The sequence below is a fragment of the Perca flavescens genome, chromosome 18 (assembly GCF_004354835.1).
Source record: "Perca flavescens isolate YP-PL-M2 chromosome 18, PFLA_1.0, whole genome shotgun sequence".
Taxonomy (NCBI): Eukaryota; Metazoa; Chordata; class Actinopteri; order Perciformes; family Percidae; genus Perca; species Perca flavescens.
The window spans coordinates 30,470,581-30,614,759 of record NC_041348.1 but is presented as its reverse complement, the minus strand read 5'-3'; the positions used below and the strand labels follow the sequence as shown (position 1 = coordinate 30,614,759).

The window sequence follows — 144,179 nt, the reverse complement described above, 5'->3', positions numbered from 1 at the left end:
CCCAGCATGCTTATAGAGACCCAGGGGTACTTCAACCATGACATGAGTAATAACCCCTGCACTTAAAATAGGCCTCAAAAATAATTATAGGAGATGGATGGGGGCGGGGTGGTTTCTGAATTAGAATCACTTTAATTACGGAGTACAAAGAAGGATTTGTGTTGGTGGGATAAGTGCGGAGACAAGGCAACAACACGGGCAAAGTGCTGCTGGGAGTCGGATTCTGACACTGACAGGACTCACCGGGGACAAAGCCGCGCTAAAGGCACACAAAGTGATTTTAAAAAAGTCAACTTCCAGCGTATCGACTCACCACTGATCCCTCGCTGCAGAGACATGTTTTTGTGTCCAGTGTCAGCGTCATTTCCGCGCTTCCCATTCATTTCTATGGACGCAGCCGTGCTATACATTCTGGTAGCGTGGGCGGGGACTTTGGAGGAGCGCGGCGTTGAGTCGCCCCGCTCCTCATTTGCATAACGTTGAATCCAGCCAACTTTATGCAAATGAGGAGCGCCCGCCTCTTAAAAACTGACGAAAACCTTTTAAAGTGACCGTTGTCGATCCGAAATGAACACGGATTCAGCAACTGCTTAGCCTATTTCTCGCTTAAAATGTTTTCAGAAACACATTTAGGTGAACTATTTGCGTAAAATATGAGATTGTATTCCAAACGAGCCGCCATTATGGTTCGTTTTCAAATCCGGGAGCAGACAGAACCACGTGACTCGTTCGTCCAATCAGCTGCAGCCGTCGCGGTTGTAGGAGGGTGGAGCCTGTTTTCTTTGCTTGTCAGTGGTCAGTAAAGAGAAGCCCACTAGCATGCAATACTGGGAAGCGGGGCAACCCCTTTCACGAAAACAATGTGTATATGGACCTGTACCTTGAGTGACTGATGGGAACAACAACCTTTGAAATTGCTCCAGTATTGAGCGTGTATTTGCAGCTTGTTTTGTGTATTTGCAGCGTGTATTTGCAGCTTGTTTTGTGTATTTGCAGCGTGTATTTGCAGCTTGTTTCGTGTATTTGCAGCGTGTATTTGCAGCTTGTTTCGTGTATTTGCAGCGTGTATTTGCAGCTTGTTTCGCCGCTGCCTGCCTACCTATTGCACACCAGACAATCAGTCAGTTAGCGTCCACTAAAAGAGCTGTTTTTGCCACTGACAGGCTCAGATTATTATGCTAAGGGTCTGACGACATTATGGAAAGGATCTCTACAGAGATAGATCCTTTTTTTTAAAGAGATATATCCTTTTTGTTTAACATAAAACAGTCCTAAATAAGCAATCACAAAACCCACCAGACTCCATGTAAATAATCAGTAATTTTATCATCGTAAAAGACACTTCATTCAAAGTTGAAAGAAACAAAATAAAACTATGAACAGCCGTCTTGGTTAATCTTTTCACCGTTCCAACAATCACCACTCTGGTTTGGTTGAAATTAACCTTTAATTCACTCATTTACATGTGGAGATATGCTGGCTCTATACACGCTAAAAGTCCTGATTATTTACATGGAGTCTGGTGGAGATATGCTGGCTCTATACACGCTAAAAGTCTTGATTATTAACATGGAGTCTGGTGAAGATATGCTGGCTCTATACACACTAAAAGTCCTGATTATTTACATGGAGTCTGGTGGAGATATGCTGGCTCTATACACGCTAAAAGTCCTGATTATTTACATGGAGTCTGGTGGAGATATGCTGGCTCTATACACGCTAAAAGTCCTGATTATTTACATGGAGTCTGGTGGAGATATGCTGGCTCTATACACGCTAAAAGTCCTGATTATTTACATGGAGTCTGGTGGAGATATGCTGGCTCTATACACGCTAAAAGTCTTGATTATTAACATGGAGTCTGGTGAAGATATGCTGGCTCTATACACACTAAAAGTCCTGATTATTTACATGGAGTCTGGTGGAGATATGCTGGCTCTATACACGCTAAAAGTCCTGATTATTTACATGGAGTCTGGTGGAGATATGCTGGCTCTATACACGCTAAAAGTCCTGATTATTTACATGGAGTCTGGTGGAGATATGCTGGCTCTATACACGCTAAAAGTCCTGATTATTTACATGGAGTCTGGTGGAGATATGCTGGCTCTATACACGCTAAAAGTCCTGATTATTTACATGGAGTCTGGTGGAGTTTTGTGATGGTGATTGCGGGGCTGTTTCATGTTAAACAAAAAGGATCTTACTCTTTAACTAAAAGCTCTATCTCTGTAGGGATCCTTTCATAATGTTGTCAGACACTTAGAATAATAATCTGAGTCTGTCAGTGGTAAAAACAGAACTTTTAGTGGACCAAACTGATGCTGAACATTTGTCCTGTAGGGTTACATTACAGCCCAGTCTGTGGCTGACGGCTACAGCGTTCTGGCTCAATACTGGAGCAGATTTAAAGAATTTTGCATGAGAAAATAGGGTCCAGGTTAAAAACACAAACAAAATTACTCTTTAAAAGCAGAGTCCTCGCAGCACTTTACAGGCAGCAGAAGCACAGTAATTTTAGGGCTGGTTGATCATCAATTAGATTTTGTTTTTTTTATTAAACCTCAAATTAAACCTCAAGTCACGGAGAGCTGAGCCAGGCTGAAAGCAAGTGAAAGCAGTGGCGTCGGGTCAAGAACAAACTTACAACCAACGAACGGCTGAACAAACTGTCCAAATTACACTTCTTACTGGAAACAATGAATGGGAAGTGATCTAATACGTCTTTTTTTTTATTAGACTAGAGAAAGACAGTGCACACTGTCAGCGCTACATTAATTGAAAACGAAGCAATGCTTCAGGCAGAGAACCTTAGTAAGAAATAAACTCACAGTTAGAGACAATGATATTAGAATATTCAAGCTGCAGGCTGCAGCAGTGGATCGAGTTAAAGTTAAGAGAAATCACAACACCTGGGAGGATAATATAGTCAATAAATTCATAATATTTACATTGAATTCAAACAAAAAAAGTTCAAACAGGGAAAGTGGTGGATCAAAAAACAACCAGTTCAGTTGAGGCTTTTTCTGACATTTTAGTCACTTTTTTCAACGTTCTTTTATTTAATTTTTTCTTCAAATGCTATAAAATTGAATTAAACACCCAAATTCAATGAAAGTAGTAAACTGAACATTTAGAGTAAAACGGTTTCTGTTTCTAAATCACATAACATAGGTAGGGTTGCTGCTCCAGTCAGAGAGATTGAGGGGAAATGACACAAGGTTGAAGTAATTTTAAAGGTCCCATGGTACTTTATGAGGTTTTTTAACACCTCCCCCCCCCACCCCCTCTCCTCCTCAGACACAGAAATGGCACATCCTAAGGAAAGCTCATCGTGGGACTGGCTCTAGTGGCTGTAATTCTGCATTAAGACTGAATTTCGGGAAAGAGACTTCAGATACAGTATTAGGGGACCACTAAGGTCTATATAAAAGAGACTTCAGATACAGTATTAGGGACCACTAAGGTCTATATAAAAGAGACTTCAGATACAGTATTAGGGGACCACTAAGGTCTATATAAAAGAGACTTCAGATACAGTATTAGGGGACCACTAAGGTCTATATAAAAGAGACTTCAGATACAGTATTAGGGACCACTAAGGTCTATATAAAAAGACTGTATAAAAGAGACTTCAGATACAGTATTAGGGGACCACTAAGGTCTATATAAAAGAGACTTCAGATACAGTATTAGGGACCACTAAGGTCTATATAAAAGCATCCAAAGAGCACCATGTCATGGGACCTTTAAAAACCTTCGACATTCGGGACGGAGCCCCTCACTCCTTTTTTGGGGGGCATTTTAAGGCCTTTATTGACAGGACAGCTGAAATGAAAGGGGAGAGAGATGGAGGAATGACATGCAGCAAAGGGAGATAGACATACATGCGCACACACACACACACACACACACACACACACACACACAGACACACAGACACACAGACACACACACACACACACACACACACACACACACACACACACACACACACACACACACACAGACACAAGCTACGAGGTTGCTACCAATAAACCACATGTTTTCTCCCATCCCGGAATGCTGTGTGCCAGACCTTCCTCCGCAGCGCTGTGGAGGAAGGTCTGGCATTGCCAGACTAGTCTCAGAGTTACGAGCTGGTGGAGAAAATATGTTTTTAGGTTTCAAGGTCCCCCCTCTAGGAGAGACATCAACCTTCCCAATGCCCACCAAAAAGAACAGAAGTGAGACAGGAAAGGCACCGTCTACTCTCTGAGAGAAAATTAAAGAAAGAGAAATTCAACTTGAGCTCTATTCACACTGGACGAGTGTTTCCTGGAGTCTTCCTGTGATTTATTATTTAGTTTTATTATTTTTTACTTTTCTGGGGCGAGAATTATGGGAGCTGCAGTTGAGAGTATTGAAAAAATCTTAGATTGCCTTTCGAGTACAAATGAACTGGCATGTTGAGTGCAACAACTTATTTAGCTATCGATCGGTCGTTGCTGTATCAGGCGATAATTGTAAAATGTTTCTCCAGTAAATTCTACCGAAACACTTTTTGCACACACCTGGAAGGTCGAATCTAAATGACACAAACTCAGCCGGTGATTTTACATCCTGCCATACGTTGTTATGTGTATATATACACTACTGGTCAAAAGTTTGGGGTCACTTAAAAAAATCATATTCTACGTTATGGACAGAATACCAGCTGAGATCAGCTGCATTGTTTATTTTAATCAGGGCAGCAGATTTCAGATTACATTATGTATGTGGCTGATCTTTAATGCAATATCTACATTGTCCATTATCGGCAACCATTCATCCAATGTTCCAAAGGCCCATTCTGTTTACTAATCTGATATCATTTTAAAAAGGCTAACTGAGACGACATTGGAGAACCCTTTTGCAATCATGTAAGCACATAATGTAATCTGAAAACTGCTGCCCTGGTTATATATACACACATACACAGTCATGTGAAAAAATTTGGACACCCATGCTATAACCCATGCCATGACTAAAAAGAGGAATAAAAAAATCATCTTATGGAAATTGATTTTATGAAGCAAACCAGTACAGAAGGTATCGATAAATTGTTGGGGGAGAGTCATGCCTTTTTTCCAAATCGTTTTGGAGGGTCATAGAAAAATTATTACTGGCGAGGGGAGGGTCATGTCTATTTTTACTAAAGGTCCCAAAACTCCTCCGGTGGCCCCTTAAATAAATAACGAACAGTCCCTTAACTTCTTCCAGGACATGAACACCTGTTTCCTGGGTGAAAGTCTTGTGTTTTCTCCTTAACTTCTTCCAGGACATTTCCTGGGTGAAAGTCTTGTGTTTTCTCCTTAACTTCTTCCAGGACATGAACACCTGTTTCCTGGGTGAAAGTCTTGTGTTTTGTCCTTAACTTCTTCCAGGACATGAACTTTGCCCCCCCCCCTCTTTAAAGCCCTGTGTTTTAGGAGCCAAACATCCCCCCCGACCTCCTCCCTACAAGGATCTTCACGCTCTCATACAGCAGCAGTCAATGTGCTGCTGACAATAATAAACACGTGGAATACATACCAATTAAAGTGCTTTTCTTACGTAGCTGTATCTGTATGTACGAGTGGTTTTTTAATTAACACAGCCTGAATAGTCAGAGGTAGTCTGGGGTTTTGCAGAATTGTCCAATATTGACTTTGTTGTCTGACAATGGGGTGGTGCACTGATGCAAAAATCTTGCAGAATCACGCCTGCAGACAATACTTCAGCGAGTATAAATAATAAATGTTTCTGCAATATATGTTAGAGTAAAAACAGGAGAACTTTGGTTTGCAAATCCATGAATTCTTAAAAAGAACTTTATACGTTGTGAGAATATGCGCACAAACACAGTACAATGGGTCTGAAGTTATAACTTACCTGACGGAGTGCCCTGATAGCTCACCTGGTAGAGCCTGCGCCCCCATGTACCCAGACTCAGTCCTTATCGCAGCGGCCCAGGTCCGTTTCCAGCCCCGTGGCCCATTTGCTGCATGTCGTCTCCCCTCTTCTCTTCCCACCTTTCCTCTCTTACAGCTTATATCCTATCAATGGAAGGCAAGAAATATCTGAAACTAACAGACTGTGTGGTCCCCAGAGGAGGACTCAGATCTCCAATAAACTCAAGTTAAAAGATAAGATAAACTCGTCCCAGACTGACTCGTCACAAAGTGCTTTTGTCCAGATTTTGTTTGACAAATTGACGAGTAGCTGCAGCTTCTGGGACTATTTCCGCTTCTATTCTATTACCGACTGGTGTTGTAGTGTTGTTTTCTTTTGTATCTTTTCAATTTACAGTGCCTATGGTTATCCTTTTTGATATATACATAGGTGCTCTTTCAGAATTGACTCGCGCTTTTGACCCGCTTTCAGTTTCTTACTATAAGCAGTGTCTTATGTGTCATGTTTATTTGGTCTAAGTTTCCATCTAAAAGGGAATTGGTTGGTATGTATCACTCTAAGGGCCCCTATTTTAACAATCTAAGCGCACGGCGAAGCGCCTGGCGCAGGTGTGTTTAGGGCGTGTCCAAATCCCCTTTTGCTAGTTTGACGGCCAAAAAAAGGGTCTGTGCACCGGGCGCCTGGTCCTAAAGGGTTGTTCTTAGTGTCTTCATTAATCAGAGGTGTGTTTGGGGCGTAACATGCAATCAACCAATCAGAGATCATCTCCCATTCATCAACCAATCAGAGATCCTCTCCCATTCCCTTTAAAAGCCAGGCGCGTTTGGACCTTGGAGCATTGCTGTTATGATGGAGGATTTGCACCCTAATATTTTTATTTCATTATTTTTTTCTTCTGCATGTGTGTGTGTGTGTGTGTGTGTGTGTGTGTCCCTGTGTGTGTAACAAGCATAGTGTGTGCGCGCTGTGCACGAGCCTAGGAGCATTTTACTAATGCTCTGTTAAAATAACAATGAAATGCTGCGTTATTGACTTTAGACCAGGTTATACACCTCCCTGTAAGACCAGCACGCCCAGAATGCACCTGAACACACCTCCCTGTAAGACCAGCACGCCCAGAATGCACCTGAACACACCTCCCTGTAAGACCAGCACGCCCAGAATGCACCTGAACACACCTCCCTGTAAGACCAGTACGCCCAGAATGCACCTGAACACACCTCCCTGTAAGACCAGCATGCCCAGAATGCACTTGAACACACCTCCCTGTAAGACCAGTACGCCCAGAATGCACCTGAACACACCTCCCTGTAAGACCAGCACGCCCAGAATGCACCTGAACACACCTCCCTGTAAGACCAGCACGCCCAGAATGCACCTGAACACACCTCCCTGTAAGACCAGCACGCCCAGAAGGTACCTGAACACACCTCCCTGTAAGACCAGCACGCCCAGAATGCACCTGAACACACCTCCCTGTAAGACCAGCACGCCCAGAAGGCACCTGAACACACCTCCCTGTAAGACCAGCACGCCCAGAAGGCACCTGAACACACCTCCCTGTAAGACCAGCACGCCCAGAAGGCACCTGAACACACCTCCCTGTAAGACCAGCACGCCCAGAATGCACCTGAACACACCTCCCTGTAAGACCAGCACGCCCAGAATGCACCTGAACACACCTCCCTGTAAGACCAGCACGCCCATGGGCCACAGATGGGCGCAGGTGCATTTGCTATTTAAACGACGTGGGCGCTGGACGGGAAATTGACAACTGCGCTGCACTGGGTGCAAGATAGGACCCTAAATATAATTTGTAATGCCAACCGTATGTACCTGTAAAACTTCATAAAAAAATAAGATAAAGTCAAGATAAAGATAAGATGAAGTTTAAAGTTTAAGGTATCACACAAAGCCACAGCTGCTTCCACCCAGCCAGTGGAAAACCACATCCTAACCCTTTCCTCCAATCTTCAAAAGCCCGAGGTGAACTTTTTCTTTTTGCTCTCAAAGCTCGGCTCCATTGTGCTGCGGGCCAGAGGGATGACCTGCGGAGGAGATTTAGCTCAGATTTGATCTCAAGAGCGGCCGCTGCCCTGCCGACCGGCTGCAGGAGCTGCTGCCTCGGCCGGGACGCCGCCGGAATACCAAGAGGCTCCTTCACCGAGTCGAGAGGCTGAAAAAGTGGCTGGGGATATTTTTCACACACGTAGGGTGGAAATCTTCAAAGTGAATTAAACAGAAAAGCATCCAAAGTATCCTACTGTGTTTTTACGCCTCATATAACATGAGTATGTTTACTTTTGCCAGATATATATGCAGACATATGATGACATAAATTATGTTTTTTACTGTTTTTAATCTCCATCCATCTTCGTCTGCTTATCCAGGGTCTGGTCGTGGGGGCAACAGCTCCAGCAGGGGACCCCAAACTTCCCTTTCCCGAGCCACATTAACCAGCTCCGACTGGGGGATCCCGAGGCGTTCCCAGGCCAGGTTGGAGATATAATCCCTCCACCTAGTCCTGGGTCTTCCCCAAGGCCTCCTCCCAGCAGGAGGATTCTGGGTTCAGGTGCATTCCGGGCGTGCTGGTCTTACAGGGAGGTGTGTTCAGGTGCATTCTGGGCGTGCTGGTCTTACAGGGAGGTGTGTTCAGGTGCATTCTGGGCGTGCTGGTCTTACAGGGAGGTGTATAACCTGGTCTAAAGTCTATAACGCAGCATGTCATTGTTATTTTAACAGAGCATTAGTAGTAGTCTCTCAAAATGTGACTAAAATCTTTGAAACTGACCTTTGTTGAGCTGAAATGAAGACAGATTCAGCAACTGCACGGCCTATTTCTCTCTTCAAATGTTTTCAGAAACACGTTTCGGTGACCTACCTATTAGTACAATATGACATCGTATTCTGGCTTTGAATTTCCGGAGAAACCAGACCCACGTGATGCGTTAGTCAAATCAGCTTCCGGTTTTCTTTTTTGGGCGACAATCCAGATTAGCGCCGCCTGCTGTTATGGAGACATATTACGTCTCGTCTCTTCGGTGAGTTCTGAGGAACTTTTTGGACCAACTCGGGGAGACTGATCAGTCCAACTGGCTTTTCTGCCGACGTTTGGCCGTCTGCTCTGCGTGTCTGGTCCTTAAGGGAGACGCCAGCCACCCTCCTGAGGAAACCCATTTCGGCCGCTTGTACCCTGGATCTCGTTCTTTCGGTCATGACCCAGCCTTCATGACCATAGGTGAGGGTAGGAACGAAAACTGACCGGTAGATCGAGAGCTTTGCCTTCTGGCTAAGCTCTCTTTTCGTCACAACGGTGCGATAGATTGAATGTAATACCGCACCCGCTGCGCCGATTCTCCGACCAATCTCCCGCTCCATTGTCCCCTCACTCGCGAACAAGACCCCGAGGTATTTGAACTCCTTCACTTAGGACTCATTACCTACCTGGAGTTGACACTCCATCGGTTTCCTGCTGAGAACCACTTTTTAATGTCGGGATCAAAATCAAAACAACCGTTGGATTATACTCCAACTTTTCAAAGCCGGAAAAGCACAGGTGTAACTAATTATAGTATATTGTTATTAGTAACACCTGAAAGACTTCTTAGGATTTATTTAAGACCTTAAAGGTTCTTCTAAATGGAATCAAAGCCACTTTACAGCCTTGAGTCTGATTAATTTAATTTGGTTCTTCGTATGGATCTGGAAACAAATCCAGCGTTTAAACCACTCAGACATCAGTTAAGAGCAATAAAAGCTCATGTCCAATCCTCCTCACTCACTTCCTCGGAGACCAACTTCCTCTGCTTCGCTGGGCCGCCGGGAGAGCCGCCACGTGAAAGTTAGCGCTCATTAGGATTCACATGCAAAACTGCTTTTAACCTGGAGGCATCCCCCCATCTCTCTCCCCCTTTCATGTCTATCCACTGTCACTACCTAATAAAAGGAAAAGCCACAAAAAATCTAAAAAACATGTGACTCCTTTCTCTGTTTCTTTGTTCAGGTCCAAAATGTTCTGTAATATTGTAATTAACTGGGTTAGTATCTGTAGGAGCCACCTATTGTATGTTGTTTATGGTCTCATTTATGTTGTTTGTTGATTATGAGGGTGGGCGTTTCCATCGTGGTTTGAGCGGAAGTGATAACATTTGTTTGCTTCACCTGTTCACCTGTTGGTTTTTTGGGCTTTGACAGAGAGGGGGTGAGCCTGGGAGAGAACACTTTCTGTTGACCGCTGCACTAACGCACTTATTTCGACTCACAGTAACTTTACATTTGGTAACTGCAGTACTGGTTGTATTTTACGTGTGGAGGAATAAATCGTTGCAGTACAATCTTGTGTGTTTATGCATCTCTCCGTGTTCAGTCCCTGGCGGCAGCACTTTGTGTCCCCCGACGTTTCATAAATTAGCCTCCCCAGCGATGGCAGGAAATATACGACCCATAGGAAGGTTTTCCATCCTCATATCTAAACCAGACAACGTGGCGTTTTTGTTTTTCTTGTGATTTGGCTCGATGTCATTGAAAATCGCCCACTCGATGATCTCTCTCGAGGGTGAATTAAGAATTGATTGACGGCGAAGCTACGCTCTGATTGACTTTCTGCTGACTGGCTTCGGGTCGTCTCCCTGCAGCAGCTCAATGGGTATTTGTGTCAATCAGCCCGCGCTCAGATCAGCCCCGGCCCGCCGCCGACAGCCCGTCACAGCCCACCGCCGCCGACAGTCCGGTGGGCTGTGACGGGCTCAGCGAGGGTCCAAGCACACAGATGGTGCACTTCAGGTAAACAAGACGCTGCCGATAAGGTCCAGAAAGCAAGATGATTACAGACATCACTGTGTCGACTCTGATCTTGTGAACAAAGACTACTCTCACATTGCCAGATCGATAGGGTTGGGTACCGAAACTAGAGATGTTCCCATAGCGATACCAGTATTGGAAAAGCCTCTGATACCGCCTAAAATGCTGGTATTGGAAACTAATGGAGTTTATGCACCAATCCAATAACATGTAATTTAGCCCCGAAGAAAATCTACTTTAAAGTAACGTGAGCTATTTAAATTAGCTGATACATGGTTAAACCTCATTTGCTTAAACGGTACCCAAAACTTCCTGTGTACCATCTTTAGAAAGTACACCTCAATACTTTTACCAATTAAACTTCCCAGAATGCACGCGGTGCTGAAGAAGTAACCGACCGTGTTGCTGAGAAGTGCTCACACATCTTAATGAGGCTCAAAGATGAATAAGACCAAGTTTCATCACTCAGTTTCATCACTCTGGCATGTTGGGAGTCCTCTTCAATCCAAACTGCAGAGAAAGAGACGAAATCTCAAAAAAAAACTAGCAGTTTGAGTCTGTTTTTGACTGTTTTTGTACCTCTGTGTGCATTTGTGTGTGTGTGTGTGTATGTGTGTGTATGTGTGTGTGTGTAACATCCATACAATGACAAGGCTTCTGTAGTTAATTCCCTTCGACTAGGTATTTGGATGAGAAGCTCCCTGAAGCTTTATCGTGTTTTTTAATTTTTTATTTGCTCATCGCTTCGCTGCTAATTGGAACAAATTATCCAAATTGAGATTTACTCTATTTAGAAGAGAGGAGGAAAAAAGCCCAAACGCAAAGAAATTAGAACAAAATTAGACAAGTAACGTCATCTTGTGTCAGTGTTTTTTTGGTGTTGTTTCTGCAGTAGAAGTAGCAGGTGTGAAGTCTGTGTCTTGCTCGAGGACTCTTCAGCAGGCGTAAGTATTTTACGAGTTGGGAGTGAGAACCGGTTGACTACTGCAACTGGCTTTATCTCTTGTTGGAGGTTATTTCTTCCTTTTAGGAGGCACATATACAGATTACTCTTCTATCCCTCATTAGTCATGTTATACACATGAAACAGCCCTGCCATAATGAGGCACAGCATGCATAAGAGCCAACTAGCCTGTAGCCAAGAGAGCGCACATTACGATTCAAACGCTGCAGAGGAAGAGGATGCAGCGATCCGTCACGGTCTCGCGGTGATTCTGGAGCTCAGGAGATTCTTTCTGTCCCAAAAAAAAAAGAAAAATCTGCAGCTAATAATTTATAGTTTAAATTCTCTTGGTGGGGGACCAACTTGGTTCTGCTCTCTGTGACAGCGATTCATCTGAAAATGTAATTTTGGATGCTTTCATGTAACTTCTAAAGGCCCCCGTTTTGCCGGCTCCTAATAAGTTAGATTATTACTGAGAGTACTGTACTGTTTTTGCTCGGGGGTTTCCCTTTATTCCTTTATTCAGAGTCACCTCATTTGATTTAAATCTACTGTGGGATAATTCAGAGTTATCACGACGGACGGTTCTAGTTTTGCTTTTCACTTCAACACACATCAAATATATGAAGTATATGAATAAAGTCCGGCCTGTGTGTGGCTTCAGCCCGACGATCTGCTCCTATAAACAACTCTGACGGGAAGTAACTTGCACGTTATTGCGGTTTGGTACGGAAGATGATTAGGGCCAATGTGAATCATGCATTTGAGTTTCAAGGTTGAGCTTGGACCCGCCTTGTTTAGTCAGTTTAAAACAAACTCTGGAGCGTTTTGGTTGGATAGTCCAGAACTTTCGGGCTGGTGTAAAGGCTCATCCCAACTCTGGTGCGGATCAAAGAAACAAACTCTGGTTTGCTTGAAATTGGGGGTGTGAACGCAAACCCAATCAAATGAGAAATGCAACAATGCTGCAACTTCACCCCCGAATTGCACTGAGTCCACCGAACTATAGGTGTGAAAGTGCCCTTAAAGTCTGAGTTTAAGTTAAGTTTAAAGTCAGAATTCTGAAGAGCCAGCGCTGAGCTATCATTTTCTTAGTCGCGGTTGAGCCGGCTAACCAAACTTTCTTCTGTCTCCCAAGTAGGTGTAATTTAGAGTCATCATTAAGTAACAAAACAATCGGGTCAGTAGGAATTCGACATCCTATCACATCAGAGATTATTGATGTTGTTTTATGTCGGAACTCATGCACCTGTTCACACTCCCAGACCATGTGCAGGAAAGTTCCAGTTTGTTCAGGTTGGCAGAACGTGCAATAGGGAGTAGGAATGGCCTTAGAGACGTATCTCTTCTGAGGAGTCCAATACGTCCTGTGGCATATGTTGAAGTGGATCTGCTGGGGATTTGGGTTCTTGGAACAGTGGGAAATGTCCCAAACTGTCTCCCAATTAATTACATTCCCCTCCGGGCTCAGCTCTCGCTCCCATTTCTTTACTATTGGGGGTTCTCCTACAGATACTTGCATCAATTTAGCATAAATCCTGGACACCAATCCTTTCACAGGAGAATCAACAAGCCATTCAATGGGTAAGTGGGCTTTTGAAGATGCACATTTGGTTTGTTATAGTAACTTCTAGCCGCTGCCGCTAGTTAACGAGTCTCCTCCAGGATGAAAACAGCCAGCAGGCAAGCTAAATTTGTGGCAGCAGCAGCTAACTTTGAAGTAGTGACAACTGCACCAGCTGCCGTGGCCACAATGACTCGTTTTATTAGGGCACACACTAGAGTCATTGTGTGACAGCCTTATAGCGTCACCGTTTCATTCTCTGATACACAAGAGATGGCAGCAGTTCTCTGTAGGTTAACAGAAATGTGTGTGTGTGTGTGTGTGTGTGTGTGTGTGTGTGTGTGTGTGTGTGTGTGTGCGCGTGCACACACACACACTTTTGCTTCTGCTTTCTGCCTCTCAACCAGCAGCCCACATAAAAGAACATGTCACTTCTTTGAGAAATTAGCTTAGGTTATTTGTAGTCTGCGATGTAGGTTGGTGGTCTATACATTTTGACTTCTTAATAAAGGACATCCTTATATTTTGAGAAAAAAAACTGATTCAAAGCCTACTAGCCCCCTGCTGCAGAAATCTGATAGTCAGCTCAGGTTGCAGTTATAGGCTACAATTAAACTGTTAATCTGGTTTGATATCTTGTTATCTTGTCTTTTTTTGTAAATCATGATATAGAATTCTGCTACAGTGCAAAGATAAAGACAGAATAAGGAAACAGAAAAAGAAGGACCTGCAGGAGGCAGCAAAAGGCAGTGGATCCCTAAGCAGCTGGGTTATTAGGAGCACCACAGTCAGGTAAAATGAAGTTATTCAAGAAGAGATGGTTCGCAGATGCTAACCAAAAAAACAAAAACCAAGCATGGATTTGGACCTGTGTAATTAGATGAGGCATGGATGTAATCTCTGTGACATATGATGCAACTATATGGAAATTTGTATGTCTGTATGTAAACATGTATATAGGGATGTAGGTATGTATGCATATGCGTGGGTATATATGAATATATGGGTGTATATATAATGTACGTCGGGGAGTGTTTGTATGTATATATATGTAAGTAGGTATGTATGAGTGTGTATCGACGTATATATTTCCTTCTGTTAATTATTTATTTTTAGGTTCTTTTTTTTATTTTTTATTTTTTCCCACTAGGTGTGAAGGAGGGGAAGGGATGGGGGGAAGGGGAAAAGGGGAAAGGAAAGAAGGAGAAAAGGGGAAAAAAATATACTGTGTCAATTCAAATGTTAATTGTATGATTGTAATATGAACAACGTCACAATAAAAAAGTATTAAAAAAAATAGGAGCACCACAGGTTAGTGTAGTGCTTGACACAATAATCTGACATGTTCTTACATACTTATTATTATAACTTTCTATATATGTTGTAGTTTGGATACTGTATGTAAGATTACATTTTGCTTGGACAACGGTTGCATTTTTTGGATATATTTGTGTGAATGTACACACTACGACCACACTACGACCACACTACGACCACACTACGACTACACTACGACCACACTACGACTACACTACGACCACACTACGCACCGTGCTCAGTGAGGAGCTGGTTGATGAAAGATGAGAAGAGTCTCTCTGCATGTTGTGCAGTGTTAGTTTAGTTTGCTGTCCCATTACTCAACCCCGTATTTGTGAATATAAATATGTTAAGTGAAAGTTCTGTCACAAAACTATGTTGTTGCGTAGCATTGCACACTTTTAAGTGGGTATATGGAAATCCTGGAGATTTCTTAGTGGGTATACTGCGTATACCTGCGTATCACGTAGACTACACCACTGCGAGTGAGGCATCTCACTTCTGTTCCATCTTTGTTGGGAGTCACACATGCTCAGTAGCTAGGTAAGGACTACTAGCCAGTCAGAAGCAGAGTATGAGGGCGTGCCCTGACAGTACCTAGGTAAGGACTACTAGCCAGTCAGAAGCAGAGTATGAGGGCGTGCCCTGACAGTACCTAGGTAAGGACTACTAGCCAGACAGAAGCAGAGTATGAGGGCGTGCCCTGACAGTAGCTAGGTAAGGACTACTAGCCAGTCAGAAGCAGAGTATGAGGGCGTGCCCTGACAGTAGCTAGGTAAGGACTACTAGCCAGTCAGAAGCAGAGTATGAGGGCGTGCCCTGACAGTAGCTAGGTAAGGACTACTAGCCAGTCAGAAGCAGAGTATGAGGGCATGCCCTGACAGTACCTAGGTAAGGACTACTAGCCAGTCAGAAGCAGAGTATGAGGGCCCTGACAGTACCTAGGTAAGGACTACTAGCCAGTCAGAAGCAGAGTATGAGGGCCCTGACAGTACTAGGTAAGGACTACTAGCCAGTCAGAAGCAGAGTATGAGGGCCCTGACAGTACCTAGGTAAGGACTACTAGCCAGTCAGAAGCAGAGTATGAGGGCCCTGACAGTACTAGGTAAGGACTACTACAGACAGACATAGAAACCTCTGGCAGACTTCAAAATATCAGGACTGTAATTACTGTGTGTGGTTTCTTCGGCCCTGATGAGATACCAGAAGTTTCTGCTGAAAAAGCTTCTTCTACACCGCTGACTTGCTCCAATATCTTTATTTTGCATTTCCTCCACAAAAGGGCTTCCTAAGGTAAAGATGAATAGTCAAACAAACCCCTGTGTTTATAGCGTATTCTATATATGCTAATTGTTTCTGAATTGTTGCAAAATCCAGTGATTGGTTTCTTTTGGCCGCCATGCTGGGGTGAGTGGGGCTTACCTGCGTTGCGGAGCTTAGAAAGTGAAGTAAAGCTGAGTGTAAGAGAGTGACTGAGAGAACAGAGGCAGGGTGGCTTGTTGCTCGGAGGTAGAATGGTCACCTCATTACCACAAGGTTGGCGGATCAACGCCAGGCTCCTCTGGCCACATGTCAAAGCGTCCCTGAGCAATATACTTAAAGGGATACGCCAGCGTTTGTTGAAATAGGGCTTATCACGGTCTCCCCAGCTGTAGATAGGTGGGCCAAGGCATGTTTTGTGCATGCATCGTTTTAGTCCGGTGCAACACCGGCACCGCCGCTAGTTAGCTTAGCGTAGTGAATGGAATCCTATGTTGCCGGGTTATTCCTTTAACCCCAAGTTGCTCCCTAGATGCTGTAGAGATGGGAATCACCAGAGGCCTCACGGTACGACATCATCACGATACGATATTATTGCGATTTTAACAATATTCTGCAATACATTGCAATTTATTACCTTTTGTTCATCTTGGCAAAATGGGATTGTCACGCAGACAAAATGACCAACACATACATAATAACAAATCGATACTCTGTGTATCGATACAGTATTGCCATGGAAAATATTGCAATACTATGCTGTATTGAATCCCCCCCACCCCCCCAATATGTATAGCTGTCCACTGCTCCAAATACTTTTGTATGTTTTGTGTGGAGAGTGTCTGTTTCTGATTCGCCGTGGTATTTCCCAACCAAGGTGTGCTAATGTTACATCCCCGTCTTTGTAATGTCTCCAAATGATCCGCCAACTGAGTGGTTGACACCACCATCAGGAGAGAGAAGGCCGCAGAGCGGAGGATGAATCTGCGCCCAGAGTCGACGTCAAAGCCTTATCCATTACCTCTGGCTGGCGGGTTAGTGTGTAGCTCCTGCAACCTCAAATGCACGATTAAAAACCAAACCTTGTTAAGTTTCCAGGACACGTCGCTATAATAGCAAGCTTTCCCCAGGGTTGTGGTTATGCCATGACAATCATTAGTGAAGTATTTACAAGGTATCCAGTCAAATAAAGACGAGAAGAGCATCTTTGATGGGCATCTTTTACACTTTTCTGAGTAAGCAATTTAGCGAATAATACGGGGAGAAAAATTGATAGCCATTGACAGCTATACTTACTACATACTTAACTGTTGATGTTAACAAAATGCAAAGCAGGGCCGCATAGAAAGGTTCCCTCGATTAAAAATAAAGTATTTTAAAACAGCATTATGAGAGTCTCTCGTGTTGTCCTAAGTATGGAAATGAAAAACAGTGGAATAAATATTGTTGTTCCCACTTCTGTATTTCCAAACTAAACCAATGGGCTTTGGTCCATCCCCTGTTTAGTGATTTCATGACCTCTGACCCCCCCACAGGAGGAACAGTCCCACTCTGTGTCACACTGCTCACACACTGCTCACCCTTCCCGAGCAGCTGTTTTTGTTCTGAAAGTCTAATTTATTTATCTGCAAAGGTTGTTGCTCCTTCAGCCTCCAGGGACACTGCCAACAACGTCAGGGAATACCAATAGCATGCAAATCCTTTTAATTATACATTGTTTATTCCTCTTTCCCTCAAGCTATAGTTTGATTGAAAAGCCCATGTCCTCCTTTAGTTGAATGAGGAGCACAGCAGACCACACGTACTGAAACCAAACAGAATTTCGCCGATTGTGTGTTCAGGTCTGCAGGGGCTTTATGCCGTGCGGCTGTTATGTTATAAAACGGGTTAACAAAAGTTATCAGAAATCAATCAATGTTTTTGTGACTAAGTGACTGATGGGAATACTTTTTGAAATTAGTCCAGTATTGGTGTATTGCCAAATGCACATATTCTATTTCTGCAAACAGTTCAGTTTTTGCCGCTGACAAACTCAGATTATTATTCTAAGAGACTGACAACATTTTGGAAAGAATCTCTACAGAAATAGACCTTTTTGTTAAAGAGTAAGATCCTGGGTGCCTGGGTAGCTCGCCTCTATGAGCGCGTGCCCATTTATAGAGGGTTACTCCTCAAAGCAGCGGGTTCAACTCCGACCTGTGGCCCTTTGCTGTCTTCAGCTGTCCTATACAAATAAAGGCCTAAAAGGCACAAAAGAATAAGATCCTTTTTGTTTAACATGAAACAGGCCCAAAATCACCATCACCAAACTCCACCAGACTCCATGTAAATAATCAAGACTTTTAGCGTGTATAACATGAAACAGGCCCAAAATCACCATCACCAAACTCCACCAGACTCCATGTAAATAATCAAGACTTTTAGCGTGTATAGAGCCAGCATATCTCCACCAGACTCCATGTAAATAATCAGGACTTTTAGCGTGTATAGAGCCAGCATATCTCCACCAGACTCCATGTAAATAATCAGGACTTTTAGCGTGTATAGAGCCAGCATATCTCCACCAGACTACATGTAAATAATCAGGACTTTTAGCGTGTATAGAGCCAGCATATCTCCACCAGACTCCATGTAAATAATCAGGACTTTTAGCGTGTATAGAGCCAGCATATCTCCACCAGACTCCATGTAAATAATCAGGACTTTTAGCGTGTATAGAGCCAGCATATCTCCACATGTAAATGGGTGAATTAAGGGTTTATTTCAACCAAACCAGAGTGGTGATTGTTGGAACAGTGGAAAGATGAACCAAGATGGCTTTTGATCGTTTTAAGGGGCTGTTTCAAGTTAAACAAAAATGATCTTACTCTTTAACTTAAAGGTCTATCTCTGTAGGGATCCTTTCCATGATGTTGTCAGACACTTAGAATAATAATCTGAGTCAGTCAGCGGCAAAAACAGAACTTTTAGTGGACGTGACTGACCGATTTCAAAGATTGTTGTTCCCATCAGTCATTCAAACACAACAACATGGGGAAAAATGAAGGTACCCTTAAAATTCATACAAACAATACAGGACCACCATGAAATATTACTCTGCAGGTAAAAACCTCCATGAGGTCTCTTTTAGGGATTTAACCTAATCAACCTTGTGGGCACGGTATCACAGCACGCTTAGGCCAGGCACTTAATCATGAACTGAATTACTGCTCAGCGTCCAACAGAGTATTGGGACTGTGTTTGCAGGCATGAGGCACGGAGGAATAACAAGCCCGCTCAGCAAATCTTCTCTGAGAAAATAAAAGTTAAACAAGCAGCCATTCATCCCCTGCTGACTCAGACTATCTGTGTTACGGCTGCCCTTGGTCACTGCAGAAGGAGAGGCCCTCTCACCCCTCTCACCTGAGGGGGGAGATTAAGTTGCCGATACTCCCAGTCGATATCTACCAGCAGCCTTTATCTACGCTGTCAGCCCCTTTCGACAGGTATTAACCTTGTAAATTGCCATTATTTCTGCAAACTGGAGCAACTTTTGACCTGCAGCCGTTTCCTCAAATTACTTTTCCTGCTATAACGGCAGTTTACAGCTCAGCTGTGTGCCACTGCACGCTACATTAACTTCAGGTCAGCACTTTACAGGTCTAACGATTCCATATAACCACTCAAATGTAAAACTGTTGCAAAAACATGCTGAAAACGAGACAGTGAACCGTTTACGAAGAATTGTTCTACTACAAATACCACCTATAACTACCATTAGAAAATAACAATAAAATTAGTGATTTGTGTGTGATTTGTGAACTTCTTTTATGGGAAGGTAAACATTTAAAAATGATGGGTAAATAATAGACTGTAGAAATAATGGACGTAGCATCAGTGATGTCACGCGCTGGTTTATAGACGGCCGTTTTGAAGCCAGGACTTCGCATTTTGGCCGTTGCCATATTGGTATTTTGGAGCCAGAAGTGACATATTTGGACAAAAGGATGGAGCTGGGGAGAAAAGCGCAACTAAGCCAGTGTTGGTGTATGGTTTCAATGGCGCTGCGCTGCGCTAAACGCTAAAAAGGGAACGTCAACGATGGGGAACTGGCACCATTCATCTGCACGTATGGCAGTACAGAAAATCAGCAAACCTTCCCTCAAGTTACCAGCTAACGCTAGCTAGCTTCGGTTGACAAGGTGTTACCGAATGCTGAACGAGACATTTTTAGGCGACCAAAAGTTCCAATTAACTTGAATCACCTGCTTTATCGTCTGTTTTAAACTAAATGGGACTATCGTTTACTAAATGAACATCATGCTGTATTGAAAAAGACTTGAAACTAGCGATTGAGACCATAAACTGATGAAAATGTTTACTGAGGTCATAAATCAAATGAGAAGTAGGCTCATTTTCTCATAGACTTCTACGGTATAGAAACAGACTTCTTTTTGGAGCCAGTGGAGTCACCCCCCTGCTGGAAATTAGAGAGAATGCGGCATTAGCCTCACTTTTCAGACCCGGAAGTGGTCCCTTGGGGTAGACCTTCAATCTTACAGCTGTTGATCTTGCAAAAAGTTTAGGTTAGTTGATAATCAAATTAGTTGATTTGCTGTTTTTCTCTCATTTAATACTTTTGAGGGTTTGGACATCTGGTCGGACAAAACAAGCATTTTGAAGACGTCACCTTCTCTCCCGGTCAACCCCATTGAGCATTATGTACAAGTTCATGACATCAAAATTTTAATAAAAAAACAAAAACAATCAAATTATAATGAAATAGAAATTTGTTGCAGCCATAGCTCATTTAATCCACTTTTATTGCCAACAGTATCTGTTAAGCAGCGACTGAAAGCCATAAAAACCTGTAATCCGAACGCGAACAATGTTGCTATTGACAGCTACATCCTTCACAAGGCAGGTATGAGCTGGAAGTCACTGCTTGTATTAATCTTCTCCTGTTGAGCAGAAAAACTTTGACAAGCTCACATACTGACTAACATTGTTAACATGGGAAAGCAAACTAGCTCCGTGCGTTGCATCTGAGTCATTCTGCGGGGAAGCTACAAGTAATTTAAACCTGCGAGACAGATTCAGTGTGGCGGGGATTTCCTAATTCATTAGTAATCCACATGAAGTGTTTAACTGAGCTTGACAGAATGTCCCTGCTTCACATTCATATTGTCTTAGAGAAGTGTGGGAGCTGGAGGATCTTCATGTGCACAAGAATAGAAAATTAGGTTCTACAGGATCAGGTTTGGCAATTATCTCCAATCTAACAGAAACTTATATATAAAAGTATGAAAAATAACTCAACATTCAGAATCCCATTTATTTTACCAGCAGACTGCAGTATGACTGGCATAATAACATCACATTTGGTATAAATATCAAGAAGCAGCAGTCAGATGAAACCACTGAATCTCCAAAAAAAATTTGACTTTGTAATAAACAGACTTTTTACGATTGATGACTATGCGTTTTGATTTTCATGGACCATGAATTAGTTAAGAGCAAAGTTTTCTGGTGTTTAATGAGCTTTACAGCTTCAACAGGCCGCTAGTTTCTAACGTTTGTTATCTTTGTAATGAACCAGAACAGACAATATACAATTTAAACAATGGAACTTTTGGAATTTTGGTGGGAGCAAACTGGAGGTGTGTGAATGATCTATCCATTTTCAGACACTTGGTGTCATGATTCCCCAAATCCATGATTTTATTTGACCATTCGATTTTAAGGTCACAATTCCAGTCTTAACCTTTGTTCAGTTTTGAGTTTCTCAGAGTGCAATTGTATGATCCATTAGTTTACCAAGGTGCACATGAATGCACTACGAAGTCCCGTTGGAGCCCCACATGCTTTACCTTCGTTGTTTGTTTCCATAACTCACTCAAAAGGAAGGCAACGTTTTACGGTGACTTGAGGGAAGCAGGAGGATTTTCCAGTTCTGTTTCTCCATCATCTCCGTAACGCTAAGATAACCCTACCCTGTGTCTTTAGCTGCATGCTACCAGCCGGTAATCTAACCCTAACCTGTGTCTTTAGCTGCATGCTACCAGCCGGTAATCTAACCCTACCCTGTGTCTTTAGCTGCATGCTAACAGCCGGTAATCTAACCTTACCCTGTGTCTTTAGCTGCATGCTACCAGCCGGTAATCTAACCTTACCCTGTGTCTTTAGCTGCATGCTACCAGCGGGTAATCTAACCCTACCCTGTGTCTTTAGCTGCATGCTAAACTAACGCCGTCTGTTTTTTACTTCTTTGAATGTACACAAGTTGGCGGGGGGTGGAGAGAGAAAAAAATCACAGATCTTGCTTTTTATTTTGAGAATCAAAACTGAAAGCTTATTCTGTTTAATTTCCTCCAAAATCAAAATCCTGACACCCCCAGTCCTTATACAACCAGAGTGAAAGCTTCAGCATGCGAGTGACTCCATGTGAGAAATAGAAAGCAGAAATATGTTTCAAAAAAGGCTCAGAAAGTGACCTGACTAACAGCCTGTTGAAAGTTGTCAAGACAAAAGTTGTAGATACTCTTTAACACGTCTGCAGCCGCTCAATACCACAACAAGAGAAAGGCCTAATGACTTGGTCAATACCTTAAATGAGACTGCTTAAATTACATTTGACAGAAAGTTCCTCTCGCATCTTTTAAACGCTCTCTGACAGTTTGACAAATGATCTTTCAAAATGTCACAAAGACTACTCTGAGCTACATTTAAATTCTGCTCTGCTACGTTCTCTAAGAGCCATGTGTGGTCAGATGTCTGTATTTAAAAATGGATTTAGACATTCAAACACAGGAAGAGCTCATTAACATGCATCAGGCCTCTGCAAAACGTACGCTGGTGATGATAGTTCTAAGCAGATAATTAGTAATTTGTTATGCTGCATTGGAAAGAGGGAGAAGGGAACTTAATTAAAAAACTTAACTTAAACTTAATTACTGTGCCAATGCACTAGTAGGCCAGTACAACCTGCTTACTGCAGGTATTAGTGCACTGCTAACCAACTGGATATTTAGGATGTTATCTTGAAGATAACGTGTTGCCACTGCAGCCAATGTCTTTGGAGACATTATTCTAACTCTGCAACCACAAATACTTACCAGAGCAGCAAATGTGGATTAATCCGCCGCTGATAATTGTTCCTAACAAATGCTCTATTTCCTCTGTTTGTTTGAAAGAAAAACTTCAGTTTCACTAGTCCGTCCGCTGTATGAGGTTAAACCGGTTTGATTTCATGCTCTCCGGTTGAACCAGCATTTGTTACACCTTTTGGTAAATTGAAAAGCAGCCTACATTAGCAACCTGTGCTGATGGCGTCAAGGCGCTAAATCCAACTTGTATTTCAAGCAGTGTTGGGCAGTAGCATTCCTAGTTTAACTACTTCTCATTGGCGTCGCTGCTTCCTGAATCAAATAGCTTTTCAGTAGCTTATGTTTTCTCTTTCATTGATCAAGTAGTGCGTCTGCCAGTGTTGTAGTAAAGACCACCTAAACCAAGTCATCACCAAGACCAGAGTGTAGGGTGTCCTCCCCACAGGGAGCGTCAAAGACCTGCATTTTTATACACTTTTATGCACCAATTCACAACTGAAATACCTTTATTTAGCATATGCAAAGAAAAAAAAAACACATGACAATTCAAAATATGTCAAAAAATAAGATGGAAAGTATGTTGTTGTATGTCAATGCGTATTTTTAAGCGGGTATGTGGAAATCCTGGAGCTTTCTAAGTGAGTATACTGCGTATACCTGCGTATCACGTAGACTACACAATTGACCAAGACCAGAGTGTATCGAGACCAAGTCAAGACCAAGACTTTGAGGGGTTGAGAACGAATAAATATGCGGTTGATTCCGAGACAAGACCGAGACTTTCAAAAACTGGTCTTGAGGCCAAGACCAATCTCGAGTACTACAACATTGGCGTCCACACAAGCCAACGTACGTTTCCTGTTGAAAAAGACGAAAGAAAGTGTTAACGCCTAACCAAAGAGTTTATTATAACCTTGCTGCAGGTAGTAAGTCATGGCTAAGAGTCGCATTACCGTCACCATGTGGTCTGGAGTCGCTACACTCACTATGGACTCTTTTATCAGTCTCACTCATGAGTGGCTAGTGCGACACGTAGTGTTTAAATTTGGTATACCACTTTGGCAGGATAGCAAACTGGTTTGAAAATGTTTGCACCAGCTCAAGTCTACTATATAGTTGTGTTTTCAAGTTAGATTTACTTCAGTATGAACCAATGGGCTTGAAGCTGAGAGCCACGGACAGTAAGTCAGAAAGTATTGAGAGACACACAGCACATTGTGTCTATTATTGTCGGCCTCATCATTGAAAACTGCAAGTGATGCCATTCCTTTGCACTTCTCATTTGTTTTCGGTCAGTTAGATGTGCAGTGAGACTAATTTATCCTGTATTTTGAGCACAGGAATGGACAAAAAGCGTGAAACTGTTTTCTCAACAAAATGCAAACAAAGTGGAGACTGAAACCTGCATTAATGAAACAAACTGTCTGACCTGACCGAGGATGGAAAAATGTATTAGTTTGTTATGTATTCATTCGGTAGACTGTAGATTCTGATTCTCTCGTTTAATAAACCAACTCCAGCTTTCTCCACAAACAACTAAATCCACAGCTTTACAAAGTGCTACTCTGTTTGGCTGCCCTTGCCTTCAGGTGAAAAGCGATCGATAAAGAATCGCTCACGGTGATTGTACGGAGGCATGCATCAGAGGCAATCTGAAGAGAACACAGCTTCTATAACATCTAGAGTTTAGCTTACTAGTTGTTTAAGAGGTTTAAGTAATAAATATTTTAACTCTTGTGTGAATTAAGACGAGTCTGACAGAAGTTCAATCAAACCACCCGGTAACACAAGAAAATCAAACTCTTCACTGTTCATTCAGCCCCGTCGGCTTATTAAGGTATTCCCACAGTGGGCGAGACACAAAGCAAAGGCCGAAATTGCCTTGGATAAATTGAAACTGAACTCCAGTATTACCTGACACGCTTGGAAAGAATCTAATCATGGGTTGAGGGCAGTGTTTCCCCCGCCAGGCCAGACACTGTTTTATGCATATCCATTGTGTTTCCCCTATGTTCATTCTGCAGCGTCGCACTGCTACAAATCCACAAACGAGGCAACCATCTGTGGACAGTGGACAGTTTAAGTCTCTCGAGTGTGTATGCTCAAGTCACTTGAAACATTTTCGTAGCCTGTTATGATATTAATATTGGTCCTTCAGGAAGTGGGCAGCTTCAGACTGACGTGCATAAAACTATGCAGAATCTGAGGGGAGTCAGTGACACTACGCAAACCCCTCCAGAAGTAGCAAAAGCATTGCACTCACCCAGGTTGGTTAGTCTCACACTCACATTGAACGCAACATGTAGGGAAAAGGAGGCATAGGGTTTTGTTTTGTTACCGGCTAGGCTAACCTTTATTGGTGGTGGTTTTAACGAGCCCGGTTAGTTTAGCGCGTTCGTAACATCGGCTAACAGTTAAAAACACTAAAGTTCTGACGGATTCTTGGCCCTATTTTAACGATCTAAGCGCACGGCGTGAAGCGCCTGGTGCAGGTGTGTTTTGGGCGTAACATGCAATCAACCAATCAGAGATCATCTCCCATTCCCTTTAAAAGCCAGGTGCGTTTGGACCTTGGAGCATTGCTGTTATGATGGAGGATTTGCACCCTAATATTTTTATTTATAATCTTCTGCATGTGTGTGTGCTGCTGTGTGTCCCTGTGTGTGTAACAAGCATAGTTTGTGCGCTGTGCACGAGCCTAGGAGCATTTTACTAATGCTCTGTTAAAATAACAATGAAATGCTACGTTGTTGACTTTAGACCAGGTTTTTGTTGGTCAATGGTGCGATCACTTCTCGCTGCCTCAAGATAGCAATACGCCCAGAATGCACCTGAACACACCTCCCTGTAAGACCAGCACGCCCAGAATGCACCTGAACACACCTCCCTGTAAGACCAGCACACCCAGAATGCACCTGAACACACCTCCCTGTAAGACCAGCACGCCCAGAATGCACCTGAACACACCTCCCTGTAAGACCAGCACGCCCAGAATGCACCTGAACACACCTCCCTGTAAGACCAGCACACCCAGAATGCACCTGAACACACCTCCCTGTAAGACCAGCACACCCAGAATGCACCTGAACACACCTCCCTGTAAGACCAGCACGCCCAGAATGCACCTGAACACACCTCCCTGTAAGACCAGCACGCCCAGAATGCACCTGAACACACCTCCCTGTAAGACCAGCACGCCCATGGGCCACAGATGGGCGCAGGTGTATTTGTTATTTAAACGACGTGGGCGCTGGACGGGAAATTGACAACTGCGTCAGTCTTAAACTAGCAAAGACACTTGGGTCGGGCTTTGTGCTGCGCTGTGCCGGGTGCAGGATAGGATCCTCTGTGTTTGTAGCTGAGCTGGACCAGAGATAATATTCGGTTAAAACAGATCAGGAATGCTGTTTTGCTCTCATTGTTCTCTCAAAGGCCAAAAAAGCCAAAACATTCTTTGGTTCCGGCTTCTTGAATATAATAATCTGCTGCTTTCTTTGTTTTATTCAGTTCAAAAAAGACTCAAACTGACTTTCGATTCCGAAAAATTGTTGGCGATTAATTTAATAGTTGACAACTAATCGATTCATCTTTGCAGCTCTAGACACTTCACAGAAACTGGCCATACAAAGATGACACAGAGCTGGATTGAAATTGGCTTTAAACGCTATCTAACCGACCAATAAAATAGACAACCAGTTAATTAATTACATATATAGTATAAATAAAGAAGTATCCCGAGATATATCACCCAATTCCTCCACCTGTTCCAAAATAATCTGAATGAAGCACAGAAGTGAAGCTTGTGTCTGTTCATCAGGCTATAAATCTGGTTCAGGTGCACACTGGAATCAAGACAATGATGTAAAAATAGTCAATTGTTTTATTTCCAGGGGGAGCTTATTAACAAACATGAACCTCAGCCGCCGCGGCACTCAAAGCGCCATTTCCCTGCTGGCTGCGTCATTGACTATGTGCATCCATTACTGCTTCTGCTCTTGACAAATGAATGTCATTAATGAGAAGTCCCTCTTTTATTTATTTCTTTTCTAATTGGTTGCGATGTTTAAGGGCTGCAACTAATTTAATTAACGATTCATTTCCTTGTCGATTAATCTGTGGATTCTTTTCTGGATGAATGGATTAGTCGTTTGGTCTCTTAAATGTCCGAAAAAAGCTGATCAGTGTATCCCAAAACCCAAGAGGATGTCCTCAAATGTCTCAAAGATTTTCAGTTTACTGTCACAGAGGAGAGAAGAAACTAGAACATATTCACATTTAACAAGCTGACATCACACAAGTTTGACTTTGACATACATCAAAACAACGTGTTAATGTGTAAATGTTTAGTCCGTGGGCTGTGTGATCTGTTTATGCTCGTGACATGATTACAAAAACTATGAGGGTGACTGTTCCTTTAGGCTATATCTCCACCGCTACGTTTTGGTTTTTAAGCCTTTAAGTTTTGAGCCCAAAGTGATCTCTGTGCACCGAGGGTTTTTATCTCCAGTAGAAGAACTAATCGCCGTTTAAACGAACACGCCCAAACCTCATATCTCATCAACATCCTGGTATACTGGACATTAACAGGAGGCAGTGTGTAGACGCCGCTGCTGGTAGTTGCCATGGTAATGTTAGTAGCGTTAGGTCTCAGAGAACGAGACGTGACCGCTAAGTCCCAATCAGGAGGAGAAACGATGACGTCAGTGTCGAAGTTGCCAAAGGTCTCCGTTTGGAAAGAGAGACAGATCAGGGACCCCATACTACATTTATTGTATAAAATGAAGTTGCATATTAAACTGGACCTACAATAAAGCGTAGGGCAGCTTAAAGCCTTTATACATACCTTTTATTTTGCCTAGAATACCAAGCTATTAAAATAGCCTAATAATTGTTGGCATGATTTTATAGATCATGTTTTCATGTTAAACATGTTGGCACACTGAATCCTTAGGATGAACTGTATCTGTGGACGGCCTCAGTGACTACCTTACCTATAGGCCAGTAAGCCGTGGCGATTTATATTTGCTAATATGTCGGATTTATGTTAAAGGGATACGCCACCGTTTGTTGAAATAGGGCTTATCACGGTCTCCCCTAGCTGTAGATAGGTGGGCCAACGCATTTTTTGTGCATGCATCGTTTTAGTCCGGTGCAACACCGGCAGCGCCGCCGCTAGTTAGCTTAGCGTAGTGAAAGGAATCCTATGCCGTTTGGAGCAGTTGAGACTGTAACACAACCCCGCAGAATACCAACCAAAACGGGTCGGAAGAGTTTCCAAATGTCTCCAGTTTAGGGGCTTGGAAACACCAGAGCAGGGGGAATGAGAGGGGGAAACACCAGAGCAGGGGGAATGAGAGGGGGAAACGCCAGAGCAGGGGGAATGAGAGGGGGAAACACCAGAGCAGGGGGAATGAGAGGGGAAACGCCAGAGCAGGGGGAATGAGAGGGGGGAAACGCCAGAGCAGGGGGAATGAGAGGGGAAACACCAGAGCAGGGGGAATGAGAGGGGGAAACGCCAGAGCAGGGGGAATGAGAGGGGGAAACGCCAGAGCAGGGGGAATGAGAGGGGGAAACGCCAGAGCAGGAGGAATGAGAGAAGGAAACATAGCAGAAGATATTCGCTTCTAAACCAAAGAGTAGCATTGTAAATGTAGCCTTAAACTTCTATCTTCATGAGCTCACATCATGATAAACAAGAGGAACTAGAAATGTGTGCAGCAGTCATTGATTTTCACTCTCAATCCTGTCACTATCCTGATTTTTCTCAGTGTGTCTTGAAGAAAAAGCTCCAATTTTGTATATTGAGATTGATAGAGACGCTCTCTTCCTCCTCTGTGTATTTTGTGTGACACGCCGAGAAGTAATGTGTCAACTGAACGTGGCTGAAGTGTTAATAACGCTGTCGTCTCCCAGTGATGCAAAAACCTGTGAAATTAAGATGAACGAGCACAAGTCGGCCACAATTTACAGTTTGCTAGACCAGATTAGATTCATCAGCCCGACTGCGTGCTCCGAGATCAGCGGGGCAGTCGCTGGCTGTTTGTACTCAAACTATATGACGGCAGCTCGTTTGGGATGCTGAAGAACTAACAGAAGGGGACGCTGTAACTGGAAGTACATCAACACTTCTGTAATGATTTGTGTATAGGTCCTCCTTGAAAAGGAAAAAGATTTATTGAAAGCTTTCTAGCCAAAATTATATTTTATTAACAATACAAGAATACAGGAACACACATTAAAATAACATTTAAACTACACCTTGGGGTTTACGGCAAGCTCTATTTCAACAATGCTGTGTGGACTATCCTCCACAGCGATGCGGAGGAGGGTCTGGCTATGTGAGACTAGACTCCAAGTGACAAGAGTAATGTGTGGAGTGAATTCATGAAACTTGTTATTGAACCACCATCCATAATACATGACTGTCAGAGAAAACAACCCTCCTGTATATAATATCTGGCTTTTTGCTCCACCAGAGAGGCATTTCTGAGGTCTGCCGTCCTCGCATTCCAAAAAGCATTTGCCAGACCAGTTATGAATATCTTTTTGGAGGGTCTAATTTTGTGTGCTAATCGCTATGTGGCAATAAAATAATTAGCTGCCATTGCAGTTGATTTCTGAAACGCTGTCAAATAAAGCCAATGATCTAGAACAGGGGTCTTCAATGTTTTTTAAGCCAAGGACCCCTTAACTGAAAGAGAGACAGATCAGGGACCCCATACTACATTTATTGTATAAAATGAAGTTGCATATTAAACTGGACCTACAATAAAGCGTAGGGCAGCTTAAAGCCTTTATACATACCTTTTATTTTGCCTAGAATACCAAGCTATTAAAATAGCCTAATAATTGTTGGCATGATTTTATAGATCATGTTTTCATGTTAAACATGTTGGCACACTGAATCCTTAGGATGAACTGTATCTGTGGACGGCCTCAGTGACTACCTTACCTATAGGCCAGTAAGCCGTGGCGATTTATATTTGCTAATATGTCGGATTTATGTTAAAGGGATACGCCACCGTTTGTTGAAATAGTTCTTATCACGGTCTCCTCTAGCTGTAGATAGGTGGGCCAACACATTTTTTGTGCATGCATCGTTTTAGTCCGGTGCAACACCGGCAGCGCCGCCGCTAGTTAGCTTAGTGTAGTGAATGGAATCCTATGTTGCCGGTTAGCATGTTGTAAGTAACAGTGAGCCAACAAAAGACAAAAAAACAACCTAATGACTTGGACAAAAAATGCGTTGACCCTCCTATCTACAGCCAGGGTAGACCATGATAAGCACTATTTCAACAAACGGTGGCGCATTCCTTTAAGACTTTTTCATTTTTGAAAAAACTTTCAAAAATTAACAATAATTTGGAGGCCCTCCTGCATTGACTCAGAGGACCCCCTAGGGGTCCCGGACCCCCTGTTGAAGATCCCTGATCTAGAACATCTAGACCAGGGGTCACCAACATGGTGCCCGCGGGGTAGCCCCCAAGGACCACATGAGTAGCCCTCAGGCCTGTTCTAAAAATGAAATAGAATATTTATATTATCAGTTTCTCACCTTGTTAAGTCATCGTTGATAATTATTGTGAGAAATCATTAAAATGATCAGTGTCTTCACATAGATGAGTATCATTAATTATTAATAATCATATATAACTATCACTAATCATTAATAATCATATATAACTAAAGGCAAACTGAGCACATTTGTTATTTCAGAAGAGTGTATCAAACTGGTAGCCCTTCGTATGACTCAATACCCATAAAGTAGCTCTCAGTTTAGAAAAGGTTGGTGACCCCTGCTCTAGACACTGAGCGACTGGAAGAGCATAAAAGTTCAATAAATCCTCATATCAATCACGGTCAAAAAGCCTCCAAAAGTCATCTTTTTAAGTTCAAATGGCTTAAAAAGGAAACTCTTTATATCCCCTTTTCAACTTTCTTTAAACCTCCTCTGAAGTCAGAATACACAAACATGGAGAGTTTAATCCTCTTCTCTTGCTCAAAGGATTGTGGCCAATGTTTCTTTAAGTTAATTCCCCTACAAGTTCAAGAGAACACAATTCTCTTTTCATCTTATTTTTCCCCCGGTGAATATATCCCGTTGATGTTAAAGCAGTCCACTTTGTCGTCTCACTTTTAGACTCTTTTGTTAAATCTGGCACATAAATGATGCACGAAGCAGCAAAAACTAAAGTAAAAGAACAACATTTGTAGCTTGTTTTGACTGTGAAACTATAGAGCTTTAAAGATGAATCGATTAGTTGTCAACTATTAAATTAATCGCCAACTATTTTGATAATCAAGTAATCGATTTGAGTCTTCTTCGTCTCTCTGGGACAGTAAACTGAATATCTTTCAGTTGTGGACAAAACAAGACGTTTGAGGACATCATCTTGGGTTTTTTGGGAAACAATGATCCACGTTTGTTTTTACCATTTTAGAGACCAAACAACAAAATCAAGAAATCAGCAACTTTCCCTCTTTGGCGTTTAGCTTAGCGCGGCGCCATAGCACACTTCCTATTTGGTGCTGGAGGGAGAGCACCCATTGGTTGTTGACAATGTTCACGTGATTTAACTTCACTACCAAGACTTAAAACACGTTTGGTTTTGTCTGAACGTCCAGGCGGGAGAAAGACTGACTGGGACTGAGTTTTTGGACCAAAACGATGGAGACGACAGGAGACCCCCCCCCCCGATTCTAGCAAGACTCTCGGGGGTTCATTATGATATCGGTCATTAGTATGAGACAGTGGAAACGCTTGAAAAGTCGTTTGGTGCAAGGTCGGCATAATCCACAGGTTAATTGACAATGAAAATAATCGTTAGTTGCAGTTAGGGCTGGGCGATAAATCGATTTTATCGATTAACTCGAATGTGCAGCTAACGTGGATTTGTTTAAATGAAAAATCGATTTTCTCCTTAACATGCTCCTCTGGGCTCCCGTAGCTCCTCTGGGCTCATCCCTCCCCCCGCGCGTTTGCCATAGAGATACACAAACAACATGGCAGCGACAGGGACTAACATTAATTATTTTCTTAACCAGTCCTTTCATTACTTACTTATCCGTAATCTCCGCCGAAATGACCGGCCGCTCGCGGTGCACTGTCTCCGGCTGAGAGTCACCTATTCTCGGTAACTGAACCACCAGCTACCGCTGACCTGAAGGAGCACACTGCGGGGCACCGGACCCGGTGTTGAACTATTTTGCAGCTCAACACGTCTACTAAATGCCGCTGATACGACCGAGCTGTGACGGAGGTCTGTAGCGGCTTAAACAACTTGCAATCGCCGCTCTGTAGCACGGAGCTCCGCTTCGACGTTTGTTTGTATCGCTACGAAGGAGCTTGCTACCAGCTTGCTACAGGTATGCTACATTCAAGAGACCATCATGGGATGTTAACGTACGTTACTTAGCAACAGGTGAAAATAGGGGCAAGGTTGCGCAACGTTAAAATGATTTGAAGTTTTAGCGAGGTACGAGAAGTGAATTACCTGTATGTGTGAAAACAGCTTTATCTCACGCATCCGTTTTGTTGTTGTTGAATATATAACCCCACCCCCAAAAAAATAAAAATAAAAACTGGTAGGGAAAACACTCAAACCAATTTATATTTCCACAAAATTGGCATGAATAATCATAATGGTATACATGCCCGTGTGTGTTTGTATGAGTCAAAACAAAATAAAACTTGTTTTGAACAATGTATTTGTCATCTGCAGATTGATTTTAAGTAGAGGGAGAAAAAAATCGATTTAAATCTTAAATCGGATTTTTTATTTTAAATCTGGGATTTTATTTTTAGGCCATATCGCCCAGCCTTAGTTGCAGTCTTATGTTAAATCATCTTTTCTGTCATCCATACAAACACACAGAGGATAAAGTGCATGCTGAATTTATCCAACAATCTCTTTTTCAATTCGAAAAACGTGTCAAAACAATCAAAGTCCTCACTTTAAAACAGACGTTGACCTCAACAACGCCAGGCTGCTTTCAGGACCAGTGATCACAAGTTCTTTTAACAGCAGCAATTGAACATATGGGGAATTCATTTTCATATCAATCAAGGTCGTCCAGATTTAAGGAATCCAAGAGGCTCATTAATCATCCGCTCCTGATGGGAGGGGTGTAGATATGCCTTATTGAAGCATTATTTACACAATCTGCTCACAGTTTCTGCAGGATTTGCACACTAAAGCCCCTTTACACTCACTGAGTTATGTTCTCCTACCTTTGTGTTTTTTTTTAAGCTTTTCAGCGTAGTAAGCAATCTAATGTGCTGCTGGACACTCATTCCTTCTCTTCTAAAAAACACTACAAAATAAAAGCACACAAAGTGAGTAGTTTTGCTTTTGACTGTTAAATGCCAAATACCTTTAAAGGTCCCATATTGTAAAAAGTGAGATTTCCATGTCTTTTTTTGATTATAAAGCAGGTGCTATATAAAAAAGCTGTAAAAGTATCAAGTATGTCCATATGGCTGTAATGTCACAACTATACTAAAATATATATGTGTGTATATATATATATATATATATATATATATATATATATATATATATATATATATATATATATATACATATAGATAAAAAGTGCAGCTACAGGGCCGTTGCAATCATTCTCCGGCGGCAAAGCAGGAACTTAGAGAGAGCAGACCTGGAAATGCTGACCAATCAGAGCAAACTGGTCTTTTATTGGGAGGAGGCTTAAAGAGACAGGCGCTAAAATGGAGCGTTTCAGACAGAGGGTGAATATAGGTATATTTAGACTGACAGGATGAAATGAAATGAAACATTAAAGCATGTAAACATGTTCTAGTAGAAACCCAAAACACAAATATGAACCTGAAAATGAGCATGATATGGGACCTTTAAAGTCTGGTTTTATTCCCCCCCCCCCGCCAGAAGTGTAAATCAGCCTTCAGCTTTAATGCAGTGGATCGTCCTACGGATGCTAACATGGAGGAATTGATGTCACATAAAAACGAGATTACACACAGGCATGAAACGAGATCCTGATCTTAATACTACGACACAGAAGAGAAAAGATACATCAGGCTTTCAATACACAGACCGCGTATGTTAATGAAATCTCTGCTGATGATTATCCACATATGCTGTGGACTCTCAGTTGGGTTCTCTGCTGATGCCGCGTTCCACCATTTTCCACGGCCGTCGAACCCACTGAGGCACATTAACCGTCAGCGCACGTATGAGCAGTACATTTTTTACATTATTTCTTTTTTTTAAAGGCAGCCTATCCCCGCTGTGCTCTCAACAGGATATGAAAGATGAGGAGATCACAGACAGAGTCGGGCAGAAACCCAAAGCAGACACAATAGCTGCGATGGCTATCGGCGCAGCCGGGGCCCCAGAGCCTCTGGTAATTCGTGACGTAGCAGGAAACTTGTTTAGCTGCGCGCTCATGCCTGGGCCATTATTGCAAATACCAAAAAAGCAGCAGGGAAGAGAACATCACTGCAGATGGAGGCACTCTTGTTTCATGAGGAGGGTGAGAACCAGATGAAAAAAACAGCTCAGAGCATTGGGAAAGAGATGCAGGCATGGGATCCATTAGTCGAGGGCTGCTGTACTTTCCATTTCAAGAACCCATACTTGTACAACCAGGGAGACATTTTCACTGGAGATGGGAGGAAATGTTCGCCTCACTTTTCAAATCCTTACATTTTGAATGGGTGGTGGCGGTGGGTGGTGTCCCTGTGTCTGAGACAAAAACTACAAACCAACCTAAAACAAGGTTTGTTTAATGTATGAAATTTCATCCATCTTCATACGCATATAGATAGATTAATGAAATTAAGGATTTCCTTAATCTGTTTTCATTATTCATTTTAAAATGTTCACTTTCGCATTTATTACATACAGTGTTAAATGTTGGGGAAATACATGTAGAACGATGCAAATTAAATATTTTATATATATATATATTTACATGTACATGAGACTACTCATCAAGTACAACAAACCATTTTACCTACCGCTCAGAGACTTGGTAGATTTAACTGGAAAAACTAATTATACCTGAAAGCATCCAAACTTGTCAAAACAAATATATCCATCTGAGTTGATGGGTAAATGTATGGAACAGCTGTAGTGAGGAATTGCTAGCGTGTAGCAGAATAAGTTGAAAACTAATCTAATGAACAGAAAATGGTTCCTTTTGACTAGGCTTTAGAGGAAGCGACGTGCATGCATTATTAATATCATTGACTTTAGCCTGGATTGATAGTATTATATGAATACCAGTGTATTTAACTACCTCATTTTCCTCTTCAAAATCACATCAGAAGAGGAGTGGTTACAGCTGGTGGTGGTCCTGCTCAAAGCCCCGCTACACCCCACAACGCCCTGCTATGCTACACCCCGCTACGCCTTGTTATGCTACGCCCCACAACGCCCTGCTATGCTACACCCCGCTACGCCTTGTTATGCTACGCCCCACAACGCCCTGCTATGCTACACCCCACAACGCCCTGCTATGCTACACCCCGCTACGCCTTGCTATGCTACACCCCGCAACGCCCTGCTATGCTACACCCCGCTACGCCTTGTTATGCTACACCCCACAACGCCCTGCTATGCTACACCCCGCTACGCCTTGTTATGCTACACCCCACAACGCCCTGCTATGCTACACCCCGCTACGCCTTGCTATGCTACACCCCACAACGCCCTGCTATGCTACCCGCCCCGCTACACCCCACAACCCCTGTTATGCTACACCCCACAACGCCCTGCTATGCTACACCCCGCTACGCCTTGCTATGCTACACCGCACAACGCCCTGCTTCGCCCAGAAACATCCTGCTATGCCCTATACGCCCTGCAATGCCCTGCTACATCCCACAACACCCTGCTATGCCCCGCAATCAGTCCTTCCAGAAAAATGCGGCGTGTTTTTGTGATTGTTGCGGGCAAAAATCCTTAATAATGCGGCACGTTTTCTTAAAAAATGCGATGGAATATGCGGGATATTTATGCAATTTTATGCGATAAAATTGCGGGAACTTGCAAAAACTGCGGTTTGATGAAAAAAGAGAAAAAAAAGTGATTCCCCCCCAACACCCTGCTTTTCGATGATGTTCACGTCGCGTAATTGCATTACTTCATAACGTTCCCATGGCAACAGGGGCTAAATGGCTGCTCTTGTGTGAAGTAAACTCAACATTTTTCAACTTTCTGCTAAGATATATTATGTGACTTTTTTTGCAACAAAAATGCGGGGATTATGAAATCATGCGAGCCCCGCATATTTTGTGCGGAAATCTGCAATTTATGCGCCGAAAGTGAGGCGTATTTGAAAAAATGTGCCCCCCCCCGCAAACAAATGTGAACTTTGGCTGATTATGCGTTGAATTATGCGATCGCATGATCACATTTTTCTGGAGGGACTGCGCAATGCCCTACCCTACTACTTTCTTGTCATAGTTCCACTATCTTTTGTTACTGCCAATGCTCATCATTCCAACTGCTATAATTATGAATCATATTTCTCTATATCTGTATCAGTGTCTCTGTGTCCAAACTGGCAGCGACAGATGGAGCCTGGGTTTGTCCAAGGTTTCTGCATAAAAGGAAGTTTTTCCTCACCACTGTTGCACCAAATGCTTGCTTGCTCGTGTTGTGTCTTTGTAAAATATAGTGCGGTCTAGACCTACTGTGTCTGTAGAGTGTCTTGTTATGATTTGATACTATGAATAAAACTGAATCCAATTAGTCACAGTTCTTGCCTGCTTTAGTGTTTGTAAAGCATCAAAGTTCAACAAAGAATAGCTCACATAGGAAAAGTTCCTTTTTCATTTTTATTTTCTATGTAGATGCACTCGCCTACAAAATCACACCAGTAGTCGAGATTGATTTAGTATTTCAAAATCTTATAAAAATAAGTATTTTTTTTCCAATTTTGTGCAGGCCTATTTTGGACAATAAATAAATAGGTTGGGTATTGTTTAAAAAAAAAAAAAAAAAAAAAATCAGATGGGAGGTGTCACAGGTTTTGGCTTTCGCCAGGCCCACTGGAGGACTTTGCAAGGCGAGTAGAGTCGATGCGAGTCCAGTAGGTACCGTGTGATGGAAAAACGGCACGAAATGAGTTTGACAGCCCTGTGTTATTGTGTTGTTTAGTTTTTATTTATTATCTACTTTTGTACTTTGTAACATATCAAAACGAATTTCAAAATGAAGGATATGCTTTACTGCATCACATAAAATTACATGTACAAATACTATCTTCTAAATGACTGAGAAATCTGAACTCTTTAATTCACATCATTCTGTAAAGTTGGGACGTTCTGTAACACTTGGGCTGGAAATGACCCAGATTATTTCAGTGACACTTGTGCAGTATTTTAAAGAGCCTGAACCCCTGCAGGAAATATGAAACATACCGTTTACTCAGCACCCGAGTTTCGACCATCAATATGGAATAATAATGCCAAGAGAAGCACATAAGTCCTTTACGTGAGGCCTTTGTAAGCACGGATCCATTACAGAGAGCCATTCAAAGAGGATTAGTATTAGTACACTTAACGAGAATCATTAGTCATCTTGTGGCTTGCAGTGATTGTTTTCGGTGTTATTACTAAATAAAAAAACTGCACTTCAATGTCAAACAAATCCTTACCACATTGAAGGGATACAACTTTGTTTAAACCTTTTTGTTGGCAATTAAAAAAACATTTCGTATTATTACTCAATTACAGATACATTAGAACACAACTATTAGAAAATATAATTATTCCTACTCAGTTGTGCAGTCATGCATTTTACACCACTGGACCAAATTAAAACCAAATGGGCCCAAAGTACAAACAGTTCCCCACATTTGTTTGGTGGCACAAAGCCTGTAAAAAAAGTTGAAATCCTCGTGAAGTACATATTATTCTGTTATGTTATTTAACGACTACCTCTAGGTCGACAATAATCCTTAGAAAGCACAGGGAGAAAAAACCTTGATATCCACCTTTAGGGTGTCAGTTTTCCCGGCCTGACATTTCTTTTCTTCACATGAAATTTAGGTGGATAATAAGTATGATGTAAACTAAGTTTAAGTGCTCAGTATCTGAGCTGTTACAGAATAACGTGCCCGTTTCTTCAACAGCGTTGAGTCTGTTGTTTCAAACTGTTCATATGGAGGAAGAGGAAAGCAACCGTCTGGATGCAGCCCACCTGAGCCCTGATCTCGGGTGGATCTTATCTGTCCGAGGGGGTGAAGAGACCTCCTAACCTCCACATGCAGATGAAAAACAACGGGAACTCGTCCGACAACTGAAAGACGCGCTGTTCCAAGTGCTTCATGAAGCCCGTCTGATCCGACCCCACCTCCACCGTGCACGGTACCTTCGATTTCTGCAGGAGCTCCTCCAGGATCCAGAACAGGTAGCACGAGTTGTGATACTGGTCCACGGGAAACTGGTTCAGCACCGAGCTCTCCTGGCCCTAAAAAACAAGAAGAAACATCAACTCTAGGTCTGCTAGTATCATTAATAAGACACAACACTGGGGTTGGGTATCGTTTGGAATTTGTTTTTTCAGTGCTAAAATGATACTTTTAAAACGGTGCCGGTGCCTGAACGGATACTTTTTTTTAAATGTATATTTATAGACAGCTGGACAGGCTGATTAGGAAGGCCAGCTCTGTTCTTGGTTGCAACACACACCAGGTCTACTGCTCCCAGTGGACCACATGGACAAAACACACACACCAGGTCTACTGCTCCCAGTAGATCTCATCGACAAAACACACACGCCAGGGCTGATAAAATGTGCAATAAAACATGTGACTGTGCAATTACTGTAAATACATTTTACTATTTAATATTTACTCTCTTTCATTATGGCCGAAATGGGTTTCCTCAGAAGGGTGGCTGGCGTCTCCCTCATAGATAGGGTGAGAATCTCAGTCCAGCTGGGAGGAGGCCTCGGGGAAGACCCAGGACTAGGTGGAGGGATTATATCTCCAACCTGGCCTGGGAACGCCTCGGGATCCCCCAGTCGAAGCTGGTTAATGTGGCTCGGGAAAGGGAAGTTTGGGGTAACCTGCTGGAGCTGCTGCCCCCGCGACCCAACTCCGAATAAGTGGACAAAGAGGGATGGATGGATGGATGGATGGATCTCTTTAATTATATTTATTATTATGTGTTAACGTGTGTCTTCTACTTTTCCTCTTATCCATTGCTGCTGCAACAGTGTGAATGTCCCCATTGTGGGATTAACAAAGGATTTTGAATTTAGTTATTAGCCCGTTTTGGACCGGACGTCACGTAATGTGATGACATCATCTCGGGCGTAAAACGTAATGACGCAGGAAACAGAAGCCTTAGCTTTCTGCTGCAGAAAGAATGAATGATCTAGTGGTTTCGTTTTTTTAAATTTGAGATCGATTCAAACAGGATCATGGAAACAACAAGCTCCTGCGGACCGCCGGCGTCGGTTGGTTTCGTTCTACAAGGGTTATAGAAGTCTGCGTATCGGTTTCTGATCGATGTAATCCAAGCGAGAGAAAACTGCAGAAAATGTGAATCACTACACAAATAAACCAAGACCGGAGGAATCCTTGAAGGACGATGGACTGATAGAGGATGTTGCAAAATGCTGCAAACACTTAGAAACTGAGATATTTAGTGTGATTGTTAGTCTGTAGTACAACACACAAAAACACTCCAAACCAAATGGGAATTATTCAAAAGAGAAGCTACTGCATTTCCTCCAGCCTATATCTCACTGTGTCTTTGGAAATGTGCGTGCGGCAGATGTTGTTGCGTGTGAAAGTTTCCGTGTGTGCAACTTTGTCTGTGTGTGTGTGTGTGTGTGTGTGTGAGAGATGCCAAGGAGAAAAACAACCACCAGATGGCTTAAGGTTTCAAAGAGCTGACAGAATGTGACAACAACACCTCTTAAAACACACGTGCACACGCACGCACGCACGCACGCACGCACGCACGCACGCACACACACACACACAGATTTGTGGCACTATCTTTGTGGGGACCCATCATTGACATAATGCATTCCCTAGCCCCTTACAATAACCTTAACCATCACAACTAAATGCCTAACCTTAAGCCTTACCCTAACCTTAACCATCACAACTAAATGCCTAACCTTAACCCTTACCCTAACCTTAACCATCACAACTAAATGCCTAACCTTAACCCTTACCTTAACCTTAACCATCACAACTAAATGCCTAACCTTAAGCCTTACCCTAACCTTAACCATCACAACTAAATGCCTAACCTTAAGCCTTACCCTAACCTTAACCATCCCAACTAAATGCCTAACCTTAACCGTTAACCTCACCTTAACCATCACAACTAAATGCCTAACCTTAACCCTTACCCTAACCTTAACCATCAAACCCTAACCTTAACCCTCACCCTAACCTAACCATCACAACTAAATGCCTAACCTTAACCCTTACCCTCACCCTAACCATAACCTAATTCTATCCCTAATCCTAAAACCAAGTCTTAACCCTCAAACAGCCCTTTAACCTTGTGGGGTCCAGCATTTTGGCCCCACAAAGCTGTCGGGACCACACAAGTATACTGGACTCCTGGTTTTTGGACCCCACAAATATAGTTAAACAATCACACACACACACACACACACACACACACACACACACACACACACACACACACACACACCACCATCAGAATTGGGTCACTTAGCACTTAGCACACATAACTCAATTTTCTTTATGTCTTACCATCCAACCATCATAATAAATTAAACTAAATGTATTCACTGATTTACAGATAGTCTCTTTCGTCATGTAAGTCTCTGGGAAAAAGTATTTTTGGCATCACGATGACGCGGACACCGAAGATGCAATTCCACTGTTCGGCCGCTTTGTCAAATTGGCTTCAAAGCCGGCTCACTTCCTGGGGCCCCGGGGGCAACACTTTATGATTTAGTAACACTGGAAAGATATGCCTAATATTTATAAGCTTGCCACAAGATTAAATATCTTGTGCGTCATTCATCTTTGATTCAAAGGCACGTCTGTAAGGAACAGGACCTCATAAATTAAAAACCATAGTGACATACTGAATATACTATTATTATTATTATTATAGTTATAGATGATAAATCATCTTTTACTGCCGTGTTTTCATACATCACTGATATACACAAATCTTCAGCATGTGTAATAGGCTCACATTATGTGTTACATGTGTGTTTGAATTGTGAATACAGGTCTGTACTTTATGTATATACAGTATGTGTGCATATGTGGTGAAGCATTTGGGAAGCTACAGTGTTAAGAGATGGTGTCAGGCAGCTTGACACAGCCGCCGCAGATATTCACACCGCCCGCTGCAGCAACTGTCAACAAGATGGAAAGGACATATTTCATCGGAGCGACTGAGAGGTGAGAAGACGGCAGCCTGACGTGGCTCTGCAAATCATCGTTTAAAAGATGATTATCTGAGCTCTGTCCATGCACAGAGTCTCCGCACATTTAAATGATTTATTGTGCTCTACCGCTAGCGCTGGGTGATCCATTCAATATGAACAAACTGACAAAAATATGATATGAAATGAAGCTGCAAGTGTGGGAATTAAAGGATTTCCTACATTGAGAATGTCATGATTTATTTCAAACATGGTTTCGGTTTAACTGGCTAAGCAGTGCATATCCTGTTTGCAGGCTTAAACATTAATTAATATGCAGATTTTCATGTTTTGAACCAGACAGAACAACTGAAGCTGAGCACATACTGGAAGAGGGGAAAGAATTTCTCCGGTTGCTGCCGTTACCGTCTAAACAGTGAGGATTTTTCATGCTTTCCTCCATTTTATATTATACTAATTAATTATCTTTTGGTTTTTGGACCGTTAGTCACAGACAAAACAAGTCATTTGATGATGTGACCTTGGGTTGTACATTTTTAACTAGTTTCTGACATTTTATGACATTTTTTATCGCGATGTTCCGATACCAGTATCGGAAAAGCCTCTGATACGGCCTATAACGCTGGTGTCAGTATCGGTGAGTACTGGGGTTTATGAACCGATCCGATGAGACGTAATTTAGCCCAGTAGAAAATCTACTTTAAAGTAGTTTATTGATGTTCTTTTTCCATCATGACTCGCTGTCAAACTGGAGAATAAAATAAAGTTCTGCAGCGTTCATTGTTTGCGTTTGCTCATGTTTCACAAAAAGTTTAACTCGAGCCAGGCCAGAAAACAACGATAGAAATCTTATCACATGCATACAGGGATAGTAATATACTGTCCCTGTTAAAACATAATAAAATATATGACACACTGGTTATCGAATCAGCACTCGGTATCGGCCGATACGCAAGGTATCGAAATCGGTATCGGGAAGGAAAAACTGGTATCAAACCATCTCTAATTTTTGCTACAGATTCCTTAAATGGACCAAATTAAATTTTCTGCCGCCAGGGGTCATTCAATCAAAACAAAAAACAGAAGACGCAGTTGGATCACAGGAGTTATAGTCTTCACTGCAGTCAGCGTCCGAGGGTTAGGATTCCTTCAGTGTTCATCGTTCAGGAGGTTTTTATCCGCGGAGGTCTTCTCCTCTCCAAAACAAACAGACCCGCTGACTCAAACCACCAAATAAAGCAGCTTCACTTTAAAAATCTGTTTTCCAACGCTGTTGGGCTGTTTGGTCGGAGGGACTGCAAGCCGAGCTGCCGCTAACGATTGCTCAGCTCGTTTCTCTGAGAACTTAAGACGAACGATGACTTAAAAACCTTTATCAGGTTGTAAAATATAGTTAAAAACCACAAAGATCTTAAAGCGTGTCGTAAAAACGTAGTCTAAAACTGAGACTTATGGCAGACAGGGGATATGACACCACTGACAGGCATTTTTACTGTTACTTGTGTTACGTTACTTACGGGTTACTCGGCCGACAAAGTGTTAACAATATATCTGTGATAATATCGGCTGATAAATCGGGCCGGGATCATTAATTGGTAAGCCTGGAGTGTAGAGTGACAGGAAACATGGGAACAGAGAGAGATGGGAATGACTAATTAAAGTTGGATTCAAGCAGCAAATTATTTATTGTGCTCTACCGGTATCGCTGGGTGATCCATTTAATATGAACAAACAAAAATATTAAGATGAAATATAGCTGCAAGTGTGGAAATTAAAGGATTTCCTACATAGAGAATGTCGTGATTTATTTCAAACATGGTTTCGGTTTAACTGGCTAAGCAGTGCATATCCTGTTTGCAGGCTTTAACATCAATTAATATGCAGATTTTCATGTTTTGAACGGAAGTGACATTAAAGTTGGATTCAAGCAGCAATGTTCAGTTACATGGAGGGAGTCTTAAAGGCCTATTCGCATGGGATTAGTATTACCTTGTGACCTTTGGTCATTTGTAATAATTAGGGTGGTTGTCTGTGATCTTAATCCTGTGTGATTCGGCAATGTCTGTAATTGGTCAAGAAACAATTCCCCCAAAAATGACCTACCATACTTCGCTGAACATCAAGGTCCTGTGATCGACATATATAATCACCACATATAATTATACATATAATAATAAGATGGATATGGGTTGATGGGGGGCTGCGGACGCCACCTTTCATGGCCAACCAAGTCTGGACCTCTGTCAGACCTGAGACCCTCCGTCCCCGAGTTGACGTGCTACCTGAGGCTTCGTCCGAGGGCTGATGGTGATGCTGAGTGGGTGCTGCCGTGTCGTGAGTGATAGGGTATGCCTCTATATATATATATATATATATATATATATATATATACACACACACACCTCTATAACCTCTACCAGGCCTGGCCCAAGAAGACACAGAACCCCGACCGAGTGCGGTGCAGCGGCCTCACCCTATCCATCCTCTGTGGCCTCCGGGTAGCCAACTAGTCAGTAAATTCAAGTATAAGCAGGCTTTGCTTATCCCATGTGTATACGCCACATGAAACTCAGATGTGGGGGGGTAATTTCTTAATCACACGAGATCCCTAGATGATACTAATCCCGTGCGAATAGGGCTTTAGACTGATGGCCAACCAGGACATCCAAAAGTTGAGAAGTTTATCAAAACTACTGTATCAAAACGGCAGCAAGGTGCCCCTGCCATTTATAAATGCACGAAAAGTTTGTTTATTCAAGGTCGAACATCATTTAAAAAAACACTGAGCTGGAAAAACATAAAGGGCATGATAAAAAAATATGAGGGGGCAAAGAACAGGGTACATAACTGCCAATAAACACTGTGCTTCTGGCCCCAGGAAATACGCTGTCATAAAAAAAGGTTTTCAACACCTTTATACAGTCTAAGAAATTGCCAAAAATGGTTTTATCCTGCACATCAAACTGATTTGGTCCGACTCCCTCTGAGACAACAAACTGCTTATCTAATCCAGGGTTTTCCCTGCCTCTAGGTGCAGCACCCAAACTGCTTTGAGCTGCACCTAAGCCAAATTGATGTAACTAAAAGACTTTTTTCAGATCTAATGATTATAGTTGGACCCAATTGGACTTCCTTAGCTACTTTTGAGTGATATTTATTATCTGCTCTAGCTTTTCCAACGTCTTAAGATTATTTTTTGGGGCATTTTTAGGCCTTTATTTTCACAGGGCAGATGACGACATGAAATGAGAGAGAGAGAGAGGGGGGAATGACATGCAGCAAAGGGCCGCAGGTCGGAGTCAAACCCACGTCCACTGTGTAGAAGAGAAAACCTCTATATATGTACGCCTGCTTTACCAACTGAGCTATCCCAGCCACTTTTCCAACGTTTTAGACACAGATATGGAAATAATAATGATCCAGAATGATGTGAAATTACATTTTTATATTGAAAAAGTAACATTTTCTTGAGGGAGGAACTCTAAATCCCCAGTCAAATACATGCACCTAAGTCTTGCGCAAACCTCAGGACAACACTGTAATCAGGCATTATATTTTTTAAATGATACTTCTGATCTGGTACCCTGGAAATCCAGAGATCTCGCAAGAGCACAATTTGAATTTTCTCAGCGAGTCACTCTGGCATTCAGTAATGATGCTCATTAACTATGCCCTTGTAGCCGAGCTGCACCAATCGAATCGGTGTATCTGATATAGGCGGACCAGAGGCGAGCTAAACACATGACGACAGTTTAATCTACCAGTTAGCTACGCTGGTAGCTAAGCGTATGGGGCTCTGGATACATCACCCTGTGTATTGTTGTGATTGGTCGTAGTGTTAACCAATTGCGTGCAGTGAGATTCTCAAATGCATGCTTGGTGCCGCCCCTCGAGTTGGGGCATTTTCATTACACAATGCCAGACCCTTAATCTTTCGGATTTGGGTCTGGATTTCCAGGCTACTGATCTGGTGCAATGCTGCAGAAATCGGCACAAACGACCACCCTTATTTACTTTTATCCGGATCCATCTGGCAGCCAATCGTGACCCCTCTAAACAACACTACACCATTAGTGTCATTTGACAACAACATATATAACCGCACTCAGTAAATGGAGTTGGTTTACGTCAGTTAGGTTGGTAAGAGGGAGCCCGAGATAGTCTTACTTTCATCTCCAACCTGTCAAACGCCCACATGCCTATACAATTTATAAAGCCATGGAGTAGCACTAGATGGACTGCAAAAATCGATAACTGGATTGAAAATCTGCAGGGAGCCGTGACTGAGCTTCAGTGAAGAATATACACAAACAGAACAACTGCTCGTCCCCCGATGGGGGTTGGCAGAAAAGGTCGCTTCTTACAACCCAGCAGACCTGCTGGCCTCCTCTAATGCAACCTGCTTTTGGAAGTCTGACTGCCTCACGTTGAGCATTAAAAAGAGGCCGGAATAACAGCTGACTATTGATTCAATAACCCTCTGACAGGGTATGAACAATACTAGTACCAAAACAACACTGTAATGTCATTTCTTTCAATAGGTGCAGTAACTTTGGAGAATGTAAACAAGATTTTCAAGAAATCTTTTAATTCCAACTACAAAATCTCAAATATTAAATTCAAACACAAGATCCTGCCCAAGAAATTTGCCTAAATGAAATTAAGTTTTTAACTTTTTCTTGGAAACACAACATTATTTCCTTGCAAGGCAGCTGGATTCTTGCGATAAGCCCGTGTGAATCGTGGGATCACACAAAAATCCATCTCAACAGGCTTCAATTGAATGCATTTCTGTCCGAACAGCAGCGGACCGAACCAATCAGCGTCTGGTGGGGAGCTGCTGGCAGATACAGGCGTGGTTTAAGTGCTTGTGACGGCCGCCACTGCTCGTTCAAAACGACAATGGCGAACATAAAAGACAGATGGTTCACAAAATCAGCTGCCGGGTATTTCAGTGCCTGAACTTTTCCAAACAGTTTCCAATGACGGCTTCTCAGATGGTTCAAACCATCGAGCTCGTCAGGTTTGCACATTAAAGGGACTACAGTAACCTCGCATTGCCAGACCTTCCTCCACAGCGCTGCGGAGGAAGGTCTGGCTAGTCCACACAGAATCCCAGGATGGGAGAAAAACGTGTTCTGGTTTTTTGGCATTTCTTTAAACCAATCACAATCGTCTTGGGTGGCACTAAGCCCCGGACGGAGCAAAAACGCCTCTGCTAAATAGTCTCAGGAAGGAACTTGTTTTGGTGGAACATGTGTACCTTCAAAAGTAGTTTTAGTCGTGCAACAGAAAAGTCAGATTGGACAGATAGTCTAGCTAGCTGTCTGGATTTACCCTGCAGAGATCTGAGGAGCAGTTAACATAGTCATCACAAATCCACCGGAGGTTAGAACGCCAACACAAAGGAAGAAGAAGGTAACAGACATCCGGCCCAAAATAAGGACATCCGCCAGAATTTCCGGCGGCACCGTAGCAATCCCGGAAGTGGAACGTTGTGGATATAGGCTAGTCGACTACAGTAATCCACAGACAGCCAGTTGAGGTGGTGGAAGAGTCTACAGCCACGCTAATGTCTCTGTGAGGCAGTACTTGAGCTGGTGAGTGTTAAAATGCATCATAAAAACAATGCTAACATGCTGATGTTTAGCCGGTATAATGTTCACCATGTCCATCATCTTTATTTAGAACCATGGCTGTATTCTTTTGTGCAATTTAATTTAATATATGTTCATATATTTAAGTAAAACTTTTGACCTGCTGCTGGTGCCGGATACAATTTTGGCAATCCATCCAAAAGTTTTGAGATATTTCAGCCTGGAGCAAAGTGATGAAATTGCCCGACCTTGCCATTCATTATCCAATGACTTATTCTACAAGCACAAAGTACTGTAAATCTCCATATAATTGAGTATTTTATATTTATTTTGTCCTATCTATCAGATTTATTGAGTGCTCAGCTATGTATACTTTTTAACTGAACCACTGTTGATGAAAACGGTTACTAAACTGAATCAAATTGAAATAAAAGTGTAAAATAGGCAAGACTGGAGAATTTGACAGCAATATTAGCTTTTGGAACCTGACAGTTTTTATTTCTTTTATTTTCAGCAACAGAGACATTTCTGTTAGTAATAAAAAGTATTACGATTCAAATACCCTGCCATAAACTATATCTATGACTTACTATGTGAGTCTTGAGTTTCAATATGTACAGTGGTTGTAGTGTATAACTTCCAATAACTTGCAGTGCCAATAATTCTCCAATGGCTACCAATGTTTAAATTCCTATAGTGGCTGTAGCCAAAGAACAACAGAACAGAAGACAAATGGAACTCAATGAAAAAGGACAGAAACATTTGGCGATAAGAACATTAGATGAAGTGACGGAGGGCCCATCTGCATGTAACCAGAGTCGCTTTCTAAGTGAGAGGGTGAAAACAGCCGGACAGACTGATTGAGCTGTCGGTTGGCTCGTTAGAGCTCCTCTGGGATCCACCGGCTGCAGGCTGACACTGACAGGATTTGCTGCAGCCTTTTAATAATCCTGATAAACTACCATCGCTCTCCACAACAGTTACCGGACAGCTTTTCACTTCCAGGCCAAACTGCAAAGTCAAAATGAACTTCTGCTGAGTGACCTTAGCCAAAGGTTGGACGCGGGGGTTCGGATGAGGCTGAGGTAGAGGGAAGGGTTATTTTTTAATAGGCTTTCTAGGTGAATGGCATGAAGATGAGTTATGGCTTTGAAGCTTGTCACAGGGATGTTGTAGATAGTTTTGACTATCTGCAGGGGGTTGCACCTCTAACACAGAGGCACGCATCATCAAAAGGTGTTAATTAGCTTCCCAGAGATAAAGTTCTGTGTTTGAATGGCGCAGCTTGATCACAGCTGCGGTTCTGAGGATTCAATTTGGATTCGATTATCGGTTCCCAGAGGATGAATCATACTGATTCTGGTAATCCTCCCAGTTTTCCTCTGGCACCACCATGACGTTCACATAATTTTTTTTTTTGTGTGTAACATCTCAACAACAATTGGACGGGTTGCCATGAAATTTGGTTCAGACATTCATGCTTTTTTCGACATTTTTGCCACGTTTATTTCAATGTTTTTGTCGCTTTGTTCGACCTTTTTTGGCACTTTTGTCTGTGATGGCTAAGGAACTTTTTTGCCCACTTTTTCAGGGCTTTATGTTGAGAAGTCAGAAGACTTTATAAGACATGAAATAATACAGTCAAAGATATTTGACTTTTCTCTTAAATAAAAGCATGTTAATGAATGTATGTGTGGCCCTTGATGTGATTCTGATTTTCCCATGTGGGCCTCAGTGAAGTTGAGTTTGACACCCCTGCTCTACATAGTCATTACTCAAACTCTAGTTACTTTGGTTTGAAGGAAGAAATGAGAAATGAATCAGCATGGAGACGGTGTAGAAATAATAAGCAGATGGACAAAGTTTGGGGGCTCCTTGTAGGGATGTTTAAAAGAACCAAACCATCCACACCTGCCCCTGTAATTAACCCCTGGTTTTAGAAATGTAAAAAGCCTTTTTGCAGTGGAGGTGTATAAGGAGCTGGACTGTGGTGTGGAGACAACTCCTGGATATGTATGCAGCAAGGGAGCCTGAAGCACCATGACCCAGATAACATCAGCTGCCTTGAGTTTATAAAGCAGCACCCTGAATGGGATTTAATCGTCCGTTTGATTAGACCTGCAGCTCGTTACTGTTCTGGAGGGAGTGTCAGGCTGAGAAGTGAGGCTGAAGGTTTCTCCAAGGGGAGAAAATACAAGAATGAAGACACATTAGGAGGGGCATACGAGGGGTTCACTTCGTGACAAAGGTTTTAACTTTAAGGTAAAAAACAACAACAAAAACAGGGCTGCAACTAAGGATTATTTTCATTTGATTATTCTATGATTATTTTCTTTAGAAAAGTGCACACTGTGATGTCTTGAAATTAGGTCAGTCCTCGACCATAGAAATTCTTAGTCAACTAACACTTATATGATTTTGTCGACTAATAGATTAGTTGATTTAATTGACAGAGCTGTGCGCTTTGAGAGGTGGTTAAGACTAGAAAAGCACAATATAAATGTAGTTAATTAACCATCTGTAAATCTGAGTTTCTCCACAATTAATCCTGCAAAAGCACCATTTTAAATCTTGTGTTTACCATAGACGGGTTTCCTGTTTACAAACATTACAGGCGCATACCAGGGGCAGAAAGACAGATTGGTGAGTTGGTCCGATAATGCAAACGCATTTTTGTCTCAGTGCACATTGTCTTAGTCCCTTCATTTCGTCATGTCATTTATATAACACATACTCTATGGTCTTACAAAGCTAACGTTTTTGACCGATTACAATTTAATCATTTTTTGGGAGCTGGAGAGCTCTCGTTATGAGAAGCTAGCTATAGCTCTGTTTGCCATTCATTCCAATGGGGAAACATCACGGCTAGACTTTCGACATACATTGCATATATTTACACTTTGAATTTCGTCATGGTATTTATACAACACATACTCTATGGTCTTACAAAGCTAACGTTTTTGACCGATTACAATTTAATCATTTGTTGTGAGCTGGAGAGCTCTCGTTATGAGAAGCTAGCTATAGCTCTGTTTGCCATTCATTCCAATGGGGAAACATCGCTGCTAGAATTTCGACATGCATTCCGGTGGCGTATTCCTTTAAGCTTTCCTTATTGTTTGTATATAACTGCTGACTCAATAAAACATGATTTTAGTTGGATCTGTTTGTCGGTCTTTAATTTTGCAGTGTTACTGTGATATATATGTATGGCTATAATTATCATTTTAGGCTAATGTAATAGCCCGTGTTAGCAGCAGAGTTACTCCTGAGTGTACCCTTATGGTTGGTTTATGCCTTAAAATAATGGCCAGGATTTCTGGGAAAAGGTACGATATGTTAGTTTCAAAACATCACTGCAGGTTGATTGTTTTTCGCAGCAGAGGTTGATTGTGGGCGAGAGGGCCATAACACTGTCTTGGTTAGCTCACCGAAGCTCTACTGCCACTGTCTCGGCAACGTTAGCTAATGTAGGCTAACTATAGCCAGTGAGCTTTGTATGTAACGTAACAAAAACCCACCCATCTCAGAGGAGCGAAACTTAATATTTCATTCAATAAAGTTATGTACAAAATGAGCACTAACGCCACAGGTCTTATGTTGGCAACGTGGACGCAGACGACTGCCTTCGGAGTTCACTATATCGATATAGTAAACTCCGAAGGCAGTCGTAATATTTACCTAGTAGGCTAGGCTAACACTGTTGCGCTAACGTTAGCAAAACATTGGCGTAGCTTTAGCTAGCTGTCTAAACTTGTCTCGAGTCCGGACCTTTAATTGTCTATGGTCCGGACTCGAGTACCACAGCCCTGACAGGTAGATATCACTGAGCTGAACAACCACAAGCTGCAACTTTTCTGATTGATACAATGGGAGCCAATGCGAGCCAGCTTGCATATGACCCCAATCTGCCCCTCTTATGGCTTGAAGCCATAACCTCCGCCGGTTTTTGGCAAAAGCATGCTTCCCCCTAGGTATGTTAAACATCAGTCACCCATCACTGGCTCTGTTTGTACAATTAACTACGCAACAACTCCTTGGCATTTTGACTTATGCTATGCCTCTACTAGCTAGCTAGCTAGCTACACAAAACACTTCTTTCTTTCTTTCTTCTTTCTGCCCCCCGGTTGCGTGCGCAAGCAGTGATGACGTTGCAGAGAAACCCATGTATAAATATGCTCATGAGTTTCTTGGAAATAAGTAATTAAGCATGAATAAGCATAAAAAATAACTAATCGACTAAAGAAATCTTAGTCAAATAAGACCAAAACGGCCGATTAGTCGACTAATTGACTAAGAGGTGGCAGCCCTACTTGAAATATGTTGTTTTGTCCGACATAGTCTCACTTTTCCAGACTTTCCTCCACAGCTCTGTGGAGGAGGGTCTGGCTACTCCACACAACATTCTGGGATGGGAGAAAAAGGTGCTCTGGCATCTTGGCATTTCTTTAAACCAATCACAATCGTCATGGGCGGCGCTAAGCTCCGTGCTGAGCCGCTGCTAAATAGTCTCGGGAAGGAACTTGATTTGGTGGAACATGTGTATGTTCAAAAGTAGTTTTAGTCTGGATTTACCCTGCATTGATCTGAGGAGCAGTTAACAGTCCTCAGAAATCCACCGGAGTTTAAAATGCCAACACAAAGAAAGACAAAGGACCAATGATGTCTGACCAACAGTCCAAAACCCAAAGTTATTTAGTTTACTGCAGGGCTGCTCCCTCTTAGTCGATTAGGAGACTAATCGGTTGTTTTGGTCTTAGTCAACTTAGATTTCTTTAGTCGATTAGTCATGTTTGATGCTTTTTTCATGCTGAATGACTTATTTCCAAAAAACGTACGAGCACATCTCTGGTAAACAGCGGATTAAAGTGGTGCTTTTGCATGACTCTTTGAGAAACTCAGATTTACAGATCTGTCAATTAAATCAACTAATCAATTATTCGATACAATTGAATGAGTGTTAGTCTAATAAGAATTTCTTCAATCGAGCACAGCCCTAGTTTACTGTGATGTCAAGACAAGAAATAGCAGCAAATCCTTACATTTAAGAGCCTTGAACTGCTGAATAGTTAAAATTTTTGCTTGATAACTGACCTAAACAATGAATAGATTATCAGAACTGTTGCCCATTAATGCACCAACTCTGTCCACAAATGTCATAAGTTCCTTGTTTGTCTGATTCACAACAATTCCAGTAAAGCAGTCATGGCAATTAAAGTATTTCTCTGTCAGGCTCCTTTCATCACTGCTCAAGACTATGTATAAAAAGAAAATCACGCAAAGATGCACGCAAATCTCTCCAACTGAGCCCAACCGACTTCAAACCAGTGAGAAAGAAAACACCCATCTAACACCCTTTACACACACACAAACTACAGTTTTTGTCATGATTTTGCAAACAATAAAAACTTCTTGGACACCTTTTTGAGGGACTGACACTCCTGCAGTTTGAGAACAAATTATTTGATCTCTCACGCTCTAGGAGTAGCTTCGTGGTGCTTTGAAAAGTGACATATCAAAGGGCTGATTGCTAGAACTCTTTTAACGCCTAATTAAAGCTGCTAATTAGCTCTCAACCTTCTGCGACTAACTGTTTGTAACTCTGATGAAGTTACTTCAAACTTTTTTTTCCCAGGTGGTGTTCATATATTTGATATTTTTACCCTGTTGAACCCACTTGAGATGTTCTGAAAACATTGTTTCCTTCCCGATACCGATCAATCAATTTTAAAGCTCATTAGCAGACCAAACCGGAAACCAATTCTTTTTCACCACCCTAAATACAGAAGCTAGCGCAACTTGCTGTGTAGGCTACAGTTTTTTAGAGTGGGATAAAATTGATTTCCGGTCTTGTCTGCTAAAGAGCTAGCAGAGAGCTAACGTGATGGCCGTTTTCTCCTTTTTTTCGGGGCTAAATTACGCGGTATCAGATAGGTGCATAGACTTGCGTACTTTCCGACACCAACAACAGCATTTTAGGCAGTATCAGATGCTTTCCGAAATAATACAAGGGTGGAAAATATAGAGAAAAGGAGATGCATCTAGGTAAATAGAAGGGAAAGAACAGAGCTCCATAGAAAATGCAAAAGGCAGAGAAAGAAAAACTTTGACGGGTAAGAGATGGATTTAAAAAAAGGGAGAGAGGGCGACAGAGATAAACAGAGTGAGGCAGTGCAAGTGGAAAGAGTGAGGGAGAAGCTGACAAAGAGTACATAATGAAGCTGTGCTCGGCCTGGGAGTGTGTAGGGCAGTCATTTTCTGATCAAGAACAGAGATTGATTTGTCAGCAGAGTGGAAAAGAGAGCCCACAGCGTGAGTGAGAAGCTTCAGCCTCCTCTCCACAGCAATACTCCGTCAGAGAGAGGCACAGTGTTGCCATCTGAATGCACAGAAGTTCAGCCTGCGTTGACCCAGAATGCAACTTCACTCTTCGGTCTGTCCAACAGAACTGCAAAGTCCAGTTTGATGTTAAAGTTTTAGTGCGCAACTTTTCGATATTAATGAACGTCCGTTACATTCAAGCCGTTGCCAAATGAGTTGCTACAAAGCTAAATAGACTATCAGCTCCACACAACTCTCTCTGGATTTCTCAGTATGGCTATGTTCAGAAGATTGTGGCATCCGGCAACTTTCGCACGCAGAAACTCGAGTGAAGATAATGACCTCTTCTGAAGAGTCCATGTTGTTTTAATCCTCCGTGTCCTCCTTGGCTACTAGCAGCCGCATGGAGGAGGAGGGGGGGGCTTTACTCAAGTGATTCGATTAAAGAAATGCCAATAAACCAGAGCACATTTTTCTTCCATCCCATGTGGACTAGACAAAGCGAGACTACTTTATACATAGCCATTCGTTTAATAGTATTTGTCCTTGCTTTTGGTTAAGTAAAGTTACCTCTTGTGATGCGACTCTCCTTTAAAGTGCAGCGTACCAAATGATACCTGGAGGCCCTCCACTGAAGTGAGTAGGAGCACAGTGTGCTTCAGGCTCACTTACAAAACGACCACACACCACCATCCCCTCCTGTTAGTCCAGAGCAGACAACAGCTCCCAGGAATTGATTTTTCCTCTTTTTTTTCTTCCCCAGCCTCTGTCTTGTACAAGCGTCCTCTTGCAGTGTTATTTTTTCCCCTGACCGTCTCTTTCAAGGCAGTTTGCTGGCAATCCACTGATTAAACTGACAGAAAATCGATCCAATCTCATCCAAGTCGGCGTTCTCTGCACTCATATCTTGACATCTAGACTGCCCGAGGAGGAGGAAGAACACACAAACATACGGTAGGGAAAAAGTGATGCTTCTTTTTGTTTTCTGAAAGTTTATCTCGGCATCAGCAACCCAAGAGGTCCACTGGGGTGGATGGTTATTTTCCTTTTTGTTAAATGGTCTCACGAAGCAGCGACAGTCACAGAGAGGAGGTCACTTCTGTCACATCTGGAGACAACTGATATGACAGCATAGTTCCCCCAAAGACCAAACCACACTATTTATTTACAGTGTTTTACCACTTAGAGAGACGGCATAGAGCAGAAATGCCAAAAGCTGACAAAAAAGCTATACCGTTGACCGACAACGCGTCGTTCTTTTCCTCTCTTCTCTCACCTAGTTACCCTTGGTTCTCCCTGCCCATATAAACGAAACCATGGGGTTCATAAAGAGAATCTTGCTATGACTATTTAAGACAAAGTCAATCAACTTGTATGCTAATCTTTAGTCATCCAACATGCGTCTGACTCTCGTTGCGGCAGAAAGAAAGAAAAAGAAAAACAGACTAGCAAGTGCTGGGTATGCAAACGCACACCATAAAGAAGGATTCTAATTGGATTTTAGTTTATTTGTTTATTTGAGCAGTAACCATTCAGCTCAAAGGGAGTGGGCAGAAGCAAAAGAGCTTATAAGCGCCCCCCCTCACACACAAAAATAATACAATAAAATTTCTCATTTCACAATAATACAAAAAAAACATAGTGGAAAACAACACAACGAAACAACATCAGACAAACAATATAACAATCAAAAAAAATACAAAACAAAACAAAAATGGATTATATACACTTCCAATATCTGATCATAGTAGAAATACTCCTAATAGCAAACCATTTCTTCTTCTTTATACTTTTCAAAAATCATTTGTTTGTGTCTATATTTAAAAAAGGTCCAATATCCGATCATGGTAAAAATACTCCTAATGGCAAATCATTTCTTCTTCTTTATACTTTTCAAAAATCTTTTGTTTAAGTCTATATTTAAAAAGGTTGATATTTGGACATCGTTTCATCTCCATCTCCAACTTATTCCAGAAATGCACCCCATTGACTGTAAGGCTAAAACTTTTCAAAGTTGTACTATGTTTCTGCGTCCTAAAGTTTAAATCATCACGTAATTCATAACCACCAGTACGTTCTTGGAACCCTCCTTGTATTTGGCTTGGTAACAATTTGTGCCTTGCTTTATATAGCATCTGTATCGATTGGAACTCAACAATGTCATAAAACTTCATGATCTTAGATTTTAAAAATAATGAGTTTGTATGGTCCAAAAACCCAACTTTATGAATTAGTCGGATAGCTCTTTTTTGCACCATTACTATTGGTTTTAATGTGCTTTTATAAGTACTACCCCATACCACAGAACAATAATGTAAATAGGGCAAGATTAGAGAACACTATAAAGTATGCAGAGCTTTGATGTTTAAAATATGCTTTACTTTTGCAATTACTGCAGTGCTTCTTGATATTTTAGTGATTAAGTATTTAATATGAGAGTTCCAAGTAATTTTATCATCTATAATAACTCCTAGAAATTTGATTTGATTTCTATATTAGAGGGGTAGCACTACAGTCGGTTACTAGTTATTTAAAAAACAGAAAACAATATGTGACAATAGGAGATTATCAGTCAAGTTATCAAGAAATTGTGTGCAGCATTTTGAAGCAATGTGACCCCAGTTTTCAACTGTTCGACATCATGACTTTGCGTTAAACATACACGGCACTTTCTGTCTTTTTTTTGCTGTGTTATCTGTACGCATTTTGAGCTATCCGTGTGTATGTCTGCGCTGTATACAGAGGATGTAAACACACACACCACGTCGCCGAGAACGTGCCGTGCTATCGCAAGAACATCACGCGTGTAAAAAGAAAAGGAAAAAAGGTTGGGTTTAGTAAAAGAACACTGGGAACTGCTTTAGTAACACAAAAAAATTACAAAAATCCAACGGTGACCAATGTCACACGCTTAGGAAAACAATAAAGGTTGGGTTTAGGAAATCCTGGCTCTCCTGGGGGAAAGTACTTTGTTTCTGTTAGCCATCCATCCGGCGAGCTGCCGGCCAAAGAAGCAGAAAGATAGGAAAGCATTGTCGGAGGAACAGAGGAAGAGGAAATGGCAGACTGACCGAGCGAGGAGTCAGACACAAGTAAACATAGGAGCTGCCAAATATCTATTCCGAAGCTGTAGGGGGAGCTCTAGAGAGAAACCTGCGAGCGAAAAGTGAAGAAAACAGCGAAGAAATAGCCAAAACTGCATAGCGCCCCTTTAAGAACCTGATTTGTATGTCTTCGGTGTGTGCATTTCTGCAGGACTATAAGCATGTGATTTTGACGTTTCATAAAGCGACTTTGATCCACCGATCTCATTTACCTTCCTGGTTAGACGGCTAATGAGAGAGGTGCACTCGGAGGGCTGGAGGACGGCTTTGATCCTCGACTAATTGTCCATCCATTCCTCGGCCATTTTCCCTAAATCTGATCGAGCCGTGCTCACCTCAGCGACAGCGGGTCACCCCACCGAGCTAACAAGCTCTTTGATCAGGGAGGAAAGTGTCCGTGACTCTACAAACATCAACACTGGGAGGTTTCAAAGCTGCTCATTTCTACACGTCAACACGTTTTTGCAAAGTCGACTGTAGCCGTTACTCATTACTTACCATGTAAAGAAACCGAGAACCTTTTTCTGTACCGTTGTGGATTTTCTTAGGCAGATTTGTCGAATTAAAGAATCTTCAGGGGAGACCGGACGGTGCAATAATAAGATCTTTATTCAATCGAAAGACCCTGAGTATTTTTTGGCAGAAAATGACTGCCCTTCCTTCAGCATTAGGTCCTTTTACCCATAGCCACAAAATAAACCCCCACACTTCTCATTGGACATCCCAGCAACCAACATCCCCATTTAAGGTCACTCAAATGCCTCATTCTCTTCCAATCAATTAGATAACAAGTTGCTGGATTGACTTCCAGATACAGTTCTGAACTTTGGTATCAGACCATCTCTAGATTATAAACTGAATCACTGTGACATCGGGCTAACACAAAAATCACTTTTGGTTAGACAAATCGTCGATTTGAATTGCGGAAACTGTTTATTTCTGTAATTTTCGTCCGTAACTTTACGTAATGTTTAAAGATAGGCTATATATTTAAATATGGAGGTCCGAACAATCTGTGGTCTCTGCTGGGCTTACTTTCTATCCCGCGTTGCTTAGCTAGCGTCTTTGATAAACCAAATCTAGCGTTAGGAGCAGCAACACGTCACCGCTAGAGGTGGGCGATATATCGTTTAGACGATAATATCCAAATTGTTGACTGAACGATATGCAAAATTGGGATATCGAATATTTCATAATTTGTACAATCCGACCCCCCACACATGAAAAGAGCTGAAGGAAGTTAAAAAGAAAACAACGTACACTATAACCTTCTAAACAATTATATGTTGCGATTTTAATACTGTAGGGGTTTGTTTGACTGTATTTTTTGTACAAAATCACGATCGTCCCGCACGAGAGTAAGCTGCTACTAGCTCTTACCCTGCGCGTTATGACGTTCACTCATGTCTACAAAGATGGCAGCGCGTGATTGTGCAGCGGCTCTCCTGTCGGTACAGTACGTACAGCCACACTGAACTAATCAATACAGGACCACGATACGACACACTGAACTAATCAATACAGGACCACGATACGACACACTGAACTAATCAATACAGGACCACGATACAACACACTGAACTAATCAATACAGGACCACGATACAACACACTGAACTTATCAATACAGGACCACGATACGACACACTGAACTAATCAATACAGGACCACGATACAACACACTGAACTTATCAATACAGGACCACGATACAACACACTGAACTAATCAATACAGGACCACGATACAACACACTGAACTAATCAATACAGGACCACGATACAACACACTGAACTAATCAATACAGGACCACGATACAACACACTGAACTAATCAATACAGGACCACGATACGACACACTGAACTAATCAATACAGGACCACGATACGACACACTGAACTAATCAATACAGGACCACGATACAACACACTGAACTAATCAATACAGGACCACGATACAACACACTGAACTAATCAATACAGGACCACGATACAACACAGCCGTTACGAGAGCCTTCCAGGCGGCTCATAACATCCCGGAGGATATAGCCTGACGGAGCCCTCCAGGTTGTTGTCGGCGCTAGCACGCCAAGCTAGCTATCTAACGGCAGGATGAGAAAATAACTCCGGCCCGACCAGAGGCGGAGGACTGCATTTTTGTGCACACAAATGGAGTACCAACTGCAGGATCGTTGCCCAGCACGGCTCACCTGACCTGGAACCCTATTGGTAATACAGTGGGAGAAATAAGTATTTGACCCCTTGCTGATTTTGCAGGTTTGCCCACTTACAAAGAATGCAAAAATCTACAATTGTAATCATATGTACATTCTAACAGTGAAAGACAGAATCCCAAAGAAAATTCCAGAAAATCACATCATATGAATTTATTAAAATTGATAACCATCTGATGAGGAAAAACAAGTATTTGACCCCCTGGACAAACAGCAAGTATTCTGGCTCCTACAAGCCAGTTAGTCTTTCTTTAAGACACAGCCCCAATCCGAACCAATTATCTACATCAAATACACCTGCCTCACCTCGTTACCTGTATAAAAGACACCTGTCAACACCCAAACAACCAGCATCCAACATCACCACCATGGGCAAGACCAAAGAGCTTTCTCTACGGACATCAGGGACAAGATTGTTGATCTGCACAAGGCTGGGATGGGCTACAAGAGAATCGGAAAGCAACTTGGAGAGAAAAGATCAACTGTCGGTGCAGTTATCAGGAAATGGAAGAAGCACCACACCAACGCCAACCTCCCTCGGTCTGGGCCTCCACACAAGATCTTGCCTCGTGGGGTGTCCCTGATCATGCGAACGTGAGGAATCATCCCAAAACCACAAGGGGGGAACTGATGAATCAACTGAAGGCAGCTGGGACCACAGTTACAAAAAGAAACGGTTGGTAACACACTACGCCCGTCATGGATTGAAATCCTGCAGCGCACGCAAGGTCCCCTGCTCAAGAAGAAACATGTACAGGCCCGCATGAAGTTCGCCATTCACCACCTGGACGACTCAGAAGAGGCCTGGAAGAAGGTGATGTGGTCAGATGAGACCAAAATAGAACTTTTTGGCCTCAACTCAACTCGTCGTGTTTGGAGGGCAAAGAACACCGAGTACAACCCAAAGAACACCATCCCCACCGTCAAGCATGGTGGTGGCAACATCACGCTTTGGGGTGCTTTTTCAGCCAAGGGGCGGGACAACTCCATCGTATTGAGGGGAGGATGGACGGGGCCATGTATCGTGGAATTCTGGACTGACATCTCCTTCCCTCAGTGAGAGAGCTGAAGATGGGTCGAGGATGGGTGTTTCAGCACGACAACGACCCTAAGCACACCGCCAAAGCAACAAAAGAGTGGCTGAAGAAGAAGCACATCAAGGTTCTGGAGTGGCCTAGCCAGTCTCCAGACCTGAATCCGATTGAAAATCTTTGGAGGGAGCTTAAAATTCGAGTTGCCAGGCGACAACCTCGGAACCTGAATGATTTGGAGGCTGTCTGCAGGGAGGAGTGGGCCAACATCCCTGCCGAAATGTGCACAAACCTTGTCACCAACTATAAAAACCATTTGACATCTGTGCTGGCCAATAATGGCTTTTTCTACAAAATATTAACATGCTGTTTGTCCAGGGGGTCAAATACTTGTTTTTCCTCATCAGATGGTTATCAATTTTAATAAATTCATATGATGTGATTTTCTGGAATTTCTTTGCGATTCTGTCTTTCACTGTTAGAATGTACATATGATTAAAATTGTAGATTTTTGCATTCTTTGTAAGTGGGCAAACCTGCAAAATCAGCAAGGGGTCAAATACTTATTTCCCCCACTGTATACTGACCAATTTATTTACTATGAAAACCACACACTGCCGTCTACATAGCCCCCGATGCTAACGTTAGCAAAAGTTTGGTTCACTGCTAACCATAGTGAACAAACTGCAGCGCGATCACCTGGATACGGGATACAGGGGACTTTAACAAGGTGTCCTTAAAGTCTGTTCCCCTCCAGCTTTCTCCTAGCATGTAGATTGTGTTATTAGAGGGAAGAACACACTGGCCATGTATACAGAACAGAGCCCTTTGTTTATTGTTATGATTTCATCTTGCTTGTACATTTTCCCAAGAGAACCACTGAAATAGCCTCCAAACAGGGTTTCTTTTAACTTCTAGAAGGATTTCAAAAATATCGTCTGAATATCGATATCGAGATATTGAAAAAAATATATAGAGATATTCATTTTTGTCAATATCTCCCACCCCTAGTCACCGCCGGTCGGGCTGACTGCTAGTTTGGGTGGTGTCATTTTCTTTAGATTGGGTGGTGTCATTTTCTTTAGTTTGTGGCCCAACAGGTGAATTAGCTCTCCAAGCTAACGCTAGTCAAAGTGTTGACATATGACAGCATCAGACAAACATTTTAGATGAAGGAGATGAGAGTATATGCAGTTGTTCCTCGGCCCCATTTGCTCAGCGTTGTTAAATTATATGTACGGGATGCAGGAATGTTTTGTAAGTAGCGTGGCTCATGCTGTCTTGCTCTTATTGAACAGATTTCTTTTAAATGTAAATAGATTATTTATATAGTGCTTTATAAAGTCTTAACAACTACTCACTGTACTTTTACATAGTACAGGAACCCTTCACCGTTCGCACACATTCATTCACTGTGGCCGAGGCTGCTATACTAGTTGCCACCTGATCATCAGATAAACATCCACACACCGATGGCGCAGCATCGGGAGCAATTCGGGGTTCAGTGTCTTACCACCTAAGCAACAGCCGCCCCTTAAACAACACGGATCACCAAAAAAAAAAAAGCCGAAAATATTTGAGTTCTCCTTTGCTAACATGCTGTGTATTTGAAGTTGTGAAAGTTAATCCAATCAGTGGATTTGGGAAATAAACTAGTAGACAGTTTCTCATAGTTTGGATTCTAGTACGAAACTGTATTTTCTTCTGGGCCAAATTCCTGCTCTTTAAATGTACTTGGCAGTGATGCAGACTGCTCTAAACAGTGGCTGGATTCATTTTTACATTTTCTCCAGCGATGACTGCTTAAAGGTCCCATGACATGGTGCTCTTTGGAGGCTTTTATGGAGGCTTTTATATAGACCTTAGTGGCCCCTACTGTATCTGAAGTCTCTTTTATATAGACCTTAGTGGTCCCCTAATACTTTATCTGAAGTCTCTTTTATATAGACCTTAGTGGTCCCCTAATACTTTATCTGAAGTCTCTTTTATATAGACCTTAGTGGTCCCCTAATACTGTATCTGAAGTCTCTTTTATATAGACCTTAGTGGTCCCCTAATACTGTATCTGAAGTCTCTTTTATATAGACCTTAGTTGTCCCCTAATACTGTATCTGAAGTCTCTTTTATATAGACCTTAGTGGTCCCCTAATACTGTATCTGAAGTCTCTTTTATATAGACCTTAGTGGTCCCCTAATACTGTATCTGAAGTCTCTTTTATATAGACCTTAGTGGTCCCCTAATACTGTATCTGAAGTCTCTTTCCTGAAATTCAGCTTTGGTGCAGAACAACAGCCACTAGAGCCAGTCCCACAATGAGCTTTCCTTAGGATGTGTCATTTCTGTGTCTGTAGCTATTGAGGAGGAGAGTGGGGGGGGCAAGGTGGAGGGTGGGGGTGTGGCCTTGACCAACTCCCACTTTTCTCGTTTGAAAGCCATGATGTCTCTCTCTCATGGGTTGGCCAAATTCTCTGGGTGGGCAAAGCAAAGAAAGGGGAGGTAACCTTGCTTGTTATGACCTCATAACAAGCAGATTCCAAAACGGCTCATCTGAGCTTTCCTTTTCTCAAAGGCAGAGCAGGATACCCAGGGCTCGGTTTACACCTATCACCATTTCTAGCCACTGGGGGACCATAGGCAGGCTGGGGGAACTCATATTAATGTTAAAAAACCTCATAAAGTGAAATTTTCATGCCATGGGACCTTTAAGTTAAGCAGCTCTGCAAACTTAATAAATACAGAGTGTGTACATGTCTCTACACCAAAGGTCTTCAGTGTTTTTTAAGCTAAGGACCCCTTAACTGAAAGAGAGACGGAGCAGAGAGCAGCAAAAATATACTTTTTATTCATACCCAGTGGGGAAAATTCAGTTAGAATTCAACAGGACACAGGCCTGAAATACACACTCACATTCTCAGAAGGTATTCATGCACCAGCGACCCTCCGGTTCCCAACCCAAGTCCCTACGGACTGAGCTACTGCCACCCCTAAAGTAGGTCCGCCTAAAGCCTTCATACATAACACATGTGGCACAGTGAATCCTTAGGATGAACTGTATCTGTGGATGGCTACCTTAGTGACTATCTTACCTATAGGCCAGGAAACTTTTCTAATTTTCAAAAAAAATTAAAAAAATTAATAATAATTTGGCGGCCCCCTGCATTGACTCTGAGGACCCCCCTAGGGGTACCGGACCCCCTGTTGAAGATCTTTGCTCTACACGGTGCTCGGGATGATAGAAGTTAGCTCGTAGCAGATTTGTAGGCCAGTGAAATAGTAGCTCAACCTAAAATGCCAAAGTTATTTTGACTATAACTGTGAAGTGCTGGTAGCCATTACTCAAGTTGTCTAAGAATGCTATAGCTTGCGTTTATGTGGGGCACATCTAACTGGCATTAAATAATGCATTTTTCCCCCATTAAAGGCCCAGTAAAGAGAAAGAAAGAATACATTCCCATTGCCTGAGGTTGTGTCTGCAGAAATAAACAATCATCTTGTACAAGGGAGGCGATACAAATCAATACAACTTGTGTTCCCTATTAACAGGATGTTGGAAAAGAAGAAAAGAGGAACAAACCCAGATCAAAACACAACGATAAACCCAAACAGACAAAAACTTTGTATCTAATTGCTCTCCAACCGTCTTCCCCATTCTGAAACCAGAACACAACAAATGCTGAGGATGATTCATTTTTCAATCCTGCCACCTAAAGAGAGGCAGAAACTGTCTGATGTTTCTATTTTTCAGTGACATAAGATAGGTAGGGTACGAATTTGGCGTGCACAGCATTACTAATCTTGAAACCTATTTTCAGTAGAGTTCACGTAATGAATGGCGATATTTCTCCAGTAATTATGTAACTTTTGCTCTATTGATTTGCCGTTCCAGTCAGAGAGACTGAGGGGGAACAACAGAAAGTTGAATAGGGCTGGGTATCGATTTGATTGGATATAAAAGACAATTGTATAAGGTTCCCTCTAACCTGGTGCATTTTTAAAAGCATTAATGTTACATTAAAAGCATATAGATCAATGAACTTTTTATTTAACATGAACACACTATGCCTCCCTCGCCAAAATGTAGCCTCCCTTGGTGGTCCCAATGGATTCCTTAGGTCTTTTAGTTTCATACTGACCAGTCAGTCCCAGCCCAAGCCCAAGTTATTTTAAAAATCTAAAAGATTTGGGGAAGTCGATAAACATTTGGTGCTGGAGCTCCCAGAGGACCTCCCTTCGCTGTCCCCCTGGCGAGCACTGAAGGAGGAAAATAATAGACAACCAGCCAACAAGTAAGCCAAAGAATGGCAATTAATTAAGCCATCATCACAGATGCCACTGAAGCTTCCTCCCAAAAGATGGGACAAAAAGAAGTCTCCAGAAAATGCTTGAAAGATGCTACAAGTCCTACAACTATTTCAAATAGAGATGCACCGATTGACCGGCTGGTGACCGGAATTGGCCGATTTTCATGTCACCGGCCATGACCGGCTACCTGCCGGTCAGTCTGACATATGCCGATTTTATGCCGGTCAAATTCACTCGGGCGACACATGATTTACATCGCACAACATCAGCACCACACGTGCATATGCAGGATTTCCACTATATGCATGTAGCAGTGCCGCACTGCCGCTCAATCAGCGGTTTATGAAATGTCGGTGACGTTAAATCATCTGTTTCAGGTAACGGCACACTAGGGTACCGTCTATTTGCTGGATTATTCCGAGATAACCGTCAGTAGCTAACGTTAGCAGATAAGCCTGTTGACAGCAACGGTAGTGTTCATATTTATGCCCAATGACACATAAAGGAACTACACGCCGTTTTCAGGTAATGTTACTGCTGACGTTCAAACAGGCCTATGTGTGTGTTTTGAGAAATATCTTTAAACTGCAAGGCTATATTTTATTTGTATTTGCTATTTATATATTATTTTATTGCTATTACCTGTTTTCATAAATACAGAAGTTTAGTTTGCTTAATATATCACTTTTCTTTTGTTGGATATTGGATGTGAAAAGAAGGAACTGGTTCTTCCATAACATTGCACTTTAGATGTGTGTGAATTTCCCACACCAGGAGTCATTTAAATAGTTCTATTTTATAGCGATCGATTATCTATTCACAAAATGTTCTATGTTCTATGCAAAATGTAAAATTTTCTATTAAAGAAAAGACAGAAAATAAATATTTGTGTGTGCTGTAAAGTGGTCAAACTCAATGAAAAATCGGAAATCGGAATCGGCCTAGAAAGTTGTAATCGGTGCAGCTCTAATTTCAAAGCAAATGACATACCTGACCTGATATGCAGAGAGACAACAGTCACTCATCATTTTAAAGGGCATCTGGATATGCAAGCCTCAACTATGGCTGAGTACAACACAGCTCATCTTCCATATGGCACATCAAGTAAAATGCCACCACTACTACAGAACATGGAGATATAGGCTAGACCGCACGCATGCACACACGTACGCACACACCTACACATGCACGTTTACATTAAGAACTGACAGATTAAAAAAATAGATATCAGGATTTTATTAACTGATGTCAGATCAATCAAACAAAGATGGATTTTAATTGGAGAATCAATTATTTTAACCAAGCCCTAAATAATAATAAAGAGTCTGTCTTTCTGCAAAGCGTACTTTATAATCTTCACTGACAGGCCAGTGGACAAAAATAGTCCCAAAGAGATAAAAAGCTAAAACATGTGCCTTAAAATGCTTTTCAATGAAAACATTTTTTTTAAACCTGACACGGAACTGAAAGCCTCATTATCCCAAATAAGATTTCATACTTTACTGCGACAGTACAGCAAGTGTGTTGTTAGGTGATAAAAGGCTGATGAAAAGATCATTTCCATGGTGTAGAATTAATAGAATAACATGCAAGCTCCAACGTTTAGGACCCCTTGGTTGCTGTCACATCCCTCTCAGTCACCATAGACACTGACGAAAACACAGCAGGATACGTGCGGGTCAGAAGAGACTAATTCATTCATTAAAATAAAAAATGCCATCTTATGTGGGAAGCAGCGATGAAATGTCACAATGGACCAGAGATGGGGCTCCATTTATTGTGTTATCTTGTCACATCTGTCGAGCACATTAGCATAAGAGAAGTGGATAACACTCACTGACTCACATTTAATATTGCCTACTTTTTTGTTTGTGGAAATCTACTTAAAACTTACTCAACGTTTTAATGGGAACAGAACTGAGATAACACAGAAAAAACATAATGATAAAAGGATCCAAATGGCATAGTACTGTAAAAATATAATACCTCTTAGGGCTGTCAAACAAAGTTGACAAGATTCATTGAGTGATGTTCTTTTTGAGAAACAGGCAAGCGGCAGCCGCCGGGTCTGAAAAGCAAAGCCAACGCTGAAGCTCCTTAAATTTCCAGCAGTAGGCTCCACTGGCTCCAAAAAAGAAGTCTGTCTGGGTGCCTGGGTGGCCTAGTCATAGAGCGAGAGCCCATATATAGTGTCACAATGAAGGCCTAAATGCCAAAAAAATAACCTTTATAAAAACAAAAATAAGTCTGTTTCTATAGAAGTCTTTGAGAAAAAGACCCTGTTTCTCACTTGGTTTATTACTTTGGTAAACATATGTTCTCCATCGCTAGTTTCAAGTCTTCATCAATACAGCAGGATGTTTATTTGGTAAATTATGGCCCCCCTCGCTTCTCCCTCTCGCCAAAGTCCAAACTCAAGGCTTTAAAGTGCCCATATTATGAAAAAAAAATCACTTTTTCTGGGATTTGGGGTGTTATTTTGTGTCTCTGGTGCCTCCACACACACATACAAACTTGGAAAAAAAAAACATCCATTCTGTTTTGAGTGAGATACGGTTTCTGAATGTATCTTGCCCACCCCCTCCCATCAGAGCATACGTAGTGTCTATGTCTCCACCCACCAGGTACAAGCACCAGTTTAGGAGACACCATGTCGAAGCACCACGGAAAGTGTTCTGTTGTCGGCTGTAAAGACGAGCACAAAACACTCCATCATGTCCCAGCCGCAGACGACAGAAGAGCGGCATGGGTTGAATTCATTTTTGAAGACAATGTCCCTGCTACAGTTGGCAAATATTCGCTAATGCTCGCCTAGCTGCTAGCGTGGCACGCCCTTATACTCTGCTTCTGGCTGGCTAGTAGTCCTTATCTAGCTACTGCCAGGGCACATCCTCATACTCTGCTTTTGACTGGCTAGTAGTCCTTATCTAGGTACTGTCAGGGCACGCCCTCATACTCTGCTTCTGACTGGCTAGTAGTCCTTACCTAGGTACTGTCAGGGCACGTCCTCATACTCTGCTTCTGACTGGCTAGTAGTCCTTACCTAGCTACTGAGCATGTGCGACTCCCAACAAAGATGGAACAGAAGTGAGATGTCTCACTCTGTATCTAAAACAGAGAGCTCAACACACAGGGTGAAAAGAGGAGCTGCAGCAATGTGCAGTACAACAAATATATGGTGTTTTTTGAAAATTAAACCATGTAAACATATTCTGATATAACCTCTAAATACAATTATGAACCTGAAAATGAGCATAATATGAGCACTTTAAAACCGTAATCCACAAACAAATAGGTGACGTCAAGGGGGCTCTTATAAGATTTTATTTAAGATAACATTTATTTATTAGGACAATGTACATGAATCAACATTTCTGTAAATGTGCCAGTGTAAGCCAGATGGCAAATTTTTTCAACTGTAGTCCTAGTTAGCATGCATGTCTTTATGGCGGGACAAAACCAGACCCGGGGAGGAAATCCACACAAATGTGGGGAGAAAATGCAAACTCCACACAGAAAGACCCTGTCTGGGCATTTCACATCCAACTGTGCAGAGCCTACTTGCTGTGAGGCAGAAGTGCTAACCACTGAGCCACCGTGCTGCCATAAGACAGTTGAAAGAAATGCTCAATGGCAGATCGTACTGACTTACAGAAGTGACTGGAACCACCTGTTTTAAATCTGTTATCTTATCATCTATTGACATAGTAACGGTCGCCGGTAACTTGGCATCACTTTTTTTTTACGTGGGGCATTTTAGGCCTTTATTTTCACAGGACAGACATGAAAGGAGAGAGGGGGAATAACATACAGCAAAGGGTCGCAGTCGAACACATCGTCAAGGAGTAAACCTCTTTATATGGGCGCCCGCTCGACCAGGTGAGCTACCCAAGAGCCACTTGGCGTCACTTTTTAACGCTCTGGGAGTCCCGTTGTGACTCCAAACAAAACAAACGTTACTTGGGTTAGGCTAAGTAAAAGATTGGGGTTTAGGTTAAAATACTAACGTTTGTGGTGTTAGCTGAGAAAGTTGCATAAAGCTGTAGTGGGTAGTTTCTGTCCCCCCCATGAGGAATTCTAAGTAATGACAACAAAACTGTCGGCGCGTCCACATGACGCAAGCCTTCCGTGATATTCAGAAGAGGTCATTATCTTCACTCGAGTTTCTGCGCGGGAAAGTCGCCGGACGCCACAATCTTCTGAACATAGTCATACTGAGAAATCCAGAGAGTTGTGTGGAGCTGATAGTCTTAATTAGCTTTGTAGAAACTCATTTTTGGCAACAGCTTGAATGTAACGCACATTTGTTAATATCAAAAAGTTACGCACTAGGGCTTTAAGGAACTTTACCTAAGACAGCTAACCTGCATAGCCTACGGGACTTTAAAAAAGTATATGATAATACGTACACATACACTGATTTGGTTTTACACAGAACACGAACACAGGTTTTTCCGGATGAAAGTCCTGTGTTTGTTTGACCTGACCACCATCACAAACTCCCTCGTTACGCAGAGTTTCGCTCTGCAGCTTAATCAGCAGCACTAATTGTTACAACACAATGGTTTCCTGTATCAGGACCGAGTAGCGCGACTTAGGGCTAACTCAACCCGCCAAGCATCCTCTCCCACCCCCCCTGCCTGCCGTGTGCTTCAAACAAAGCTGTACAGCAGGATAAAAACTCAAGCAATGTCGTCATCACTTGTTATTGGTTTTCTTTCCCCCTGAGGACCAGAGCGGAGCTGGTGAGTAAGGAGAAAGAGAAGCAGGGGTGTACTGACGAAGCTCTTTGTGGCCACTCGAGCGGAGAGCAGGGCTGTTTGTAATTCTCAGAGCAGCTTTGTGTGAACATCATGAAGCTCTACTGACTGAACTGGAACCTGACACAACTAAGAAATCGGGTTGGCAGTAACAAAAAATACAAGTTTCTATGTGCCTTCAATGAATCTGTAATCTTTCATACAGATTTCATGCGTTTATCTAGCTAGTTTATCACATAGAAAACATAAAGTATAATGAAGCTAGACTGATACATCAGCTTGTAAATTATTTTACATATACAGTACTATTTGTCAGCTGACAAGAAACCAGAAATAGCCGTAAAGAAATGCCAAATACATGTTCATCTTCATCATCATAGGACTCTTCTTTATTCATCATATAATGATACGATTTTTCACAGCTGAAATTGGATTTCTTCTGTTGCCATTTATCTTGTGCTCTAACTACAGAATTGACTTCTTTGTGTACACTCAGCATGCCTGCTCTGCACCGCAAACTGCAAGAACTGACATTTTGTCGAGAAAGTTACCAGATACTCCACAGTGCAATCCAGCACACCAGATTAATGAAATAATGGTCTGTAAATAAAATCCTGAGATCGATCTTTTACGAGGCTCCGTTTAAAACTTGAGTGAATATATTTGTATCGAAATGAAACTAGACTAAGGAATCTAAAGCCTACCAAACACTAGAAGACTGAAAAAACTAAAGTCTGACACCATCTCACATCTAACGTTAAAGACTGTCATCATATATAAAGACTGGGGATCATCATATTAGTAGTGTTAGAGAGCAGTCCCCACCCCCCCTCCCCCCAAATGCGCTTTGAGTGTCTATGATAAAGCGCTATATAAATGTAATAAATAATAATAATAATAATCATATGTAAAGACTGGGGATCTTGCAGGCTCACACATCGCAAGACTACAACTAGATTCCTTTTGAAAGATTTAACCAAGCTAGCTAGCTACGGCTAGCGTTAGCTGGTAACTTTAAGGGAAAGTTTGCAGATTTTCTGTTCTGACGTACATGCAGATGAATGGCTGCCGTACCTGGGGCTCTGAGTTTATCCGCTGGTAAAACTCCCGTTGGATGACTCGCTTCAGAAAGGTTTAAAATCCGCAACTTTAGCTCTTTTAACTCTTTAGCGCAGCGCCATAGCAACCATAAACAACACTGGTTCTAGTTGTTTGCTGCTTCCTGTTTGGTTGTTGACAATTTTCACATGATTTACGTAAGTTCACTACCAAGACTTCAAACTTAGGATAATATCAAACACGTTCGATTTTTTTCGGAACATCAAGAAAGGATGAAGACAGACTGGGACTGAGTTTTATGACCTTACACCCAACGATGGAGATGACGGGAGACCTCCCGGGGTTTCATTCTGATATTGGACATTAGTCTGCGACAGTAGACTCACTTGATAAGTCGTTTGGTGTAAGGTTGGCATATGTTTTGGTAAATACAAATTTTGGCGAGGAAAATCGGCATGGCCATTTTAACAGATGTTTGACTTTAGGAACACCATCTCTGCATCACACCCACTGCACTAAAGACAGGACCTTTCTTCTGTCTCTATGTAACTGCTTTGAGGTTAATTCTTAACGACATTAATGTTTTTAATAATGCACCTGGTTAGAGGGTTCATTGTACAATTTAAAGCATTAGTTCTGAGAATCTCGTTCACAAATTGGTATTGTAACTGAAATATTCCTAATTCAATTGGAAATCAAATCAAGACTTGTGAATCGGAATCTAACTGACTGTAAAAGCAGATTTACAAAAGGGTCAAATTACCACAACTGAAAGTTTTCTATCCCTCAGTTTCACAGTCCCTGAGTGCAATGAAAACAGTGGTCTTATCTCACCTTCCTGCTGTCATGGTGACACACATGAGCATGAGACAGAATAAGCTTTGAGGCACCCAAAGCCGGTTTCTTGGTAATGTCATCAGCGTGCACTGCAGCTCATCTCACATTTCCTGAAGACTTTCTTCCTCCGAATACCACTGCCACTCACACAGACAAAGCACTTCCGTTAAACTCACAATTTTCAGAGAGTCAGAGATTGCGATCAAGCATCAGACGACCTGCCTCTCAAGACGAAATTTAGGACTGGGAGTATTTGAAACTCTGGAATGAGCCACCTCCTGGTACTTAAAGATGAAATGTGATATACGGTATTCCCAGGGGGCTGTGGAGCCAGAGAGGGCAAATTGAACTGGCACTGGCCTTTAGAGGCATCCGCTGTGATGCTCATTTCCTCTGACTCTGCCACCACCGCTGAACCCTGCATGTCTCAAAAACTCTCCTCCCAAAGCCAGATTTAATATCCCCAAGCCAAACTTAATATCATTACGAGCAATCAGCCCAAACACTGGCTGGTTATGAAATTCATTACATCACTCTAATGAGACAATAACACAGAAGTTTCAAGGGATCTCAGGCCAAGTGAAGCTACAAATAAAGGTTAACTAGGAAGACCACCTCAACCCCGACCCTCTACACACATATACTTAGTAATTTACAGGTCTACGCTCTCTGAGTGCCCTTCGAGTTTCATATATTAAATGTTAGAAAATAAGGACGAATGCCAGTTATGCTCATCCCAACAGTTGAGAGGCTGGAGCCTAAAATGTTCGGCAGTTTTATTTGATAACTTACTTAAAGCTGCACTACTAAGGGGTGTTAGAGTTTTGATTTTAAAATCCAAAATCAATTGAAATGAGCTTTTGATTTCGATTATCGCAAATCAAAAGCAGGATCTGCATACTTTTTTTTCTCTCTCCACCCCTGCCTACTTGCACACATCTGAAGTAAACCACAACAGACAACAAGCATGCAGCCAAAGACACAGGATAACGTTAGCTTACCAGTAGCCTGCAGCTAAAGACACAGGTTCACGTTAGCTTACCAGTAGCCTGCAGCTAAAGACACAGGTTCACGTTAGCTTACCAGTAGCCTGCAGCTAAAGACACAGGTTCACGTTAGCTTACCAGTAGCCTGCAGCTAAAGACACAGGTTCACGTTAGCTTACCAGTAGTCTGCAGCTAAAGACACAGGTTCACGTTAGCTTACCAGTAGCCTGCAGCTAAAGACACAGGGTCACGTTAGCTTACCAGTAGCCTGCAGCCAAAGACACAGGGTCACTTTAGCTTACCAGTAGCCCTTTAGCTAAAGACACAGGGTAACATTAGCTTACCAGTAGCCTGCAGCTGTAATATCGTTATCGCATATTGCATATGTTCCTCATATCTTGTAGCCCTACACACACACAGTCGCCTAGGCCACGTTTGCGTCATATCGCCGTCCAGATTACGCTGAATGCAAGAAGCATGAAACACGTTTTAGTGTGCGGATATCTCTTTTACCGTATTACCTATGAAAGCACCTTGTGCTCTGGGAAACTGTGATGGCCATTTATAATTATTTTTAAACATCTTATCGACTAAACAATGAATCAATTCGTCCAAGGAATCAACAGATTACTAAACAATGAAAATAATCATATGTTTCAACCCTACACATTTTATTTTATTGTTCAAAGCTATTGCAGATGTTGTTGTAAACAGGTAAATAATTGAAGAGATGAATCTGTTTACTCATGTATTTTTCTCCTTGTTGAACAGGATCCAACTGAGATTCTGTGGCTTTATCTGCTCTCCACGCACCTACACTCTTCTAGACCGCCCACAGTTTGCATAAAAAGCAGACACAGTGACAACCGATGGTGCATAGTAATACGGTCAGAGTGGCATTTACACCGCCCAGTGGTTTTGTGTTATTGCTGGGTTTGATGGTGGCTTTGTCCTGAGGGGCTGTGGCTGTTTGGTGTATGCCACTGACTGTCACGCCCTCTGACAGAACATCGCGGCGCCCAGATGGCACAGCTTATCTGTATGCTGCGCTGCTCCGAGGACAGTGGCACCGGGCTACAGCGTCTCTGAGGGTTGATGTCAGACAGGAAACTCTGGCCTCAGCAACCCGGCTCCCGATAGGATGGATACTCATGACTTTAAATGCCTCCACACACTTTATGTCCTTGAAAAAGTGCATGCAGAACACCCTTTCTTTATCATCTAAAGTTTAGATGATCCTATGACAGCTTTGAAACTCAAAAGGTTCACAGTGAGCCATTATGTAGCAGTGTTAAATTATATAAGAAATGTATACTTCATACATTCACTTCACTTTTCTAATGAGAGCTTTAAAACAAATATCTTTGAGTTGAACAAAACAAGACGTTAAAACTTAAAGAGTAACTTAGTTTTATTTCTACCTAGACCCTGTTTTCCTGTTTTTGTGTCTAAGTGACTGATGGGAACCACAATCACGGTGGCTCAGTGGTTAGCACTTCTGCCTCACAGCAAGTTGGCACTGCAGAGTTTGATCCCTGGTCCGGGCAGGGCCTTTCTGTGTGGAGTTTGCAAGTTCGCCCCTTGTTTGTGAGGGTTTCCTCCCACCATAAAGACATGTATGCTAAGTAATTAGGATTACAGTTAACAATTAGCCTGGCTAATCTTGCTAACACTGATGCATTTACAGAAATTTTAATTAATGTGCATTGTCCTAATCGAAAAAATAAATACATCTTTGACATTAGTTCAGTATTAAGCAAGAAACAAGCTGCAGTGTAACGATAACAGGCAATTGCACACCTTTAATTAAAATCCACTAAACGTTCTGTTTTTGCCGCTGACAGGCTCACATTATTATTCTAAGTGTCTGACATTATGGAAAGGATCCCTATAGAGATAGATCATTTTTATTAAAGACTGAGATCTTTTTTGTTTAAAATGAAACAGCCCCAAAATCAGTATTGCCAAACTCACCAGACTACATTTAAATAAACAGTAATTTATCCATTCAAAGTCGACAGAACCAAAATAAAACTATCAAAAGCCGTCTTGGTTCATCTTTCCACTGTTCCAACAATCACCACTCTGGTTTGGTTGAAATAAACCCTTAATTCAGCCAATTACATATGAACATATGCTGGCGCTAAAAGTCCTGATTATTTACATGGAGTCTGGTGGGTTTGGTGATGGTGATTTCGGGGCTGTTTCATGTCACGTTTACTTGTAAACAAAAAAATCGGTGTGCAGCTCTATTATCTCAGCAACTGAGCAACTAGAAGTATCGTATTGGGACAGATGGACAGATATTCAATATTTAAAAAAATCGGAGGTCAAAAAAGCTGATCGGGACATCCCTACTGATGATGTGCGAACGTGACTTTCAACCACCATTGCCTGTCCTCTCAACCTCTGGAGCATAAAGTGTGAGTCCCTGGACAGATGGGAACGATCTGCTCTCTTAACCACCAGCTGGAGAAGGGTGGAGGCATGTCTGGCATCTGGTACACTGATGATCGGATGTTACTATCTTCATAACAATAACACAACTACTGCTTGGGAATTTAACTGTGACGATACAGACGGCTTATGGCTTGGTACGACTACTTTAACTGTACACAAATATTTATTCCCCCTAAGCTATAAACTGTTTCTTTGGCAACAGGTTTTAGAGGTGATGGAACAAAATGGTTTCAGGCAATTCAACATAACAGCAGTTTGTGGCCGTAATGCACTGTAAAAAGTAAAAACATCTTTATCATATGGGAATTGCAAATGTTAAACTAGCAAAGACACTTGCCGGATACAAGATAGGGCCCTGTGTCTTCTAAACTAAACTGATAAGCTGAATTAAACTAGGTTCAAATGTCAGTTTCTTTACATAAAATAGATGGCCCTGTGCCTGCAGCCACAGCTTTGTTTGTGAAGCACACATGGTTAGCTACAAGGTGGTTAAAAATCCTCTCTGAGAGGTCAGACGCTTTTCTCGTTACCTGCAGACTTTTGTTGGTTTAAATTAGCGCTGAACCATTACTTGTTTTTAAATCAAAATCGAGATTTGAAGGAATGCGATTAGCTAATTGTGAAGGCTGCGTTTAATGCTCTGTGTTTGACTGTTCAATGTTCCACGCTTATTAAAAGAAAACCACTTACTGCTGACAATTTCTATCTATTTTCTTATCCCTGCATAAGAACATAGAGCAGTTTTGCTGTTGTCTCATGTTATAATGCTCCATGATATGTTTTATCTGTAACACAATGAATATTGAACTTTAGCTAAACTCAAGTACAAAATTCCAAATTGAATCGTAATCGCAATATCTGGTACAAAAATTGCAATAACATTTTTTTCTCCAAATCTTTCAGCCCTAGTTTAAATGTCCCTTTCTTTACATAAAACAGATGGGCTTGTGCCTGCAGCCACAGCCTTGTTTGTGAAGCACACATGGTTAAAAATCCTCTGATATGTCTTGTTACCTACAGACTTTTGTTCACTTTCTGGGGGCATTTCTGTGTCTACGCTAAGGCAGGCACTTTGTGATGCAGGATAAAAAGAAATATGTTGAATCTGCTGCCAGAAAAATCTGCCATGTTTTACCCTAAAGAGGGAGGGGGGGTCAACTCTCAGCAGTGATGGCTTGCCAGAGGTTCCAACCAGCGAACCATATGGTTCTGTAATCAGCAGGACAGAAGGGTTAACTGACTCTAAACGCCCACATAAATCACTGACAAAGACATAAAACAGAATGCACAGCAGCTGGCTGCTAGATGGGTCGATGACCGACTGACACAGCATGGAAGTTCAAACTCATACAGAGGTCTGAATTGTTTGTTTTGGATGAAACTGAAGTTGCAGTAAGTCTATAGCGGTGTTGGAAACCGTTCCCTCATTCCCTCGCTCACTATTCCCTATATAGTGTTAATAACTATATTAAATAGTGAACTATATAGGGAACTACCAAACCAGATTTTGGACACTACACTGAACACTATGATGCGCCCAGCATCATAAACATCAGCTCCCACGTCAAGAAAGCACAACAGAGGACGTACTTCTTGCGGCAGCTGAAGAAATTCAACCTGCCAGAGACAATGATGGTGCACTTCTACACAGCCATCATGGAGTCCATCCTCACATCATCCATCACCATCTGGTATGCTGCTAGCGCTGCCAAGGACAAGGGCAGGCTGCAGCCTGTCATTCGGTCTGCAGAGAAGGCTCCTGGACCTGAATGCCACCAGGACTCTGAAGCGTACTAGATTGTGGCTGACCCCTCCCTCCACAAACTCTTTGAGTCACTCCCCTCTGGCAGGAGGCTGAGGTCCATCAGGACACACCACTAGGACAGTTTTTCCCCCATCCGCCACTAGCCTTATCAACAAGGCCCAGAACCCACCCTGATTCTCCCCACACCCCGCCTCTGGCTCTACATGCCACTGTACTTACTCTGCTCTACTGCTCTTTTTATTTTGAATATATACTGTGTATATGTATATTTATACTTGTTTATATTCTAATTCTTGATTTTCTTAACCTTCTTATATTTAGAGAATGTGTGACATGCACCCACAACACCAAAAATTCCTTGTATGTGTAAAAAACGTACTTGGCAATAAAGCTTTATAAGTAAGTTTATTACCAATAAAAACGTTTCACTTTTTCATATACAATGGCGCTTTTAATTTACGAATAGCAATATCATATGTTGGGACTTAAAATATGTTAGTCTTTTTTCTAGATCCACCCACACTGTATCAGACTGACGACAGCAGTTCATCTAGTAGTAGTAGTAGTAGTAGCAGTAGTAGTAGTAGTAGTAGTAGTAGTAGTACCGGAGCTGCGCCAAAACTAACTCAAAGAAAGCTAGATTTGAGACCGCCATTGCCCGAGAAAAGGAAAAGAGAAAATTGCAGAGTTTATTTTGCTTCACAATGAGGCCAGTGAATGTTGTGGACGGTGAAGGTTATAAAGAATTGATGCGCACACTTGAGCCAGGATACACAGCTCCCAAGATAGAGACGGTTATGCATGCGGCGGATGCGAAATACGCGTCCATACGCGCCTGCGGTTTACATGTTACCCTCCTGCTGACTAGTGACGTGCCCCTCCCAACCCATTTACACACACACACACACACACACACACACACACAGATGATTCGACTATCAGTCGACTATAGAAAGATTCGTCAATTCTGATTCGAATGTGTAAATCCTTGTCGGGGACACCCCTAGTCTGTAGGATAGGATTTGTAGGCTGGGACGTCTCTGCAGCACCACAGTACTTCATTCAGAATGGTTTGAAACATATTTTGCCTTTAACAAATATTGCACCTCTCTGCGATTTGGATATTTCACTAGTCCATGTTGCTATTTCGATAAAATTGCAATTAATTGTGCAGCCCTGAGAACGCCTCAGTACAGCTTCATTCAGACTCAGGGAGACCCGGTAACTCCCTTATTCATAAAAGCAACACAAACAAAATGTTTCAAACTAAAGCTCCTCATCACTTAAACACCTGAAGGAGTCGTGTACTTTTTCAACTTGCAGTTTGCATGACTAATGCTCTGTGTTGATAGCTGTAATCAATGCTTGCAAACAGGAATAGATGGGAATGCATAGCAACGCAGCGTTTGATGGATACCTGATGACGCACGCTGCTCACTTTACTTACATCACAAAAGTAGGGAGATGAGTTGGAGTGGCTCACTGAAAAAAGCAGCTCAGGCTTTTTATCCTGCGCTCTCAGATGTTGTGCAGCAGGGCAGCTGCAGGGCATGCTTGCCCATGCTGATAACTAAATTAATAAAAGGCTGTACCTGCCTTTGTTAATTTTTAGGGTGGTATGGAATACTAATTTCTGAGCTTTGAAGCATCGGTGCTTTTCAGCAGCGAATATTTAACCCTCCTGTTGTCCTCTGGTCACATTTGACCCATTTTCGGGTTGCTTTCAACCAAATAAAAAAAAAATAATAATAATAACGTGGATGGTTGCCTACAACGCTTTTCACAAGTGAAATAAATGATCAGTTCTCTACTTTCATTGAATTTGGGTGTTTTATTCATTTTTATTGCATTTGAAGAACAAAAGTTGAAAAGAGCTTCAAAAATGTCGAGGACACAAAAACGTCAAAAGGTGCAGAAAATAATCAACAAAAATATTGGAAAAAGTGACAAAAAAAACTTGGATTAGTGACAAAAAGTTGCATGGTCGACAACACAAGGGCAGGGACGGGTCTAGAGGGGGGGCCTGGGGTGGCACCCCCCCCAATCCATTGGGCTAGAGTGCTGTCACTTTGCTGCCTGTTCTGCTAATTGCTTCCTTTCCATTTGGTGAATGGATATATACTTAAAACACACATTGTATGGCGACTGTGTGTAAAGTATATATTGAAGTGACTGCAGAGCACTTGTAGCTGTAAGAAATAAATGGTGTATTGCACTTTATTTCTGTTCTGTTTCCCATTATCTGAAAACTGTGTACAACAAGGTTTTCTTTGTTGAAGTTTGAGGCAAGTTTATTGTAAGTGTATTGCACTTTATTTTTATACGGTCCTGTGACAAAAAACCTTCCCAGCCCTCGTCATATATCCATTTTTGCCTTAAGAGCCCATAGACAATATGTATTGTATTTGGATACACAATTTGTTGAAAACTTAAATTAAAAATGAATGTGATGTGTCTTATTTAGCAAAATTGCATTGTGTTGTTCTATCCTATCCAAAATTTGCTATATTTCTAAGCAGATTTTCTACGCTGTTTTCCGAAAAACAACCCAAAATTACCTTTAATCCTGAGATTTAATAACAAAAATGAAACAAGTGGCAACTGAACTAAAAGCGAGACGCCATCCACTCAGTTTTTGTGTGTCGCTGCCGTGACAAGTTTCCTCCACGCTGAGAAATACTCTTTCACTCGGCATTATTGACGGGGAGCCGCGAGTCTCAACAAAGAGCCGAGGCAGGGCTCTGTTCAGGGCTCCCAGACTTCAGCCTGCAGACTTTATGAAAGCTCACAGTTTCATTCAGGGAGTGTGGAGCGCGAACAAGGAACTCCCGGAAAGTCTTTGTAGAGTCATAAAAAGGTCCTCGGCAAAGTGCCATCTAGTTTAATGTCACTATAAGTTACCTCTATGCAGCGGATTTTTACCCTAGCATCTTAAAAGGTTCCAGCTGAAGTGGGCCACTATTTTCCCAGTCCATAGGGGAATAGTATTATAGTATTACTGATTTTAACCCTGTAGTACCCTGACAACACACAAATCTATCTAACTCTGATGCCTAATGACTATATCCCCATTAAAACTCTCTGTCAGTGCATTGAAGAAATAGATACTTGAATGTCACAGAACTTTCTCCAGCCCAACAAAATAAAACTGAGGCTGTAGTTTTTGGAAAAAGGGAGGAAAGATGCAAATTTTCTATCTTGCTTGAAAGGGCTTAATAGCAAAGGAAGTGGTAAGAAACCTAGGTGTCCTTATAGATAACGATCTAAATTTTAGCAGTCACATTAAAAGTCATAAAATCAGCAAACGTAAAGGATTTATGTCCAAGGAGGATCTTGAAAAAATCATACATGCTTTTATTTCTAGTAGGATTGATTACTGCAATGTGCTTTTAACAGGACTCCCCCAAAAGACTTTAAAACCACTCCAAATGGTAGAGAATAGAGCAGCCAGCATCCTTACTACAACAAAAAGAACAGATCCTATCACCCTAATCTTAGACACAGAACTGATTTTAAGGCCCTTCTGCTAGTTTTTAAGTCACCAAACTACCTGCATGACATGTTCCAACAATATTCTCAACCAAGACCCCTAAGATTACAACATAAGCCACTACTACTGACACCTACTGTCAGAACAAAACAGGGGGAAGCAGCTTATTAACCACTATATTTTAACCACTATCTCTGGAACCAGCTTCCAGAGAACATAAAAAACGCCCCAACTATTACCATTTTTAAAACAAAGCTAAAGACCTTTTCTCAGATGCATTCTCCAGTTAATGCACATTGGTCACAAGTTTTTTTATCTATTTATTTATTTATCTACTGCTAAAATTGTATGTAGTTCCATATTTTCATTTTGTGTGAAGCGCATTGCACTGCTGCTGTGTATGAAATGCGCTATACAAATACATTTGCCTTGCCCAAAAATACAACATAACAAAAAGGGAGGTTTATCATCACTTGCAACTTCTTTCAGGGTTTGTTTTTTGATACAACACTTCCATTATAGCAGATTTAAAGCTGCAGTAGGTAGAAAGCAAAAAACAAAGAAATTGTAGCTCTCTCTCTCTCTCTCTCTCTCTCTCTCTCTCTCTCTCTCTTTCTCTCCCTCAAATGACCTGTGATTGGCCAAAGTGTCACGGCTAGATTTTTTTAAAGTCTGAAGCCTGAGCGGTCTGAGTTTTCTCTCAGACCACTTGAATGACAATACGCTGAAAGATTCTTATGGATTTTTTGCCAAAATAGAGCGCCTACCACAGCTTTAATTACTTCAACCCAACCTTTCAATGCCCTCCCTCCATCTTATTGCCACATTTACCACATCTCTACCCTACCGTAACTTAGAACCTCTGGCCTCTGGAACTACAAACTCTGACAAAATTAACAGTTTGCTTGCGATGGTGGCAATTTTGCAAACTGAGTTGTCATTCCCTCTGGATAACAGCACAAGCGAAGTGCGTGAAATGTTAATGGCAATGAAGACGTAGCCACAGTTTTTTTCCATAATGAGAGGCACGCAGCACTTCCCCCGAGACCTCTCGCCCTGAGAGAACAAAGCTCAGAGAGCTGCAGGCGTGGAGCTACAAGCCAATCAGATCTTCAAACACACCAAGGCTTCAAAAGCATTCTTGTGGGCCCTTCTCTAGCCTTGAGAGAATAAAGATGAGCTGTGGAGATGGAGACATTTCCACGGATACAATAATGGCTGCGAGGGGGAAATCATCAGTCACACTTTGGGGTGTGACCAACCTGGTCAATTCTGTAAAAAGTGATCAAACACTCAGTAACTGTAACTGTAATTTTTTCTCTATCAACTCTTTGACCAGTAGCTACGTACATGTTGAATTGTCAGTAAAAATGAACACACACCGTACAGACAAGTAGGATTGAGTACCATTTAAATTCAACGGTTCTAAACGGTTTGTGTCCCTTTACCTTTAGGTGTGTGTGGCGTCAGTATAGGGCTGCTTGATTATGGAAAAAAATATAATCACGATTATTTTTGGTCAATATTGAAATCACGATAATTTAACACGATTACTTGTTGACTTCTGGAAAGATGTTGCAATTATTGAACTTAAAAAAAAAACTTTTAAACTTTATGTTTTCATTCAGAACACGAGAAAAGAAGAGTTTACTTATAACTAATAATTGTTTTTCTCGATTATTCTGTTTTTGTGATCATTGGGAGCCGAAATCATAATCACGATTAAATTTGGATTAATTGCACAGCCCTACGTCAGAACACAGTGCACGATGCCTGAATGGACAGCCTGATGGACGCAGACCAGTGTGAGCTGGCCGAGTTGGAGTGTGGAGGACTGACGCATCAGTTTCTTGCTCACAAATACCCATCACTGCTGGTTTGTTGGTCACAATGGCTCCAACGCAGCACAAGGCCGTTTTGCAATGTCATATCTCCTGTGGAACAGTGGGTTCAGCGGTTTCTTTCTCTTTAACTTGGCCTTCAAATATGCAGTGTTGATACAATTCTCTATTTTGGCATCGCGGGCCTCCAGGGGCTCTCTTGAGAAGGAGGAGGAAAACAGGCGCAAGCGAGCATGACGGACCCCGCTGAGCGGGGGAGGGACGCTCAGCAGGAGGGTTGAAGGGGGGGAAATCATCTGTATCCTCTTTACTATTTCACAAATTTCCATTTCCAAGGGCCCCCAGCGGCTTGACACTGCGCTCTGCCTTTGTCAAGAAGCAGGCCGGCCAAACGCAGCTCTCGCTTGGCCTCTGACTCAGGCGGTTGCCAAAGCTACGGAGAGACGTTTCGATACATGGCAGACGGGAAACCGGTGGGATGCAGTATTGATTGTGGTGGTACAGAAGTGGCCGTGGCAACCAGTCAATAGGGCAAACGCTATGCATCTGAAGCCTTGTAGTCTAAGGGCAAAAGGGTGAAATAAAATAAGTGTATAAAAGAGAATGGGAGATGCGGGGGAGGAATAAACTGAGACAAAGCTAGTGAGAGCACAAGAGAGATTGTTGATCTCAATATGGTTTGCAAAAAAAACTCTTTTAAAATGCCAAAAATAATGCCACATTTTTGTGGTTAGTTCACGTCTGTAACGGCAGGACAGTCAAGCATGTTATTTAAAATGATGACGTCAGCTGAACAGGTTAAGCGAAGACAAAGTTTTTGATAACCTAACAGTTACGAACAGGCTCGGTAATGAACGACAAGCTAACGTGCTGACGGATTCTGAGTTTGTGTGTTTTTAGCTGAGCTGGACCAGAGAATATTTGGTGAAAACCTCAGTGTTCTCCTTGTTTGCTGGAAGTGTTGTAATGTAGCACTCTATGTGGAGTGTCCACTGCGCCGGACTCAGTTAAAAAAATTGTTTTTACATTGCTTGAAAGGGAATAGTCATTGCCCGACCTTCCTCCAAAGTGCTGCAGAGGAAGTTCTGGCTAGTCCACGCAGCATTCCTGGATGGGAGAAGAATGTGCTCTGGTTTATTGGCATTTCTTTAAACCAATCACAATCGTCTTGGGGGCGGGGCTAAGCTCCGGATGGAGCCACGGTGCCTCTGCTAAATAGCCTCTGGAAGGAACTTGTTTTGGTGGAACATGTGGACATGTGGACGTTCAAACGTAGTTTTAGTCACACAACAGAAAACTCCGATTGGACAGATAGTCTAGCTAGCTGTCTGGATTTACCCTGCAGAGATCTGAGGAGCAGTTAACCATAGTCCTCACAAATCCACCGGAGGTTAGAACGCCAACACAGAAACAGAGGAAGGGGACGGATGTCGCGGTTGCCTTTTAAATTCTCCTGCCGACATAATGCACTGTGGTGGGTCCGTTGTAATTGGACAATGTTCAACTTTACAAAATTCATTTTGTAGACCTGTTGTAGATGTTAAGTGCCCCATAGTTCCTCAAAAAATACAGTTCAATCACAACTGAACAAAAGGAAACACTGGAAGAGATCAACGCCGTCACCGAGCAGAAAGAGACAGAAGCAGAAGAAGAAAAAGAGAATAATGGGAATGCGGGAGGAGCAGTGTGGCGTTTACCTGGAAGGCCTGCCACAGCTGATCGGCCAGGGCGCTGATCTGAGCCAGGATGTGACGGATGAGAAAGGACTGTGACATGCTGCAGCTCCCCAGTGTGATCAGGTACTCCATCAGTTTATCTGCAGGCTGGAGCTGAGGGATGGACAAAAACCAGATTTCACTGAGGGAGAACTTTCTTATTTTACCAACCGTCAGAACTTAAATAACATCAAGACTGCAAAATCTGTAAAATCGATTGATTTTAAATTCCACCAATCACAAACTGGTAGGGCTGGGTATTGTTCAAAAAATGTTGATACCAATACCGTGACTTCGATACTGGTTAAATTAGAAATTACAACATTACGGAACACACAATCTTTTTATGTATGTTTCAGCTCCTACTACGTGAGCCCCGTCTTTCTGTGTAACGTAGAGTTTTTCCTGCATGTCTCTACGAAGTTTAACATTAACGTGCTTATTGGCTCACTGACGCTGATGAGATTTACTCTTTAGGTAGTGAAATTGGGGATTGAATAAGTGGCTGTTTTTCAATACTCGATACTTCAGGGATTGGTGGCCGTTTTTAAAGGTGCCCTGCCACATGTAATTCATTACTTTGTGAAGTTCTACCATGGACTCTAACATTTTTTTGGGAAAAAATGCCTTGGTTAGCTTGTTTCAAGCCATTCTAGCGTGGTATAAAAAGCCTACAGGAAGACTCAGCTCGATTTCTGCCAGTTCTCATTAATATTCAACAAGCTAAGCTGTTTGAATCTGACTGGCTAACACCTAGCCAATGACAGCCTGGCTGTCAGAATCCTTTACCCAGCCCAACTGGGCGAGCTCATGAATAGTAATGAGCTCAGGCAACATGATGTCAGACTGACCAGCTTTTGTGATTGGCCTGATTTCTCTGCTTACTGTATTTCTGTTCAGTGGCTAGAGCTGACAGAGGTAGCAGTTCATTTTAACATTCACCACATAACACAAACACATGTGAACCTAACAGATTTCAAAAAATGCAAGTAAAAACGGTTTTGTGTGGCAGGGCACCTCTAAAGGATTCCAGCAGCTACAGAGGACAGATCTTTTTCCCTCCTTCTTCAGAGCCCATAAGTTATTTATGGCTGTCGAGATGTAAAGACCATTTCAAACAATACATAGAAAAGTGAACAGTGTATTGGAAATAGTTACCAACCCTGCCTTTAATCACTCATTGATTTTTGTATGTGGACAACCACGGAGCTCTATGGCCCAGAGGAAGAAGATCTATCTGCTTTGATACACACACACACACAACACTTGTTAGTAGATACATTCCTTTCGGTTTCAGTGTGAACATGAAATTTGTTGACAAGAACAAAAATATAGAATATCATCAGACACATGCAGCGCAAGGTTAACTGCTGCTGCAGGGTGGGTTTTTTTTCTGACCCTGGAGGGGATATGCTTAGCATTCATGCTCACATTCAGCAACAGCCTAATCTATATTCACTCACTCTTTTTCATATTTTCAAACCCATTCAAACAGTCCTCTGTTGTCGTGCCAGTAGGCAGCTCCACCGCGGCAGCTGGGGATAAATTGTTTGGCTCAAGGGCGTCGTGATCATTGTTGCTTTTTACTATTTGGTTAGGGGAACTCAACTGGTGACCTTGCCCCACTCCGAAGTGAAGAGTGCTTAAAGCTGATCAGATAGGCGTGTTCGGTCCTCTTCTTCAAACAGAGTGTGAGAAACTGAAAGAGGAACAGACAGCACACACCCCCCAAAAAAAAAAAAAAAAAAAGAAGAAGCTGAAATTCAATTTGCGGCTGCTGCTGATTACCCCTGGCTGCCGAATGATGCGAGAACAATGTGTGAAATTGTCTGCATGATTATGCCATCAAGAGATTAATTCATAATTTGGAACAATTGAAGGGAGGAGATTGTTATTCCGTTTTTTTCTCAGGCTGCAGATGCTTCCTTCTCTCAGACCAGCTATTCTGGTCGTTTACTTGGAGATACAGATCTTAAAAAAAATAAGATTGAAGTGCTTGAAGAGCTACTGTGTTTTAAGTGTTATGATTTTGTGACAGAGGTCAGTTTTCTCACTGGAGCTTTTTTTCTAGAGCTGGGTACCGAATTGGTAAAGTTCTGAAAGTTCATCCAGCAGAGATACGGATGACATGCTCTATGATGAGGTGTGAGGCTATATGAAGCAAGCCAGACACTAAACTGTTCTCCTCTCTGAAAGGTCATTACGTTCACAACAAATGCCTGCAGTCCAACACGGAGAGGGAGAGTGACATTTGAATGACGCCATTTGGGATTCAGGATCTGCAATTTCATCGTCTGGGCTTTTCATCTTGTTTAATCTTCTCTCTTATACCGCCGCAACTCCTCCTCCAGGTGTGTCTGAGAAAGTGAGCCAGAAAAATAAATAAGAAAAGCCCACTCGTGGACGTAAGCGGCTGTGAAGGCACGACCCGCTGCTGGGTAAATTGCAGCTGCTCGCAGAATCACTCCTCCAGATGGAAGACACTTAACACTGTAAGCTTCCAGAGCATTCTTATTCAACCGTTTTCTTTCTTTGACTTCATAGCTGGGGTTTTGGAAAGATGACGCTGGGTTATTTGCTTGCGGTCGCTGCTCCTGTGGCAGACCACGCTACGCACGTTTGTGTGGTGGGTATGGTGGGAATGCTGGGGCAACTGAGAAGGCCAGGATTGATAAGAGTGACTAAAAGGGCTGGGAAAATGGTGGAAGAGTTAAATACAGTGGATAAAGTATACCATGCAAAAATGACACAGAAAATAAGGGACCCGGGTCACCCTCTTCATGGTAATCTGACTGGCAGAGTTATGGAACGTTGTGGTAGGCTAAGGCCTCCTGTGACACCAACTAAGCGGTATGCTCTCTCCTTTATACATCAGGCTATCAGAAAACACAACAAGCCCTTTAAAATGTACATTTTATATAATTTCTGTACTGTATTTATGGTCTATTTGTATTGTATTTATGCTCTATCTTTTTATGGACATTAAGGCGGGTATGAGCACTGTAATTTCCATTTTTATGGATGAAATAAAGCTGACTTGACCCAGAACGTCTAGAAGAGAAACTCTCCATCTGTAACCAATATTGAGTGTCTCGGTTTCCCATCGTGTTACACCAAACTATAAGGGATGTTTGGGTCCATTAGCAGGTTTAAATACTCTGCTTAGTGACATTGGCAGTCAAGCATGAAGCAGACTGGAACTGACCAGTTATCTTTTTTTTTTAAGATAACCAATTAACCATTTAGTCGCAATGAATCGACTATAAATTTCCAATAAGTTTAAAATGTCCATCCCAGTTTCTCAAAGTACAAAGTGATGTCTTGAAATATCACGTTGGTTGAATCTCATGGCCCTTATTTGATATCTCCTCGACTCCTCTGCTTAACCGGAAGTTGTTTGGTCTCAAAGCTCTTATTTCTAACTTGAGGACCAAGGAGTGAGCATCGAGGAGGGTTAACGAGGAACTATAGGCAAGGAAACACGAGAGCAGCCTTTCCGGAAGCCGTGCAGCTCAAAATCTCTGCCCGGATGCTTCAGAGGAAAGGACGTCTTATCTCTCTAAAACACAATTTGCTCATTGCCTCTCTCCTCGCATGAGGGGAGGAAGGGAGGTAAGTGGAGGACTCAAGGAGGCAATTGAAGCAACATGAGATGCAGCGATGCTTTTATGAAGTAGAGAGATTACAAGCACCTGGATGAGCACCTGAACGCCTTCCTTTTAAGGAAAGGCCAAAGCCAAAAGATGAATGAGGCTTGTTTGTAGAGTAAGATGTTTGAAAATCCCTCTCTCCATGACAACAAAGCACATCTACAGGAGGCTGTGGAAGACGCATCTTAAACTCAAACCTGCTGCCACCAGAACCTAATTTCCTGAGCATGTGATTTATGGATACAGACCATCGTGGACTGACTGGCTTTCCTTTTTTTCCTTTACCAGAAAAAACAAAAAAGGCATGTCACATAAAAGAGAGTTACAGCGTAATCGCATGGACTCCCTTGCCTCTGATCAGAACACTCACGGTTGATAGAACACAACAATTCACCGCAAATGTCACTGGGAGTCACTTCATCGGATTGACAACCATGACAGGGGAGGGAAACAAACACAAGAAGCAAGTCCATACAGATAAGATATGTCCCAGGTGTTGTAGCTGAAAATGAAACTAGAGACCATCTTGTGATGGTATCACACCAGCAGCGATGCCAAAGTGCAGGGAGGGTTGATTGTTTTTCAGCTACACGTGAGTGAGTGTGTGAGTGTGAGTGTGAGTGTAAGTGTGAGTGTGTGTGTGTGTGTGTGTGTGTGAGAGAGAGAGAGTGTGTGTGTGTGTGTGTGTGTGTGTGTGTGTCTGGGCTTGTTTTACTATATTCGTGGGGTCCAAAAACCAGGGAATACAGTATACTTGTGGGATCTGCACAGACTTGTGGGGCCCAAAATGCTGGACCCCACAAGTTTAAAGGGCTGTTTGAGGGTTAAGACTTGGTTTTAGGATTAGGGATAGAATTAGGTTATGGTTAGGGTGAGGGTAAGGGTTAAGGTTAGGCATTTAGTTGTGATGGTTAAGGTTAGGGTAAGGGTTAAGGTTAGACATTTAGTTGTGATTGTTAAGGTTAGGGTAAGGGTTAAGGTTAGGCATTTAGTTGTGATGGTTAAGGTTAGAGTAAGGGGCTAGGGAATGCATTAGGTCAATGACGGGTCCCCACAAAGAGTGAAACAAATGTGTGTGTGTGTGTGTGTGTGTGTGTGTGTGTGTGTGTGTGTGTGTGTGTGTGTGTGTGTGTGTGTGTGTGTGTGCGCGCCATCATGGCAAAATGTGTTCCTGAAGTAGGGTTGCAATTATTTTTTCGATATTGGTTTTATTTCCACCGTTATGTGGGATGCAAAAACTCTAAATAATGAAACATAACAAATACAGACACTTCCATCCAGGCATTTTATGAAAATTGGTTCAGAATTAACTTAGCTAGTTGCAGTCAGTTTTGTAGACCTTGTTAAATGAATCTGGTGTTGGCCAAATTAAAAACTGTTTCTTAGTTGCTGCCATAAACAAACACTTTTTCAGTGGTTCATGAAGACACTTTCACAGACAGTATAAAAATTGTTTTTGAACAGCGTGTTTGACAGATTAGTCTTGTGTCAGAATGTTTTAGATTCGTGTCCCAGCGGTCGGTTCTTTCCCTGCTGACACTCCTTGATCTTGTCAGGAGTCTTTCCGGTATTAATATTACCCCCGCCCTTCATCTCTGACCTCCCTCTTCCATTTCGGGATTGTCTTGAACAATCAGCTTGACTGGCAGAGCGATGAGAGTGTTCACCAAACGTCAGAAATATAAAGAGTTTATAAATGGGTAGCCTCAAAGTCGTTTGCGATGTCCTTATTGAGAAAGTTTAAGAGAATGCAGCGTTTTGAGGAGAATTTCTCTTGCTATTGCGCCAGCGGGCCCGGGCGACGTTGTCCTCCAGAGGCTGCAGCATGGCTCAAGATTGGATTGAAGAAAGTGAAGATATTGGTATCATATGAAACTAGACAATCGAAAGGAATCCAATGGTACCAACCATGGCATGCTAGTTGGCGAAGTGGCAAAATAATGCTCCAAAGTTGGGCTAAATTTTGGCAAAGCAAAACCTAGCATGGCCATTTTCAAAAGGGTCCCTTGACCTTTCACCTAAAGATATCTGCATGAAAATGGGCTCTACGTGTACGCACAAGTCTCCCCTTAACAGACAGTTCGGCCAATAAGCATGCAGTTTTCCTAATGCAGTACTGTATAAATGGTGTATTTGAATATTTCTGCATACTGGGGTCTTGGTGTTGCATAAATTGGGTCTGACTGGAAAGCTGAGACTCTTGGGGATTCAATGAGAGCAACTGTATTCATGTGTGAACGGACGGGATATTTACTTCCAGAACCACACTGTTGAGCTCTATATATGTATGGTATACGTATATGTATCAGAAACTCATCAGTTTGGTTCCAAATTACAATACATACGACAAACAGTTTTCAGTGGCAGCGCCTCAGAATCAATGTGCAATAGCTTTTACTAAAGCTGCTATTTGTTTAACTGTAGTTCACCCTCCATACGAGGGGCATCCAAACCAATCTCTCCAGGAGCAGTAGTGTCAATAGACCAACATGCAATGCAGCCACAGCGTGTTGCATTTTGAGTAACAAGCACGGTTGAGATCAGTGACCCACGACACCCAGCTGAATGATCACATTTTAAAAAGCTATTTCTCTGCCTGAGGATGCCCACGTTTCACTATGAGTAACAAGTTCACACCCCTTCACTGAAGCCTTGTCAAAATGCTTTCTGGGGAATAAAACTTAAAAAGAGAGTGAGCACTTCCAAAGCATTATTTACACATGCATTGAGCATCACAGATTGATGATATCAAACCGCTGTGGTATCGAAGAATAGTTTTTACATTATATCAGTAACACAGAGCTCACAGGTGCTATGATGAAAAGGCGACAGTTTGCAAAAATGTAGTGCCAAATATCCTGGAAGTCTCACAGTTTATCACAAAAAGACAAAAGATGTTTTAAAAGGTATTTTAGGAATACAGGACCTCTGGTGCTCACTCTGCAGATACCTGTTGAAATAGAAATGTTTACATTAAGTGGGAAGGTATACATTGGGATGAAGCTGCAAAGATGAATCGATTGGTTGTCAACTAGTCTATATCCACGACGTTCCACTTCTGGGATTGCTCCGATGTCCGTCCCCTTCCTCTTTCTTTGTGTCGGCGTTCTAACCTCCGGTGGATTTGTGAGGACTATGGTTAACTGCTCCTCAGATCTCTGCAGGGTAAATCCAGACAGCTAGCTAGACTATCTGTCCAATCTGAGTTTTTCTGTTGCACGACTTAAACTACTTTTGAACGTACACGTTCCACCAAATCAAGTTCCTTCCTGAGACTATTTTGCAGAGGCACCGTGTCTCTGTCCGGAGCTTAGCCCCGCCCAAGATGATTGTGATTGGTTTAAAGAAATGTCAATAAACCAGAGCAAGTTTTTCTCCCATCCCAGAATGCTGTGTGGACTAGCCAAGCCAGACCTTCCTCAGCACTGCTGAGTGTAGTTGTCAAGTATTAAATTAATCGCCAACTATTTTGAAAATCGGTTTGAGTCATTTTTAATGAAAAAAATAATAATAATAATTCCAGCTTGTTAAATGTGAATATGTTCTAGTTTCTTCTCTCCTCTGTGACAGTAAACTGAATATCTTTTGAGTTGTAGACAAAACAAGACATTTGAGGACGTCATCTTGGGCTATTTGGGAAACACTGATCCACATTTTTCACCATTTTCTGACATTTTAGAGACTAAACAACTCATCCATTCATCCAGAAAATAATACACAGATTAATCGACATTGAAAATAAACGTTAGTTGCGGCCATAGATGGGGAAGATTCTCATGTTTACAACTCAAGATGGCGACAGTCTTATTCTGCTTCTGCTTTTTACTCCGCTGTCTTACTACCTTTGAACACCATTTATACTTCCATATTATTTAGCACAAAGTCAAATAGAGAGCTGAAACAATAAGTTAATTAATCGTTTGTCGATCGACAGAAAATCAATCACCAGCTTTTTTTTTGACAATTGATAAATTGTTTCAGAGAAATTTCAAGCCATCAAGGCAAAATATTGTCCTGTTCCAGCTTCTCAAATGCTACAGATGCAATGGTCTCATCGCAAAAACAAGTGTTGTTTTGTATTCCGGTCAAAATAAGTTTCTAAATCTTTTTTATATCCGCACATTACTAAATATTTCAACACAGAATCGCTGAAGCAACCCCCCTATAATAAGGGTTGGCTTTATGAAGGCTGCCAATGTAACATTAAGTCAGATGGAGTCCGAACGGAGTATAGCTTAAACAATTTAAATGTTTTATTCATCACATCTGAATACGTGACTTTTACAGGTCCCCTTTAAAATGATAATGAACTGATTCCATCAGAATAATTAAGAGCTGTCCATCCATTAGAATCCTATGCAGAGTCAAACTAATGGCATTCCTTGGGCATAAATTGACATAAATTGACCACGCATTATTGTGCTTGGTTGTCCGACTCCAAGTAGAGCTGCGACTCACGATTTTTTTCATTTTCGGTTAGTTGTTTGGTCTCTAAAATGTCAGAAAATGGGGTGCCCGGATAGCTCAGCTGGTAGAGCAGGCGCCCATATATATATATATATATATATATATATAGAGGTTTACTCCTCGACGCAGCGGTTCGACTCCGACCTACGGCCCTTTGCTGCATATCATTCGCCCTCTTTTTTCCCTTTCATGTCTTCAGCTGTCCTGTCAAAATAAAGGCTTAAAATGCGACAAAAAGTCTTTTTTAAAATGGTGAAAAATGTGGATCAGAGTTTCCCAAAAAGCCCAAGATGACGTCCTCACGTCTTGTTTTCTCCACAACTCAAATATATTCAGTTTCCTGTCACAGAGGAGAGAAGAAACTAAAAACATATTCACATTTAACAAGCTGACATCAGAGAAGTTTTACGGACTTAAACCAATTGATCGATTATCAAAATAGTAGGCGATTAATTTAATAGTTGACAACTAATCGATTCATCTTTGCAGCTCTAACTCTATAAATAAGCCATCCTATCAAGCTGCAGGACAACTTGCATCTGCGGCGGCGTTAAGGTTTCTCAGAGACAGATCGGTGCAGTGTTAATCAAAGCCCTCATTAAATTTTAGGGTTGGGCATCGTTTGGATTTTAACAATTCTGATTCCAATTCAGACTCTTCCTTTCGATTCTTCCAAACAATTCCAATAAAGAAACGATTCTACTGAAATTGTAATTTTTGAAACGATTCCAAGTAGGAATCGGCTCTCGATGCCCAATCCTATTAAATTATTATTACATTGTTGAACGCCCTCCTTACAGTTATCACTTTCACTGACAACCGTTTAACATCACTTCAGAAGAGAACCTCATTTATTTTACATTAGGACAAGCGTAGGGAATTTGCTGTAAAGAGGAAACTTCCTGCAGCCATCTTAGTTTGCTAAGCCCTTTTCTGAGCATTTGGTAAGAGCCAGATGAGATAACTTCATTTATTTCAGCTCCGGCTCTCTTTCATCTCCATTTCCCAGCTGCTAAGCCCCGTCATAACAGTAGCATGTGCGAGTGACTTTTACTAGCAGCTGTAAAAGGCAATTTTACCCTTTATGGACTCTGTGAGCTCAGAATGAAGGTTAAAGCAACAATACAGGATGTGGTGGAGATATTCTCAATGCTTTTCCAAGGCTTAAGCTGAGATATTATGAAGGGAAAAGAATGCTGTTGAATGTGGCGTCTCGCAGCAGAAATAATGACAAGCTGCTGGATCTTTAAAAGTAAACCATACACTGCCCAGAATTATCAGATATTGGTAGACATGGGTACATCCCATCACCCTTAAATTGCATCCACATTGCCTTCCCTTCTTTGCATTATAGGCTGCATCTCATTGCCCTTATTTGATAGCTCCTTGACTCCTCGGTGCTATATGCTATATATTCCACACACAAAAAAAAAACGTATTGCGCAGGATAAAGCTGTTTTCACACATACAGGCAATTTGCTTCATGTTCCTCGCCTTAAAAGTTCTATTCATTTTTACTTGGGCTGGCTACATTGCACGCATGAGCGACACCATACATGAGAGCAGCGCGTTAAGTGGTGTATCTGCTCCGCGGTGATCCGCTCTACAAGCATAAAAATAAATAAATATATACATTTTACGCAAGGTGTGTGTGACCAGGAAATGGATCTTAGGGCCCTATCTTGCACCCAGCGCGGCGCAGCGTAAAGCCAGACGCAAGTATCTTTGCTAGTTTAAGACCAACGCAGTTTTCCGTCCAGTGCCCGCGTCGTTTAAATAGCAAATGCAACTGTGCCCATCCGTGCGCCCATGGGCATGCTGTTCTTACAGGGAGGTGTGTTCAGGTGCATTCTGGGCGTGCTGGTCTTACAGGGAGGTGTGTTCAGGTGCATTCTGGGTGTGCTGGTCTAACAGGGAGGTGTGTTCAGGTGCATTCTGGGCGTGCTGTTCTTACAGGGAGGTGTGTTCAGGTGCATTCTGGGTGTGCTGGTCTTACAGGGAGGTGTGTTCAGGTGCATTCTGGGCGTGCTGGTCTTACAGGGAGGTGTGTTCAGGTGCATTCTGGGCATGCTGTTCTTACAGGGAGGTGTGTTCAGGTGCATTCTGGGCATGCTGTTCTTACAGGGAGGTGTGTTCAGGTGCATTCTGGGCGTGCTGGTCTAACAGGGAGGTGTGTTCAGGTGCATTCTGGGCGTGCTGGTCTTACAGGGAAGTGTGTTCAGGTGCATTCTGGGCGTGCTGGTCTTACAGGGAGGTGTGTTCAGGTGCATTCTGGGCGTGCTGGTCTTACAGGGAGGTGTGTTCAGGTGCATTCTGGGCGTATTGCTCTCTTGAGGCAGCAGGAAGTGATCACGCCACTGACCAACAAAAACCTGGTCTAAAGTCAATAACGCAGCATTTCATTGTTATTTTAACAGAGCATTAGTAAAATGCTCCTAGGCTCGTGCACAGCGCGCGCACACTATGCTTGTTACACACACAGGGACACACAGCAGCACACACACATGCAGAAGATTACAAATACAAATATTATGGTGCAAATCCTCCATCATAACAGCAATGCTCCAAGGTCCAAACGCGCCTGGCTTTTAAAGGGAATGGGAGATGATCTCTGATTGGTTGATTGCATGTTGCGCCCCAAAACACACCTCTGATTAATGAAGATACTAAGGACAACCCTTTAGAACCAGGCGCCAGGCACACGGACCATTTTTTCTGCCGTCAAACTAGCAAAAGTGGATTTGGACACGCCCTGAACACACCTGCGCCAGGCGCTTCACACCGTGCGCTTAGATCATTAAAACAGGGCCCTTAGTGTCATTATTTCTTTTAAATTATATTAGCAATATCCTCCTGAGAACCAAGGAAAAAAAATGTTTCCTAATCATATTTTTTGTGATTTCATACTGTTTAAGGTTAAAAAAAATATCTTACAATTTTAATTTTTTTATTTTTATTTATTTAAAGAATGTCCACTGTAGTGGACAACAGGATCATTTGAGTACGAAAACAGACAAATTTGGAAGATGTGGAGTCATTATTTACATGAAGATAGTCCTGATGTCCACTATAATTGACATTCATAAAATGGCAAATTTTTCAAAAGATACATAATGTAGTTTCTGTCAGAACTCAATATATGATTCCTAACACCTTAATGAACAAGAAAATATATTATTATCATAGTAACAAAACCATAGACAAATAATATTTGACTCATCTCTCATATTTCCATGAAATGTGCCTGTTCCTATGCTGTCCATTTTGGATTGAAAGATAGAGGCGGTTCCCAGCCTCCCAGCCAATCAAATAACACATCACCGAAAAGCCCAGGATGTCCTCTGTACAGTCCAGCAGGAATTAAGAGACTTGCACAAAAGATTCAAAGGAGAGGAATGAAACTCAAATGTCCACTACAGTGGACATAAGTCAATGGACTGGGTCTCAGGAGCAAACGACTTAATGCCTGTCAGTGAGTGTATTGGCAGTTCCATTCTGAGAGTTTCTGTTTCTATTTCGTCCTCTGATAACAGCTGACAGTAGATTGATGTCGCTGCATTTCTGCAGTAACACAGACACGGCCTCGGGCCCGCTTCGAACTCATGCTGTGAGCGGTATGGGAGAAAACTGGAAAAATCCGCTCTGCGCTCCATCCAAAATCCCATGACTCATGCTTCCCGCTCGCCCGCGCTCCGCTCACATGCTCTGCGTCACACCGCTCTCTTTAACCGGTTTCTACCCTGGCAGAAACGCCATAAAAAAACTAAACATCTAAACTGTTTGCACACCATGTAGCTCTGTTACTACAGCACCGTGTGCATTACTCCAGCATGTTAAAAACTACAAAGCTTGACAGACTTCCTGCGCAAAAATGTTGAACATTTCTTGGTTCCAGCTTCTCCAATGTGAAGATTTTGCTTAAATAATTTGTATTTGGTCCTGCTGGTTGGACGTAACAAACAATTTAAAGTCATCTTGTAATAATTTTAACTATATTCTGACACTCTGTAGAACAAAAAGGATTAATCAGGGGGAAACGGATTGAGAATAATCAAAAGTTGCAGCCCTAGCATTTTTTCATCCTCCTTTTTGCAGCTGCTTTTGAATCCTGTTTATGCAGAAAAAAGAAATATTTGGCCCATTTTGTTGTTCTGATCAAACTCGGTTTGGTTTCCATTTGACAAATTATCAATTCCTACATTTGCCTACACGCTCTCAGCTGACTGAATACATTAACACTTGTGGTTCCTAGAGTCTCCAAAAGTAGAATGGGAGCCAGAGCCTTCAGCTACCAGGCTCCTTTCCTGTGGAACCAGCTCCCAGGCTGGGTTAGGGGGGCAGACACCATCGCCTCATTTAAGAGTAAACTGAAAACTCTCCTCTTTGATAAAGCTTATAGTTAGGTTAGATATGGGTCTATGGTGGAGTGAGGAGTTGCAGCGTCCGCCTAACCCGGCCCACCTGCTTCTCTTCGTAGTCATCAGATTTATTGATCATATAATCAATAATATAGTGTGAGTAGAGGGAGGCAGGCCAGTACAGCCTCTCTCATCAATGTTTTCATTTGTTTCCTTTTGTATGCATCCTGTCCCAGAACTGCTTGTTACTAACCTATCTCTGGGGAGTTTACTCCCCGGAGTCCTTATGTTTCTTCTTCCCTTCAACGCCCGGCCGCGTCCTGCTGCACCCACCCGTGCTCTGCAGCGCCACGTTTCATCCCGCAACGTCCTGCTGTGACATGAACTACAACGACTACCTTCAAAGTCACTGTTCCATTATTTTCAATGCGACTATCATCGTCTTCACACCCCCAACCGGCCCCGTCAGACACCGCCTACCAATCGTCTGGGTCTGCCGAGGTTTCTTCCCAAGAGGGAGTTTTTCCTTGCCACTGTCGCAATAGCCATTTATAATGCTTGCTCTTGAGGGAATTACTGTAATTGTTGGGGCTTTGTAAATTGTAAATTATAGAGTGTGGTCTAGACCTACTCTATCTGTAAAGTATCTCGAGATAACTCTGTTATGATTTGATACTATAAATAAAATTGAATTGAAAATTGAATTGAATTAAGCTGAGTCCACACACAGCTCTACACAAACCCCAATATTCCTGTCTTGCTTTGAAAAAATCAAATACTATGAATCTTTAATGATGCTCAAGGGAAATTGGGTAGTGTTAAATGGATTCCAACTCCCGCAACTGTCATGTAAGGACCTTAAGCCTATGTGCAAAGGACTAATTACCCAAGGGAGGTTCAGTAGTGAGAAAATACAGTTAACAATGTGGGAATTTAATCTGCTGCATCTTTAATCCGTACAGTAAAACCTGCTGAAGACGGATGTTCATTTCACGTTTATTTGAATATTTAATCTGTGTCCCTGCACCGACAGCATCTTTGGATCAACCTAACTTGGCCTGACCATGCTTTCTTTCTTTTAGTTTTTTTACTTAGCGCAAGTTTTACTTTGTACACTAGCTCATTTTTCTGTTTGTCATTATATTTTCCACCTGATGTTTTCACTTCCTGTGCCAAAGAAAGTGGAAGTTTTATTTTAATACGTGCTTTCTGCCGTCACCACTGGAGTACATTTTAATTATCATGCGGTAGAAGCTGTTTAAAGAAGAAGATTAAAACTTTTTTTTTAAGATTATTTTGTGGTTTTATTGCCTTTATTTATAGGACAGATTAAGTCAAGAACGTGGGAGAGAGAGGGGGATGCAATGCAGCAAAGGGCCGTGGGTCGGAACCGAAACCTGCGGCCACAGTGACAAGGACTGAGCCTCTGCACATGGGGCACACGCCCAACCAGGCGAGCTAACTGGGCGCCCCAAGAGATAAAAACTTTTGATTACCGCCTTGAAGTTTATAGGAGCTGACTGAGACACTTGATATGAGATTTGTATTACTTGTATGAAAGATTATAAGCACAATGCATTCCCTGGACCATCCTAGAGAGGCTATTATTTCATATTGCAGAGAAGAAAAATATTGCAATGTCAGTTTTCTCAAATAGCGTGCAGTATTTGCATTAGAGCTGCAAAGATTAATTGATAAGTAGTCAACTATTAAATTATTGGCCAACTATTTTAATAACAGATTAATCTGTTTGAGTCATTTTCAAAAAAAAAAAAAAAAAACAAGTAAAACTTGTGTGATGTCAGCTTGTTAAATGTGAATGTGTTCTAGTTTCTTCTCTTCTCTGGGACAGGAAACTGAACATCTTTGGGTTTTAGACTGTCACTTTGAGCTTTATACGCTATTTTCTGACATTTCATAGATGAAACAATGAATTACCGGTAACTAGGCGAGGATATTATTTTCAGAATCACCGAAAAGAATCATTAGTTGCAGCCCTACTTTGAATGTTTACATATCGTATTATCAAAAAGGCCAGGTCTATTTCTTGCTTTAATTAATACTCTAACAGCGACCCGACCACGGATAAGCAGACGAAGATGGATGGATGGATAACAGCGGGGGTAAGTTTCCAGCTGTGGCCAAATAGAAATGTTGCGTGGGAGTAATTGTCCCCTGTACTCACCGTGCTGAGCTGGTTGCTGTGCAACAGCAGCCCGGTCAGCTCGCTCAGCGACTCCTCCACGCGTCTCGTGAACTCCGCCGACGGCAGCCGCTGGGAGCAGAAGAGGTCCATCGCTCGGGCCGCCACCTGGCAGGCCGTCAGGATCAGGTCACGCGGTCCCTGCGGCGGGGGGTCCCTGCACGCCGCCACCACCGAGTCCAACAGCTGGCACACGGAGTCCACCAACACCGACCCCGCACCGCCGTCGGGGCTGAACCACAGCGACTCCAGGCCTCGGTTGTTTTCTTCCACTCGGTGCAGGGCGCATAGCGACTGCAGGAACTGCTCGTGAGGGAGCGCTGCCGTCCCGCGATGACCGGAGGGAACTGGCGCGGGAGGGAACGCGGCGGCAGGCCGGGGCTCCAGCTGCAGGAGCTCGGGAGTCTCAGAGTCGCTGGCCGGTTGAGGCTCGCCGCTGTACGCCTCGCTTCCTGGCCCAAACAGATCCTGCGAAGCGTTGTACATCGTGTTGTCCTGGCCTGGAAGATTTTACACAGAAAGTCAGTATCTATGGGCTTCAGACAAGCCTATAAAAAGGTAAACTAGTATTTGTTTTCCATGTTTTGAGGCAGACCATGGCTGAATCTCAGTTGTCTTATTTGACATCTCCTCCAGTGTTTCCTCTATGTTGATTTTGTAGTGTATTTCTGCCGCCACGGTATCAGAAATAGGGCTGTACAAAAAATTTAGTCACGGTTGCCTTTTAAATTATCCTGCCGCTCCCATTGCAATTTAACAACCAGTAGAACTATTCAGAGGTTATTGGGCCTGTCCAGTTTAACGCCACATACTGTTGTGTCAATGTAGTTTATTGTCAAAACGTTCAGAAGATGGAGGAGGGATCTCTGGGGAGCTATTAGCAAGGATACAGAGAGCAGTCTTCTCGGAAGCAAAGTTTGGCCAGAACGACTTCCGGTTCAAGCAAGAAGGGGAGCGATATCAAATAAGAGACTTGGGATCCACCCCATGTATGCAACGTTAGGCAGTGGTGGAATGGCACTAAGACATTTACTCAAGTATTGTACTTAAGAACAAATTCAATGTACTTTTATTTCCATCTCTGCACCTTTTTTATACTTCTCTGTACTCCACTATATCTCGTAAATATTGTACTGTAGTAGAGCATCTGAATACTTCCCCACCACTGTTGAAAAGTAAACGTTTCAGAATAATTCATTCTTACAGAGAAGCTGTGTTTTTCTGCTGAAAAGGGGAACTTGTGGCAACAACAAAAAAAAAGGGCAGAGAATGTTATGAATATATCCAAGCACAGAGTGTGTCTCTGCAGATGCTGTAAGTCTGGAGGAGAAGATATCTCGAGGACAGATGCATCCTGACACTGAGCGCACGGCCCTGAGGTTATCTCAGCAGGCTGCTAATGATCACCTACATAATGCTCATGAATGTTGAGTTGTCAGGGTTACAGCTGCTTTTGACCCGGTCAGTGTGTATACTTTACCAACAGCAGACTCACAATTTCTTCTCACCAGACAGCTATAAAGTATCGGTGTGATGATTTTCAATCGCAACAATTTTTCATTATACAAAAACCCAACAACCGACATGGCATCATGACTTACACACCAAATGGCGTGTTACCTGTACGCATTTTGAGCTATCCACATGTATGTCTACGCTGTATACAGGAGATGTAAACATACCTTATCGCGAGAACGTGCCGTGCTATCACTAGAGCAACGTAAAAAAAAAAAAAAAAAAAAAAAGATTGGGAAAGGCTTTAGTAACACAAAAAAACGACAGTAACCGACGTCGTACCTTTAGGCAAACAATAAAAGGTTGGGATTACGAAAGAAACATTGGGGAAGGCTTAAAAAAAACAAAAATACAGCTGATAAACGCCACACGTGGGACACGATCCCGGCTCTCCTGGGTGGAAGTCCTGTGTTTTACCCGTCCGTGGACTTCCGCCTTTTCATACTACTCGCTACGGCGATAATTCACACGTAATGTAGGTCAATGGAGGCCAAACGGCGTTGACAAAAAGGCTAAAAAGCGATTATGCGTCTTGATAACACGGCAAAACGGCATATGAATTTGCGTGTCATACATACGCCACTTCATGAGCTCAGTCCGAAACAACTTTAACGACGAATTCTATCAAGTGGCTCTTGAACAGATCAGTGCACCGATTGTTTCTTTCTCAAAAACGAATAGGTGGCACATCATTTTGAAAAAATACACCACTGCGTATAAAAAAAGAGGAAGACAAGGAAATGTGGTTTTAGAGGGATGGGGCGTTCTTTTCTCTGAAGCATCACGTGAGTTCGTCAGCTGTGTGGGCGGAGTTAGCAACGGCTTTCAGCTGCACGGCTTCTGGGAAGGCTGCTCTCTGTATCCTCGCTCATAGCTCCTCGGAGATCCCTCCTCCTTCCTAGCTCCTCAGGGCTGGAATAAGAGCTTTGAGACCGTCTTCAAGAAGGAGGGCCAGAAAAACTTCCAGTTTAAGCGAGGAGAGAGGAGATATCAAATAAGAGAACTGAAAAGCAAACTAAGACGCGAGGAAGGGAAGCAAGTGAAGGAAACGTGGATGCAGTTAGAGGGCTCCTGCAAACTGCCTGTGTGGCGGCTGCGTGGTGTTTTCTATGTCTTTACACTAGGGCTGGGCAATATGGAGAAAATCAAATATCACAATATTTTTGACCAAATACCTCGATATCGATACCGCAACGATATTGTAGTGTTGACTATAAAATATTTACACAATGAGATTTGTGATAAATAATCATCAGTAATGTGGATATAATGACTAAGTGGGTAAAGGCAAATAATACAACAGCTAGAACAGTCTGGTAAGTTCAGAAAATGACATCACTTTACTGTAATGCAGCCTCTAAAACCAGGAAAAGACACTTATGCCATATCGCGGTATTACGATATCCAAAATCTAAAACGAAATTGACTCTCTTATCACAATATCGATATAATATCGATATATTGCCCAGGTCTACTTTACACACCAGAAAGGTGTCTGACGCGGTGCTGCTGCTGCTAGCCTTGTCTGGACACATGGATGTTTCCCATAAACATAAATAAATACTGATTTGATTACAGCAAAGACAACGTCGGCAGTATTGACGGCAAAATAGGCTCCAGAATATTTCCTTTTGTATTGACAGGTGCAATATTTGAAAATCGATAATTATTTTTACATGTGTATCTGCATCTATGTCAAAACCTTGAGACTTTCAAACATCAACATGTCATTTATTAATATGTATTTGTGTCAAAATGACATATAAACATCTTTTCCTATTCTATTTTGCCTTGAAACTCTTCCAACATGCTTTTGTGTCGCGTGAAAAATAGGCGTCGGTTCTATTTCTAGCATGCACGCGTTTTCAGCTCGGCTCGCGCCTGAGACATGCGTGTCACGCAGGCAGTGTGTAAGCTCTAACCTGTTACCATGGGAGCCGAAATATAAACGGACACGCCACGCAGCTGACACGCTCACGCCACGCAGGCATTGTGCAGGAGTCCTAAGGACCTGGGACGCAGCCAGGGAGGCCTACCTGCTGCCTCCGTGGTGCTCTTTGTGTTGGTCACTCTGGTGAGCAGTAACTCCTGCCGCAGCTTCAGCACCTCCTGCTGCAGCCCCCGGGCTTTCCCCCTCCAGCTTCTATCCTGGCTCATCAGCTTGCAGGCCCAAGCCTCAGCATACTCTCTGCTACTCACACCCGAGGGCCTGTTCTTTATTATAGCCACTGCCAGGGCGGCTTTGGCCTTCTTGAAAAACCACTCCTCTTTACTCGCTCCTAAGAAAAATGTGTATAAAAAGTGAGGAGGGCAGACTTTCAGGGAAGACAGCCAACAAAACATCCACAGTAGGGGTGGTACGGTTCACAAAACCTTTGGTTCGTATCACGGTTTTAGGGTCATGGTTCTTGTTATTTTTTTCTTTCAATCTTTAACAATCCAGAAATATACTTCAGCATATGAAATATAGCTAAAATTAGCACATTGAATGCATGTTGCACAATGCTTGGACACAGTGGCAGTTCTATCTATTGTTTTATCATTTATCATTGTCATCATAGTTAACATGAAATCCAAAATGTTCCCACACACCAGACTATATACGATGCTGGCGCATCCCTAAACTCCGGGCAGCCTTCCTTATCTCTCCCACTTGCCATTTCTACACGTGACGTGACCTGCAGCAGCAGCACGCCACACGCCACTAGAGGAGCGGTCAGATTCAGACAGATTCAGCAACTGTAAGGCCTACTTCTCGCTTAAAATGTTTTCAGAAACACATACGAACAAGACGCCATTAGAGTCTGTTTTGAAATTCGGGGGCAGCAAGACCCACGTGACGCGTTCGTCCAATCAGCTGCCATGTGTTGCGTTCGTCACGCTCATCCCCCTCGTCATTTCCAGTAAGTGTTTTAACATAGGTGTCGAAAGTGGGCACTACGGCGGTAAGTGGTTAGTGCACATTAACAGCGTACCGACAAACCGTGCGACGCACACACGCTCCGAACCGAGTCAAGCCGACCGAGTCAAGCCGACCGAGACAAGCCGACCGAGTCAAGCCGACCGAGACAAGCCGACCGAGTCAAGCCGACCGAGACAAGCCGACCGAGTCAAGCCGACCGAGTCAAGCCGACCGAGACAAGCCGACCGAGACAAGCCGACCGAGACAAGCCGACCGAGTCAAGCCGACCGAGTCAAGCCGACCGAGACAAGCCGACCGAGTCAAGCCGACCGAGACAAGCCGACCGAGTCAAGCCGACCGAGACAAGCCGCCCGAGACAAGCCGACCGAGTCAAGCCGACCGAGACAAGCCGACCCGAGTCAAGCCGACCGAGACAAACCGACCGAGTCAAGCCGACCGAGAAAAGCCGACCGAGTCAAGCCGACCGAGACAAGCCGACCGAGTCAAGCCGACCGAGACAAGCCGACCGAGACAAGCCGACCGAGTCAAGCCGACCGAGACAAGCCGACCGAGTCAAGCCGACCGAGTCAAGCCGACCGAGACAAGCCGACCGAGTCAAGCCGACCGAGACAAGCCGACCGAGTCAAGCCGACCGAGACAAGCCGCCCGAGACAAGCCGACCGAGTCAAGCCGACCGAGACAAGCCGACCGAGTCAAGCCGACCGAGACAAACCGACCGAGTCAAGCCGACCGAGAAAAGCCGACCGAGACAAGCCGACCGAGTCAAGCCGACCGAGACAAGCCGACCGAGTCAAGCCGACCGAGTCAAGCCGACCGAGACAAGCCGACCGAGACAAGCCGACCGAGACAAGCCGACCGAGTCAAGCCGACCGAGTCAAGCCGACCGAGACAAGCCGACCGAGTCAAGCCGACCGAGACAAGCCGACCGAGTCAAGCCGACCGAGTCAAGCCGACCGAGACAAGCCGACCGAGTCAAGCCGACCGAGTCAAGCCGACCCGAGTCAAGCCGACCGAGACAAGCCGACCGAGTCAAGCCGACCGAGTCAAGCCGACCGAGACAAGCCGACCGAGTCAAGCCGACCGAGACAAGCCGACCGAGTCAAGCCGACCGAGACAAACCGACCGAGTCAAGCCAACCGAGCAGTTCGGATGTTTTCTCATGAACAGTACCACTGTTCATGGGTTAGGGTTACGTGTGTCAGTACCCGATTGGTTCCACCTGCAAAGCGTCTCCTAAGCAAAGAGGCTGAGACGGACCACGGAGTGAAAACACTGAGAAATACGCTCTTAAGAGTCTGTCAGCACACGTTTCAGTGAGATCTATTCGGATCCTCTGCACTTCATCGCGACTGTACTTGATCCGTGTTATAAAGACCATTACTTGGATGCGGAAATAAAGCAGGGCGCACGAGAAATGATCCAGGCCGCGATGGATGAGGAGAACCCGCGTGGAGACGGAGCGCGCACGGAGCAGCGCCCAGCGCAGGAGATCAGAGCGCAGAAAAAAAGACTCGTCTCTCTGCACCAGATGAGGGGCATCCACCCTCGTTGTCTGATATGTTCAGGGAAATCCTGCAAGAAAGTGTCTCAAATAATAATAATAACAATAGGTAAGCTATTCTGTTCTTAGGCTACTATATACTGTATGTGACAGATCAGATTGTAGCCATATTTCTGCTAGATATTTTTTTTAATTAAACTTTAATATTAATTTATACAATTGCAATGCCTTGATTTTAGTAAAGTTAGTACACAGTCATAGCCATAAATGCAATGGTATTAATAATTGGCATAATTTCTTTCGGTGTTTCGGTTTTCGGTCTTGGTTTCCTCTTTTTCGGTTTTTGGTTTCGGCCAAGAATTTTCATTTCAGTGCATCCCTACTTATAACGTTAAACTATACCTTTGTTCTTCACGGAAACATCTAAAATATAACTTATAACGTTAAAATATAACTTACAACGTAACATTTCGTTAAAATATACGTGCCACTTTCTAAAGCCACGTGGCGTCTTATCGCGAGGATGTCTTATCGAGAGGCTACGTCTTATCGCGAGGCTACGTAGGTTGCGTTCAGGAAAACTAGAAACATTTGGGATTAGGAAAAGAATAACGGGGTTAGGGTTAACGAAACAACAAATGTGAAAAAGAAATATCAATCGCGGGACACAAAGTCAAACGAGGGACTCGATCCACGCTCTCCTGGGTGTAAGTCCTGTGTTTTACCCATCCTCCACCCTGACCAACGTAACGGATTTTCGCCCTTTCATACTACCAAAGAATTTCTAATATAGGAAGAAGTTCCACTCTCTCGTTACTTCCGGCTTCTGAACTGGTTGCAGTTCCACCAGAGATCCATATAGGGGGCGCTGACAGGCCAGTGCAGAATGACTGGGACTCTATGAAGCTATACCACATATATACAACACAGCTGACAGGTTAGGCTCTCCCTGTTAATACAACACAGCTGATAGGTTAGTCTCTCCCTGTTAATACAACACAGCTGACAGGTTAGTCTCTCCCTGTTAATACACGTGCTAGAAAGGGGTTTGCTGATGTTTTAAAGACCACGCCGAAATATTCACTCTGACATTCAGGCTCTGCTTCGGATGCCGTCAAGCTGGATCTCCGATCGTAATCAGACCTTCGCTGACCAATCAGCATTCATTAGCAGAATGCTAGCGTGTTATGGGCAACAACGACTCACCCTGTAAGAAATCAAAAGGACATAAGTACTTGTTCATTCAACTTTCGACCTATAACCCATGTTGAACTTGCAAAAACTACAATCAAATCTGAGGTTTCTCAACAGGAATCAGGCGAAAGAGACACATTTAGCTGTCTAGCTCCATAGACTCCCATTCATTTAGCACTGGACCGCCATCACCCCCAGTGGAACTCTGGTGGAACTGCAACCAAATTCGGTACAATGGGGCTGAATAGGGAGTGGAATGGCTTTCTGTAGACCGGCTTTGATACTACTCACTACTGCGTCAATTCATACGCAAGTACCGGAAGTACATGCCACTGGCACTTGCCACTTAAAAATCTAACTCCCTCTCCACATTCATGGTGGACGGAAAGACAACATAAGGGTTCGTGTGTAAAGTAACTAAAGCTAGTGGAGTAAAAAGTACAATATTTCTCTCTGAAATGTAGCGGTGTAGAAGTAGAAAGTGGCATGAAAAGAAAAGACTCAAGTAAAGTACAAGTAGCTCAACATTTAGATACAGTACATTCCACCACTGGCCAGAGAAACTCGAAATCCAGCCACGTTCCTAGTTGTATGAGACGTCATCACGTTCATAGTTGTATAAGACAATATGTTTCACAAGAAGTAAGCCCTCAAAGTAATGCAACTTGTGCAATGAACAAATCACGAAAGACACGCAGTGATTTTTCAAAAAAAAGTGACTGTAATGTTGCAACGATACAATTCGTAATTGACTTCGCTTGCTCTGTGCTAAGTTATCCAAACACGCGTGCACAAACTAGCACCGTAACGTTGGCTAAAATACCATTGCTGCAGAAAACAATGACAACCCCGCCTTTACATGACCCTAAACTAGGGCAATAAGGCTGTAGCTCGCTAGCTGAACTCACCGACATGCTAACCGTTAGCTAGCTAGCTCATGAACTAGCTACAACATCAAGGAGTTAACGTGACATTGACGCTTCAAACGGTTAACGTCAACTGTCAAACTAATTCGTTACCCTTTTAATTAATTACCTTTTGAATGATTCTCTTTAGTATCCATTGCGTGGCGCCTGTTGTCCTTAAACTCCCCCCCCCCCCTGTTGAAAGTGTGCAGTCGTTACAACAACGTTGCTACTTCAGCTGCACCGTAACCGGCTGCCTGGACAAGTGTTATAACGAAATCTGTGACCCGTAGGCGATATTACGAATCCCACTATGGCCACGCCAAGACCCGCCCTTCAATAGCGTTCACACACTACTATTGGCCAGGCGTCCATGCTACTCGAGGTGAAATGCCTAACCCCAACCAATCGAGCTGCTTCGTAGGGCGGGTCTTGGCGTGGCCATAGTGGGATTCGTAATTTTGCGACCCGTAGAATTCTGTCACACAATGGCGGCCATGACACTACTTATCAAATGTTCTCCTGGTCACAGCTCTCAAACAGTTACATGCATAAACGGCCACTCACAAGTGTTAGCAGCAGGAATAAAAACTGACCTAAACACTGACAGTTTAATTTTATTAAAACATTTTTATATTATTTATAATTATTGTATTACAATTATTACTTTTTGTAGTACTTAACATCCACTTTTTTATTTTATTAGGATCCCCATTAGCGGATGCAGAACATCAGCTACTCTTCCTAGGGTCCACACCATTGACATATATAAACTGGACCAACAGATCCCATGTCTCTGGACGGAGACCAGTGAAGGATATTAGAAGCACTTTTCTGGTGCTGGCTGAGTGTTACTGAGCAGCCTCCAACTGAGCTTGAAGACGTAGATGTGACGTGAGCAACCTGTCTGAAAGTGTGAAGTCTTTTGGTAGCTGTGCCAAGAGAAATCTCAATCATTCCCAATCTTGCAGACTGAGAGCGTAGGTATATGTAAGGAGATAACATAGGCACAGGCTAATTATTGCTAACTAAAATGCTAGTTAACATTAGTAATTAAAGGTCCCATGCCATGAAAATTTCACTTTACGTTCCCCCAGCCTGCCTATGGTCCCCCAGTGGCTAGAAATGGTGATAGGTGTAAACCGAGCCCTGGGTATCCCGCTCTGCACATCCAGCAGACAGGGACGGACATCCAGCCGAATTTCCGGCGGTACCGGAGCAATCTCAGAAGTGGAACGTTGTGGATATAAACTTGCAGTATAAACAGCTCTGCTGTGGAAACTTGTTTAAGAGTTAATAGCTAATCTAGCATATTGGGTGGAGGTGGAGATGGAGTGCAGCCAGGCTTCTGTCTGGAGAAATATCTCTTTCCAGGCGTCCCCGACCAACTATTCTTCATTTGGAGAAGCAGCAGCTCGATACAGAGGTCCTGCCGGATCACTGAGCCGCTCACCTCCTCTCAGAGTTCGAGGCCAGCCACTTTCCCAAGGAATCTCATTTTAGGCCGAGAGTGTCCATATAATGCGATTCCCTCAGTCAGTGCAGAGCCTGCAGGCATAGAGGGGAAGGTCGGGAGAAGCTCCGCGGGACGATGGGGAGCTTTGCTTTGTTACCCAGCAACATGATGAATCTGCTGCACAGTATGGATGTAATCTACAGAGTGGACGCTGAGAGAGTGAAATGAAGTGTGACAAATGATTTATGCATACAATCTCCCTTTGATTGTGCAAGGATCGACCCTAAAAGAGAATATTGTTTGCCGAGAGAAAAGTCATCTCCAACAGATTTTTCAATCAGCTTTGCCTCGGAAGTAATACGCCGCTAAAATGCTTCAGTTTTTAATTAAAGTGCTCATATTATGCTTTTTGGCTTTTTCTCTTTCCTTTATTGTGTTATGTATCGTAATAGGTTTATGAAGTGAAAAAGACCAAAGTCCACCCCGACGGGACTTACCATCTCCAACAGAAACACTGTTCACACACTGCTCCAAACAGCTCTACTGTAGTCCAGCCTTTACTTCAGAGACCAACGTGGTCACTTTGGAACACACGTTATAATGCTCACCTAGCTGCTAGCATGGCACGCCCTCATACTCTGCTTCTGACTGGCTAGTAGTCCTTACCTAGGTACTGTCAGGGCACGCCCTCATACTCTGCTTCTGACTGGCTAGTAGTCCTTACCTAGGTACTGTCAGGGCACGCCCTCATACTCTGCTTCTGACTGGCTAGTAGTCCTAACCTAGCTACTGTCAGGGCACGCCCTCATACTCTGCTTCTGACTGGCTAGTAGTCCTTACCTAGGTACTGTCAGGACACGCCCTCATACTCTGCTTCTGACTGGCTAGTAGTCCTTACCTAGGTACTGTCAGGGCACGCCCTCATACTCTGCTTCTGACTGGCTAGTAGTCCTTACCTAGCTACTGTCAGGGCACGCCCTCATACTCTGATTCTGACTGGCTAGTAGTCCTTACCTAGCTACTGAGCATGTGCGACTCCCAACAAAGATGGAACAGAAGTGAGATGTCTCACTCTGTAGCTAAAACAGAGAGCTCAACACACAGGGTGAAAAGAGGAGCTGCGGCAATGTGCAGTACAACAAAAATATGGTGTTTTTAGAAAATTACATGTGAACCTATTCTGATATAACCTCTAAATACAATTATGAACCTGAAAATGAGCATAATATGAGCACTTTAAAGGAACCACCAAACCTAGTGTGTGCAAAGTTACGGAGCCCGTTCTCGCGTCCAAAAAATGCTCCCAGAGGTTGTTTGTTCAAGCAGCAATTATGACTCATCTTTACGTTTCTAGTGGCCGCGCCTTCTAGTGGCCGCAGTAGTTATGACAGGAGAAAAGCAGGAAGTAATGTGACAAAATATAAAAGCGCCAAATTTTAACGTAAGGAGGCAAACAAACACAGGACTTTCACTACACGTTCAGCGCAAGTGCGTAATCTGAAGTGACTGAATGTGCCTAAACCTAACCAAACTGTGACCACTTCACTAAGTTATCGATGTGTTTAAAATTGCAAGAGTTGATAAAGATAAATTTAGATAAAATTTCGCCAAATGGGGCCACCGCTACGATGTTTATCAAACGCTCCTGTGGGTCGTATCAGAGGGTGGAAATAAACAACCGCTATTGTCGAATGGTTTAAAGCAGTGGTTCCCAACCTTTTTTCCTTGGCGCCCCCCCTACTCATGTCTAAGAAAAGCTGAGCCCCCCCGAAACCAAAGTTGAGGTAACTCTCCAGATAGAGCCTTACTTTCTTTTTTGATACAGAGGAGTTATCAGCACGGTTAAGATTCTCTTCCATGTTTCATTTATAAAATAGTGATGCCGTGGCGGCAGGAAAAACGAGGATACAACAAAATACTTTTGTATACATTATATATTGTAGTGTATTATCACAATTTGTTTAACATGTGCAAATATATATATATTTTTTTCCTCAACCTCAAACCAGATAAAGACTTGCGCCCCCCCTGTGATCTTTGCCGCCCCCCCTGGGGGTGCCCGGACCCCAGGTTGGGAACCACTGGTTTAAAGGACTAATTTGATGTTTTTGTCGCGTTGCACCTTGTAATTATTGATTTTAAAAAGTTCTAAATTTATGATATATATATATATATATAATTTTTTCGTCTGCTCCAAAAATCAACAGATAACATTAAAAATACAAACAAACATCGCACGCACGCACGCACGCACGCACGCACAGACACACACACACACACACAGACACACAAACACACACAGACACACAAACAAATAAACACACACACACACACACAAACCAAACGTGTAAGGTAACATGTAAATATATATTTTATTATTATTATATTATAAACTGCTGGACAGAAACATTAGCAATCATTTTTATAACCATTTAGGTCATTGAGCGACATTGCATCAAAGTCTCTGGTTTCAGCTTCTAAGATGTGAACATTGGCGTCTTTTTATCACCTTTTATGCTGATAAATGTAATATCTTTTTTGGTTTTGTAAGGAATCATGAAAATAAGCAGTAGTTGCAGCCCAGACTTTTATCATTAGCAAAAGAGAGAGAGAGTGAGAAAGTGAGTCAGAGAAGGATTTTAAAGAGCTCTTTCTTAGACTCATCTGAAGGACACACAGCTACAAAAGCTACGAGCCCCCGCTGAGTGGAGACTGATTGATACAGAGGCTCGGCTGATATGATCAGCTGATTATATCTCAGATAAGATGGAGCACAGGCGAGGTCACGTCCTCTGTTTTTCCTGCTGGAACCTGGGGGCAGTTTGACATTCTCAATTTAAAACAAAATGGGGATTTTAAATGCTGATTTTTGTTTTTTTAAATTACGTTTTGGTGCTGACGTAAACGGTAGTAACGAAACCTCGTTTCGGTGCCTGACTTTACACTACACTCGACAGCAGGTAACGTTAGCCTACCTTTAGCTAGCAGCTGGGTTAAACCCAATGGTTAAAATGCTGACAGCTAACGTTAAACAGTGTAAAGTGTGACTGTGTTTCCCTGTAGAGGATTCCAACAGCGGGACGTAACAGCTGCCGTTGTCGGAATTAAACAACACAGACGGTGCGTTCACTTGAAACCGGTAGCCTCGCGGTGCATTCAAAGTTATTGTAAAATACCCTTTTCCCATCTGGTGTTTTTTTGTCATTTACCAGCAACTTACTGGTGAAATAAGTTATTGTTATAAGTTATAGTTATTGCATTATTATTAAATCTTGAATTTTGACCATATAGCCTTAGCAGTAAACAAGCCGTTCTTTAATGTCGCCGACTGTCGTTTAGTGGGGGAGAGCCGGGACAGTTGAAACACTTTCTAATTAAACGTAATTTACAAAGCAATATATCATGTTTCTATGATATTCTATTCTAAAACGTCGTTTCATTAGGTTTTTACGTGGGTTAGGCCACTGCACCTCCAAATAAGTGCCCTTAACGACCCACAGTCCGTCAGTCTCCATAGGATAACATGGGACCCTCCATAAATTATTGTAGAAACACAGATATTTGTGCATTTACTTAAAATATATGGAGTTACAGACAGGTCGGGGACAGTAGAAACAGCTGTTTCAACCGTCCCGGCATTATAGCCTGTTTTGCTTTCCATGTAAACAAGCATTCAATATAAAAGTCTGGGATTGTAGAGAACACTAAATGGTCTACTGAATAAGCAGGTAGTCAAACCTTTAAATGAAAAACACTCATTAATAATCGGAAAAATTGAACCGCTAATGAAGTTTACTTCCAACAATCAAAACTTGTTTATCACCTGTAACTCCATGATAAAAGGAAATAACAGGAATATATTTGGCTGATAGTAGGAGGTTGTCGGAGAAAACTGGAATTTCAATCATCCCGGCTCACCAGGCATCATTTTAAAAGTATCGCTTTAGCACCAGTATCGGAAACAACCCATCCGATACCCAACCCTAGTGACAACAGTTAGGTTTAGACACCAAAACGACTTTGGTTTGGGTTAAAAACACAGCTTTTGTCTTTGTTTTCTTTCTTACATTTGACACTAGCGCTTTTACTGTATATTGTATAATATATATATATATATATATATATATATATATATATATATATATAAAATATATATAAATGTATATATTTTAGTTTACTCGAATTGTATGCATGTATTTCCTCTCACATTATTATCCTTGAAGCTTTGGCAATATTGCTGTTTCTGACATTCATACCAATAAAGCAATTTGAATTTAAAGAGAGAGAGAGAGAGAGAGAGAGAGAGAGAGAGAGAGAGAGAGAGAGAGAAAGAGAGAGAGAGAGGGGAGACAGATGTAGAGAGAGAGGGGGGAGAGAAGGAGAAAGATGGTGAGAGGGAGAGACATGGAGAGAGGGAGGGAGAGATGGGGGGGGAGAGAGAGGGGAGAGAGAGATGGAGAGAGAGAGGGGGATAGAGAGAGACTGGGTGAGAGAGAGAAAGAGAGAGAAAGACAGATGGAGAGAGAAAGAGAGAGAGAGAAAGAGAGATAGGGAGAGAGAGACAGATAGAGAGAGGGAGGGAGAGAGAGGGGGAGAGAGAGAGGGAGAGAGAGAGGGAGAGAGATGGAAAGAGAGGGAGAGAGCGACAGAGAGACAGAAAGAGAGAGATGGAGAGTCAGAGGGAGAGAGATGGAAAGAGAGGGAGAGAGCAACAGAGAGACAAAAAGCGAGAGAGGGAGAGAGGTAGAGATAGAGAGGGGGAGAGAGAGGGAGAGAGAGAGACAGATGGAGAGAAAGAGAGAGTAAGAGAGAGAGAGCGAGAGGGAGAGAGAGATGGGGGGAGAGAGAGGGAGAGAGATGGAATAAAGAGAGAATGGGGGAGAGAGAGGGAGACAGAGAGAGAGAGGGAGAGACTGGGTGAGAGAGAGAAAGAGAGAGCGAGAGAGAGAGAGAGAGAGAGAAAAAGAGAGAGGGAGACAGATGGAGAGAGAGCGAGAGAGAGAGAGAGAGAGGGAGGGGGAGAGAGGCAGTATAAAAGCAGTAGTCAGACTTGAGCAGCTTTGAACTTGTGAGCAGACACTGAACGGATTAAAGACCGGAGACATAAAGTGTCCATGAAGCGTCCCGGTACACACCGGAGGATGTGGGAAATGATTCCAGTTCCTCAGAAGAAGATCCGTGGATGATGGAGAGCCATTTCACTTTCATTTCCTGGATGTTTCTGTGGATGAAATAAGTCTGAAAAATGCTGCAGGCGAAGTGAATAAGATGAAGAGGAGGAGGCAGACATGTGTCTCTGTGGAAACACCTGTCGTCTGACTGCTGCTGGAGATGGGGCCGCTTTTATTTTGGGGGCTTACAAAAAAGGACGAGGAGCGCGCGTGATGGGTGACTATTTGAGCGACTTGAGGCTGATCTCCAGGCTTCCCTTCGGGCTCAATGGCAGCGTGATCTGACGGGGGGAGGTATGGGAGGGATGGAGAATGCCGGTGCGCTCAAACCAACGCCTGTCAGCTACGGAGAGCTGTTGAACATCTCCACCAACTACACCCGGGCCAATTTCACGTCGAAAGAGGAAGAGGAGGACAGGAACGTGGCTTTCCAGGCGGGTCTAGGCGCGACTTTGGCGCTCATAACTTTGGCCACGACGCTTTCAAACGCGTTCGTCATCGCTACCATTTACCAATCCCGAAAACTACACACCCCGGCGAACTTTCTGATCGCCTCCCTGGCTGTCACGGACCTCCTGGTGTCCATTTTGGTGATGCCCATCAGCGCGCTGTACACGGTCAGCCAAACGTGGACTTTGGGGCAGGTGATGTGCGACATCTGGCTGTCCTCGGATATAACCTGCTGCACCGCGTCCATCCTGCACCTGTGCGTAATCGCGCTGGACCGCTACTGGGCCATCACGGACGCCGTGGAGTACTCCAAGAAGCGCACGATGGGGCGCGCCGCCGGGATGATCGCCACCGCCTGGGTGATCGCCATCTCCATCTCGCTGCCGCCGTTCTTCTGGCGCCAGGTGAAGGCGGAGGAGATGACGAGCTGCAACGTGAACACGGAACACATTTTCTACACCATCTACTCCACGTTCGGTGCGTTCTACATCCCCACGCTGCTGCTCATCGCGCTGTACGGGCGGATCTACGTGGAGGCGCGCAAACGCATCCTGAAGCAGGCGCACAGGAAGCCAGGGAAGAGGCTCACCTCCGCGCATCTCATCACCGACTCTCCCGGCTCCGTGGCGTCCACGACCTCGCTCAACTACGGCACGAACGACGCCTCCTCCTCGTGCGACGCCACGTCGTGCCACGCGCACGCGAACCAAGTCAAAGTGACCGTGTCCGACGCGCTGCTGGAGAAGAAGCGCATCTCCGCCGCCAGGGAGAGGAAGGCGACCAAAACTTTGGGAATAATCCTGGGAGCGTACATCATATGCTGGCTGCCGTTTTTCATTTACACTCTCCTCGTGCCTGTGTGCGAGGCCTGCTTCCACCCGGAGCTATTTGACATTTTCACGTGGCTGGGTTACCTCAACTCTTTAATCAACCCCATCATTTACACCATGTCCAACGAGGACTTCAAGCAGGCTTTCCACAAACTGATACGGTTTAGATGCTGCAGGGCGTGAAGGACAATTAGCAGACATAATTATGTCCTCTCAAAGGGGCGGAGCTGGGGGGGGCTTCTGGGGCTACAGACCCCAATGTTTTCTCAAAAGTCCCCGAATTGTTCAGGCAGGGTTAAACGTTAAGGTTTATTTTCACCAGCCTGCCTCAAAAATTGTCTTGCCCGAAGACAATTTTTACAGGCCCCCTATATAATTTTTTGTGGGGAAAAAAATGTTTCAAAAAACGTCAAAAGGGTCAAAAAGAACACACCGAAAAAAGTAATAATAATAATAAGTAAAAATTTGAAAAAATGTAAAATGTTGAAAAAAGCGCAGAGAAACTCAAAAGGCTGCAAAAATGTAAAAAAGAAATTAAAAAAAAGGTCAAAAAAAGAGCCAAGCCCAGAATGGTTTTGGCAGGATTCAGCGTTAAGGTTTTCTTTTCACTTGTCCGGTCTGGTAAGTAAAAAAAAAAAAATTCTATTTGCCTAAAATACATTTTTACAGGCCCCTATACAATTTTGTTTTTGTATTTCTGGAAAAGAAAAAACATAGAAAAAACATCAGAAATAAGCATTTTAAAAAAAGCGTCAAAAAAAAAAAAAAAAGAGTCAAAAACGTCCAAAAAAATGTGAAACGAAAAATGTTGAAAGCATCAAAAGTGTAAAACATTTTTTTTTATGTGTTAAGCACCAACTCAATTCTTGATTGGCTAACGGCACATTCAAATCGAATCATCCAGCAAATCTAATTTATATGATGATGAAGTGGGTTGTTATATTTACTTGCCCAACGTGGCGTTTTAGTTGCCACGGGCCATCGGGCAACCCTTATTTGTTTGTTCTATGCTAAAACTTTTAGGTCTGGGTATCGCTAGTCTATATCGATGATGTTCCACTTCCGGGATTGCTCCGTTGGCGTCAGAGATTCCACCAGTTGTCCCTCTTTTCGGCCGGATGTCCATCCCCTTCCTCTTCCTTTGTGTTGGGGTTCTAACCTCCGGTGGATTTGTGAGGACTATGGTTAACTGCTCCTCAGATCTCTGCAGGGTAAATCCAGACAGCTAGCTAGACTATCTGTCCAATCGGAGTGTTCTGTTCCACGACTAAAACTACTTTTACACGTACACATGTTCCACCAAAACAAGTTCCTTCCTGAGACTATCTTGCAGAGGCACCGTGGCTCCGCTCGGAGCTTAGCCCCGCCCAAGACGATTGTGATTGGTTTAAAGAAATGCCAATAAACCAGAGCACTTTTTTCTCCCATCCCAGAGTGCTTCGTAGCGAGACCCTCCTTTCCCAAAGCGATTCGATTCCGATTCACAAGGTCCCGGTATGATTACCTATCCAATTCAATTCAATGTCAATTAGGTCAGGGAAATTTCAGTTACAACACCAATTAGCTTGGATGTAAAAGAGATTCTCAGAGAAGTTCTGCTGTGAATTATACAAGCAAGAAGCAAATATTGTTTTTCATAATCCATTAATTTATACATCCATGGTGAAAAGGCAAATATGCCAGGATTTTATCAATCAATATCAGATCACTCAAACAAAGAATCGATTATTTTAACCCAGCCCTAAATACTACTACTAGCTATTACCTTAAGAAATCTAATATAATTGAGCAAATGTTCTTCTGGAGATCTTTAATTTACAATCAGAGCAGCCCAGATGATTACGACATGAATTCAAATGTAGCAGATTTGTCATCTAAATGTTCACGCCGTGAACTCTACTCAGGCAGGGTTGAACAAAAATTAGGTTCCAAGATTTTTAACGCAGTTTACGCTGAATTCCTGCCTTACCTGTGTAGCCTAACAATAAATAATATCAGACTATTTTTGCCTCTTTTTAGGTGCCAAGAGTGAAAAGTCGGTCTCAACATTTGATGTTTTCTGGTTTCAGAATGATGAAGACAGCTTGAGAACAATTCGATATAAAACAGGATGTTGGCTCTCCAAGATGATTCTTTTCCTTGGCAGCTATGATGTCCTTTCCCAAAAAGATGTATTGATTTTTAGGCATTCTGTTCTCAAGTGACTGTTGAAAAATAGTGCATATCGTCGCTGTCGGGTAAAATGTCCCAGACGGTTGTTTTTCAGGAAATGATAAAAAGAGGTAAATTTGGAAACATTTCATTGAGCCGTTGACCTCAGACAAAGTCAGATGAAATAATAAATAAATAAATATTTGTAAATGGAAAACCAGACAGACGTGAAGGGCGACCAATAGTATTGCTTTTTTGAACCAAAATAAAAATGCTGAAGGTTTGTAACCGAAAAGAAAGAAAAATCTCCCCCAACCCCCTTCTAGGTTTGTGCTGAGCCTCGAATGTTTTTCACCGTAGGGCTCCGCCCCTGCTCATCTCCCCCCCTTTAAATCCTGCCTCTAATCATCTGTATAATGCCAGAATCAAATCACCATCACACACATATTTCACTCCGCAGGTTTCCCCTGAGGACATCACCAACATCAGGATCGTTTATGATAATGAGGCTGCAGAACGAGGACTGTGAAAATGCATTGACCTGCCATCCAGCCTGCATTGTGTTATCTGATGGCTGCACTGTGAAATGAATGGCTGCCATTTCTCTACCACTGGAATTAACCCTTGTGTTGTCATCGGGTCAAATTTGACCCATTTTCTATACCTTTTTAACTACCTAGTTTTGATTACCCCAAAAATAATATGGATGGTTCCATACGACACGCTTCGCAAGTACAACAAAAGATCGGATCTCTACTTTCATTGAATTTGGAGTGTTTTATTCAATTTTTTTTGCATTTGAAAAATCAGTATACCAACGTTGACCCTTCTGTGATTATCCTTCCTTCAATATTAGTCTAAACAATTCAGAATTTCTGCTTTTTTAAACTCAAGAATTAAGTATAATTTCCTACAAATGAGATTTATTGACCATGAATTCCAAAGAAAACTAAAACTAGTAATAAGTTGGTGTTAGTGGTGTTCATTCACGGAAGTGAAAAGAATCGTTAAACGTCCCAAAAAAGCGCCAAATAATTAAAAAAAGAGAAAAAGTGAAAGTTTTGGCCCGGGAGGACGATGCATGGCTGAATGGAAGACAACACAAGGGTTAAAAAAATAAAATAAAAAAATAGCTGTTGGCGCAGAGGAGAAATGTCAGTGTATGTTATGATGCAGCCCATACTCACTCCCAACTCGTCAAATACTGACTCTCAGTCGGTCAGTGGCTCTCAGCATCAGAGAATGACTCACAAAGCTCACTTTAGCGTTTGTATGAGGCACTCACGGATGTATTCTATTAACTGGGAACTGGATCCCACAATGGCTAGGATTGAGCATCGAGAACCGGTTAAAAAAAGTTACGATTCCAATTGAATCATTTCTTTATTGGAATTGTTTGGAAGATTTGGTTTCTAACCCGTATCGGTTCCAAATTCAACACGCCCAGGTTTTGGCGCTTGTTGCGTTGCAGTCAAGGAGCACATAAATTGGCGCTCTAAAGTGTGGCTTTATTTTATGTTGAAAAAAACATCTGGTAATACTGTAAATCACCACTGAATAAAAATAAAACTTTCCTCTTATTTGGGAAATTTTCATGTGAGCCGTTTAAACGCCACCCCTCAAAGAATCGAAATCGAGAATCGATAAGAGCCGCAATCAAGCAAAAACTTCCGGTATTGCTCCGGTGCCACAGGAAATTCCGCCGGATGCATGTATTTTCGCCGATGTCCCTTTTTATTCCGCTTTCTTTCGGTGGATTTCTGAGGACTTTTGTTACCTGCTCCTCAGATCTCTGCAGGGTAAATCCAGACAGCTAGCTAGCCTATCTGTCCAATCTGAGTTTTCTGTTGCACGACTGTTTGCGCCGCCCAAGAGGATTCTGATTGGTTTAAAGAAATGCCAATAAACCAGAGCCCGGAATGCTGTGTGGACTAGCCAGATCTTCCTCCGTCGCCAGGAATCCGGACCCAGAGCGTTAAAAAGTGGCGCAAAGTGTCCCAACCAAGCGTGTTGAAAAATGACCCTGAAGGGCTAGCCAGAGCATCAAATATTGCTGCGTATGGGATTACATTAGATTTGTTTTAAACCCTTTCTTAAGGAGACTACATATCTTTCCCTAACCCTAACTAATTGGTTTTACTCTGCACGTTGAAAAATGACGCCAAACCGGATCTGCACGTTTAAAATCGCTAAAACAGTCCCGACAAAGGGTGTCAAAAAAATGATGCCAAAGTGGGAAATACTGCCGTGGATAGGACATTTCAATTAGTTTAAAAAAAACCTGCGTCTGACTGACCAAGCGTAGGTTTTTGACACGCTGGGAGTTAGACTGTGTTGCATGATGTGGAAGCTCTTTGCAGATGATAGTTTTGTTATAACGACTTGGAGAGAAGCCCGGCTCCGGGGCCATGGGCCCGCCTGTACGCGCTGCTCTGGACTGCAGCCTACAGACTCACTTTGCCATATGAGTTTGACAGTCAACGTCAGTTGGCTTGTAAGCACAAACAGCTTAGGACTAAGCTACAATGAGCCCCACGGGCAAAAAATAACGTGTGTGTTTCATTTTCCTGACTCAATACGGGGAAATACTGGTGCCTACAACAAGTTTAGTTCGGTTCCTCAGACGTGCCTGGCCCAGAGGGAGATAAAAGCATGTTAGTTTGAGAAAAAGATGCAGATTTTGGTTTATTCTCGGGGCCAGTGTACGTATTTCCTTTTCTTCTTTTTTTTTCTTGCTGTGACTGATGTTCACTTTAAACAAGGCTCCAAACTGAGTGTAAATGTACAAATGTTCTGTATGCATCGGTGTGATTTTTTTACATTCATTATCTGAAGAAGCTGGATGTTCAGTGGAATGGGTATCATACTGTAAAATAGTGCAAAGTGACCGACTCTGAGGGAATTAAGTTGTTAAAGACCCATTCTTAATTAATCGTTAATATTAGCTTTGATGTTTCATTTCATGTCAGGCTAAACAAACACAAATTGATTTGAACAGCGTTGGTAAAGCAGGGTTCCTACAGTCACCTCCTGGAATTTGGCATTTACATCTTCTACAGCTAAAGACGGTGTAAAAGATACGTTTTTAAAAACGCTGAAAAATGTCATGGTATTCCGATCATAATCGTGCTTTGCCCCCCCCCCCAAAACAAACTGTCACATGCTAAATGTCAAGCTTTACCTGCTGCTCAAACTTCATAGGAAAATGTTTGGGGGGGGGGAAATCTAACTAAAAAAAATTCTGTTTGCTTGCAGGTTTTCAGAAAAATATGCAAAAACTGTAACAACAGCAACAAAGAACTATTGATGGAAGTTGTGCTCTACATGTCCAGGGCTGTAGCTATCACTGAGGTCATGTTCCTGTCATTAGTTCTGGAAATTTGGGCGTTTTAACAACCTAAAATTACACACAAATTACACACGGTGAGTTTCTAAAGACCCATTCTGCAATTTCTTAGCATCAATGTTCTCAAATCTGATTGTTTTTTAGCCAAATGATTAATTCATCTAAAGAGTTTAAAAGTATTCAATTAATTTTTTTTAAAGAAGGGAACAATGCAAATTAATAAAACGCATGATTAAACATGAGTTAAAAATGCCAGAATTAGCCAAAAGGTTATTTTTCATCAGTAGTCGGCTGGCCTCAATGTAAAAAAAAAATATGGCTTTTTAAAATTAAAAGCAGAGCAGATCTTAGCACAAAACAAGACACAGAAGCAAAGAGATTAGCAACAAAACAAAGCACAAAGCAGAGATTAGAAAACACAAAAATATTAGAAAAAAGATTAGAAAAGACACAGCTGTTGAAAGCAATAAACACAATAGTAGTTTATTACTCTACTAGGGATTGTTGAGAAAGCATTTTGGCCATTTTTGTAAGGAGAAAAAGTTACATTAAATTTAAAAGTTGAATAAAAGTATTAAAAACAGAGAATTGGTGGGAGTATGGGGGTTGCGTGAGGGAAACTGCCCTCCTAGCTACAGCCCTGTTGTGAACATGTCATGCAATAATTCAGAAAATCTCAGATTGTGTACCGTAGGAACCCTGTCCTGTTCATTTCAAGGAATAGTTTTGGGAAAGGAGTTTATTTGCTTTCTTGCAGAGAGTTTGATGCAACTATTGATACCACACACCACTTGAGGACATTTATCGGACTTCACACTGAGCCCTCTGGAGACATAATAATAGAACCCCCCAACAACACCGGGAAACACACTGATGTTCCAATTTAAAGATGGAGCTAGAGCCAGACAACACATTCTCACTCCTATGGCGTAAAATACGGACGCTTGGTCAGGTGCCTTTGTCATTGTTATTGACGTTAAAAGTCTCCTTTAGTGTCAGATCTAAACGCGCTCTATTGGTGTCACTTTTGACGCAGTTAGGTTGAGGAAAAGATGGTGGGTGGGCTTATAAAAGGTAGGTTTCCGTGACACACTGGACAAGAACGGGACAGTTGGGTTTAGGTAAAGAAGGACAGGACAGTTGGGTTTAGGTAAAGAAGAACGGGACAGTTGGGTTTAGGTAAAGAAGAACGGGACAGTTGGGTTTAGGAAAAGAAGAACGGGACAGTTGGGTTTAGGAAAAGAAGAACGGGACAGTTGGGTTTAGGTAAAGAAAAACGGGACAGTTGGGTTTAGGAAAAGAAGAACGGGACAGTTGGGTTTAGGTAAAGAAAAACGGGACAGTTGGGTTTAGGAAAAGAAGAACGGGACAGTTGGGTTTAGGTAAAGAAAAACGGGACAGTTGGGTTTAGGAAAAGAAGAACGGGACAGTTGGGTTTAGGTAAAGAAAAACGGGACAGTTGGGTTTAGGTAAAGAAGAACGGGACAGTTGGGTTTAGGTAAAGAAGAACAGGACAGTTGGGTTTAGATGAAGAACGGGACTGGTGGGTTTAGATAAAGAAGAACGGGACGGTTGGGTTCATGAAACGTGACATGTGGGACACGAACCCCGGTATCCTGGGTGAAAGTCCTGTGTTGATTGACCCATGCCCCCCCCCCCAACCACCCTCCCTACGCAAAATTTTGGCCTTTCATGCTACTCTCTACTGTTCTCTCTACTTTTGTCTCTCTTAATACTTCAGTCTTCAAGTGCTGCGTAGCTGCTGCTCTGCCCGGTGCGTTCTACACACACTGAAGGGTGATTTTTGCATTGTATCTGACGCTGACAGCCACTGCCCAAGCATCCGTATTTTACGAGTTCGGAGTGAGAACGGGGTTGAGCCAGGAGATGGTTATCCTAGCTTAGCATAAAGACTGGAATAAGAGGGAAACGGCTAGCCTGACTCTGTCCGAAGTTTAAAACATATCTTCCAACATCTCTAAAGCTCCGTAGGTAACCAGCCTGTTCTCATGAACCATTCATACACATTGCTATGAAAAGTTTGGTTTCGTGTCTAAACGTAACGGTAGTCGCAGCATGATAGTCACCTTTTGTCGGCTAAATTGAACTGTAAAGGCCGCTAAATTTAATTGTCAACTGTAACTGTGTGACCGGTCATTATGTGACCAGCCGTCGCTCCCCGTAATTTGGTAGGGTATCATACGAATGGTTGTGGGTACGTTTTCATACAATATCAGTGCGTTGAACAGCATCTGTTTTATCACGTAGCTAACTCCCTGTTCAAACCACAAATTGTTGTTTTTGCATCTTAGTTTGTGTAGGAATGAAACCGATGTGATGTGTTTTAGTTACTGGGCTTTAGAGATGTTGACAGAGCCAGGCTAGCTGTTTCCCCCTGTTTCCAGTCTTTATGCTATGCTAAGTTAAATAGCTGCTGGCTCTAGCTTTATACTTAACATACAGGCCTGAGTGGTATCAATCAGTTCATCTAAGTTTTAGCAAGCCAGCTACATAGCTTATTTACCAAAATTCATTTAAAAAAATTCAAACATGCATTTGTTCCAAAAAATTGAAGAGCACAAAGTGACTAACTGTCCATGAATAATTCAGAAAGCTGCTACCAAACAGCTGCAGGGAGTTTGTTGCACCAGTAGAAGAGTCCGTAAAACAGAGAAAATAACTGAATTATACATGACAGAATGTCATGCTGTATGACTGTAGTTTCACCCACAACATCAACGATGGCTGCAAAAGAATCATGGCTCTCCATTGTGTCATGCAGTGACTTTTTTCCCGCAGCCGTGTTGGATGTTTGAGCTAAATTGCAGTGTGATGCACTGCATCTCCATGCCTGCTCTCCTGCCGCGCTGTGATGAAAAGACTCTTTGTGTACAGTATTGATCGGCTCGGTGTGAAACTCATCTGTTGGCTGTGTCAGTCCAATGGAAGTCGCATTTCATCCAGGTTAGCTTCTGCTGTACAACGCTTCTGCACACATAGGCGATGCATTGTAACTGCTCTGCTCTGGAGGGTGAAATACCAATCCACATGGAGCACAAAAAAGCCCTGCTGCTTTTGTGAAAACTGAAAAAATATCAATAAAAAAGGTCTATGGCATCATGAGGTTGATGATAAGTTTGCCCACATTCTCATTTTTCTGATGAAACATTTGTTTTAATGTGATTCTGACGCACATGTCCTTTAAAGGAGACATGTTATGCTAAACTTGGCCAAAGTTTCAAATAATGAGGTAAACGTATTTAACCCTTGTGTTGTCCTCGGGTAAAATTTGACCTGTTTTCAAAGTTATTATATCAGAAATATGGGTTTCTCTCAAACAAATTGCCCCAAATTAACCTGGATGCATGGATGAACGTTGTATGTTCTTCACAGGTAAAATTAATGATTACTTTCATTGAATTTTGGGTGTTTAATTACATTTTTTTGCATTCAAAGAAAAAATGAAAATGGTTTTAAAACAGTATTCTGACTAAACCTTGACATACAGCAGTCTGTGATCCACTCAACATTCTCTGATCTTGACTATTTGTCAAAATAATTCATAATTTCAGTTTTTTAGTAACTCAAAAATTAGGTATAATGTAATTTGAGGTAGGTTTATTGACCATGAATAAACAACAGTGACAAAAACGTTTTTAAAAAAGCATCAAAAGCAAAAGAGCGTCAAAAATGTTTTGATTTTAACCCACAAGGACAACAAGTTAATGGTCGACAGGAACACAACACAAGGGTTAAAAGAAATCCCTGTGAGCTACAATCTCAGATTTTTCACTGTTCTGACAGTTTTTTCTACTCTTGGCTCCAGGCAGGCATGCTGCGGTGATTATGTTAAATACACTGCCACATGTAGCCACACGCTGACCAGGGAACCGTCAGTACAGATGTTGTTCATTTTCTACCCAATTTCAGGCCACCTTCCTGCTGGAACAAGTCCGGTTGTGTAGTATTTGGTTTAGAAGCCTTTATCTGCATTTTATCCCACTTCTGGGATTGCGCCGTTGCTGACGGAAATTCCGCCGGATTTCACTCTTGGCCAGATGTCCGTCCCCTTCCTCTTTCTTTGTGTTGGCGTTCTAACCTCCGGCTGATTTGTGAGGACTGTGGTTAACTGCTCCTCAGATCTCTGCAGGGTAAATCCAGACAGCTAGCTAGACTATCTGTCCAATCGGAGTTTTCTGTTGCGCGACTAAAACTACTTTTGAACATACACATGGTCCACCAAAATAAGTTCCTTCCCGAGGCTATTTAGCAGAGGCACCGTGGCGCCGTCTGGAGCTTAGCCCCGCCCAAGACGATTGTGATTGGTTTAAAGAAATGCCAATAAACCAGAGCACGGTTTTTCTCTCATCCCAGAACGTTAGCTCATGCTAATGCCAAGGAAAACTGTAATCTTTTTCTATTTAGTTTAGAAGCTTTTATTGGAGATTTTTGACAGACGAAAGTGCAGCTCGTTGCAGACAGTCTCCGGCTGTACACTAGACGGATGCAGCAGAACAAAGATGCGGATAGAGATCCAGATATGTAAAAATGCTGACCAATCACATTAGACTATTTATATTATAGGTCGCTTTTAAAAAACGTACGACAAAGAAAGCGTTGACATTTCTTGTTCTATCACCGTCAGAATCTGCAGTGGTATTTGGTCTGCTTGGCGATGATAAATAATTTCACAGACGGGAGCTGATGGATATGCTGTGTGACAGCATTAACGGTTTGTAACTTAATTAACCAGCAGGGAGAGAAAAAAAAACTAACTGTAAGCAAAATGTCAGTTATGAATACCAAATGAAATACTTCCTTCTTAGCATTCTTCCGCTGCATATCTGAATCTGTGCATCCTTCTCCATGAGGGGGATTACATTTGAATACGCACAGCTCAGCATACACACAGTATAATGAGCGTACCTTATTTGCACTGTTTTAAGTAACGGTAATCCCCCAATTCAAAACTACACACTAATACTAAAAAGGTTTTAAATGTGTACTGTGTTAATGTTGAATGTGCTGTTGCCCCACAATGATCTGCAAATTATGCATTGTTTCCTTGCAGTAAAAAATTGTCAAGTGTTTTGTATACTAACTGCAAAAACTATCAGTTTACTATTACAATTAGTGGATAAATTAGGGACACAGCTTTAGATTCTCTATGTTTAAAGATAGCACATTACAAGCTGCGCCAGTACGATGAAACGATACACACTTCCTGTATCCTAAATGGGCGTGGCCTCGTTTGAAAGTGTAGTGGAAGTCGTGTGGTTTTCTTTTTTTATATATTCTTTGGCTAACAGACATTTACACAGCTTAAAGCCTTATTTAGCATTATGAAAATTAGTTTTGTTAGGGTGTTGGCGAATGTTACTTGACATTAGCTTATCTGTGTTGCCAGATCTTGCAAGAGTTTGTCATGAACAGGGTTCCTACGATTTAGTACGAAACTTTATGCACACTAATTTGTATGATGTCCTACGAAACTAGGCGACAGCTGGCTGGTCACGTGACACTGTGTCCAGAGTCGGTTGTTTCAGCAGCAGTTGCTAGTTGAGTTTAGCCGACAAAAGGTGACTGTGATCCGGCTACAGAGCACCGTGAAATGACGGTCCTTTCAGGGGAATTAGGCCCTATATTCCCACAGCCCTATGTTCCCACTTTTACGTTTTCATAAATTTGTAACAGATTTGATCCCGATTTCTGCCAATTTGGTAGCCAATTACACCCAACCTATTATCCAATAGGAATGGACTACAGATGGAATGTAGCTTTCAGCTAAATCTGGTGCGCCCATCTCTTTGTTTATTGCAAACATTTAATGTAAGTGCACATTGTCTTTTTAAATAAACAAACTAAACTAAGTAGCACAGAGGCCTCGCGTTGACTAGCTTCTGGTCAGATCAGTTGAATAAAGCGCAGCAACTGGACGCAAACCCTAGTTTGCAGTGCCTAACCCTAACTCTAACCCTAACCCTTTTGAAAAGGTCCTAGAAATGTGGGAACATAGGGCTGTGGGACCATTGGGCTGTGGGACCATAGGGCTGTGGGAACATAGGGCTGTGGGACCATAGGGCTGTGGGACCATAGGGCTGTGGGACCATAGGGCTGTGGGACCATAGGGCTGTGGGAACATAGGGCTGTGGGACCATTGGGCTGTGGGACCATAGGGCTGTGGGAACATAGGGCTGTGGGAACATAGGGCTGTGGGACCATAGGGCTGTGGGAACATAGGGCTGTGGGACCATTGGGCTGTGGGACCATAGGGCTGTGGGAACATAGGGCTGTGGGAACATAGGGCTGTGGGAACATAGGGCTGTGGGACCATTGGGCTGTGGGAACATAGGGCTGTGGGACCATAGGGCTGGGGGACCATAGGGCTGTGGGAACATAGGGCTGTGGGAACATAGGCCTGACCCTCCGGTCCACAGCACTCTTATAGCAGCAGTCAATGTGGTGCATACTGTAATAAATACGTGGAACACATACCAATAACAGTGCTTTATTTTTTTTGTAGCGATATGTACGAATGGTTCATGAGAACAGCCTGGTGGGATTGATTCAAAATAAACCACAGTGTGTGTGTGTGTTTTCCTGGTGATGAAGGAACATATCAGCCAGAGCTACAGTGTGGCTCATTGATGTGTTTTTATGGCTCAGAGGAAGAAGAGATATCAGGCTTTTGATACACACACAATTCACTGTTGGTTTTAGGCTTTTTTGTGTGGTTTGTCGACAAAGGAAAGACTATCACCAATCCTTTTAAATAAAAACACATTTGGGGGAGTGAGCAGCAGAGGTAAAAGCTCTCTAAGTGCTTTCTCGTTCAGCTACATCTTTCACCAAAAACATTATGCCGCTGACACTTTAAAAACAAATGGTGGTGAACTAAACTGTCCAGCTCAGACGTCCTCATCCTCCTGATGGTTGGCCATCAAATCTTCCTCCCGTTAGAAAACCTCTAACCGCAAACCCTGAGCCAATGTCTTTCCCTCCCTGTGTCCAAATAAAAAATATTTTTGGCCCCCTTTTGAAATCGATCAGTCCGCAGTGTGCACCCTGATTACCGTTTCCATGGTTTGATGCCCGGCTAAACCATGGCAACGCCAGCTCTGCTGGAAATGTGTCATGCTGCAGAAGCCAAATAAACACATTGACTGGAATATAAATGAATCCAGAGAGGTGACGTTACATCGACAGACCCGTTTCTCAAAAACATTAAATTATGTTTAATTAAGACACTACATGTTAGTTAAAATTTCAGGAAATTGGTGATTTTTTATTTATTTTTTTAAAGCAAATGCAGGCGGACTGTGCAGATCTGTGAAAATCTCTCCTGCTGTCGAGGAAAAAAACCCAACAAAGAGAAATCTGCCCGTCACAAATTATATAATGTGACGTCTTAATTTTCCAGTCTGCTCTCAGATGAATGATTTAGACGAATAAGAAGCTGATTACAAGGACAAATGTGTAGATTTCAAAGTAGAAAAATCAACCTTGAATTAGAAAACGTTCTCTGATGCTTTAAAACAGCCTCCCTCTCTCAGCTTTCACAGCTTATTGCCTGCAGATTTATTAACTCGCGATGGTATCGCACTCTCCAGTTTTTGCTCTCTGGTGTTTTGGCTTTGAAAGCGCCAGCGACAACACGGCCATACACTGAATGAAGCTCAATTTAAGGGTTGTTAAAGTGGATCGTTTCACATTTTCCTAGTTGTTTTAATGTAGGAACAGCGAAAAACATCTCTCTCACAAGTCCTTTTTGTCTTTTATTTACCCTGAATTCAGTTCAGCAGCTTAGGTTTTCTTCAGAGGATGGAGTTTGCTCAGTTGTCCAGGAACTGTCGATGTTTCATTTTAATTTCATATTTTTGGGCAACCCATTCTCACTCCGAACTCGTAAAATACAGACGCTTAGTCAGTGGCTGTCAGCGTCCGATACGACAAAGAAACGTACCTTTTATAAGCACACCCACGATCTTTTCCTTAATCTAACTGCGTCAAAAGTGACGGCAATAGTCCCGACCAAGCGTGTTTAGATAAAGCCGTTTAGATATGACGCTAAAGGCGTCAATAACAACGGCAAAGGCACCTGACCAAGTGTCTGTATTTTATGCAATAGGACTGAGAATGGGATGTTTTAGGACTTTACAAGTTGAGCATAAATGTTCTGTTCTCCCCTAATACGACCTATATTTATGTTTAAAGTGGCTGTGCCCTCTAGTGGCCGTAGTAGTTCTGACAGGAGCAAAGCAGGAAGTAAGGTGAGGAAGTGTAAGAGCGCCTGGTAAGATGGGAAGGTTGAGGGGTGGATGGGTCAAACTAACACAGGACTTTCACCCAGGAGACCGGGGTTCATGTCCTGTTTTAAAAGAAAAGGAAAAAGCATTTTTTATTAACTTCACAGAACAAACGGAGCTACGCCACATTCTGTGTCAGGTGCGTAACCTTCAGGAAGTGAAGTAACGTCTGATTTGAACCCAAACGTCCATCTTTTTCTAAACTTAACTCACTAGTTTTGGTGTCTAAACCTAACCAAACAGGGACCATTTAACAACATTAATGGCGTGTTTGAAACCTTGACCGTTAAATGTTCTCTGGTTTAGATATGAGGACAGAAAAGGCTCCTGTGGGTCGTATTAGGGGGAAGAACAAACTACATATATCGTCGGATGATTTGTTTTATGAATTGGACATTAGAGAGCAGCAGTGGCAGAAGAAGTACTCCAGCCAATACCAGAATGTCAGAATACTCCATTACAAGTATAAGTCCTGCATTAAACATCCTATTCAAAGTCCTCTTCCGTTCAAAAATGTTTTCTTATGCTTATGTCCCCTAAAATATCTGTGCAAAGATTGAAGAGACTGAATGGGAAGATGTCTGTGGTACCCACCAAGGCAAATTCCTTGTAAGTGTTACTTTGTTGGCAATAAATCCTTTTCTGATTCTGATGGATGGATAAAAGCACCAACACGTGATGAGATGTGTAGGCGAGGTGAAGCTCAGAGAAACACATCCCACTCCCAAACACACAAAAAAGCATCTCTTCAACACAAGAAACAATAAAGACATTAACATAAATCCACACACAGACGGTGTGGAGTGTGTGTTCATTCAGAATCACACTTCAGCTCCTACAAACCTCCCGTGCATCCGTCAGCGTTCCCTCGTCGCCACCAGCATATGTCCTCCTCCTTGAATTTTGCATGAGTTTTGTTATGCGATGAAATTCGGGGTGAAAACACTATCACTGTGTGGTGAATAATTGAAAAAGGAAACTTACAATATCTGCCGTCCACAGCGAGCGGAACATCAGCCCTGTTTACCGAAGCATCCGGATGAGATTTGAGAAGTGTGAAATAATTTTTGCACGGCTGAAAGACTCAAAGGTGTCAGCGACAAACATGGACAGAAGTGTTCAAATTATTCACTGAAGGAAACAAGTCAGAATAAAGTCCTGCATTCACAGTTTAGCTGCAGTAAAAGTACCAAAAAGTACTCAAGTGTCAGAGGTTGAAAGTAACATTTCCTTAGATGACACTTTGAGGAACTTGTACTTTACTTGAATATTTGCGTTGCATGTAAATTTATACTTACACCCCACTACAATTCAGAGAAAAGTATTGTACTTTTGAGTGCTGTCTGGGTAAAATGAGAAATGAGTCTGGCGGCATTGAAAAGAGCAGATAACGGCTTCAGTTCCCCGTCGTAAAGGGCTGTCTGGGTTCAAATCAGACGTGACTTCACTTCCTGAAGGTTACACACGTGATGCAGAATGTGACGTAGCTCAGTTTATTCCGTAAAGTTTAGAAAAAACTTTGTTTCCTTTTATTTTCAAGGGGGCATGGTGAAAGTCCTGTGTTTGTTTGTTTGACCCACCCCCCCACCCCCAACCTTCCCGTCTTACGAGGACATTTGGCGCTCTTATACTTAGTCACCTTACTTTCTGCTTTGCGGCAGTTATAATTACTACAACCACTAGAGGGCGCTGTCACTAGAAATGTAAATATAGGTCTTTTTTGCTGCTTGAACAGACAACTTATGTGGCTGTTTTTCAGGGGAGGACAGTCTATATATTCCAAATATAGTGTCCATTTACACTAATATAGATGTTTTTAGGACCCAGCAAGACATTGCAGTAGCTTAGGTGTCTGTACTCCTGCCTGCTTCTCCAAACTGGGGGCGTGCTGACCGCCATCTACTGTAGCAAATACACTGACTATTAGCTCACACAATCAAACTTCAAAACATCCCAACTATACCTTTTAATGCAGGATTTAGGAGCATTTTTACATTGTTGTTTTTCTACTTTTTCAACGCGTTCTCACTCCCAGCTCGTAAAATACTGACGCTTGGTCAGTGTCTCTCAGCCTCGGACACAAGAATCCCCCTTTAGCATCTGCATGGAACGCACCGGGCAGAGCAGAAGTTTGACCGTGGTGGAGTAAAATGAAGTAGTATTAGGAGCGACAATGGTAACAAGTATTATGAAAGAACAGTGTCCCGTTCTTGTGTGCGTGACACTGAAAGATACCTTCTGTAACCCCACCCACCATGTTCTCCTAAACCTAACTGTCCTGTTCTTGTGTAGCATGACCAGCCAGGTCTCATGGCAGTTCGTTATATAGTTACGTTATGTAATCTATTAAGTTGTGGACAGGACACGTAAGTGGCGTTTTTTTCGTGTGGCGATTACGAAATTGAAAGCAATGCATTTTAATGGGAAATATATTTCGTGATCCCAGAACGCTGACAGTAGCGAGTAGTATTGATAAGGCGAAAGGCCGCGCAAGGAGGTTGGTTGGGGTGGTGGATGGGTCGGAAAACACAGGACTTTCACCCGGGAGACCGGGGATCGTGTCCCCTGTTCTCCTTTTTTCCTAACCATAACCGTCCCGTTATTGTGGCGTTTTATTTCCCCGTTGTGGCGTTTCATTTCCCCGTTGTTGTGTGCCCCTGCGCCCGTTGTTGCGTCCCGCGAGTATGCGGCCCCGTCCTGTTGTTGTGGCCGGTGTGCGGCGCCTCATTGCCCCGTTGTTGCGTCCCCCAGAGCAGATTCGAAAAGCGTGACCTGTACACGTTCAAAAATCGTTGCATGTACACGAAAAAAACGTCAAAATCGTAACCTGTACACAAATTAATAAATCAAAATAACGTAACTATATAACGACCTGCCGTGAGACCGGGTTGAGCATGACAGTTAAACGTGACGCCATGAGTGCTGACCAAGCGTGTCTAAATATGACACTAAAGTAGACTTTTTGCGTCAATAACAAACGCCACTAATACAGTATATTCCATAGCAGCAGAAAGCACAACAGAAAATGTTCAAAAACATCACAAACAATGGATTGCTAGTTTAACTGTTACCTGTATCACATTCAAATTTTAACCTTTACATTGAATGCATTCTCTATGTAACAGTACTTACACCGAACAAACATCAAACAGGACTGCAGGATTTCCGGCACCAACATCCGTACTGCCTACCAGGACACAAACCTCACATCCCATCACCCACTGAACTTTGGAGAGACCAACTTATATCCATTGGGTACGAACCCACCACACAGGCGATTTTTAATCATCGTTAGGTTTAATCATAGAGAGAAAGCCATATCTTTGAGTGGAGGAGAGAATAATTCACGGCTCACACACACAAACAGTACACCAATCAGATGTTACCATTTGTATCCACCTACTTTCATAAAACAACCAGATTACACCACCTTATCAAACAAAACTAAACCCACATGTGGTCACTACACCCAGCTTTTAGCAACCACAAGAGCATCTCTGCCCACAAAAAAAACAGGAACCTGCACAAAACCCGTTCCAAGTTGACAAACCATAGACCTGACACTAACACCAACACAACAGCCACTAAAAAAATAGAGAATTAATTTGTTTACTTCCACAGCATCACAAGCACCATTTGCAATAAACATCACATAGGAGAAATTAAACACACCATACTTAGCCAACTTAAACAACACCTTTACAACATCGGGGAAGGTAGACTCACCATGACATTAGGTAATCATTTCCAACAACACTCAGTTAAAAGCCTAATATAACGACAGTTGGACTCATTAAATGACCTGAGTGTGTATGAGGGTGTATGAGGGTGTGAAATGAGGGTGTATTTCTACAGACACAGGAACCATTATCTTCTCTGCTGCTCTTCATAGATGTCAAATTCACCTACCAACCCTTATGGAGATGGCTCAGGTTTGCTTTTCCCCGGAGTCCTTATGAGATAACTCTTGTTATGATTTGATACTATTTACAAAATTGAATTGAATTGAATTAACTTGACACCACCCCAAAGGCCTGAATGATAAATAACACCACTTTATGTTCAGCGCAACTGTCACAATAGATTTCCTGATGGCTGCCAGGATGAGGTGGGTGTGCCTTACCTGCATCACATAGCTTACAAAGCAGGAGTAAAGCAGACAGGGTCAGTAGAGAAGTGCAGGTTTTCTGATTGTTGTGCCGTTTTCCCCATCAAGTTGTGTTAATGTTATGTCCGTGTCTTGAATGCCTACAAATTAACTGTCAACGAAGCACCGACGAGTGCCTAGGCATGGAGATGGCTGGTCGGCTGTTTAGGCTGAAGAAATATCGAACCAAAGGACGGCAGATAAACACACTCATTTTAACTGAGTTAAGTGGTGTAATTTCGTAGGAGACCATAGAAATTGTTGTGCATAAGTTTCCGTACAATATTTTACAAACCCATTCATGAAAATGTGTTGAGTGGTGTCGTCACATGCAATCGGACAAAACTATTCTTTAGTCGTACAAACAAAACAACATGAACAGACCTGCTGCTGCATGTGCTTAGAAGTGGGATTTAGATAACTGATGCTCTGCCTTTAGGTAATTAAAGACAGTTCAGACAGACACTCATTAATCTGTTGAACATTAATGTTTCAGTTGTTAACCACACTAAGCAAAACACTTCTTCAGTTCTCAGAAAGATTAAACAAATCCTGCAAAGATTTAATGAGGAACTACTAGAGGTGGGCGATATATCGTTTAGACGATAATATCCAAATTGTTGTCTGGACGATATGCAAAATTGGGATATCGAATATTTCATAGTTTGTACAATCCGACCCCCCAAACATGAAAAGAGCTGAAGGAAGTTAAAGAGAAAACAAATAACACACTATAACCTTCTAAACAATTATATGTTGCGATTTTAATACTGTAGGGGTTTGTTTGACTGTATTTTTTGTACAAAATCACGATCGTCCCGCACGAGAGTACGCTGCTACTAGCTCTTACCCTGCGCGTTATGACGTTCACTCATGTCAACAAAGATGGCAGCGCGTGATTGTGCAGCGGCTCTCCTGTCGGTGTATATTTATACAAGTACGTACAGCCACACTGAACTAATGATACAACACAGCCGTTATGAGAGCCTTCCAGGCGGCTCATAACATCCCGGAGGAAATAGCCTGACCGAGCCCTCCAGGTTGTTGTCGGCACTAGCACGCCGAGCTAGCTATCTACCGGCAGAATGAGAAAATAACTCCGGCACGACCAGAGGCGGACGACTGCATTTTTGTGCACACGAATGGAGTACCAACTGCAGGATCGTTGCCCAGCACGGCTCACCTGACCTGGAGCCCTGTCGGTAATATACTGACCATTTTATTTACTACGAAAACCGCACACTGCCGTCTACATAGCCCCCGATGCTACAAGTTTGGTTCACTGCTAACCATAGTGAACAAACTGCAGTGCGATCACATGGATACGGGATACAGGGGACTTTAACAAGGCGTCCTTAAAGTCTGTTCCCCTCCAGCTTTCTCCAGCATGTAGATTGTGTTACTAGAGGGAAGAACACACTAGACTATGTATACTCTAACATCAAGAAAGCACACAGAACTGTTCCTCTCCCTCACCTGGGCCAAACCTGGGTCAGATCACATCCAACTCCTGATCCCAGCATAAGTCCCGGTCAGAAGGACTATACAGCCAAGTAGAAGGACTATCAGAACCTAGTCTGACCCGGCCCTGTCCCAGCTCCAGGACTGCTTCCAATAAGGACATGGTTGTGTGCAATATGTTACAGAACAGAGCCCTTTGTTTATTGTTATGATTTCATCTTGCTTGTACATTTTCCCAAGAGGGAAAGGATTTCAAAAATATTGTCTGAATATCGATATCGAGATATTGAAAAAAAATATCGAGATATTAAGTTTTGTCAATATCTCCCACCCCTAGGAACTACCAGGTCTCGCCATAGTAAAATATCATCTGATCTGTTCTTTCAGCTGCTACAGTAACACCATATTGCAACACAGTCATAAAGAGTGAAATTATGGTGTACATGGAGTTTGACTATTCACCGGTGTGTTCATGTGAGCTGTACAACCAATGAATCCTGTCTGTTTCCTAATAAAATATATACATACAAAAAGAACAAGTTTCTTCCAACCGTCAACTTCCTCTTTTCTGTTGCTGATGAAGATCTTGTATACCATCACCCTTACTGTAAATCATTGTAGATAATAAAAAGTAAAATGCATCAAACTTAACAATTAAAATGCTTTTTCACTCTTTTGATATCCTCAAAAGACAATAAAAGCTAATATCACACATGAATTTAACACTTCTAAAAGAGCAGAGATGAAGTTAGTGTGAGGAAGAGACCACAGGAAGAAGATGCTATATTCATGTTTAAGACGCAGTGCATCAGAGACTTTGACATTTGAAAGGGTGAGACCGAGAGAGAAGCACGACGGCTCAATTCAGATGGATTATAATGTCTTCATTTCTGATACTGCTGGTTCAGTTTACAGGTAAGAGAATACAAGTTTTGTTGTTACGTGGTGAGTTTAATGAACTCTTGGAATCCAAACATGAGACACATTTGCAGACTTATCTAAAATGATCGTCACACTAACTATAAACATTAATGTTGCAGTTTATCATATTTCTCTCTTTATCAAAAGAAGCAGCTGTGACACATTCCTCTTCCACTGTCAGAGTTGGAGATGAAGTCACTTTGTCTTGTGGAAATGTGACAGATGATCAGGAGAAGTGTAACAGTACTACCTGGGTCTTCACTCGTTCAGGAAACGCAATAATTCTGTTTGAACACGGGCAGATTCACGAAGGAGCAAAAGCTAAATCAGACAGACTGAGTGTTACAGAGAACTGTTCTCTGGTTATAAAGAAGGTCACACTTGACGATGCTGGTGGCTACGTCTGCATGTGGTTTTTCTGAATATTGTTACCAGTGAGTATTTACATCATAATGTTTTCAAACTGTTTTGTTTGACAAAACAATATACTGAAACGTTAAAATATTTATGATTAAAGTGATGGCATTCATTTTTCTCTTGTTATCTTCTCTCAATATTTCCATCTTCATCAGTGACTGAACAGAAGAACGATGATACGGTCACCTCGAACTGCTCTGTGTTGTGTGGTGGAAGTTTTAAGTGTTTCCGTACAGTGAAGTGGCTGTATGAGGGTGATAAGAATGACATGAAGACAACAGAGCTTAACTCTTCAGCCACTGTGACATTTACATTTCACCTTAATCAGAAGAGCATTACGAGTTATTGAAATGTGCAGTGACGCATTATACCAAACGTGTGTACCTGTTTCCCTTCAGCCCTCCTCAGTCCCCAGGTGAGAATATGATGAGCTGTTTATAATCACTTCATGTATAATTACACTAAATATTTGTTTAGATCGAAGTTTTTCCATTAATCTGTCATTTGTTTTGTGCAGAATTGTTTTCTTCTAACTGAACAGTTTGTTTGTTGTTTGTTAATGTGATGATGCAACAACTACTAAGAATAAATCACCGATGAAAATATTCGGACATCTGGCGCCTAACTCTTTACAGTATACCTGCCTCTAATCTAAATACATTTCATTTTTGTTAAATAAGGCCTCTTCTTGGTGGTATACTTGAGAGGGTCCATCATTCCTGTCAAGTTTTTATGTTCAATGTGAATGAAGTACATGACTGTAATGTACATTGTCTAGTGAATGTTGCACTAAAATGTGATGGCAACATTACAATATTGCACTAAAGTCCAATTTAAAATGTTTTATTTTAGTTACAAATAAATGTTTCAATACATGTTACGCTAAAGTAATGCTGTTGCAAGTTGTACTCAAATAAAGGTTAACATATTTTGATCTTTATTTTTGCCATTGGTCTCAGTGTTCATATCAGTGTGGAAAGTCCCAAGTTCCTGATGAAGTATTGAGTTTCAGTGATTGCTGTCAGAATACCCTTATTTTAACAAAAAACTAAACAATTTGAGCAACCTTTAACTGAGAATACGCATATTATCCCACAATTGTGACCGGTAATGAAACACACTTTTTGATTTACTTTTTTACATTTAAAAATAAATAAAAAAGGGTTGCATATTTGCATGTCCAATTTGGGCTTAAATGGGTTAAAAGTGGCAGAGCTCTGCTGCTGCTGTTAACCACATGTCAGCAAAACACACTTTTTCAGTTCTCAGAAAGATAAAAAAAAAACCTGCAAATATTCAATGAGGAACTAACAGGTTTCGCCATGTAAGGGATAATGTAGAGTGAGGCGGTTGTTATAGCGAATAGTTATACAGGGTGATCAGGTCTTGAATCAGCCTGATTCAAGTAATACATGTAATAAAGTAAATAATAAAGTAAATTACATGTAATAAAGTAAATTATTACTTAACTTGGTTGAATTCTAAGGCATTCTGTGGTCTGTTATTTTCTTGATAACAGACTGTTGCTAAGTATAACACACCGTAGCCATGCATAGCAGAGCTTTGCCATGGATGCAGTTTTGTACATTCTGGAGGACAGCTATCAATCCGCTGAAAGAAGTAGTTTGCTCCGTTATGGATATGTGTGCAGTAATAGATGGGACTTATTCTCAGTTTGTATTACTGAGCAATATGTTACATTTATGTTAATTATTGCAGAGAAATGAATGTAATTCTATTGTATTTCAGACATCTCTGGTTCAAGTACTAACCGGACACCCTACAGCGGGCCAGTGTTTCAGTAGCCAGTTTTCAATAGTTTTTGCTATATATATATATAAATAATCTTAAAAAATATATATATATATAAATATATATGTTTTGTTTTTAAGATTATTTTTTTTGGGGCCTTTCCCTTTATTTTAAAGTGGATGGATGTGAAAGGGGGAAAGAGATGTGGGATGATACACGGGAAAGGGCAGCAGGTTGGATTTGAACCCTGCACCGCTGTAGGACTCAGCCAACATGGGGCAAACACTGGGTGAGCTAGAGGCTGCCCCAGCCTATTGCTTATATTTTTTTTATATAATAAACACTGTTACACTTTTTGAAGCTAGTTCAGCTTGTGTAGGCACAGGTTACCAAAAGTTTGACGGCCGAGGTGGAACACGATGCTGCAAACGTCCAGCTTGTGCCTGGACACCAAGAAACAGGAAGTTATATAGCCAGCCTCCCAATCACCCAATCTGCAACAGGTGCGTCTGTTGGGAACAAAGATCTTAAAAGAAAAAAGAGCTTTCACTGTCACATTATTCAGGCACACACAAATCGATGAAAAAAGTACTGATAATACTATAAGGTTTACAAGGTAATTAATATATTTTAGTTAATATACTAAAAATATATTTACAATCGTCTCATTTTTTACATCAGCGGTTATGAATCTACTTCTGTGGTTTTCCTCACATTTACCTCAGTCTAATTAGCGTCTGATTGGTTAATTTGGCTCCAAGTGAGTGAGAAACAAGGAAGTGTTGTTGTGGTGGAGCTGATGGTGTGTGGAGAACAGCATATCGCTGCTTAAGAAAGTTATCCATCTCCATCTGGCTGTTTCTTCTCATTAAAGGCCTTGACACACCAAGCCGACGGCCGGGGTAGACGGCAGCAGTAATCTATATGTTATTCAACAAGGGAAACTGGATAACGTTGCTATGATACCCACAACCAACAGCGTTTGAGCCTACGGTCCCTCTGCTTCATTCCCCGCAGGGAAAACAGCGGTACCTGGAGATGGCTAACCAGACTGTCCCTCCTGGGCTGTCATCCGTTCTCTCGGCATAGACGTCTTCCTACAGTGGGGGAGGAGCTGAGCGACCGAATGGCCGACTGCTAGCTTGTTAGCTAACGTTAGCTTGCCATTTCCTCCACCCAACATGACTTCAACATACACTGGTTACAGAAAATTAGCCAAATAAAATTGTCACTCATCTGGCGATGAATGAGCTTTCCTACAATGTGACAAGAGTGTGTTAAGTTAAACATTAAGTTGTTACATTTTACTAATTTAGAAGCTGGCTGGTAAGCTAGCTTGCTTGCTAGGAGGGCTAATTGTTTAGCGGTGCAGAGAGAAAGAAGTCTTTTACGGTCTTCATATTTAATATCTCGGAATAGATATTAGTTCATTAACATTAGTTTGTTTTGTAATGTGTAGAGATCTTTTAAAAGACATGTTATTGTTGGAATAAATATACCTAAGTAGTTATGTATATCTTGTTGTACGTTTCTTATCTTATGGAGATAATGCGCAAAAATTGTTATTCCAATAGTTCGCACTTGTGTGTCTTTAGAAGGAACATTCAAACGTCATGTTTGGCCAGTTTTGACAGCTCTTATGCGTATTGGATTGATCAGATGAAATGAAAAATGAATGGAGCCTTGTGTGTGCATGTCGTTTTTTTTCCTCACTCTCGTTTGAACAGCCAATGAGATGAAGTGGTTGTTTGACTGAAAAAGGCAGTCGAAGGGCGACGCGTGGCAACGGCGCGGGACACACCGCACAGACTAGGGCAACGGTTGCTCACCGTCGTCCCAACTTGGACCGGCGGCCGACGGTCGCCTTGATGTGTCAGGGCCTTAAGAGTGGACCAACCACCACATATCGAACACTCACATTACAATAATATACATTTGCAAATAAAACTATTTATATTCATATATATATATATATATATATATACTTGTTTTGTAGTTCTCTCTCTCTCTCATCAGCACACAGACCACACTGCTCTGATCAGCTGACCTCTTCTTGTTCTCTCAGCTCTCGTAGTAAACCTTCCCTCTGTTGGGATGAACACCTCTGTTTGCACTGGGCTCTAACATTTGTCTATGTAACATATAAATGCATCTAAAATAATCACTCAGGCTGCGTTCAGAAGAAGTGTTTATAAGAATAATAATGAAAGTTAGTGGATTGCCACAGAGAGCTAATATTACACATCACTTCAGCTGACAGAGGAGAGGAAGTCAATGTTAGGAAGTAACTCCATCATTACCACAGGAAGTAGTTACTAAATTCATGTTTAAGACGCAGCGCATCAGAGACTTTGACAGTTGAGAGGGTGAGACTGAGAAAGAAGCACGATGGCTCGATTCAGATGGATTATAATGTCTTCATTTCTGATGCTGCTGGTTCAGTTTAAAGGTAAGAAAATACAAGTTTTGTTGTAACATGGTGAGTTTATTGAACTCGTGGAAAACAAACACGAGACACATTTGCAGACTTGCATCTAAAATAATCGTTACACTAACTATAAACATATTAGTGTTGCAGTTTATCATATTTCTCTCGTTTTATCAACAGCAGCAGCAGGGACATATTCCTTCTCCACTGTCAGAGTTGGAGATGAAGTCGCTTTCTCTTGTGGAAATGTGACAGATGATCAGGATCAGGATCACAGTATTGATTGGTTCGTCACTCGTTCAGGAATAACAGCAATGCTGTTTGAACACGGGCAGATTCAGGAGGAAGCCAAAGCTAAATCACACAGACTGAGTGTTACAGAGAACTTTTCGTTGGTTATAAAGAACGTCACACTTGAGGATGCTGGTGGCTATGTCTGCATCCAGTTCAAATCGGGACGAGAACAAGGTGAAACCACAGTGGTTTTTCTGAATGTTGTTACCAGTGAGTATTTACATAAAGTTTTCAAACTGTTTTATTAGAAACCTATACTGAAACATTACAATAATTATGATTACAGTGATGATGTTCATTTTATATTTACACTATTGTCTTTATCTTTTAATATCTCCATCTTCACCAGTGACTGAAGAGAAGAACGATGATACGGTCACCTTGAACTGCTCTGTGTCTACAAGTGATTGGTGTTTCCACACAGTGAAGTGGCTGTATGAGGGTCATAAGAGTGACTTGGAGACAAAACAGGTTGACTGTTCAGCCACTGTGACATTTACATCTCACCTTAATCAGAAGTCAGAGTATTACGAGTTATTGAAATGTGAAGTGAAACATTCCAAATTTGTGCACCTCTTCACCTTCAGCCATCCGCAGTCCGCAGGTGAGAATATGATGAGCTGTTTATAATCACTTTGTGTATAATTACACTAAATATTTGTTTAGATCTGAAGTTTTTCCATTAATCTGTCATTTGTTTTGTGCAGAATTTGTTTCTTCTAACTGAACAGTTTGTTATTGTGTTTGTTAAGGTGATGATGCAACAACTACAAATAAATCACCAATAACAACAGGAAATAATCGGACATCAGAAGAGACAAACAACCCGACATCGGAAAACAATACCAATGGACCAGGTGAGAATATGATGAACTGTTTGAAATCACTTTGTGGATAATTACATTAAATGAGTGCAGTTTGGCCAATTGTTTGGTTTGGATTGTGTAAATTCTCACAAACATGCAAAAACAAATGTTTTGGTTTCATGGCCCGTTGGCTCGCTGCTGCTCCTCTCTCTGTCCTCAGTGACAGAGAGAGGTGACTTAGGCGAAAAAGACCTCACTCTCTCCCAACAATACAGGTGTATCTCTTCTACAGAAAGATGGTAGTTACTATATTTAAATATAAAAATAAATATGACTATATTTAGCACTTCTAACTTCCTGTTTCAACAAGTAGCTTGTCATCATAAAACCTGAATATAATTAACACTTGTAACTTTCTGTTTCAGGCTGGTGGAATATCGTCATCGTGTCTCTGGGTTTAGCAACACTCATAAGTGTTGCTGCGATCATTATATGGAGAGTTAAAGGTGAAAACATTTACAGATTAACCTTTTATTTTGAAGAAGTTGGATAAACCTAGATTTTTATTGTGAAAGCTGAAGTTGACTCTCTTTTGTATTTTCAGGGAACAAAACACAGATGGAAGGAAACATTGTGAGTTTAAACAGAGATAGATTACATTTTCATACATTGATAACATAATCAGTGTTGAATCAGACAATTACGTGGTCCATTTTCACAGGAGCATGATGATGAAGATGAAGATGAAGGTACGGAGAACTATGAAAACAATGCAGAGCATTTTGCCTTTGTCTGACTCCACTGATCAACAACATCAACTCACCACAGAGTCCTCTGCTGTTAAACATCATCTCATCATATATTACATGAGTAGATACCAAAATGATATGATGATGGATGACTGAATGTGTTTTCTGTGCCGAGCTGTTTCTATTTTAGTCTGAGCTGGACAAAGAGACTCAAGTCTTGATCTGATCTCATATTAAGAAGCCCCCCTTTGAGTCAGTCCAGAACCTTAACTTCATCTAAAACAGATCACTTGGTATATTCATTTATTTCTTATTTAGCTTCCTTAAATAATGCTCTCACATACTCATACACATTTATTCTTCTGTCCATATATCTGATCTATAGTCTATACACAGTATTCATATCATTCCTCCAGCTGTTTACTCTGTATATCATGTCTTATATTAGCATTACTTGTACTTACACCTGCACTATATATTTTACACTTAGTCATACTGTATATATCTCAGCGTATATGTATATGTATATTATTTGTCTGCTAGTTGTGTATTGTGCTCGATTGCTGTATGGTTGGTGGCAAACCAGTTTCCCTATCGGGATTTATAAAGTTTTTTAATTCAATTCAATTCAATTATGTAATGTACCTTACTTTGCAGGTTACTGTTTTTTGCAATTAAACTGCATGTTGTTGTCCATGTAATTGTACGCAATATCAATAAAGCAAAATCTATTCTTCAATCAAAATTTTCCTCATCTGTGAGTGTAAGGTTCACTGTTTTTTTTTTGAAGCTGTAGCCGTTTTGCATCACTTTTGTCCCTCAGTGTACAGAGGAAGTGGTTTTGATGTATTTCCAAAGAAACATATCTGTCACAACCGGTGATAACAGGCAACAAGGAGCCAAATGCAGAGAAAAGCAGGCGGACATGATCAGTTCAGTGGTTTATCGGGGAGTTGTAAAAAAGAGTTACAAGAGAGGGGAGTGTCTGCTGGCAAAGTTGAGAAACTGGCACTGACCGGAGAAACAAACATTAGGGTTATCTTTGAATACTTTTTAGAATTTTTATTTTTAAAATGTTTTAAGGAGGCACTGAAAAATGATGTTCTATAGAGGCGTCTGATCGGAAACAGCTTCTCTGTGTCATTCTGGAGGGCATGGACAAACAACTTATTTTATGGGTTTTCTTTCGAGTTTTGTTTTGTTTAAGACCAATAACTTCTTGGTTAAATTTAGAGTAAGATCATAGTTAGTTCTTTATTTTAACTTCTCAGAAAAGTTTTTTTTTAAGGTTTTACATCCAGGTGTTAAAGAGTCTTGGGTAAGATAAGCTGAGCTCTCTGTGATCCATCTCTCCATTTAGCGTCTGTAAGGAACTCACCAGGCAGAGCAGCAGCTTGGTTGCGCCGCTGTAAGATGATGTGTATTAAAGGTGTTGTGGAGGATTTTCCCGAATTTCAGAAAAGAACCGCCGTCTGTACTTCTTGAAAAAATGCACATGCGCAACACTCTGCCTGCTCCCGAGAGGGAACGCCTATTAAACGTGTGCACGAGAGTGCACTGTTTACAAGTTGCTGTCGGCATGGCTCATACAAGCCGACTCTCCAAAAGAAGATTTGCACTTTTTCACAAATTGAGATGTTTACCGTGTGTGCGCGGTGCGTGACTTGTGCCGGGGCTAGCATCGCTAATCATAGCTTACATCAACTTTTACTAGCAGTGATTTTAAATGGATTTCTCCAAATAGACAAACTTTACCTGTGGAGTAGAAACTTCACGACTGAGGCATCAGTGGGAAGACCAACCTTAGCGCACGCCAGCGTGTGAAATATTCTCCCAAAAGCTTCAATGCTTCAATGAATGGCTGACAGCGTTGGGGATTAACGGAATACATGTAACGGCGTTACGTATTCAGAATACAAATTATGAGTAACTGTATTCCGTTACAGTTACAATTTAACTGTAACTGTATTTAGAGCACAGTTACATTGTTAAAATCAATGGATTACATGACAATACTTCTCTGTTTCACAAGTTTATTCACTCTGAATAAATTAAGGCAACTTAATGCATTTTCCAGAAGCCCCGATATGAAATAGAAAAAAATAGCTATTTGCGTGATCAGTCACAATGGAGTCGGAACCGGCACGACAGAGCCAGGGCAGCAATAAGTTTCTATCTTGGAAATTCAAACAGCATTTCACATTAAAGAACGAACAGGGAGAATGAAATACAGCTAACTGTGCTGTGCAGCCTCTGCTTGCCAGCAACCAACCTCCTTTCAGCTTCAAATTACTCCACCTCCAACCTGAAGAAGCATCTTAAAGTAAGTTATATTTTTAATTAGCCGAGGGTAGTCGTCTGCTGTAGTTTTACTGGTCACCTTGCTATTTTAACATTGACGTGGGACTTTACATTCTCCTAGGTGCTGATTTACTAGCTCCAGAGCCGTTTAAAGACTATAGCCCCGTTTGACATGCTAACTAACGTTAGCTAAAATTAGCTTGTGGTAGCTTAGACTGCAGTTTGATTTTTGTAGTAGGCTATGCAGTTCGGGACTACCAATACAATAATCTATCTGCTTGTTCAGGTACACATTCAGCTAGTTGGAATAAAAAGAACACACCATTATAGGCCTGTTTAGTAAGCTGGATGTGATAGCCGCATTCCTACACTTATAAAACGCAATTCAATGTGGAAGTAATCCTGAAGTAATCCAAGTATTCAGAATACGTTACTCAGATTGAGTAACGTAACGGAATACGTTACAAATTACATTTGTGGGCATTTATTCTGTATTCTGTAACAAAATACATTTTGAAAGTATCCTTCCCAACACTGATGGCTGAAACCGTAGCTCAAGCTCACCACACATATACACCTGAAAGCTCGGGACGTGCACGTACGACGGCCTTACGTAAACATATCACCAGAATGATTGACAACTAGGAGGACCAATAGTCTTGATGATCCACGCTGGGAATATTTATCTGGCAGTTTTAGAAACGTTTAAGGTACAAAGAGATGCAAATGGTCTGATAAAAAAAAAAAAGCTTTAATAGCACCTTCCAATGTAGGTCATTACTTACAACTACAGCAGACACGTTGTAAAGGCAGAGCGCAACCATGATTAAAATAATAATTCAGATGATGTCGTGCATGATCTGAATTATTAGGAAGTCTGTAGGTGAGACTTTATTGAGATGAGTAGAAGGTTATCACACGTTACAGGAAATCAGATCACAGTCGGATCTACAAGGTCTGTCTCTATTGTTGTTTTATTGACGTTAAATTGAAGAAAAACTGAGGTATACATTTATTTGTGTCAGAAATAAGGGCGGAAATAATTCACAGGGATAAAAACAGGGTGGTACTGTACATTTATATTTAATGATATGACACAAGTGTTGTCTTTCCTTGTTTTACAATCTGCATTACAGTAAAATTGTTATTTTGTGAACTTACCAGACTGTTCTAGCTGTTCTATTATTTCCCTTTAACCATGTAGTCATTATATCCACATTACTGATGATTATATATCAAAAATCTGAATGTTGTTTGAACAACTAGCAGGAGATAAGTTATAATTGAGGTACGTTTGGAGACCTTATTTAATCATTAAATTACAGTTTTTTCCAATTGCTAAAACGTAATTTTGCAAACTAGGCTGGTTTATCAAAATACTTAACACAACTGCAAAATACCTCATATATATCCTGCAAAATGAAGCACTGCACCCAAAACTACATATAACATTATCAAAATCAAACTTTTGCACCACATGGTGCACACTTAATTCATGTTACCAGATTTTTGTCTAGCCAACTACACACTGCTGGGCGTAATGAAAAGCACTCTCATCTTTAGTGTGCTTTGTCATAATACCAAAATAGTTCAAATTGTAGAAAATTCTTCCGATTGTTCACATGCACAGAAATATTTGCAGATACACACACATGCTGTTGAAACATTTCTATTTTTTATTTTTCACCAAACAAGTCAGTGCAACATATG

At 42.2% G+C, this 144,179-nt stretch overlaps 3 protein-coding genes across 6 annotated transcripts; 2 read left to right on the top strand and 1 right to left on the bottom strand.

Moving 5' to 3' along the window:
• Positions 1–37,016: 37,016 nt before the first annotated feature.
• Positions 37,017–105,764, bottom strand: mei4 (meiosis-specific, MEI4 homolog (S. cerevisiae)). Of its 2 annotated transcripts, XM_028605278.1 has the most exons (5): positions 105,614–105,762; positions 100,997–101,239; positions 97,428–97,945; positions 82,750–82,881; positions 37,017–38,343 (listed from the first exon to the last, which is right to left on the bottom strand). In XM_028605278.1, exons 1-5 carry the CDS (start codon positions 105,639–105,641, stop codon positions 38,098–38,100), a joined length of 1,167 nt encoding a protein of 388 aa, XP_028461079.1. In that variant the 5' UTR covers positions 105,642–105,762; the 3' UTR covers positions 37,017–38,097. The 2 variants fall into 2 exon arrangements, with proteins under 2 accessions (XP_028461079.1, XP_028461080.1); XM_028605279.1 differs by lacking the exon at positions 100,997–101,239 and having other exon boundaries at positions 105,614–105,764.
• A 6,648-nt stretch (positions 105,765–112,412) lies between these two features.
• LOC114572885 (5-hydroxytryptamine receptor 1B) lies at positions 112,413–113,573 on the top strand. The gene has a single exon (XM_028604665.1). The coding sequence runs from the start codon at positions 112,416–112,418 to the stop codon at positions 113,571–113,573; it is 1,158 nt and encodes a 385-aa protein (XP_028460466.1). The 5' UTR covers positions 112,413–112,415.
• Positions 113,574–138,242: 24,669 nt separating this feature from the next.
• On the top strand, positions 138,243–140,865 carry LOC114573599 (uncharacterized). Of its 3 annotated transcripts, none has more exons than XM_028605873.1 (7): positions 138,243–138,340; positions 138,503–138,823; positions 138,963–139,217; positions 139,366–139,470; positions 139,845–139,925; positions 140,024–140,052; positions 140,141–140,865. In XM_028605873.1, exons 1-7 carry the CDS (start codon positions 138,280–138,282, stop codon positions 140,213–140,215), a joined length of 927 nt encoding a protein of 308 aa, XP_028461674.1. In that variant the 5' UTR covers positions 138,243–138,279; the 3' UTR covers positions 140,216–140,865. The 3 variants fall into 3 exon arrangements, with proteins under 3 accessions (XP_028461674.1, XP_028461675.1, XP_028461673.1); XM_028605874.1 differs by having other exon boundaries at positions 138,500–138,787; XM_028605872.1 differs by having other exon boundaries at positions 138,500–138,823.
• Positions 140,866–144,179: the final 3,314 nt, after the last annotated feature.

Excerpts from the sequence above, each read along its gene's own strand:
- LOC114573599 (XM_028605872.1), top strand. The coding sequence starts at position 138,280 with ATGGCTCGATTCAGATGGATTATAATGTCTTCATTTCTGATGCTGCTG. Across the intron at positions 138,341-138,499 it reads GCTGCTGGTTCAGTTTAAAG|CAGCAGCAGGGACATATTCC; the intron begins GTAAGAAAATAC and ends TTTTATCAACAG. Across the intron at positions 140,053-140,140 it reads CACAGATGGAAGGAAACATT|GAGCATGATGATGAAGATGA; the intron begins GTGAGTTTAAAC and ends CCATTTTCACAG.
- LOC114572885 (XM_028604665.1), top strand. The coding sequence starts at position 112,416 with ATGGAGAATGCCGGTGCGCTCAAACCAACGCCTGTCAGCTACGGAGAG.
- mei4 (XM_028605278.1), bottom strand. The coding sequence starts at position 105,641 with ATGGATACTAAAGAGAATCATTCAAAAG. Across the intron at positions 82,882-97,427 it reads ACAGCAACCAGCTCAGCACG|CTCCAGCCTGCAGATAAACT; the intron begins GTGAGTACAGGG and ends TCCATCCCTCAG. Across the intron at positions 38,344-82,749 it reads AGCTGTGGCAGGCCTTCCAG|GGCCAGGAGAGCTCGGTGCT; the intron begins GTAAACGCCACA and ends CTTGTTTTTTAG.